This window comes from Diadema setosum, chromosome 11 (genome assembly GCF_964275005.1).
Source record: "Diadema setosum chromosome 11, eeDiaSeto1, whole genome shotgun sequence".
Taxonomy (NCBI): domain Eukaryota; kingdom Metazoa; phylum Echinodermata; class Echinoidea; order Diadematoida; family Diadematidae; genus Diadema; species Diadema setosum.
This window is the reverse complement of record NC_092695.1, coordinates 18,682,627-18,804,522: the sequence shown is the minus strand read 5'-3', so window position 1 is coordinate 18,804,522 and position 121,896 is coordinate 18,682,627. Positions and strand designations below refer to the sequence as shown.

At 38.7% G+C, this 121,896-nt stretch overlaps 2 protein-coding genes across 2 annotated transcripts; one reads left to right on the top strand and one right to left on the bottom strand.

Annotated features, from left to right (window-relative positions):
* Window positions 1–1,514: 1,514 nt before the first annotated feature.
* LOC140235329 (erythroid differentiation-related factor 1-like) lies at window positions 1,515–73,325 on the top strand. The gene is made up of 22 exons (XM_072315354.1): window positions 1,515–1,669; window positions 2,708–2,883; window positions 19,551–19,608; window positions 31,930–32,055; window positions 42,043–42,179; window positions 44,420–44,534; window positions 49,671–49,792; window positions 51,010–51,184; window positions 52,371–52,455; window positions 53,784–53,934; window positions 57,019–57,094; window positions 59,381–59,492; window positions 60,037–60,284; window positions 61,342–62,119; window positions 63,459–63,644; window positions 65,563–65,769; window positions 66,200–66,423; window positions 67,150–67,308; window positions 69,587–69,739; window positions 70,631–70,778; window positions 71,601–72,393; window positions 72,797–73,325. Exons 1-22 carry the CDS (start codon window positions 1,595–1,597, stop codon window positions 72,918–72,920), a joined length of 4,428 nt encoding a protein of 1,475 aa, XP_072171455.1. The 5' UTR covers window positions 1,515–1,594; the 3' UTR covers window positions 72,921–73,325.
* Window positions 73,326–90,868: 17,543 nt separating this feature from the next.
* Window positions 90,869–92,412, bottom strand: LOC140235051 (lengsin-like). Its single transcript, XM_072315088.1, has one exon. It carries the CDS (start codon window positions 92,404–92,406, stop codon window positions 91,063–91,065), a length of 1,344 nt encoding a protein of 447 aa, XP_072171189.1. The 5' UTR covers window positions 92,407–92,412; the 3' UTR covers window positions 90,869–91,062.
* Window positions 92,413–121,896: the final 29,484 nt, after the last annotated feature.

Here is a 121,896-nt window from a genome sequence, read left to right as displayed (position 1 = left end):
AATAATGCATGAGTTCTGGCTCAAGGAAGCAGAACAAAAGAAGGAGGCATGCATAGATTATATACAGGTGAACTCGCAAGCAAGCGGTATTGTAATGGAACTACACTGCTACATTTCTGAAATATGTGAACCTCCTATGTCATCATCCTTGTTCAGTGTAAGTTGTTTAAGGTTTTTCAAAGTATTGTTTCTCTGCTCAAGAACCACAATAAATTTCACAAATCTATACATGGAGTTGTCGATGTATGTACTACATGATGTGAAATTATGAAAATCGTCTGGAATGTCCCTTTAAACGTTTTTGAATTGTTGTAGTCCTCTGAGAAGGAATCACGTTCTCTAATACCGATACATTTCATCTTTCCTGTCTCCGAACTCGTAGTAAACCTGGGGGGTCGTAAGTATACAAGTACTTGCACTGTTAAAAAAAAAAAAAAAAAAAAAAAAGAATGGAACCAACTTCTACACGTTCAGTACACACTCTTTTAAGAAAATATTGAAAACTTATCTTTTTCCTCACTTGTAATAATTTTATATATATCATCTATTTTTATACACTATCTTGTAAGCACTGTAATGTAATTGGACTTTGTAATAGCGTTAATAAATGTCCGGTGATTGATAATGATGATACAGAAATTAATCTTGTATGCAAAGATGTAAAGATGAAGGTTGAAAGAGTTTTTGCTATAGGGTGCCTAAGGTCTGATTATGTGAACATAATATACTGTTTAATGTCCTGAATAATTTCAATTGACAATGGCAACCACCAATAATGTAGAGGTCCCTAAGTCATGTGATTTTTCTTTTGGTTTAGCTTTCTTTCTTTTTCTTTTTTAAAGACCCTTAGGACATTTGATTCCAAGATAATTATTCCAAGATAGCATCGTGCTGAAACCAGCACTGTGTGTACAACGGGACTTATGTGAAAAACAAGCAATATTATAGTCCCACAAAATAAAAACAAATTCAATGGGAAGTAATCGCTGTAAGGTAAAAAAAAAAAAAAAATAGGGCCTTTATAGAAGCGATTCTGAAGCCCATTGATTTCAAGAATGCTGGGGCAGCGGGAAGCACTTTAGCAAAGGTGGAAAGGGCAGGGGTCAAGGGTCAATGTTACTTGTCATGGGTTTTACAGTAATAATAATAATGATAATAATTAGAGAGACTCTTATAAAGCTCTCATTCTACCTAAAGAGATACTCATCCTTACAAAAATTGTATTGTGATCTTGTTAGTCATTAAGAACGAGCCCCAGCCATCCCCTCTCTCCCCTCCCCTCCCCCTCCAAATCCGGTTCCGGGCCTGTGGTGGCCCCTGGATTAATTGCCATGTGGCTGGCACTTGCGCATCGCGGGCCGGGAAATTGTTCATCACCGGCGGCTGGCCGGCCCGCCCCCCCCCCCCCCCCCCCCCCCACCCTCAACGCCCGGGCCCCAATCGTAGCACACTACACTGCACATAAACAAACCGTATCTACATGCTAGAAATATTTCTAGTGCTGATGCGATTTTAGTATGAACGGTCTGAAAATGTTGCTGAAGAGCAGCGTTTTCTTATCATCGTCCTGGTCATTCACCTGAATTATATCAGCATGGAACCTGAAGATGCAGCAGCTAGTGCGTCTTGTGAAGGGGATTCTACCGGAAATGGAGGAACAGATACATCGGTAAAAATATAACGACTGTGAAAAGTGTGATAACTGGACAAGTATGAATTGTTCGGTCCCATCTGTAGGTTTTTATGCTGGTTTGCATAAGCGGTTGTGGAAAACTTAGCTCCGGCTAGTCTGTTTTAGCATTTATTATAGCCATGTATAAATTTGAATTTACAAGAGCAAAGGGAGCTTAGGGCCCTGATTAATTAACCAGTTAATGAGCTTTATCAGTGAATTGAATAGTAGTATTTTCAAGCCCAATGGCAATACATGTAGTGTCAATATATCTACCAGTACCATACCATGCATAGTTAGGACTCCGGAGGCATGTCCAAAGTTTTATGCATTGTCAAATGCCCATACAATGTAGGTGGGTAGATCTAGGTTCATATTCTTCGTGTACACTATCTGACTATGTTGGAAGCAGATGCTCAAACACAAACATGTGTATTGACTATTGTAAACTGTGAACCTGGTGCATATATGTAATACATTCACAAGTATGCACGGTACTTCAAATCACATTGGGGAGCCATGTTATTGTAAAAAAAGAGATGACTTTCCCTAACGGAAAAATGAGAAAAAGGGGACATTATATCGTCCATGCATTTCCTCCTCCCTATCTCCCCCATCCAGCATTCACATTAAGGATGACCACTAGGTCCAGACAAGTGCCTTTTTAACGTAGTTACCATGTGAATTTCAAAGCAAAGTACCATGCATGTATACGTGTCTGTAAACCAGAGTGTGTAAATTCTGCACTGGCTACACTGAGCTGCTATTTCAAGTACTGTATGAGCTGAAATTTTCGTGTACAGATATTTTTGCGAATTGCTACTTGGAGGACATTTTCATGTGTTGTAATGTTTTTGCAGTTGCGAGGGTCTAACTGAACTTACTTATTTGCACGTTGTTATTTTTGCATGTTGTTATTTTTGCGGATCAAAGGCGATCTGCGAAATTCACGAAAATGAAACCACCGCAAAAATTTCAGCTCATACAGTAGTGCAATATATTTATTTATGTATTCCTGTGGACCGTGGTTTGCAGGTGATCAAATCAAAGGCTGTGGTTCGTTTTCCGCCGGGTACACCACGACTGTCCCCATACTCCAGACTGAAACTCAACACAGACCTGCGTCAGCCTCCCCCCAACTGGCTGAAGAATGGCCCCACCATTCAGGTGCCCAATACCTGGATCAGGGGTGAGCCGGCAGAAATATCAAGGTAATGAGTAAAAAGGTTCAGTAGCCGTCTTTTGTCAGGATTATTGGGGGGGGGGGCAGCACAGAAAGGGAGTAGAACCAATCTCAAGAAAAATCAGTTTAAAGTGGCTTTCAGTAAGACTTATTTGAAACCCTGAAGAAAATATGCCATCTATGATCATAGGATTACATTAACAACATACTGTATAAAAGCTGTTATTTTTCCGTCTTACAGATGTTTTTGCGAATGAGGAAGTCAAGAGCATTTTCGTGAGACATTGTTTTCGTGAAGAGACACCGAGGCTGTTGTAAGCGCACTATTAGGTATTACTCTAGTGCATGATGACATTTTTGTGTGTTTTTAAATTGGCGACATTTTCTTGAGTTAAGTTTAAAAATTTGCAGTCCAGCTGTGAGTCACAAAATTCATGAAAAATGTAACTTTCTCAAAAATAACAGCTTATACAGTAGAGTGGACCTATCAAAACATCTTTGAGAAGAGAGAGGAAAGTTTAGTGAATACACGGTACTTCATTTTTCAACGCTAAAATCCTTGCGTGCTGAAATTAGATCCTGTAGTGGAATTGTGATGTTTGAAATGTAAACTGGCATGCCCTTGACAAGCATGCTAGCCCATGTGAAATTAACCGAAAACTTTGTCAAAGAAGTAATTTGGAATCACAGCCTCCCATCAAAGACATCACGCGTGCCAAAGTCCGGTCCAAATCACGACCTGTGAAGCCCTTTAATCCCTGGGAAGAGAAACTCTGGTGCAATACTCGCCTTACCTGCTCAGTCCCGTCAACCTCTGGAGCTTTAGTTTCGTCTGGTTTCTTGTGGTTTTACCAGTTTAGTTTGTAGTGAGCTTGCCCTCTCGCTGCTCCAAGACCTACTACTTTTGCAATTGTTTCTCTTAGCACTGCTTTAAAGTCCAAGTCCACATCATGATCAAGTAGATGTTTACTATAGAATGAGAATGGCCAGAGACGATAGAAGTTTCATCAGAATCATTCATAAAGAAAGAAAGTTGGGGAACTCTTATTCCAATGTTTTCAATGAATAGTGATATAGATCAGTTGTAACTGTACAGGATTAGAAGAGTCGACATTGTCATTTCATATATAGGAGTCATAAGAATTAATTGTTATTTTGCACAGGTATCTCTGTTGTTTTTTTCTGAAACATTTGCTTTCCATATTGAATATTTTAAAATGTAATATTAAAGAGAATGATGGAAATGGGGAACCTACTGGAGCAAGGCTTGTATCTCTAGGCCCCATGGAATGAAGTGACTGAAATGAAAAATGATCAAGGACAATAAAATATATGTATATATATATATATATATATATATATGAAGAGTTTGTTCGCAAAAACCGATAAGTCCATATTTGCCAAATGGAGATATTTGCGATTAAATGTCAAGAAAAATAAAGAGAATAATAAGAAAATTGTTGCTTCTTTTGACCATAACTTCAAAAATGTACCTTTATATGTAGTGACCAATATATCATTTAAAAGGTATTATTTTGTACTATATGACAGAGACCGTACTTCAAAATCTTCAAAAATGGACTTATCGGTTTTTGCGAACAAGCTCTTCATATATATATATGTAGCACAACGCAGGTTGTTTGAACAAGAGGTTTAAACAGTAATTGGCAGTATGGCAGCCATCTTGTGAAAATGACCCATTTTGCTTCTTGCTTGCTAATGCGTACAGAAAGTATCTTATCAGCAGCCAAAGTCAAAGATTCCTGGTACAAACACTATCAAAGTAGAAATAGTACAAGTTGATAAATTACAATGGCTTAGTGCTGTCATCAAGTACCGGTAAATAAAATGTAACTGTTGTGACTTTGATTAATTCAATGAGTGTATATTAATGTACGTATGTCTATAAAAGGAAAATGCACAAATTACTTCTTGTTTTGCATTTTTGTTACCAAGAACCTAGGTAGATTATATCCGATTTGTGACCCTAGGTAGATTGTATTCTATTTGTGACCCTGTATCACAAAGATACCAAAAAGGTGCCAGACAAGGATTAGTTAAGGACATGTTCTGAAAGAACAGACTCTAATCTTTGAAGTGATATAAATTCAATACAAATGGACTTTCCAAACCCATCTAAATAATGGAAGGAAAGTACATACTCAGAACTCCCAAAAGTATGTACTGAGAGAAGAGGTTTTTAAAGTTCCTAGAGTCTAGTCAAGTGCACAATTTCACCCAGCTTTGCTCTCTGCAATGAATGGAGCAAAAAAAAAAAAAAAAAAAAAAGAAAAGAAGGGGGATCCATATAAAACTCCATGGCAACTGCTACGAAGGGATCATTAAACTAAACTGAAAGTTTTGAATCTGTAAATCTTAGAAAGCCTATGTCAGACCAAAACAAAGTGCTCTGGAAAATACTCCAGTAAAAAAAAAAAAAAAAAAAAAAAACAAACAAAATCTCATTCTTTTTATGATCCCAAACTTTAGAAATATCTTACAGAAGAATTGCTCATTCAAGAAAAAAACAAACAAACAAACAAACAAACAAAATAAATTGACTAGATTTTCCCCTTTAACCTGTTTTGAGCCATCATGGAAAAATTAGATTTTGTGAATTTTCATTGATTTTGTGATGCACAGTCACATTTACTTTCTCTATTAAAGGGATGGTACATCAATTGATTGAGACAAGAATTCAGCTTTTAACTTTCTGTAAGATACTTTTAGAAACTCCCTTACAAAATGTGCAATATAAAGAGGAATACAAAATTTATTTGATGAAAATCGGTTTTGAAATAGTTTAGGAGATAAACAAAGTGCGACAAAGCAATCCTGATAAAAGTTGGTCCCACCTTTTGTCAGAATCACTTTGTTTTGGATATCTCAGCCATTTCAAAACCAATTTTCATTGAAATAAACTTTGAATTTCTCTTAGAATCATATGCTTTTCATATTTCATTTGAAAGGTTTCTTTTATACCAGTACAGTTCGACCTCGATTATCCCGGCCTCCTTTTATCCAGAAATCTCTATTATCCGGACGTGTTTATGCAGTAAAGGACATTTTTTTTTTCATCCAAAAATTGAGAAAAAACAGTGACTTTAACATCTTTTCATGGATCTATTTCACTAATTTCATAAGATGTGCATGACAGGTTTCTCAATTCTAATGAGGTAAAACATGTATATGATTTTCACATACCTGTATACTTTATTTTGTGAAGAAGGGACTACAATTTTGCGCAGGCTAGCATAGATTACACCACCGTTGCAGGGTACGCTACCTGCCTAGCTGCCAGTGCACTGGAATGGCAGCTTGGACGGCAGCTATATACATTAAAGGGAAGGTAAACCCAAAGAGCAATGTGGATTGAGTGAAAGCAGCAACATTAGTAGAACACATCAGTGAAAGTTTGAGAAAAATCGGACAATCGATGCAAAAGTTATGAATTTTTAAAGTTTTGGTGTTGGAACCGCTGGATGAGGAGACTACTAGAGGATATGACGTATGAGTGGACAACAATACAAAGAAAATATAAAGGATATTCAACAAAAATTCACTTTTCTAGAATTATGAAAGAGCAGTGGACCAACCGCTTTCAGAAAGCAGGGGGAATGATTGCTATCCTTAACATATGTCAATATAAAGTTGATGGAATTTGTAATTTTCATGAAAAATGGATTTTTGTAGTATTTTCTTTATATTTTCTTGATATTGTAGTCCACTCATACGTCATAACCTCTAGTAGTCTCCTCATCCAGCGGTTCCAACACCAAAACTTTAAAAATTCATAACTTTTGCATTGATTGTCCGATTTTCTTCAAACTTTCACTGATGTGTTCTACTAATGTTGCTGCTTTCACTCAATCCACATTGTTCTTGGGGTTTATCTTCCCTTTAACATTGTGTCTCCCACATCCGGCCAATTCGCTTATCCGGATGAGCGCCGGTCCCGCCATAGCCGGATAATCGAGGTCGAACTGTACTAAACAAAATTCATCATAGAAAAATGTTTGAAACGTGGAGCCTTATCTCAACCAAAACTATACCACCCCTGTAACCTATTTCTTCGCTCTCATAACCCAATTTAACTGCAGTATCCAAAAATATAATGAAATTTTGCTTTATATCATCAATTACCATGGAATTGCATTTAAGTTTTTATTGATAACTTAATGCCTACTACCAAGGAATGAGAAATCTCGTGCTATGCTGTTTTGCTTTGCACGTTCAGAGGCGAGCCCAAGTTGTGCACCCCACCCACACTAGATTGTGTGTATGGATAGGAGTCACTATGAGGTCGGTTTGTTCGTTGCAAAAACATGTGGATCAAACTACCCCCTCATTTTTCGAGCAATTTACCTAAACTTGGCGTACGGTGTGTGACCGCTATCAAAGGTGGATATACAATGTATGCAAAACACACCTCTATCGAGCGATGCATTACCGTGGTATTGGTGAATTTTCATAGATATCATACAAAATGTGGTGGATCGAACTACCCTTAATTCATAAGCATTTCACTTAAAATTTGGCACATTTGATCAATAAAATGTGTAGTTGTACAAGACACCTTTTTTGTTATGTGACACTTTTATGTGTTTTTCAATATATCTGTTGCCATGACAACAGCATCTTTATACAAATCATTGACTCCCTGAAATTTTTATCTCTTGACTTTAAATTTGGAACATGTGACCGCGATATGTAGATATGATGCAAACTTCATCTTTGGTCAAACACCATGTTGACAAATGTGTTATTTAAAATCATACAAATTACCAGTGGATTTAGCTAAATCCCTCAGTATTTGAGCTTTTGGCTTGAGATTTGGCACATATGACTAAAAATAGATGTTCAAAAGAACTTTTTCTTTTGTCAATGTTGAACAATACGCTGCCATGATGATAGCATTTTTAGATAAAAAGTATAGACGAGGGTCTGTGACGTCAAAAAAAAATTGTGTACCTGAGGGGCAAATAAACAAATCATGTGTGTATTAAGTGCATGCATAGCTTTAGTGCGCAGTATGCGTACTGCATACCCGCCTGCCTGGCTGACCTGTTAAAATTTCATGCGATGATGGGACATGGCATGTAACCCTTATGCGTTTCCCCATGCATATGGGGGCCCCAATTTGCAGTTTTTCCCATCAGCAAGTTGAGCCATGGCTTTATGATGTTATTGGAACTCCATCTAGATATTATTGTGGATTGAGCTCACTCTCTCAGTTTTTAAGCATTTGACTCAAAATTTGACCGCTATAGTATGCTGACATGCAAACTTCATGTTTTGTGAATGTTGAACACTTTGTTGCCATTCTAAAAGCATTAAAAAAATGAAAATCATGCAAATTACCAGTGGATTAAAGGACAAGTCCACCTTCATATACATAGGATTGAGAGAATGCAGCAATACCAGTAGAACAAATCAGTGAAAGTGTGTGGAAAATTAGACAATCCTTTCAAAAGTTATGAATTCTGAAGTTTCAGTGCCGCCATTGCTGAATGAGAAGACTACAGCTCGTGATGTAATGTTCGTAGGACATGTTAAGAAAATATAAAGAAAATTCATCATATTTTCACTTTTCTGGCATAATGATAGAGCACTTGACTTTCCTCTTTCAGAAGACGGGGGAATAATATTACCTTAACATGCATGTATAGACACAGGTGCAGGCGCGGTGAAGCACCCCAATTATCTCGCAGAAATCCATCGGCAGCCGAGCCTCATTTGCATAAAGTAAACAACATGTACTCGCGTAGTTGAGAAAAAGTAAACAACTTCTCAAGCTAATACTAGTAACAATTTAAGGAAACCTATTTTCGGATTAAAATTGAGTTAGTTTGAATTTGAAAACATGTCCGAATATGCACATATAACATATTAAAGGATTTGACAATGATAAAATGTGAATTTTAGCGAAAACCTGGCGAGCAAAATTACCAAAAATATGCCTCGAAAATCATCCTAAAATTCACGAAGTGTGATTGCGGAACCAAAGCGCCATTCGAACAAAGTACACCGAAATTTATTTATCTGCTTGCATTTTAAATTTCATACCATAATATTCCCGGCCATGGTTGTGTCGGAAAAAAACAGAAGGTGATGTCAAAAATGACGCGAACGCAAAGCGTACAGGTCGGTCCCATGTATATATAATCGCGTCACTGTAGCGTTGCATGTCACAGCACACACAACACATTGCTGCATGCACCGTGCGCGGCAGCAGCTCAGCAGTCACCGCTGTGCGACACTCAGCAAAATTGACTGCGTCACATGGAAACCAACAATGAGCATGAAATCCTGAATCTCACGTACCACGCATGCCCAATATTACGGGAAAAGAAATGACGTCATTTTCAATTGTTTCGCTGACTACAATTTTCTATTCCAAACCCTGTAGAAACAAGTTAATTTCTCAAAAAGTACAGGTGGAACCAATCGAAAACTTTCACCATATAATATATGGATTGAGGCCTGATGAACTTATGTTGCCAATTTCGGACACATTGGAGCCCGGCCATAGTCCAGTCGGAAAAAAACAGAGAGCATGTTGTGCGAGAGGTGATTTTCAAAATGCTTTAATATCTCAAGTTCTAGAGCAGCAAATTTCATAATTTTTTCATCAAAAGGAAGGTTTTTAAAAACTTAGATAGTGTGGGAAGTTTGAGTTTACTAGCGGCACGCATAGCGGCACAAGGAGAAGGTAAAGATTTGACTTTTTCATGCACACAGTTTCGGGCAGCCGTGGATGCCCGTTGGAAATTCAAATAGAACGGGGCGATAATGAGATGCAAATTGGGGTGCTCCATCGCGCCTGGACTTGTCAGTAGTGAATCACGGGAGTGTGTACTTTAAAAAAAAAAAAATAGTGGAATTCTTTAAATATTTTCCTTGAATTGTTCTATGCATGTGACATCATACTCTGTAATAGTCTTCTCATCCAGTTGTGACTGTGTAGAAACTTTAAAAGTTCATAAATTTTGAATGAATTGTCTGATTTTCCTCAAAATTTCCTTGATGTGTTCTCCTAATATTGCTGCTTTTACTCAATCCTTATGTACATTTATATGAAAGTGGACTTGTTATTTAAGCTAACTCCCTTAGTTTTTGAGCATTTGACTTGAGATTTTGCAAATGTGACCAATATAATTTTCAGGTGCTCCACTTGATCACAGAAATCTTACATGGTTTGCCCTCTAGCGATATACATGTATAATTTGTACCGGTAACGGTAAGCTCTTCTGGTGTCAAATACTGTATGCATGAATATTTCGCAAGGTTTTTATTTTTGGGAGTCCAATGCTTTTGCTCTCACGAATTTGAAAACACGCAAAAATGTTAAAACTCTGATCTCGAATATGAATGTGACATGCATGCATACATAGATTTCTCTGTTCAGTGCTGTATTTCACAATTAGGAATTTAACTACTTGTGAAATTGGCTTGAAATCCGGGTTTACAAAACGAAACAAAACAAAACAAAACAAAGCAAAAAAAAAAAACCAAAAAAACCAAAAAAACAAAACAGCCATCCAAGCCCCCAAATTATAAGTGAGTTATTGTGGCATTGTAATCTGAACCGTCAAGACTGTTATTGCACAGTGAAGGGGTCACACAGTGTAGATGCGAGATGATTTTTGAGCAAAAAAACAAAACAAAAACAAAAACTGAATTGTAATATGAACTTGTAGAGACCATCTGAAATGATGACATTGATATCAGCTCCTACTCTTAATTTCCCAATGCAGATGAAACCAGTATGGCTGTCCCATGAAAACATGAAAATTTGCAATCCCCATAACATTTGTATTTTACACACATCATACATGTCTGCTTTTGACTCAAATGTCTCCTATTTCGTTTATGAGATTCTGCTCTGTTTGTGGTAGCTTTCATCGTTTAATAAAAAAGGCAGTTAGAGCATGGTTTAGAATTACACTTCCAAGACGTCATTTCACTGCAGGCTACCGGTGATATGTGATTTCAATACAAATTACTTTTTCTTTTTCTTAAACCTACCTCCTTGCAGATAAGGTACCAATGCACCAGCAACTCCACAGGAAAAGCTAGCCATAAAAGGGTGGGGTTAGGGACATAATGTGCTCTTTTGTTATCATGTGATGTGATCGTGCTTACAAAGAAACAAGCTCGACAATAAGACTGAAGTATAGTATTGTATTTATGCCCAGAGTGATTATTTTTATGCAGATATCCAATTATCACAATTCCACTAAGAATTTGACTTTAAGAAAGTCAGCATGCCAGTGTACTTTATAAGTGTATAATGGGCGGGGGGGGGGGGGGGGGAGACAGTACAAAAGCTGCTGCATTTCTAATTGACCAAATTATGAAGGTTACTTTATTTCATGCCCATAGTATGGTATTACATTGTATAGCATTTGTTGGTACTGTTTGCTTTGTATCTTTAAGTTGATATGGTACACTGCTGGAGTACAGCATGTGCATGGCAAATGTAGTATTTAGAAGGAGCATTTAAAGCAATTGATGCTGAAATACTGTCTTTATGTAGAAGAAAAAAATAAAGATAAAAAGAAAAGAGTGTCTAGCAGAGTATGGCACTCTCTATTGTACATTGTTGCAATTGTCTAAGTTCTCATGTGTATCGTAAGAAATTACTTCTGGAGTAAATAGGACATTTTCCTCCGTCTTAGATATGTGTTTGTCAAAGTATCTTATTTGTTGTTGTGTTTTCTGTTCATTGTGTATTTCTCTATTCATTTCAAGCAGTCTATTACTGTACGAGCTGAATTTTTCGCGTACAGATATTTTCGCGAATTGCTACTTGGAGGACATTTGCGCGTGTTGTTAATTTCGCGGTTGCGACGGTCTAACTGAACATAACTATTTGCGCGTTGTTGTTTTCGCGTGTTGTTATTTTCGCGGTTCAAAGGCGATTCGTGAAATTCGCGAAAATAAAACCAGCGCGAAAATTTCAGCTCGTACAGTATGTTATCTGGATCTACATTGTATAGCATACCACCCAAGAAAGCTGCACTGTAGCTTTAATGCTCATAGCTTATGAGGCCGATAACAGTAAATGATTCTACTGACCGCAAAATTCTATGACATGAACTGATATAAAGTTCTTTCTCTGTCTGGGTTTTCTGAAGTTGTTACCCCGTCCCAGCCATAGCTGGGAACTCTTCTCAGTCATGTATTTTCTTTATCTTTTTTTTTTTGGTTGCTGTTCTTTTACCCGTGCTTTTAGATGTTAAAGATGTTCAAGAACAGGTCTGAAGTTTTCTCTGGGGAAAGTGAAAATTGATAAAATTTTGCAAACAAATCAAGTTGAGTGGACCTCATCACATGGATCACACAGAGTGTCAATTTGTCTTTAAACTTTCTAAACTTTAACAGTCATAACTTTTTGTGTTTCTGATTTTTTTCCCCAAAAAATATTCACAGGTCTACTGTTCTGATTTTTCTGGTTTAATGCAAAGCAACAGAATGTCAGAATGGAATTTTCCTTTCATCTTGCATCAGTCAACTGGATCCTCTGATTTCTTTGTTTGCTGGCACAAGCTTTGCCTTGTAAAGTTACTCACAAGCACTGCAAAACTGTGCAAAGCAGTGATTGCTCTGTACAATTGCAGTGCTACATATTCTTGGACAATTGATGAGGTTTGCAAGCAAGCCTAAGAGCATACACGTGAAAATTAAACCCTGGATTTGATAATTTGCATGACCCCCCCCCCCTCCTCCTCCCATTAATTGGTGGAATTATGGGTGTAATTTATAAACTAATTTCTGTTGAAGAATAAAAGTTTCCAAACAACTTTCAGGGAGATTTGGGCAAATGATAAATGCAAACCTGTTTTGATCATGAGGTAATAGAAACACCTTTCTAAAATGCTGGAAAATAGTTCAATCTCAAAAGTGTGTGAGCCAGAAATGCATTTCTGTGGAGATGATCAACGCAAAGTATGTTTTAAAAGTGTTTATAACTTGGACCTACCCAAGCCAACTACATGATGTCTGCTCCTTGGGTCAAACAGCGTGATGGAGCTGTGCAGTGACAAGGCCTGAAGTCCTCTTGACTCGCAATAGAGATGATAAAAACAACAACTCAAGAAACGCAATCCAAAAGGCCTTTGCAAACACATTTTAACAGTTGGTATCGAAACGTGTTTCAAACATGGCAAAGATGATAAGTGCAGTCTGTGGCACATTGTTGCTGCTGTGTAAAAGCCTCTGATAGTGGAGCCAACTTGCTGGTCAATTTGACAATATGATAAAACTAGAAATGTCGCTACGGCGACTGATGCCTCCGCCATAATGCATGATTCTCCCAATAGGTGTATAGTACAATGTCTTGACAATGTGTGATGACAGTTTCACATAACTGGCAAAATATCGAAATAACAGGTTTGTCAGAAATATCTTGAATGTTCACTTTCCACGAACTGGATTTGCTATAATTGTCTATTAAAGAGTGCAGGTACACATATTTGGGGAATTGAAAATTTTTTTCTTGACTTCTGACCGACCTTATTATAAGTTTATGCATTGAGTATAATTTTCAAGGTATGAAGAAAGAATGTAATTACAGTACAAAATACTTTTTTTTTCATTTAAACCTGACCTTTGACCCTTAACCTTTGACCTTTGACCTTCTGGCTGGAAATTTCCAAGAGAATCTCCATCAAGTAATACATGTACATATATTAAACACTTTTAAAACTAATAATGCAATCATTGCATATACTAGTATACATGTATGAGGGAAATACAGTAGTAACATTTTGAGGAGTTGACCTTGACCTTTGAACCCCTGACTATTGACCCATGACCCTTAAATTCCCTAGATAATCCCTGCCAGTCAGTACATGCATATGTACCATGTTCCATGAAGATACATTGAACCATTTGCGAGAAAAGTGATATTGCAACATTTCCACCTAACCTTTGACCTATTGACCTTTGACCATATGACATGAAACTCTCTCTGGAGAATCCTTACGCAGTAGTACATGTCTACACTAAGTTTCAAGAAAATAACTGCGGGCATTGCATAGATATGGGGGAAATAGCAACATTTTTAGCATTTGACCTTGACCTTTTGACCTTTGACCTCTTGTCAATGTCACTAGAATCTACTCAACTAATTGTCCCATCATACATCATCCTTGGACCAAGTTTGGTGAAAGCTGCTTCATCCAGTTTTGAGTTATCACATAAACAGATAAATTTTAGGATTCGACCTTGATCTTTGACCTTTGACCTCTGTCCAATTTCACTGAAAAACTAATCAAGTAATTGTCCCATCATACATCATCCTCCAACAAAGTTTGGTGAAATTTGCTCCATACAGTCTTGAGTTATCGCGTAAACGGATACAATTTCATGATTTGACCTGGACCTTTGACCTTTGACCTTTAGCCGAACTCACCCAAAATCTTATCAAATTGTTGCCCCATCATACTTCATACTTGGACCAAGTTTGGTAAAATTCCAGTAAATATTACTCAAGTTATCGCGTAAACGAAAGCGGACGGACGTACGGACGTACGGACGTACAGACGTACAGACGTACGGACGTACGTACGGACGGACGGACAACCCGAAAACATAATGCCTCCGGCACCACTTCGTGGCGGAGGCATAAAAAGAAGAGCAAAATAGGCATCTCATAGATAGGAGTATATCTCTACTGTACTGTAAACAAAACCATGGTCAATTGCCTCAGTTTCCAAACATCTATTTGGAGGGATATCGATGCTAACTTTTTTTTTTTCTCTCCTTCTCCGTCATTCTCTGTGGTTCTGTCAACATTGTCCAGGTCCAATATTTACTGAGCGTAGAAATGCACAGTCACCCTTTTCCAGCCCAAACGCTCAAGATAACAGATCTTAAACCTGCGGGGCATTAAAATCGGTGATTGCCCTGTACTCATCTCGTGCTTATATTGAAAGGAGATCACCTTGTATGGCCATGTGGGAGAAGATCACCTGGTACTGTGTGTTACGGCCAATTTTTTTGTCAAAATGAAAATGAATAATGCATATCAGATATGGCACCAAAACAAAGAACCGTGGTTTCTGATACTTGACAGGGGAACAAGTGCAAACTCATTGAATGCATGACAGATCAAGCTTTGATTTGAGAGAGCCCAGTGCTCAGGTGCATGTCTACGGTGTGTTCATTTTAGTACAGGGCAAATTACAATTGTTGAGTATATGGAAACTGACTTTATTGAGCTTGAGCAATATTGGTGAACTGCATACAGAGAATCTGGTAGACTGCATCCTGTACAAATTCTAGGAGTGGGGGGGGGGGGGGGGTACAGATTCTTGTAGGAAATTAGTTCAGATTAAATGACTACTTTCCAGGTCATTCTTTTATTTCATTGTTCTGTTCATGAGTGTGTTCCTCTGTACCTAAGTGCTGTGATCAAAAAGCGAGAAAAATGAACATAAAGATATCAATAATTATGTTTCTCTGACCCCTACCATTTCAAGTGTTGTGTACTTCAATCTATATTATACCTTGTTTAGAGTCCCTCTATCTAGGAGGACCTCAGGAGGACCTCCGGAGGACATGCCAGGCAAAAACAAGCATTTATTTTATCGTAACTCAGCGAGAATGAGAGAAATCCCTGTTTTAAGAGTTCCCTGGTCGTCTAGGGCGAGGTCGGCATACGTTTCCATGGAAATCAGTGGGTGGGCATTTTCTTCCTGAGAGAGATGGCAGTTTCTCATGCATACACACAATGTACTCTGCCACAAACAGCGCAGGTCACAGGAAATTTGTGCCGTGTTCATGCTGAGACTGTTTAGAGTCCCCTCATCTAGTACAAGTTTAGCTCAACTCTCGAAGGTTGTGCTGGACTCACACTCAAGGCTGTCTAGGACCCTGCTTACAGTGCGGGGCTGGGCCGAGCCACGGCCGAGCCCCGCAATTTTGTCTATTTACACTGCCAGGCTTGGCCGCGCTTTTAATTCAAACCTTTCAATATTTTGTTGTAGTGGCGCTCTGCTTGTAAACAAACGCAATTTGGTATAGTCTGGTTTTCAGACCCTTTGCCAACTGGATTCTGTGGCGACGAAGTCGCCGTTCGGGCAAAGGCCTTTGCCGAAGGAAAATTCCTTTGCAGGACAAAATCACCTTAAATTATACTAGTTTTCGACGTTGAGGGGGTTAATATCCTGAATAGCGACATAGTACGGGAAGAGGGTCTGGAAGCCAGACTAAAATTGGCCGCGCATTTGGCCCAGTTTGTGTTTACACTAAGAAAAGGCCGGGCTCGGCCGCGGCCGAGACCACCTCCAGAGCGTGGCCGAATGAGCGGCCAATTTTGGCCCGGCATTTGGCCTTTTGCGCGTTTACACTGAAATGAAGGCGGGCTCGGCCGCGGCCGAGCCCCGCACTGTAAACGGGGTCTACCACCATCTTTACCTCAGACTTATGCCAGACTCACTCCAGACTCGTGCTATGTGCCATGACCATTTCGAGTCCCCATTGTCTGAGATAAACGCGGTATGACTCTCAGAGGTTGTGCCGTATTTCAGGGGAATCTAAATCTAATGAGGTATAATTGTAAACCAAAACCCAAGTATAATTGTGGATTAAATGAATGCAACAATATTAATAGAACACATCAGTGAAAGTTTTTAAGAAAATCAAACAATCCGTTCAAAAGTTATGAATTTTCAAAGTTTGATGCCACCATTGCTGGATAAGAAGACCACTACTCTTCATATGGACAGCAATGTAAAGAAAATACAAGAATTCCACAAAATTTCATTTTTCATGAAAAGTACGCATTCCATCAACTTGTTACTGACATAAAGGTAATATTATTCCCCCTGCTTTCTGAAAAAAAAAAAAGTGAGTCAAGTGCTCTTTCATGAAGCCAGAAAAATGTGTTGAAAATATGTTGAATTTTAAAGTATTTTCTTTATAGAATTGTTGCCCATAGTGACTTCATGAAGTGTAGTAGTCTCCTTACCCAGTGGTAATGATGCAGAAACTATGAAGATTAATAACTTTTGAATTGATTGTTTAATTTTCCTCAAACTTTCACTGATATGTTCTACTAGTATTGCTGCTTTCACTCAATCCACATTTATATTTTGGATGTGGTCTCCTTTAGCAATAATTACTACCCATTCCAACAAAGATAAAACCCTTCAAAGAAACTCAAGGTTGCAGTATGTCTGGATACCTAGCAATTGTAAAACTCTGAAATAATTCTTCTGGCAGTGTATATTCTGTAGGATATGGAGCCTTGCACAAGAAAAAACCCCCAATATTTTCCTGTTTAGGATATGATGTGAAAATATCAACTCGGAACAGGGTGCTACACAACTTTTTTTTTACCACTTGCCTTGTTGCCATTGGACAAGCAGATTTTCAAATTGTTGCAGAACACAAGCGTGAATATGAATTTTACTTGCCCGAAAAGTAAGTCAGAAAAATAAGAAAATAATATAGAATTTATCACTTCTAAATCAAGGGCTTAATGAAACAAAGTCATTTGAATGAACAGCACACATTGATTTGCATGCATTTACATTAAAGATTATTTACAAACTTGGTTTGATCAAGTGTTGGTGTTGCATTGCATTAGAGCTTCTTCATGTAAGAGTTGGAAAATCGCTGAAATGAAATCAAAGTATATTGCATCACTGAACAATTATTTTCTGTGGGCTTTTATAGTGTATATGGTTCACTTCATAGGTTTGTGGGGGGAAAAATGAAAAAAAAAATGGTTTCAAAACTTTTTTCTCGCCCAATTCAGGCAGTTATTTTTTACTCATTGTTCCCGAACACTTGCCCAACTTTGATTTTCACTTGCCTCAGACAATTGGGCAAGTGCTTATGTAGCACCTTCTCTGAAGTTATCACATATTTTTCATTGTGAACTTTACTCCTATTTTTTTCGATAAGTTTGTAACTATTGTGTAGCAGTCATCAGTGTGACATAGATCTAGAGACAACGAACAAAATAAAATCAGAACAAATGCACATGATATAGACTGTGAGTATCTGATAGACAGATGTTTTTAAAACCCATTGACAATATCTGAAATTGTTAGTGGCAGTATTAAAATGCGGGTAATGGATACCCAAGGAAAAACAGATGGTAACTTTCCAGGCTTAATCAAGTTAGAAAGCCCTTGTGTGCCCAACTGATGATATAATCACACTAATCTTGCTATGTCATCAATATTTGTCATGTTATAGACACAGATGTTCTCGGTCATTGACATGAGACAGTCACATGAAAACATACACACAAACACACACACATACACAGAGTAAAGTCTACATGAGTCAAAGTCACATGAGCTGAAAATTGTCTGAGTCCAAGCTGAAAAATGAAATATATGAAAAATAAAAATAAAAATCCTGAATTCTACATATAAAAGATTTTGGTATACCATACTTCCACTAGACAGTGCCTGAACAATACATGTCTTCTGGCGATTGTTTCACAAAGAATTATAGCTTGATCTTTCATTGTAAGATCAACTTAAAATCATGGTATGCTGTATGTGTATTCAATGATGTTTTAACTTCTAAATGAAAATGAAAAATGGAAATTTGGAGACTTTTTTTTGTGCTGGCATTACAAGATAGGATAAGGGACAAAGGATTTTTTCTATAATTTTTTTTTTTAATATCAATTTGAAATGGATTCTCAAAAGATCAAATAAAACTGAATTGGAAAACCAGTGGCATACCATAAGATTGGAAAAGTAGATCTTAAAAGTGAGGATTGACATAATTTTGTTGAGAATTACCCCCTGATTCACAGCACTTTGCAAAATTCAATTTGATAGCAAGGTCTCCGGGACTATAATCTCATCAAAATCACCTCTTCACCTCATGTTATACCAGAATGAGTGTTTAATTGCTTTCCTTGAAGGATTACTTGAAAATGTATGAGACACTGGAAGAAAAGAGAGAGGGAATGTGAAAAAGTTATTTTTTCTGGCTTCACCAAAGTAGTCTCATGTGATCTAGTTCTCCACAAGAGAGTTGCTGACGTCAAATGCTCTCCATAAGTTTTCAACGTTGAGAGGTTTGTCAATTCTTGATTAAAGGTAACGTTACCTCCCCCAAAGAGGGAGATGTTTTTTCATTGAAATTGTGACAGAAATAGAATGTTAGTGCAAATCCAGATGATGGAAATTTATGACCAAATACATAATATGCCACATATTTTGCGGGGGCTTCAAGTTTTGCAAATTTGGCAAGTCGGTGCTGTTCACAAGTTCTAAAACACACAAGAAACCTGATCATGACGTGATTGTGATGTGCAGTCAGATATTTCTCTGTCCATTGTTGCACTCCACAATCACGTGTTCAACCACTTGCAAAATTGTCAAGCAGTCCAGATTATGCAAAATAATCAGAACTCACTCAATATATGGTGTATACAGTATATGTTTTATGTACTGTGACATGTAATGTGCAGGCTAGAATATTGACTTGTTCCTTATTACCACCTACTCTGTGCACAAAATACCGTACCCTCCAATAAATTTTTTTTTTTCTAGAATTCATGTAAAAATGTTAACTTTCTCTACATGCAGGAGCTCTATGCAGCATTCATATCTTTATTGGCTCTTGCATTAGCAGCTGGGAACGTCAGAAAATTTGTTTGTTGCAATATTGGTGTGATTAAATGAATCATGTCTGTTCCTTTTTCACATGCAGTTTTGGAATGGCTGATGCAGACATTCTGGATGATGTAGATGTCATATCAGCTTCTGAGGTGAGTGTGCACTGTATGTGACAAAAGCCTTATTCTGTATGGGTGCTGTTCATTATTCCGAAGGTTCGCTATTCCGAAGGTTCGTTGTTCCGAAGGGTCGTTAATCCGAAACACGCAAATTCCCTATACCTAGAGGTTCATTAATCCGAAAATGGAAAGGGGTTCGTTAATCCGAAAATTTGTGGCATTATTCCGCAGGTTCGTTATTCCGAAGATCGGTTAATCCGAAAATGAAATTCGGAACAATGAACCTTCGGAATAACAAATCTTAGGAATAAAGAGCCTTCGGAATAACGAACCTTCGGAATAACGAGCTGTAACCATTCTGTATAGTGGACATTTTCGCAGTGTGGAAATTCTCATGCAGTTTGCGCGACTTGTAGCCAGTGTAAGAATAAAAGCACACAGATTATTTGCTTCTGATATGGAATGCCATTTTATATTATGATTTTGCAGATTTAAAGACATGTATGTAAAATTCATTTTACCAGGCTAAACGTGATTACTTGTGTGAACATTTCTACTTACAATGTATACTGTGATGCACTCTGTGATTGGATTGAGTTTGATTGATAGAGTATGATTTCACAGCAAATCAAAACAGGTTTGTAGAAGTTTCACCACAACCCCTCCACTGGGAAACTGGGAAAGATACAACATCACAAAATATTGAGGTTTCATAGGTTCTTCTAAAAAACAGTGATATCTGTCACAAAATGCATGTGTGGAAATTGACAGAGGAGATGTTGTCATGGCAACACTCCAAATGTTTTGTATACACGAAAGATCCCTTTGGTTGAAAAATGAGCAATGACAGCTCTTCCTGTCCCAAAAGTCATCAGTGTCACTTAATCACAACACAGTATGGATTTGATGTGAAGGTGACGCATCATTCCTTTTGTATTAACACCAAAAAGGGAAATTAAGTCGTGATTTTTGTGCAGGGCAGTGGAATCCTTGCGAGAATATAACTTAATGCTCTCACCCCATTTGCATGTATGACTTGGCATGACCAATATAACCGTTTCTTGAAAATGTATGGAACATCCGTATCTTCCTCTTTCTCTACAATCAGATTTTTATGAAATTCCTCCTCTCTGTCTAGTTTTACTGACTTTATTGAAGCCAACTTGGAACGCGGAGTGGAATCACACTCCCAACAAAATGATAGTGTTTAGTTCGTTGCATTTTCTCTCCTTCCGTTTGCGCTCCTTTCACTCTCTTTCAAATATTCAGACATTGCATGTCATTCTTTTAAATGCGAAATGACATCACTGCTGTACAAATCTGCACAGAATGCCATCAGCTGACCATATGCTTGATTTACAATGTATTTTTCTTGCCTGCATCATTTCCACTCTATGCAATGAAGCTCACCTAGACACTGTACCTATTTATACCGTATGACCCCCCCCCCCCCCGCAAAAAATAAAGAAATAAATAAAATAAAATAAATGAATTACAATGGGACCCTCCACAACAATAACTTTTAAAACAGTGAATCAATCCAATTACAATTTCGGGGTATGAAACTATAACTTATTACCCACATCTTACAGAAAACCCTGTCCGATTTACTTCAGTGGTCAAAGAGAAATGAGGGTTTTTATAGAGCATGTCAGGAATCCCTTCCCTCCAAGTTCTGTCTATTGTGTCCACACATTAATAGAAAGAACAGACCCATGACATACTTTACAATGATCCACATTTCTATGTGACCGCTTAACCAAATTGAATGGGGTTTTCTGCAAAATATAGGTAAGATGTTGTATTTTAAGACCCTGAAGTAGCATTCAGACAGTTTAATCATATTGAAAGTCATCAATGCAGAAATCCAGGGGGTTGTTTCATAATGCTGTTCGTAAAGTTGCGAACGACTTATGAGCCACTGGTGATCAGTTCTTATGCTGAATTACGGAAATTCTGATAAGTATGGCACATCAGAACTGATCACCAGTCGCTCGTAAGTTGTTCGTAACTTTACGAACAGCTGTATGAAACAGGGCCCAGGTTTGTATTTTTTTGGACATACTGTAAAATGCTGTTAGTGTTAGTTTGTTCAGAGCAATTGATTTTGTGTTTGTGTATGTGAGTGTGTGTGTGTGTGTGTGTGTGTGTGTGTGCGTGTGCTTGTATGCTCTGAAAGCTTTTTTGGAGTGTTTTTGTTGTTGTTGTTGTTGTTGTTGAGAGGATTGAGGAGCAACAAGCACTCATTCTTCCCTTGGATATGCTGCCATCTTCGTCTTGAGACAGTTTAACTCCCAAAGGCTGTAGGAGTCGTGGACCACAGTGTTTGATGATTGCAAGTTCTTAGATACTAGAGATGACATGTTATAGCCAAATGTAAGATGACAACTCTAATTTAAGCATGCAGGCTAGCTTTTTTTTAAAGGGAAGATGCACAGATCTCCTTCTTTGTGAAGTAAGCCTTTTTTTCATTTTTTTTTTCTGCAGCAAATTTTCAAAACAAACAGAGTAATTGCATTTTTGCTGTGTAAATGGCTTCTTCTCTGTTGATTTTCAAAGTTTTTTTTTTTTTTGTTTTATCTGTACATATGTGGCTTCTTTTTTTTTTTTTCAGGGAAGGATGGAGTTGTTTTAATCTGATATTTCAGTGTGAGTGTGTAACAGATTATTTGCTAACTCTGACTGTTAGAGATCCACTTCGATTGAATGGAATGTCTATTGTTCCTAGGGGGTTATTTACTTACACTTTGATAACACTATGGGAATTGAAGTACAAGGATGTTGAAGGTTAGGCCTACTGTTTCCAAGTTACAACTGACTTTTGATGACACAGTATTCAAAACTCAGCGGGTAAATGAGCAGGATCTGTTATATTAAGGCCCTGTTTTATGAAGAGTGATAATTGAATAGTTGATTTCTATTAAAGTCTATGCCAGCCCGTGTGGTAAGGAAATTTATAATTGATTATATCTTTTGATAAAATGGGGCCCAAATCATAAAACTCTAGATTTGAGTTGAACAAAGCACGTTGAATGGATAGTTGAATGCAGAAGAGAAGAGTGGTGGCATGCCACTGTAACATTGAGTCCTATTTGAGCATTATTTTGCCTGTGCAGCCCCCAAACTTTGGTATAACGTTAGAAATCATGATATCCCTAATTTTACTATCAGTCAAATTAAGCCGTTGTCTACGGGAACCGGGGCCCCCTGTTTTGAAGCAGTGGGAATTTGAGTAATCTTGGGAGCAACGGGCTAAGACTGTTAACACATTTCTTTGTATACAAATCAATATATCAAATTGATAAATAAATGAAATGAAATCAAATCAAATGTAACTGTTCAGTATTGTTTAAGCTCCTTAGGAGCTTGTGCAGCACAGATCTGAAGAATGTTATGTGGACTGGTCCTGCACTTTATAAATTGACATTATCATATCATCATTACCATTATTTTCCAATCATGACAGAAAACTCCCTCAAAAACAAAATTACATATGCTGCATGCATTTGTTGAAGTATGGATACTTTTGATTTTTGAAATGTTTGTAAATAATAAAGGCACTTTCCCTCCTGCTTTCACAGGAATGCGTGAGGAGTTAATAGATACTGGATGTAGCTCCATGGTTCAACAAAACGCTTTTAATTATGGTGAAAAACTTCTCTGATATTGTTTGTCCTTCGATCCTGTGTCATTTGGGATGTGTCCAAGTGGACAATATGTGTGAAAGTTCAGAAATTAGGTGATGTCGTGTCGTGGCTCCCAGTGGCATATCAATGGTCCTTCATGACATGACCTTGAGGCAATTTAAGTAAACCAAATTATGTTGACTATACTTCAGCTTATCATTTTGCTGTCATCAAAAGATAACAATATCTTTTATAAGAATCTAATAAGTATATTCTGTGTGACCCCTACCCCCTTCAAACTATGGGCCGATGGTCTTCCTGTTAATTATGGTCAGTAAAATATCAGTGATTTAAAGGTAAATATCTTAATGGCCAGGACTGATGCAATATATACTGTTGTGCCACTGATCCATATCATATTCAGGAGAGTCTGTGTTTGATCTTTAATTCAAATGTCACAGAATGCTCTACATGCAATGTGCCTTTAGAAGAGCCCAAAGAATTCACATTTTTAAATATATTACATTGTGAAAGAAGGCCACATCAAAGAATCTTAATCCATTTTTGGTGAGATATGCTACCTTTTTTCAAGCTGCTACTGATGGATGTTGTCTTTGGTATCTAGACTATTTTGATAGCCATGGTTCTGTACAAATTAGATATAGTTTGTATGACATAGATAGATATACAGCGTAGATTAGATATAGTTTGTATGAGCTTGCAGAAAAACCATTGTACCTTGTTGTTTTTTGCTCATTAAGTATAACTTGTTTGACAAGTGAAATACTGATGTTTCGACTGCAAGATCTGCTAGCCTTCATCAAGCATTGTCCGCAGCAATGTAGTACTCTTCTCATTTACCACGCATTGTGAGACAACTGATTAACTTGATTAGATATAGTTTGTATGAGCTTGCAGAAAAACATTGTACCTTGTTGTTTTTTGCTCATTAAGTATAACTTGTTTAGATTAGATATAGTTTGTATGAGCTTGCAGAAAAACATTGTACCTTGTTGTTTTTTGCTCATTAAGTATAACTTGTTTGACAAGTGAAATACTGATGTTTCGACTGCAAGATCTGCTAGCCTTCATCTAGCATTGTCCGCAGCAATGTAGTACTCTTCTCATTTACCACGCATTGTGAGACAACTGATTAACTTGATTAGATATAGTTTGTATGAGCTTGCAGAAAAACATTGTACCTTGTTGTTTTTTGCTCATTAAGTATAACTTGTTTAGATTAGATATAGTTTGTATGAGCTTGCAGAAAAACATTGTACCTTGTTGTTTTTTGCTCATTAAGTATAACTTGTTTGACAATTGAAATACTGATGTTTCGACTGCAAGATCTGCTAGCCTTCATCTGGCATTGTCCGCAGCAATGTATTACTCTTCTCATTTACCACGCATTGTGAGACAACTGATTAACTTGATTTCTTTTTTCATCTGCTCACCCTGATGATTCACATCTTGAAGTGCACAATTGACATATGTCCTCCCCATCATAAGGCATTTTCCAAGAATGAGAGCTCTTAGGGTCGTTGTGAAACCAGAGCTAGATTTGATTCTGCCCTCGCTCTGATATCCTCTAGTACACAGGTCACTCTATGGGGACATTGCGAATGATACTACTTCAGAAGGAATGTCATTATCTACTTGACAGGGTTTTACAATCATTTGCCAGATGAATTTCAATGCATAGGTTTTCACAACAGTGTATATGTCGACGCACAAAAGGATTTTTTTTTTTCAATGAATTGTCGAGGGATGCCATACAATATTTACTCTCCAGGGAAAAATTCCCTCTTTCTCTGTACACCTCCTTCACATAAATTGGTTTCACTTGGAACTTGTACCAGAATTTTTTAGCATGAAATACTTTTATCTCTAAATCTTATTCTCATATTCTTTTCATTGTAAAATACCAAAAGACCTTTCAAGGACGTAATTCCTTGCTAGGTACTGTGAAATCTGTGTCCACATTCCACACCGCTTGGCAAATCATGTTATGATAGTTCCTTTTTTTAAATCTTACTGAATTTTGTGAAGATTCATAGTATACATTTATAAATGCCTACAAAACTTACTTCATGTGTTCGTCTTGATCCACTTTAACATGCAGCTTGGCAAAGAACAGAGATAATATCATGGCACACAAACTCATGCCTTTTTTTTTCTACAATGCTGCATAAATTGATATGTTGGTAGTGTCTTGTGATGTTATCATAGGATGACCAATGTTTGTGTCATGTGCCTATCACTCTTTTTGGGACATATTTTGTCATTTTCTATGCCACGTGCTACTCTAGTGCATGTAAAGTTTGTATTTATCATGCTGTCTTGATTTATGGCATACCCCTGTTATATAAGAAAGGTGAAAATATGTTGAATTTTCTTTATATTTTCTTTATAGATTAGCGTTGTACACATGTGACATCACAAGCTGTAGAAGTCTTCTCATCCCACAGTGACTGAGCAGAAACTTTAAAGATTCACGAGTTTTGAATGAATTGTCTGATTTTCCTCAAACTCTCTATGATGTGTTTGACTAATAATATTGCTGCATTCACTCAATCCACATGTCTGTGAAGGTGAACTTGTCCTTAAAAAAAGATATGAATGATTGCTCATGATATAGAATAATGCAATTTGATATTTGTGTTGTGTGAGCAGTGAGCATATACCCACTGGCATACAGTTGTACCTGCATATCCTGTCCATCTACTGATCGTGCAATACTTCCTGTGTATTCCTACAGTTTAAGCCCCTAAGGACCTCCATCTTGAATTGTCATTGATATCACGCACAAGGAGGTTGCCAATGGTGACGGGAGCTAATTATCCCACTATGTGCCTGGGCACGTGGTTAAACTTGCCCAGCTTTAATTCATTAGCATCTATAATACCCATCAGAACTTGACCTTGTTGTAGATTATCAAGGTCCAAGCCCACTCAGGTGTAGCGATGTGCCTCAGGAGGGCTATGTGACACAACAACAGGGATAATGAGACTATAAATATGGTTGTACTTGTAGACATCTATGCCAAGGGGGGGGGGGGGGAGAGTAACAGTACTCTAGAGTGCATACCAATCAGCCAACAAAGCTTGGTTTAAAAGGACAAGTTCACCTTCATAAACATAAGGATTGAGAGAATGCAGCAATATTAGTAGAACACATCAGTGAAAGTTTGAGGAAAATTGGACAATCGATGCAAAAGTTATGAATTTTTAATATTTTTGTGTTGGAACTGCTGGATGAGGAGACTACTAAGACTCGTGATGTTATATGAGTACAACAGTATAAAGAAAATGTAAAGAAGATTCAACATATTTTCACTTTTTTCGCATAATAAAAGAGCACTTGCCTTGCCTCTTTCTAAAGGCAATGGGAATAATATTACCCATAACATATGTCAGTTACGAGTCAAGGGAATATGTACTTTTTTCAAAAGATGAAATTTTGTGAAATTCTCTTTATATTTTCCTTATAATATTGTTGTACGCATGTGACATCAACACTGCAGTAGTCTTCTCATCCAGCGGTGACTGCACAAAAACTTCAAAAATTCATAACTTTTGAACGGATTGTCCGATTTTCCTCAAACTTTCAATGATGTGTTCTACTAATATTGCTACATTCTCTCAATCCTTATGTTAATGAAGGTGAACTTGTCCTTTAAAGAGGATTGGGTAAGACGCCCTCCTGTAGTGTGCAAGAACACAAGGATTGTTTTGATTGATCCATCTTGATAGCAACCAATGTGGTGACAGTAGAGATTATCAAATAGTTTCCAGTTACGCAGATTTGCATTTTCACTCCCCGCGTTCACATTGGTCCCCGCAACGCGGGGACAGCCACAAGAGATCTTATCTTTTTTACGACTGACCGTTCACATTGGTATCTCATCTGTCCCCGAGCTGTGGGGGCATTTTGGGGCTTGGAGCGAGCTCTGCCACTTGAATCCAGGCATAGCGCATGCGCACATTTGATGACCACAGCTGGATGCTATCAATTTCGCCCCAAGGTCACTCTCCCCTCCAAATCTTGTCCCCGTACCCGACTTGCTTCGCGGGGACGAGGGGACAAGTCCCAGCGAGCGTTCACATTATGGTTTTTGAGGAGAAAGTCCCACAGCTCGGGACTTTCCCCGCGTTGCGGGGACCAATGTGAATGCGGGGTAAATCATTAGATGCATGTGTAGGTACCATTTTCTTTGATGATTATAAATAGGAAGAGAATAATAGTAAGTGTTCTCTGAAGCATGAATATCATATTTCTACAGAAAAATATGAGAATTTTGTTGTAAAGACAAATAGTGCAGATGAACTTAGTATTGATGCAATAATTGATATCAATGACTTAACAAATATTTTGTGATTACCGGTATGTGAGGAGTTTTTATACAAGTTGGCTCCATTCCTGCTAATTTAAGATACATTGTATTTACAATTAAAGCTGCTAAAAAACAAGGAAAATAATGAGAAAATACTTGACATTTTGAATCATAACTTCACAAATATTCCTTGGTATGCAACATGTAAGGTATCACTGGAAATGTTTTATTTTGATATGTCTGATGACAGACTTACTTTAAAATGTATAGAAATGGTGCTTAACCTATTTTGTTATCAAGGTCTTCATTACTTACTTGCAATGCTTTAAAGCAAAACTGCAATACTTTAAGCAAAAGTTCATAGTTTGAGTGACCAGCCTCTGTAAAAGTCTCTTACTTTTGTTGCCATTATAAGCAAAGAGAGCTGATGTCGAGTGCATCTGTATGAGGGCCTTTCAAGGACTGTAAACATGATCTTTTATTTGTGAGCCAGTAGATTAAACCCAACTTTATACACACCACTCATACTGGAGCATTGACACTGAATAATACAAGAAGTCACTTCAGTACGCGAAATTGCTATAGATTCTTCCATTAGCTGTCAGTGTGAAATGCATTAAGAGGATTAAGAGGTTTGTTTAACATATCAGTAATGCTGTCTTCTAATCCTCTTTGTTGAAGAAGGGAAATGGTGTGTACCTTTTTATTGATTGCTGTATACACTGAGTATTTTATGTTTTGATTTTTGTGAATTTCGCTAACTTGTCAATTGCATTTAACAAATTTAAAAACATGCGAAAATATTGGCTCTGATCGCGACATGAATGTGATTTGCAGTGATACATTTCTTTGTTCCGTACTTTACTTCACGATCACGAATTTAATCACTCTCGAAATCATCCAGGGGCCCGTTGCATAAAACTTACCATTGAATTTCAATGGTAACTACCGTCAAAATTAGGCATCACAGCCAATCAGCATCAAGGATTATAAAATTTACCGCTGATTTGAAGACTTACCGCTAGAAAGGAGCGGTAAGTCCAGCGGTAAGGGTTTTATGCAACAGGGCCCAGATGTCCCGATTTGTAAAAAAAAAAAAAAAAATAGACTAGCTGAATATATGGAATATACACTATTACTTTGATCAATCTATACTGATAGTCATAACAATTTATTCTTCATCTCAAACTAAGTAAACATTAACTCATTATCTGTTTGTTTATTCATTTATTTATTTATTCATTCATTCATTCATTCATTCATTCATCCATCCATCCATCCATCCATCCATTCCTTCGTTCGTTCGTTCGTTCGTTCGTTCGTCCGTCCGTCCGTCCGTCCGTCCGTCCGTCCGTCCGTCCATCCATCCATCCATCCATCCATTCATTCATTCATTCATTCATTCATTCATTCATTCATTCATCCATCCATCCATCCATCCATCCATCCATCCATCCATCCATCCATCCATCCATCCAGACTGGATTTGAAACAAACACCTGAGAGAGTATAAAGTTCTGATATATCATTCAATGGACTTTTGAAAAAAACATGACCTGTGTGCTATAGATGTTTTTGTAAATGAATGAAAAAAAAAAACGCCATGAGATCAGTCTTTTCTGACAGTCCTTTAAAATGACATCCATCTCCAGTATTTCTTTTTGAATCACTGTATATAGCCCATATTCTATATCTAAACTTTACAACACACAGGGTCTGTGATGAATCAATGTGAGTTTTCTGAATGCTGCAATTTTGCTCTCTCACATTAAGGGATGGGATGGTATTGGTGGAGATGAGGATTGGGCTTTTAACTTTTTGCGAGATACCAGGAAACTACTTATGAAATAGTACAGAGCCTACCATTCCAAGAGGAATTAAAAGTTGTTGTTGTTTTTTTTTTTTGATGAAAATTGGTTTTGGAATGGCTGAGACATCCAAAACCAAAGAAACGAAGCGATCGTAATGAAAGGTGGGTTCCACTTTCATTCCAATCATTCTATTTTGGATATCTCAGCCATTACCAATTTTCATCAAATGAATGTTGAATTCCTCTTGGAATTACATGCTCTTTAGTATTTCATGAGAAGTTTTTTATTATCTCACAAAAAACAAAAAACAAAAAATGTTGGAAAAGAGAAGTTAGGTCTCAATCAAAACTGTATGATCTCTTTAACCAGAATAATTACTCGTGAAAATTTACATAATTATCCTTTCAGATCAAAGTCTATAGACAGTTTCTCTTGAAATACTTTGTCAGTATTCAAAATTGTACTTGGCCTGTAAAATACCCCCACCCCCACTGTTCAAAGTAAGTTCAGCCACCATGTTGTGAGTGGTTAATTATGAGATGTATGCTGCCCCAATATGAATGATGGGTAACCCTGACTTACTTTCTGCACAATAGTAATTCCACGCCCCGACCATCTTCTCTGGTACATTTTCTCGACGCAATTACATTTCGCTCACCCGCCAAGTAAAGGCAAGGAATGATACGAAAGTAACTCCCTGTGGTAGAATGTTTTCTTCCATGATTGAGGCCATATATGACGCAGTTATTTTCCCCCACCCTCATCATCCAATCTACCTTTCCACTGCCCTTGCCATTATCAACATCCACCATATACAGAAGTCCGTATGATGTTGAGTTGGGATCCAAGCACAGGGAGCGTTAGAGCATGCCAAGCAACAAACCCAGGTCACGTTTTTCATCCAGGGGTCTTTTTTAACCCGTTGAGGATGAATCCCAAGTATACTCGGGCAGATGCCTATGAGAAATGTGTGTTGTAGTAAAATCAAACCGTCCTCAACGGGTTAAGATGTTTTTACTTCCTGTGACCCAGCACATTCCAGTGTCCCAGTGACAATTAACCCATGACATTTAAATGGCCACAAATCAGTCCAACTGAAAACCTGTAAACTCTTTTTACACCAAATGCGAAGTGAGGAGAAGAGTAGTAGTGAACAACATTCACTCATTAATTGCATTTTATTGTATGTCAGTGAAGACATGAGCTAGATAATTTGAAGCAGCGATGCTACTGAGCTGTCTCAAAGTATATGTGACAGGGCTCTTCAACATTTCTTTGCATATTGTTGGTATCCGGAACTGACTTTTAAGCTGTAATTGCTCTGTTTTTCCTCTCCTGTCTAATATCAGCAACAGGGAGGGGGGATTGGGGAAGGGGGGGGGGGGGGGAGGGGGGAGGGGAATGAATGAATGTAATGACATGCTTCCAGTATCATACAACTGTACTGTAATCATGATAATGAAGATGTTACAGCAGTGTAAGCTACCAGTGTGACAAATCAACTAAAAGCCTACAGCCTACAGAGTAAGAGGAAATCCCTTGATATTTGTGATTACCATATTTTGCCATATTTCAGTCTGTGAAATCTTTGAAATCTCAATGGCTTTAGCATTCCTTTGAAATTAAAAAAGACAACAGAAAAACAGAACAGGATGCAAGGTTAAGGGTTCAAAGAAATTTTTGTGTGTGCATAAGTCAGTTCTTTTCTTTTTTATTCATAGTGTTTGCTTGCTTTTTCCATTTGTATATTATTTTGAGAGGACGCCTCAGAGGTTGAGCATATTGTTGAATTTCCAATACAATTTGTGTAGTGTTTTGTTTAGAAAAATTACCAAAAGTGAGAGAGAGAGAAATTACAAATGAAAAAAAAAGAAGAAATAGCCAGCAGACCTCATTGGGTTAGGGAAGACCAGCATAAAATCATTGGTTTGATTTGAGTTAAACAATTAGTCCTTAGATAGTAATAATTAAGTATCTAATATAGGTGTATGAGATTTTTGGCAATGTGCACATTGGATTTTCAGTCTCAAAGGTATTAATTAGTACATGTATGGTCATGTGACACTCCAACACTGTACAATACATTCCCCAAAGCTTCAGAAGTTGTGATGGCAAACAAACTCCAATTTTTTGTGTTTTTTTTTCCCACTTTTTATTTTGGTGAGTGCATGGAGGGGGGAGGGGGAGAGGATTGGTGCTGAAAAAAAAAATCCAGGTTTTTCAAACTAATTTTGTCAAAAAAGGTGAATGGCTCTGCTGGTGAGCAAATAGATGCCATTTGTTGTCGAGGATGGTTTTATGCAAGCATGGACACTTCATGTGTTATTGTGCATGAGTGTGTGTGTGTGTGTGTATGTTTGTGTGTTTGTGTACGTGCATGAGCTCACAATAAAAGCAAATTAACTTAGTATGTAAGGTACACAGTATATACCTTTGAGCTACCTGCCACTGACAATAAGAAGAACATCACTGGTTTTACAGTATGTGATCAGGCTCTGCAAAGCATTCATACATGAAATAAAAAAACATGATTTAATTGAAATAAGATTGATTTCATGTCTTTTTATTCTCTGTTTATTCCCAGAACATCAAGACACTACTGAAGATTCCCTTCAGCGATGACCAGGTCAGCCTGGCTGTCCACCGCATCGGCAAGACCCTGCTGCTGGACAAGCTGGACTTCTACAAGCACTTGAGAAGTGCCTCACAGGTAATATGGTACTGCAGTCATTTAAAGGGGTATCTCACTGAGCGACAAATCTTTGTGAATGTTGTGAATTCAAGGTTTCGTCATGGTTTGTAAACAGTTGCAATCATGTTCTTAATTTTTTTGCGACCAAAAAAAAAAAAAAAAAAAACTGTTAGCAACAATGAAAACTGTTTGTGAATTTGGCTGCAACTGTGAACAAACACTGACAAAACCTAAAATTCACTATAATTTGCTACGTTCACAAACATTCGCCGCTCAGTGAGATACCGCTTTAGGATTTGAAATCACACTAAAATGCAATTCCACATCATGTTTGAAAAAAATATCTTTTATGTCTAAAGTAAGATTCAAATAAATTATAGAGGTTTCAGCAAAATTGGACCTATAACAAGAAAGTTGTGAAATTTATGAAATGAGGTCGCCATGTTTTCATAAATTAGTGGATAAGCCAATCATGTTTTCAAATTGGTAGAGGTGATGACGGATTCAGGAATTCTGTAAAGGGGAGGCACCTTTACAAAATTGAAGGGGGGCGCATGTGCCCCCCCCCCAACTTTTTCCTTTTTATTTCTTTTGTTTTAACAACAAATAAGGAGGGGGTGCACACCCATTGCCCCCCCTCTGGATCCACCACTGGAAGAGATCTTCTCTATAAAATGTCCAGTTGTTTAGTTCTCCTGAGCCATTTGGCTCAAGTGGGCTATTGTGATCGTTGACCATCCCACATTGTTAGGTGTTGTTTACCATTGGGAGCAGTGATTTTAAAAAAAATGTTTGAGTTACCACATTTGATGCTTACATGTTTGTATGTGTAGGTCACTTGTATCATAAAGCATCCTACCATATAAAAATTTGGCAGTAAAGCCTGATATAGTTATATTTAATGGAGATATCTCTATTTTTCTCAATAAACCATAACTGTAGATGGTTTATTCTAGAGTCAATTTTATGATAACTATTGTTCACATTTTGTATATTCAACCTGTTGAGGATGGACTGATTTTGCTACAGCATGCATTTCCCAGAGACCCCTGCCCGAGTATACTCGGGACTCGTCCCCAATGGGTTTACAACAATAATAAACATTGATTTATACTGATTAAAATGTTTACATTGGTTGCTTCTATGCCAAACTCACATATAGAAGTATTTTGAAGTACTAAAGCTGAGTTTTTGTTTTATCTCCAAATGGTAAACAATACATTTAACACTTTAATACCAATCACAGCCAACTGTCATGGTACCAGAATGATATCATGATGTATACTCATTATCCAGAATGGTCACCTTCATTTTAAAGGTACATGGTCCTGGTGGTTTAGTCAAATGCGTATGCGGGCGCACGGCGCAAGTTTTCTATAGAGACCGACGTTATCGACTCCTCTTTAGCGCTTACGCTGTGGCCCACTTCCCCGAGTCCGAAGAAGTCTGATTCACTGCAGTCAGTGGTCCGATCACAGTTTGGCTCATGATTCAGCTGAGGGAGATGACAGCTTTAGCAAACTTCTTTTGTGATGTCATAATAACAAGCACATGCTGCAAAAACGTCTTGCTCTTCAGTATTATATCAATGTAATATATTCATCTCTCTCTCTCTCTCTCTCTTTCTCTCTCTCTCTAGTCATCTTTGTCTGTCTGTCTGTCTGTTTCTCTCTAGACATTATGCATTGATTTACAATGTGTACATTTAGTATGCAGATACATACATAGGAATACTGAAGTGTATAATAGAGATTAGTGTTGACTTGAGATCACATGATCCTGAGTTCCATTCCAGTCTAGTGCATTATACACCTTTTAATCGGCAGGTTGTTTGACTTGTAACATCCATCCTAACTCAGTTGTACATTATGTACCTGGTAGCATTGGGGTAACAAATATGGAGGTGCTAGGTCTTGTGGATTGCACACTGTGACTTCAGTCAGTAGGTCCAAAGTTCAATGCCCAGAAACCGCACATAGTATGTCACTGATCTCTGAGCTAGACACTTAATCCACAACACTCCTATAATCTACCCAACTGTATATTGAATTGGTACATGTATCTACAGTTGTAGTAGTACGGTCCAACCTCTCCTGTCCGGACATGTCGGGACTGCCGCTCATCCGGATAGGGGATTTGGCCAGATATGGGAAACTCAATGTTTGAAACATGCAGGTGCCTACCGAACTTATTGTAGTTACATGTACATATATCAATTTTGCATGAACATGTCAGGTCCTCATCTGCTCGTCTCTTTTCAGAATTTTCTGATAATTTGCTCAGTGAATGATAACGAAGATCAAAACCGATATCACTAATATCAAACTCAACCATAAACAATTACTGGTCAGTAATTGTTTATGGTTGAGTTTTATTTTTATTTGGTGGATGCCATTTAGGATCAATGACCTTGCTTTGCATGCAGTCAAGGTAGGCAGGTACATTTCCCCTTGGTAGTATTTAGAAATCCACAGGTGGGTACATTCAGTGATATTCCACTTGGCCCTTGCTATCACTGGTAATTGTTTACAGTTGAGTTTTCTTTCTTCCGTTTTTTTTTTCTTTTTTTTTCTGCGGATGCCAGTGAAAATTATGGAACTCTCACTTGTGGATGTGCATCATGCAGTTTCCACGTCAACTTCCAGTGGGTATTGTACACTACTGTATCATCAGACATAATCAAACTTACTGCCAGTGCTGCATGTATAATGTATTTCTTCTGGTTCTGTGGTTTGATCATTGAGTGGAACACCTGCTTGAAAATACAATCTTTAACTAAGATTGGGTGTCTTGTGGATGCGCATCATACTGTAAAAGTGGAAATTTTTCCGGTGGTGAAATTTTTGCACATTTCACGCAACCAGAAGCTAGTGCGAAAATAAAAGCACACAAATATTTTTGCTTACCATAATGTTCCAGTCACAATCACAGTTAATGTCTTGATTCTGCAGAATTAAAAAAAACCCACAAAACTCTTCTTAACCGGCCGAGCGCAAAAAATTAGGCACACGAAAACATCCACTTTTACAGTAGTTTAAAACTACAAGCTAATCGTCAAAGTTTAAAACTTCAAAGATTACAAATGTTGTGTGAACGTGACTATATGATATGAAGGTTTTGGCTCCCTGCATTTCACCATAGTCTCAAGAATATCAAAGTGACTATTTAAACCGAAGATGATATACCATTACCCATTACCCCATTCATCCCGCTGCCAAAATTTGAAGCCTCGTCAAACAGTTTCAAAAACCAGGTTTGCAAAAAGTGATCTCACGTCTCTTTATACTGCTAGGGCCACAGGGCTGCCTGCCCAAAGCAGGCCCTGACCTGCTCTGTTTTCATGATTTCAGAATTTCAGCAGGTTTCAGAATCTCCTCAGGGAGGTTCAAAAGCCTACTCTGAAAAAGCAGCCTCTAGTCTGTTTATGCTGCTCGCCAAAAGCAGGCCTTAGCAGGCCAACCAGTTCCTATAGCTCTCCTCTGATATTATATATGGCGTGGGCTTTTTGCATGAAAGTGTGCAAGATGCATGGGTTTTATCAGCTGGAATTATTGGGCGCAATGGCTGGGTTGTTTTATGTTAGCAGGCGATGACCTTTTTATCGATAACTTCCAGGTCAGCTAAAAAGCGGCTTCTCGAATCCTTTAGCATTTATACTGCAGCAGAGGCTCTGAAACCAGCCCTGTAGGCAGTGTCAAAACCCGACCTGATCAGACCTGGTCGGTTCACCTTTTGTTTGTTTATACTGAGCTGAAAGGCTGCTTAAGGCTGCTAAAGGATGCTTCAGAACCCGCTTTTTGCTTTAATAGTATAAACGGGCCATGAGTTCCCCTCCAATAAACGCTGTAGGCTTTTGGCTTTCTTACATAACCACAAATGTGATTTAAGTGTGAGAGTTTGCAAGTTATGTGGGCATTTAATCAGTGGTTGTCGGTTGCGAAGGCAGGTTTGTTTACGCTTACTGGCGATGACCTTCAGTGATTAACTTACAGCATCGCAAAGGAACAGCTTCTCAAAACCTTTAGGCCCGAATTCACGAAGGTGGTACAAATGAAACCATGGTTTAAACCATGGACAAAAACCATGGAATGCCAAATGTCGCATGCGATATTTCGCTACGAAATCAGTCATTTCGTCGATGAAATGATTATTTTGTAAAGAAATGACATTTTGTAACTAAATGAACATTTCGTCCACGAAATGATAATTTCGTTAACGAAACAGTCATTTTGTCGACGAAATGACCAATTTCGTAACGAAATATTCTGTTTGACACTTGGCGCTCCATGGTTTTTGTCCATGGTTTAGACCATGGTTTTGTTTGTACCACCTTCGTGAATTCGGGCCACAGTGTTTAGTATACTGTAGCCAAGGCTCATCAAGGCTGCTATAGGAGGATCTGAAACCATGCAACCACATGGGGTGGTTGCAGAACATGATCAATTCTTCCGTATTCCATCTGTTTATACTGAGCTGAAAGGTCGCTTGAGACTGCTAGAGGAGGCATTGGAACCCGCTTTTTGCTCAGTATGAATGGGGCTTATGACTAGCAATGTAAAGTGGTTCACCATTTGTGTGTGTCTGTGTGTGTGTGTGTGTGTGTGCATTGTTTTTAGTGTCTTTTTTTGAGAGGGGAGGATGTGGGAGGGTTATGTGTTTTGCTCTTACTAGCAAGCATTGCCCTACCTGCATAATCTCCAGACACTGGCGCCAGTCGTAAATTTATTTATGCCCATCAAAATTTGGATTTGCTGTTTACCATAAGCAGTGAAACAATTTTATATCTCTTCTGCATATTTTGTGTATTACAATCCCCTTTCCCCCTTCCTTTAACTGTTGCTGAGGTATGTACACTTTAAAAATAGAGATTCATTGAATTTCTAGTGACATATTTATTCGTCTCTTTTCCCAAAACAACTTCAAGTACTATCTAAAATATTTATGGTTCCCTGAAAAATTGTTGACTTTGGTATACATGTACTTGACAGCTGCCAGAACCTGAGGCCAGTAGTGCTGGAATTTGATAAGACGATCCTGGTGTGCATACCTCACATGTCTTCACACACTTTTGGCTAAAACAAAGGGGAAGAAAAACCCTACAAGCTTCTTCATTATGGGGGGGGGGGGGGGGAGGAGGAAGCATTGTTAATGCTATTTGCCTTGCCAGGGAAATAATAAAGCTAATAGTGAGTGATAAATCATGAGAGTAGCTACTCAACAAAGTGGAAAAAAAAGTCAGTGAGCATTTGTAGAGCATTTCAATTTTCAAAGAGTACTTTCGCTTGCAGGTAATTGATTAATGGATTCATGTGCTGTGGTTTTAGACACTTATTTTATTATTTTGTTTGAGATGTACCGGTATTCATATGTACATACCAACATACGAACATAGAAAGATATAGATGTGATTTCGAACTAGATTAATCCAAAGTCTTGTGATTTAATTCTACATTTTGAGTTTGAGGTATGTAAGATTTGATGGTATCTGAAGATTAGCTTTGTTGTGTGTAAATTGTATGCAACCTTCAAGTGAATGGCAGTGTATGATTTACAATTTTGATAATGAAATAGCGATTGCACATTTACATGTGTATCAAAATTTACCGCTGAGCACTGTAAGGGATATACCACAACAAAAGACGCATTTTACAAGTTTCATATCTACCTGAGAGATATGTATATTGTCATTTTTCCACTTAAAAAAAATGAACCCAGTATATAGACCCACTTTGCATAATTACAAACATACCAACATACATACTGCATACATACACACATGCATTCATTCGTACACATTTACAATTACATGTGCCAATAAACCTTTGCTCTAGCATGATTGACAATATCAGTTTTGATATGGCTATTAAAGATATTCTAAAACAAAGCGATCCTAATAAAAGATGTGTCCCACCTTTTATTAGGATTGCTTTGTTTTGGATATTGCAACCATTTCAAAATCAGTTTTCATGAAATTTAACTTCTAGTTCCTCTTTGAATGATATGCTATTTCATAAAAGGTTTCTCATTATCTCACATCTCATCAAAAAACATTGGAAACCTCAAACCCCATCTCAACCAAAACTACAAAGGAGTTTACTGGTAGCTACACTTTGCTCATGTAAGTTATTTATGGAAAATGGCACACTTTATCTGACAAACAGGATATATCCACAGGGAACCCGATGTCCATTTACAGCCGAGTATTCCTGAATCTTTAGTAACCTTGTCCTTGTTTATATCACCATTCTCTTGTTTGTGTGTTTCTATATGTCTGTCCGTCTGTCTTTCTCTCATTATTTCTCTCATTCTGTTTCCTGTCTAGACCACAGCACTATAACAGCATTTTATATATATATTTATATATATATGTTTTTTTTGCTGCTCTTATTGTATAATGCTGAGATATATATACTTTGCCTTATTCATACTGAAATGAAATCTTCCTGGTTGTGTAATAATATCCTCTCTGTTATTTCTTAATTTCCTTTCCTTTTTTGATGTTCCTTTAAATAATTTTTTGTCGTTCCCCCCCCCCCCCCGCAAAAAAACCCCCAAAAACCAAACAAACAAAAAACCCTGTGCAAATTTTTGATCACCTTTCTAGAATGGTTTCAACTCCAGGAAGTCCACTTTGTATTCCCTTGTCATCTTTTTATGCCTCCGCCACGAAGTGGTGCCGGAGGCATTATGTTTTCGGGTCCTTCCGTCCGTCCGTACGTCCTTCCGTCCGTCCGTCCGTCCTTCCGTCCGTCCGTAATGAATTTTGTGGACAGGGTAACTACCAAAACCATTTGAGGTATCCTAATGAAACTTGGCATGTATGTGTATTAGGGGGTGAAGTTGTGCCTATCAACTTTTGGGTGCACATGCTCAAGTTTAAAGGTCAAAAGGTCAAGGTCAAATGCTTAAAATTTTACTATTTCCCCCATATCTATGCCATGCCTGAAGATATTTTCTTGAAACTTAGTGTATACATGTATATAATCAAGATTCTCTAGTGAAAGTTTGGGATCATGCGGTCAAAGGTCAAAGGTCAAAAGGTCAAGTAAAAAAAAATGTGAAATTTAACTTTTTTTCCGTATCTTGGAAATAGTTCAAGGTATCTTCATGGAACATAGTATATATGCATGTACTGACTGGCAGTGATTAGCTAGGGAATTTGGGGTTCATGGGGTCAAAGGTCAGGGGTCAAAGGTCAAGGGCAACACTTCAAAATTTTACTATTTCTTCCCTCATATTTGTGCAATGCCAGCAGGATTTTTTTTTTAACTTGGTGTATGCATTTTTAACCTGATAGTGATTCTCTAGATAGTTTTGTTTTTGTTTTTGTTTTTTGTTTTTTTCCAAAAAGGTCAAAAGGTCAAAGATCAAGTGAAAGTGCTGAACTTACTTCTTCCTCCATATCTCGGAAGTGGCTCAAGTTATCATGAAACTTAGTACATATTTATGCATGTTCTGCCTGACAGTAATTCTCTTATGAGTTTTAGGGTCAGTGGCCAGATGAAAATGGTAACAATTTACTATTCAATACAGAAATTGCATTTTTTCTCCCTACCTTGAAACTTACTCAAGGCATAAACTTATGAAAGGGTCAAAGTCAAGTTAAAGTCCTTCAATCCCCAAATACGTGCTCTCCTATTCGTCCAATTAAACCTACACCGTATGTCAAGGAAGGTGAACATTTAACACTTTTGTGACAAACATGTCATTTTGATATTTTGCCAGTTTTGTGAAAATGTAATCTCACATTGTCCACAAGTGCTATAGACCTATTAGGAGAATCATGCATTATGGCGGAGGCATACCAGTCGCCATAGCGACATTTCTAGTCTTTTATGCAATGTACTCGATATGACACATCTCTTCATATAGCTGAGGTGGGAATTATGAAAACAGCAAGGCCCTAGTGCTGCCTAATACATTGTAGTAGTTGTAAACCCATAATGAAGTTCAAGGAACCATGTCACATAGGAGGCATGTATGAGATGAAACATGCAGGCAGAATACAAGTTACAGCCTCCCAGAATCCCCCGACTCCAACAGCAGCTTTATAAGAAACACATTAATTACGTTCAGACAGGAGCCCTTAACCTCGAAGTTAGGAAACTTCGAGGTTAGAGCTTGTAGTTAGGGACCGTGAAGACGCACTCGTAGTTAGCAAACCTCGAGGTTTGCTCGATGTTTCGAGCCACGAGAAATCTTATGGTTAGCGCTCTAACCACGAGCCGCGGGGGGTCCCCACTCGTAGTTACGCACCGTGTGGACACAAAAATCAACGAACTCGAAGTTAAGAGTGACCTCGCCGTAAACTCCAGCTCCTACAATTTCCCTCTGCTTCCGGGTCAACCTCCCAAACGTACACCACAAATACACTACACGTGAAAAACCTATGATGCACGACACAACAACATCATCTTTTCTTCCCATGCGCTTGATCTCTGAAACTGAACACGTCAAACTCGCTACTGTATTCTATATTCTTCTCCGACGCTAAAAAAAAAAATGTTTTCGATGAATATCTTCATAAAGGCATAAAGTCATTAGTGCGGTGCTATCTCTGCATACCATGACAGAGAACAAGAGTACCTGTAAGCGAGTCCGACAGGGTTGGACTAAAGAATTAATAGACGTCTTGTTTGCAGTGTGGGCTGAAACTTCCGGTTTTGTGGTTTTAACATCGAGTGGGACCCACTCGTAGTTACGGGGGGCAGAAGCTTTACCTCGAGGTTTCGTAACCTCGAGGTTAAGATTCGTCGTGTGGACACACGTCGTAGTTAGGGGGCAAGAGCTAAACCTCGAGGTTTCCTAACCTCGAGGTTAGGGCCTGCCGTCTGAACGTAACTATTGATTTCTGCTTTAATAATAGCCCTATTTCCTTTCTTTTCACCATACCTTGAAGACTACGCACCGTGCTGTTGGCACATCTTGTATTTACATCTGTCATTTCACTTCCAAACTAATTTGAGAAGCAACTCAGTTCGTGGCTAGATTTTATATTTCAACTGTGCCTTTTTGTGTAGAGCTATGCAGGCTGTTGTATTCAATTTCTATGTGTGCCAATTTTGTGAAATGCTGAGAAATAAAAAGTACAAGTTGTATATGAAATAGATAATAAATCAATATGTTATCATCAGCAGAGAACCAGAAGGGCTTTTTTGCATTTTATCTATTTATTTTTTTAATTTTTTAATTTTTAATTTAATTTTTTTTTTTTTTTTTTTTTGGGGGGGGGGGTATTGAGTTATTAATATCATGTTATAGGGCTCGATCTCCCCAATATTATGGTGTCAGTTTTACATAATTTTCATTTTCAGTAAAATGTTACAAATTAAAACCACAAGGGCATTGTTTTACCCTATATTTAGAACAGTGCTTTAATACAAATTGATGAAATTAACTTTTTATTTCATGAGAATTGATTGTTTCATTTTTATTTGCAGTTAAATTTTGGAATGAGAGAGCGCCCTTCTGGTTCTCAGCTGATGATATGTAATTGCAACATGTAATATATGCAAAACACTACCAATCACCCAATTCAAACAGGCTGCTGTTATACATGAAGTAGTCTGCCATGGGAATGACTCCTGTATATGCCATATATTTAGTGAGTCAAATCTTTTGCAAATTGGATATTCCAGACAATATCGCGAGTGGTTAAAATTCATGATCTTGGAGTACAGCAAATATTCAAATGGAGAAATGTATGCATGCACTTTGCATTCATGTCACGATCAGAATGAATATTTTCACATGTTGTTAACCCATTGAGGATGAGTCCTGAGTATACTCGGGCAAGTGTCTATGGGAAATGTGTGTTGTAGCAAAATAAGTCCATCCACCACAGGTTAAGTTCACAAATAGCCCCAAAAATCACAAAAACAAAAACTTGTGAAATATATGCCATATGGAGTATACACTGTGTGCTTTTGTAGTTATTGTTTTGTTGTTGTTTTTGTTGTTGTTGTTGTTGTTGTTGTTGACCCGTCCGTCTCTTTCCCAAACCAGAATGAGCGGCAGTGGTTGAAAGATGTCTTCATCAGACTCCTCCAGGAGGAGGAAGGGGAAACCCCGTTCCAGGGCCAGCACAAGACTACCGAGAGCCTCCAGACTTCCAACCTCCTCTCCAAGTTTCTCTACCACAGGTTAGGGTTGTTTAAAGGGGTTCCATGACATTTGCTCCTGCGACAATTGCCCCCCAGAAAACATCTGTACACTAAGCAAAACATAAATTCTACCCACAAATATAAACCTAACCCCAATCCTAGTCCTCACATGAAACTAAACCTTAAACCCTATCACAACCCTAACCCTAATCCTAATTCTCACATCAAACCAAACCTAAAACCCTATCACAACCCTAACCCTAACCATAAGACCTTGGAGAAAATAAGATGGGAGCAAGTGTCACAAGGAGCAAATGTCATATCACCAGTGGTTTCATGACATTTGCTCAGGACTGTGACAATTTGCTCCCCTGAAATATCTGTATGCAAAGCCAAACATAAATTCTACCCTCAAACGTAACCCTAACCTTAATCCTCACATGAAACTATATCTAAAACCATATCACAACCCTAACCCTAAGTCCGTAGAGAAAATAAGACAGGAGCCATTGTCCAGGAGCAAATGCTGCATCACCATTTGAAGGAGAATGAGACCCAAATATATAATGTGACTTCAGGGGGGCATTTCATGAAGGAACTTGTCAGATAAAATATCTGACAAGTCAATTATATCCGACAAGTTTTGAGAAATTCTTTAGTCTGATTGGCTGATTTCTCTGAACTTGTCGGATATAATTGACTTGTCGGACATTTTATCCGACAAGTTCCTTCATGAAATGCCCCCCCAGAAAATGCAGCAGTATTGACGTAGAACACATCAGTGAAAGTTTGAGGAAAATCAGACAATTTGTTGTAAAGTTATGAATTTTGATAGTTTAGTGGGGTTTTGGGTTTTTGTTTTTTTTTTCCTTTGCTGTCACTGGGGGTCAGCTTGAGAATGTTTGATGATTTAGCTGTTTTTTTAAGGAAAAATACATGACTTTAGTCTGAATGGATAAACTTGCAAACACCTACATGTTTTAGACAATGGAAACTCAACCAATTTACAAATATTTACTGTATACTGGGATTGATACTAACTACAAGGACAGAAGTGGCTGTGAGGGATGAGCACTTAATAGGAGTATACTTTTTAGTCAAGGAAAGAAAAAGAAAAGTCTTACATTAGTATTGGGTTCATGTAGTTTTTGTTTGAGTGTCTTTGTTTAGAACTTGACAAACCTGTTGGTTCCCTTCAAAGCACTCATGGTATTCATCAACTACACGCAGCCGCTGTCGCGAAGCGACGCGGCTGCACCTGTATTCCTTCGCAGACGTTGTCATTTTTCAGTGTGGTTGTGCGACTCCTTCATGAATATCTTTATTAATCATGGAAAACTAAAATACAAGGAATTATCGTAATCTATGATAATCATTCAATAATCGGTATGCGATTTTTTGTTTAATTACGTCAAAAACTCACCAAAATCTGTGGCTGAAATCAGGTCTGTAAACGTCATTATTGCTTCACTCCTCATCTGCTTGTTATTTGAATGGCATTCACTCTCGTATACTACAACGTACAACGTAGGTAGTCGGAGAGCTAGAGGGCGCCTCTCCGACTACCTACGTTGTACGTTGTAGTATACGAGAGTGAATGCCATTCATAATAAAACGCAGATGAGGAGTGAAGCAATAAGGACGTTTACAGACCTGATTTCAGCCACAGATTTCGGTGAGTTTTTGACGTAATTAAACAAAAAATCGCATACCGATTATTGAATGATTATCATAGATTACGATAATTCCTTGTATTTTAGTTTTCCATGATTAATAAAGATATTCATGAAGGAGTCGCACAACCACACTGAAAAATGACAACGTCTGCGAAGGAATAGAGGTGCAGCCGCTGCGTGTAGCTAGGTATTCATATTGACCAAGTGAATGCTCTCTACATTTTACATGCCAGTATGAAAGAGTCAAAAGATGAGCCATGTTTCACAATCATGAGCTTATGGATGCCATGATTCAGATAGTTGGAGAAGACTCAAGAACATTATCATTGAGTAGTTTGATTAATGCCTACCTTCTATATAGTGATGATGATGATGATGATGATGATGATGATGATGATGATGATGATGATGATGATGATGATGATGATGATTCAAAGCATAAGTCACTGAGAGGGATCTTATCACGTAGAACTTCATATCTTATCAGCAAAATTTGACATTTTGCAGTAATGCAAGTGTAGAATGATTTGCATTCATATCCACTTTGCTTATACATTTCTTTGATTTTGTCATCATCACCATCTCATGTTACCATGGCAACAGCCTGGGGAGCGACAGAGACCTCCTCAGTCAGCCCAGTTACAATGTCGAAGAGCCGGAGGAGAGCCAGAAGCCCCACCTAGCAACGGCCATCCGGCCACTCCCAAAATCACCAGAGGTATGGTTGCAAGGGAACAGATCACAGGGTGATCTGTGACCTAGATTGAGAGGGTGGAATTGAAAGATCTTTCTTCTCATTACTTTAAATGTCAACCTTGAGTGAAGGTCTATCTCATGCCCCATTCCCTCTCCATCTTTCTCTTCTTCTTCCCCTTTCACTCTACCTCCCTTACCTCCTTTAACTTCCCCCTCTCCTGTTTGTAAAATACTGCTGAAGATGCACTGATCTATTCATTTTTGATTTCAATTCAATTATACTTTATTTCCATCCAACAAAAAGTAATGTATCATACAAAAGTATGCATTTGTCAGTTCATATTGTTTGAGAAAGAAGCTTGTACAAATACAAGATTTATATGTCGTACAATCTATAATGAGAAAATACATACTGTTTTATTTAGGGTTTTTTTTTGCAGCTGTTTGACATGGGATTACCGTAAGACGAGGAATGTTCGCGTGCATTTTAATTTCCCGAATTTCTTGAGCGCCAAGATTCGCGAAATTAAAATGCATGCGAGCATTCTTGTCTAAACTATATCCATTGAATGCTAGTGGCAGATCGCGAAAATTTCATGCCGCGAAAAAGGTCGTCAGCTCCAATTCGCGAAAAATTCATGCCGCGAATATATCATGTTTTACAGTAATGTTGTCATTGTCAACGGAGTGACCATTATATAGAATGGTAAAATTTTGTCATTAATCTGTGTTGATTATTTTCATGATTATCATTAAACTAGTGAAGGTGTAGTAACCATATCACTCAAAGCCTCTTCAGAGACAAATTTACATCTCAATTACTAGTGCTCATTATCATGGAGAGGTTTGAAATTGCCTGAATTGCTGATGAAGTTATTAATGGAAGTACACTGATTGGATCCACCCTCCCTTGATCAGATCATGATAGGAAGAAGTGGGTAGCATGTGGCATTATCCACGGTCATCTCCAATTTGACCCTGCCTGGACAGACTGGTTTTAATTGCCAATTTTTGATGCCAGGTGCCTGTCAGGTTTTGACCATTCCAATGATCATCTCTCTGAAATCATTACGTTTTCAGTCTATCTGTCTCTCTGTAATTGACAGACTGCAAAGTCTTCTTACCAACATACAAACAAAAGACATAGTACTGCAAGTTTTGTATTATGACTACCTTATGTCTAGAGTATTAGAATAGCAGACCAGGTATACTTTTGGGCTTTCTGTCTGTCTGTCTGTCTGTCTGTCCGTCTGTCCATCTGTCTGTCTGTCTGTCTGTCTGTTCATCTGTCCATTCTTGACAAGAGATTTGATTAATCTTGTGCACGAGTGGCAAAGCAGCCTATAGCCTAGCTTGAATAATCTAATGACTGCAAGCCACCTCTTTGCAATGTGCTTGAATTTTTATCATCCACCTCCTAGAGTTTATCACAATATGAAAGTTAGAGATTGAGAGAAACAAATAGATAGATAGATAGATAAATAGACAGATAGATAGATAGATAGATAGATAGATAGATAGATAGAAAGAAAGAGAGACAGAGAGATCCATTATTACTGGTAACTCTAGTATCCATGTAGTTAGAATGGAAAACATAATTTCTCTTGCCGTTGAAGCTTTCATTTCCTCGAGCCTTCATGCTGATGACCTGCCTTGTGAACTGCATATATATGAAGATGCAGTTATACCTTTTTTTGTCCTTTTGATTTAAGCAAACATCTTCTTGCTTTTAACCATCTTCTGAAATCATCTAGAGGAATGCATTTACATGTCAGCAAAGAGCTTTAACTCCCTGTTTGTTTGTTTGTTTATTTGCGTATTTAGCCAAGAGTGCTCTCAAGAACTTTGAATGCTTGTCATATTTTATAAATAGTGTGAGGAATCACCCAGAAACATCAACCATTTGGGGGTACGTTTATCAACTCTTTTTCTCGGCAGAAACAGGTTTTCCAAATGGCTTTCAGGGAATTTTTACGAGATGATAAACGCAAAGCTGTTTTGAAAGCCTTTTTGGAAAGCCTTTTCGAAAGCCGCAAATTTGTGCTTTCCGAAACGGGTTTCCTAAACAGGTTTTCAGAAACCTGTTTCTAGAAGCCTTTTGAAGCGAGATAAATGCAAAGCTGTTTTGAAACGGCTTTGTACTGCAGTTACGAACCATGCACGCCTTATATGACCTCTTCTCCTCGGGTCGAATTGCGCAATGCAGCTGTGCAGTGACAGGCTAGTTATCATGTTCGCGAAGAGTTGATAAACGCAACTATTTTGGAAGCCGTTTCTGAAGGGCTTTGGAAACGGCTTTTGAAAGCCATTTGAACAGGGGAAAGATGATAAACGCAGCCTGGGAGACATGATATAATTTTTTTCTTCCAAACATCAATTGTAAATGAAGGGGTCGGTGCAATGTAGTGCTAACCCAAACATAGTCATTTTGAGATAATCGCTGTTGAATGTTTGGAAAGTCCATACATTGTACATTAACAAAACATGAATGCATGCATTTTTTACCATCTTTTTGGTTGAATTCAAATATGATATTTTCACAGAGGTTAGAGTGATGGATAAGGATTATGAAAATGCATGTAACTCAATTTTTACCAAAGTGTGGGTTAGCACTATATTGCACCAACCCCTTCAAATATTTTCAGAAATCTGCAATGTTAAAGTGTATTGAAGAGCAGGTCTATGAATTTTAATACAGCATATGCCCTTGATATTCCTTGTCAGAAAAAACACTAGGAAAAAAGTGAGCACGCATGAGCATTTGTTTGTGATGCTGTATGTGTGGGAGGGAGGGGGGAATTTGGTGCATGTGTTTGTCAGTGCAAGATCTGCCACACTCGGGGAGAAGTAATGCGTCATCCACGCAGCTTAGGTGAAGCTCTATGGTCACTCCACTCAGCGGCTCCTGAAAACATAAACACTGCTCTTTAATGTCAAATGAGGTCTGGGGGGCATCCAAAAAGTTCCACAGTTGACATGCAATTCACAAAGCGAGATGTCTTTGATAAAGGATTACTGTTTGGACATAATATTTTCTGAAATATGCTGTGCAAGACTCTCTGTGAATTTGTACTACACCAATAATTGTCAGTACATTTTCAAAATGTGTGGTTGGGGATTTCTTTGCAAATGTTGCTATGGAAATTAGTACACAAATTCACATACCGGATGTGAGCTTGAATAGACAAGAGCAAGGGTTGTGATGATTGGCAGTTGTGTGGCAGTTAAGATCCCATGATTATACATTCCTGTAATAGTGTATTTGAAGTATTCATGAACATATTAAGATATCTACTTTGAGATGAAATCTTTGGCTATTGGGGACTGATGAGCCTTTACCAGACACTGATACCATTATTTGCCAAGGTATAAAATCACTCACTTGTGGCTAGCTCACATGATCCCATCAGACTCTTGTGTACACTATCCCCCACTGCATATTCTGAGTTATCATCTCTTGACAAACAGATTTTAACTACTTTTCTCTTGAGGATGTTGCTGCCGGACAATACTCCCTTAGTTACCAGAACTGCATCTTGCTCTTGCATTGAGAGATAAGTAGCACTCCAACCTTGGAGGGGTGGTGATCTCGTTCTTCCCTTTTTTCTCTCTCTCTCAATCCAAGATGTAGGGCGGACATGTTTTTTGATTCAAAGTACTCTGTCAAATAGAGAGGGAGGTTTCAGTAATCATCTTTGTAATTGTTAGTTGTGTGTATTAAAGATCTGTCGGTAGTTTTCCCCCTGCACGTCACAAGTAGCTCTCGACAGGGTTTACGAAACGCGTGTCGCGCCTTATGCAAGGCAGTCCACTCGAAACCGTACAGCCATTTAATCGGTCGTGCTGACGATGGCCTAAAAAGCATACACAATCACTGGGTGACGTACGCATTGTTTGTATCTCGTGAATGTTGTCGGTTGCCGTAGCGATCATCTGGGCTTCCTGTGATATTCAACCTATTAGAGAATAACGATATGACGATATCATAATGATTCATTACTGCCAGACTTGCTTTGTAAGGAAATGTTGGCATTTTCAAAACTTCAGGTCCTTAAAGGACAAGTTCACCTTCATTAACATAAGGCTTGAGAAAATGTAGCAATATTAGTAGAACACATCATTGAAAGTTTGAGGAAAATCGGACAGTCCGTTCAAAAGTTATGAATTTGTGAAGTTTTTGTGCAGTCACCGCTGGATGAGAAGACTACTGCAGTGTATGATGTCACATGCGTACAACAATATAAGGAAAATAGAAAGAGAATTTCACAAAATTTCATCTTTTGAAAAAAGTACACATTCCCTTGACTCGTTACTGACATATGTTATGGGTAATATTATTCCCATTGCCTTTAGAAAGAGGCAAGTCAAGTGCTCTTTCATTATGCGAAAAAAGTGAAAATATGTTGAATTATCTTTACATTTTCTTTATACTGTTGTACTCATATGACATCACGAGCCTTAGTAGTCTCCTCATCCAGCGGTTCCAACACAAAAGTTTTAAAAATTCATAACTTTTGCATCGATTGTCCAAGTTTCCTCAAACTTTCACTGATGTGTTCTACTAATATTGCTGCATTCTGTCAATCCTTATGTTAACCCGTTGAGGACGGTTTGATTTTGCTACAACACGCATTTCCCATAGACACCTGCCTGAGTATACTCGGGACTCGTCCTCAACGGGTTAATGAAGGTGAACTTGTCCTTTAACAAAGCTGGAATCCCTAAGAGTGATGTGCCTAGATAGACTTTTAGCTACTCCATTTCCTTTCCATCTTTGTTTTTTTGTTTTGTTTTTGCAGAAGCATCTTTGAATTCATTACTTTGTAGCCAACCATAACATGAATCCTTTGTATATGAAATCAGAAAAGAAAGGATATGTTTCAACCTGAAGAAAACATTCAACTGTGATATGCCTGTGACATGCTCAAAAGGTGTGCAATCAGAAATGAATAACATTGTTCACCCGACCAACTTAGTGAATCACTGTTCCTGTATGTCATAGACTAGTCTGCCTTTCTAAAACTGTCTTAAGAAGCAGCACATGTGGTGCATACTCAGTGATTCCTTGCACATATTTTCCCCTTCCTGCCCCTATTTCCAACTGTTCTATCATGTTTTATTTCACCCTGTTTTTGTTTTGGTTTTTTTTCTCTACCAGGATGAGGTTAGCCAGTTTGCTCGTCAAGTCTTCTGGCAGTTTGAGGACATCCGCATGCTGATAGGAACGGATCTGCCCATATTCGGAGGAGGGAACTATCCGGCTGTCAGTCTCAGGCTCAGGTACCCTCTTCTCAAATTTCTTTGTCGTTGTGTCAGCTGAAAGGACAAAACATTGGTATGTGTTGAGGCGAAAATTACGACCCATGTTTCATGTCAAGATTTCATGGTCTACAAGGAGCACAGAATAGTATGGGCAGAGACTTTTTGTTTGAGACAAGGGTTGGTGGTTCAAAGTACAAGTCGGTGAAATGTTACAATGATAATGATGTCTTATCTATCCAGGGTAGCCTCGTCCATGTTGCCAATGCTCTACGTGGGGGCCCTGCCATTGTTAAAACCCTTACGTTGCCAGGGTGCCCATTTATACGCCTGGGCCAAGAGGGACATGGTGGGTAAAAGCATCTTGTCCAAGGACGTAAGCACTGGGGAACTCGGGTCCTCTGAGTGGGAGTCGGGAGTCTTATCCACTATGCCTCAGCACCCCCAGTGTTCAAGTTGGCTTTAATAGATGGAGGAAAACTAAAACAAATTTAATGATATAAATCTTTTAGTGGAAAAATGAGCAAAGAAAATGGGATTTCATCGGGATTCAAACCCGAGACCTCCAGATTGCTAGCCCAGTTCTCTACCGACTGAGCTATAGATTGCCCTAGTTCAGTGTTCGTCCCAGAAACCCTAAATTCTCATTGTTCGGATGGGCAGAAGCTATAGCAGTGTGTTTGTGTGTGACATACATGCACACACTTAAACGTGGCATAAACCCGAAGGATAATTCAACTTGGGGATAAATGCGAGGGATCACTGAAGTGATGCAGCTTTTTTAGTATGTTACAAACGCAAACAGAAGATATACATTTTTATTACAACCAGACATAAGATTATGCCTTGTTATCAGGAAACAGATGTACACATTATTCTTATTAGTAACCACATCATGCAAGTTAGATGAGATAGTGATATCACGGCCTTGCAAGTCCTCTAACTCTCCAGGTTTGATACAAAATCGGAAAGAAAACACTTTTTCCTTGCATTTGGTTTTTGTTATTTTGCTGTTAACAATTTATCAATAATATCATCATATCATCAATTATATTAAGATTGACAGTGTATAAATCCATGAAGAAACGAGTTGACATGTTAGAGAAAATTACCCAAGACTCACTTGTGATAAGTGCTTAAAAGTCAGAGAGGTAGCAGTTACTCAGTAGCACAGGGAAAAAATGAAGTCCATTGGTGATGAGTGGTATAAATGTCCAGCCCCGTCCTGGCCTAAACAGAGACATGAAGAGCCCCATCAACATACTGACCGGAATGGACTACTGGCTGGACAACCTGATGTGCAACGTCCCAGAGCTGGTCATGTGCTACCACCTCGATGGTTTCGTCCAGCGGTATGAGCTCATCAAGACAGAAGACATCCCAAAGCTGGAGAATGCCCAGTTCTCTCAAAAGGTAACATATGTATTAAAGAAAGCTTTCACTGAGTTTTGGTGCTCAAAGTATTACAGGATTCCCCAACAGATCACTTCATCATTCTGATAGGGTACAGTTGAACCTGTTAAGAGCGACCACTTGCCATATGTGACCACTAAACACAACTTCCCCCACGAGAAAAACCATAGTAGACAACCCTGTCTATAGCAGCCACCTGTTTACAACGGCCACTTTTTCCAATTCCCTTGGGGGCCGTTATGGACAGGTTTGACTGCATTTGACTTTCAAGTCTTATGAAATGTGGTAAATCTTTGTTCTCTTTTGCAGGATATACTATGTACTTGAGATGAGAATATTAAATACATTATCATTGTTATTATTTATTATGAAATGTGGTAAAACTTTGTTCTCTTTTACAGGATATACATATGTACTTGAGATGAGAATATTGAATACATTATTATTGTTGTCCAGTATTTGAACAAAGAGAATAAAGATGTGACAACCAAATTGCAACACAATGACAGAGAATGTATAACAATGGAATAATGATACACATAGAGATGAAGAGGAATGGGGCATCATGTGGGTCAGGAGATGCATGTCAAGTCCGTGTTCTGTACTTGATTTAGAGTGGCTTGAACATAGGCCAGTTACACTCTCAAGTTTACTACACATTGCATGTCAGCCTACTAGAAAAACAATGTTTGTGTTTTAGAGTGACTGTGCAGTGAGTGCATTATTAAAGGCATTATATACGATTTGCAGATGAAACAAAAACCTAGCTTTAGAACTTCTGTCTAAAATGTGAGTTCGGGACAGAAACAACAACCAATGTAAACATTTTGATCAGTATAATCAATTTTAAGTATTGTTAGATATACAAAATGTGGACAATAGTTATAGTAAAATTGTTTGTAGACTGAACCGTCTACAGTTATGGTTTATTGAGAAAAATACCGATATCTTCTTATATTTTAGGCTTTAATGCGAATTTTTTATATGACAGGATGTACATCTGACCTATACATATATGCATTTTTTAAATCACTCCTCCCAATGGTAAACGATACCTTCAATAGTTTGATTTAAACAAATATGTACACTTCTTTGCTGGGGAGAGCTTTCTTATTGAACAAGTGGTAATTGAGTGAGATAAACTACAAGTCTTGATTGAGCTAATATGTCCATCTCTGACCTTCAGCTTGTGAAGGACATCGCCCAGAACATCCTGTCTTTCATCAACAGCAACTGCACCAAGGAGGGCCACACTTATTGGCTGTTCAAAGGTCAGTCAGGGTCGTGGGGTCAACGACCCCATTGTACAGAGTCATGGGTGATGTATCTTCTCATTGATACGTCTTAGCAATTTTTTTTTTTTCTTCTTCTTTTTTTTTGGGGGGGGGGGAGTATCTTCAAGGAACCTTGAACAGAAAATTGTTTTGTGTGAAGAATTGAATAAAAAGTGAGAACACTATATATCATAGTATTGTTGGGTGATTACATTACCTATCATTTGGGCGGTAGGGAATTATCTTGTAGGGAGCCAGCCCAAGGGCCATCTTCACATACAGTGTAGTCATTAGATAGTCATGTGATTATTCTTTAATTTGCTTTAATCATACTCATATTTGCTAATTATTCATGGAATCCAGATCTAGATATGTTACTTGGCGGAGTTTTTTTTATGATGGTGTAGATGTTTCCTGTACTATTAATGTTGTAAAGATATCTGGTGCTGAGTAAACTTGAGAAAATTATCGATGGAGGAAATGTAAGGTTACTGATGAATCACAAGGAATGCTCAACTACACTGTACATACATGTATTAATATAGTGGCATTCAAATTGTTGGCTTAAATTAACAGTGTTGTTTTTGCAATATGCTCCATTGTAATGTTTTACCACTCCAGTATGAAAGAACTTTTTTTTTGTGTGGAGTGAATTAAAAAATGTATATAGGTATCCTGTCATCGTGATACATTTCTATATGCTCACATTCCTAGTTATTGATAACTACTGCAAAGTTGGATCACTGGTGATGAAATAGATGGTTTTGATGTCACAAATTCTACATTTTTTTATATTGAAAGTATTTTCACTAATGAATTGTGTAGATGAGATAACTATCTACAGGACCATTGCCCATGTTTACCAGTAGCATGCAGTAAATGACACATATTTTACAGTGCTATTATATTTTCAAGTTTGTGAGTTGACTGATTCAAGAAATAATAATAAAAAGAAAATTATCTCTCAAAACAAAACAAAAATGCAGTGTATATCATCTCCAAATTTTATAAAAATAGAATGTTTCCAAGATTTGTGGCAAATGTAGAAAATCAATGTTTTAATGAAAAATAATACGTTTTTTAACAGCATAAACATAGAAATGCCTGTCTATTTCAGAAGTTACTTGGACCTGGATTTCAAAGCTGCGTATGTAACAGTCCAGAGCAGTGGAAGCAAAAGTCTTCAACGTCAACCCAACAGGTGGTTTCAAACTCGTAGTTGTAGCTTCTTCATCAATTCTCCTTATATGCTAATCTCAAGGCATCCTTCCATATTTGTCTGTCTGTCAAACTGTCTGTCCATCTGTACTCATATCAATGATTAGGTCAAGGTGATGATGTGGTCAAGTTGTATGACCTGAGCAGCTTGATGACCCAGAAACCGGACTGTCCTTGGGACAACCCCTACGTCGTGCCGGTGGCCATGCTGCTGTACCGGGTGGCCCACAACATGTCCCAGACGGCCACCACTGCCAAGTAAGGACAGAGAGTGAATGAGTGAGTGAGTGAATGATTGAATGAATGAATGAATGAATGAATGAATGAACGAACGAACGAACGAAGTAATTAAGTAATGAATTAATGAATGAAACGGTGAAATATCTAGAACCTAACACTTAGATGTCCATGAACTTCCATCACTAGAATGTTGCTAGCTAGACACACTGCATTTTTTTTCCAGCTGTCTCTTTGTCTGTTCATGCATGTCATTTCTTGCTACCATGAGACAACATGCATACCACTCTGTTTGTCTTCGCGTATGAAATATGAGACTATGATGTATGATGTGATGATGAGGAATTGTCTGAAAGTTAAAGGCGCATAGTCCCAGTAGTGTAGAGGGCACTCTTGGATGATACTGCCGATCACCTTTAGCATGATACGAAGATTGCTGAAGTTGAGCTGTCATCAAGAGTAAAGTGCGTGGGTATTGCTAGGTAACATTGCATTCATTGTCTTCTCTGTGCATCACACAGTCTGTTGTGATGCCAGGAAGTGTGCTTATGTGCTTCTTAGTATGACATCACAAAAGAAGTTTGCTAAAGCTGCCATCTCCCTCAGCTGAATCATGAGCCAAACTGTGATCGGACCACTGACTACAGAGGATCGGACTTCTTCGGATTCAGGGAAATGGGCCAAAGCGAAAGCACTAAAGAGGAGTCGATAGCGTAGGTCTCAATTGGAAACTTGCGCCGTGCGCCCGTGTACGCATTTAACTAAACCACCGTGACCATATGCCTTTAAAGTCACTAGGTTTAAGGCCAGGGATTTAGTCCAACCTCAAAGAGTGGGAAGAAAGAGACATTGGATGATGATAATAGAATATATGATGGTCCAGGTCAAAGGTCAAAATTTGTCATTCATGGAAATCCTTCATGAAGCTTGAAATTTCATCAAATGTGTTGCAATGTTTTAACCCATTGAGGATGAGTCCAGAGAATACTCGGGCAGGTGTCTGTGGGACGTGCATGTGAAAGCAAAATCAGTTCATCCTCAACATGTCGAGATTCAATGCAGCATTTCATCATGTCAAATTCTTGGGGATATTTTCTGACTGCACCCCAACAAATTTACCACATATGTCTTTTATGTGTGTCAAGATCCTAAAAAGTTTGGCTTGTTTATTTCAAGTAATGTATTAGACTCATATACATGTTTCCCTTTATTTGCAAAATGGTGGAAAGGATATTGCTATAAATGATGTTAGTTCTTAATTGCAATTATGATTAGGTGCTTAATTTTTTGTGCTTGTTTTTGCTAGTTTTGATGAGACCTAGCTGGAATATTGCACAAGTCTGTTCTGTCGTGTCTCAAAGATTTGCCAGCATATCATGTGATTCATCTATTCCATTCTTTTCTCTCCCTCTCTCTCTCTCTCTCTTTCTTTTTACCCCCTTTAATAGTTAGTATCATTAGACACTGTAAGCATCAGCTGAAATTATTAAGTAATCAATTGAATTCATTAACTCTAAGTGTGCCACAGTGTAAACCCCCTGTGTGCCACTTTATTCCAATCCTTTTGGAAAACATTCTCCTTTTCAAAGCCCTGCAACTTTTTGTAGAAGCGTTATGCTCAGAAATGCAGTTCTAAAATTGTAGAGAAAAATTACAAGCTTTGATGTGATACAAATTTTACGACAGAGCTGTTGCTATTATTCGTGCAAATGGCCAGTATTCGAAAGAAATCAGTTTGTGCTTGTGAGCAAAATGCACAAAGTTGGCAAGCTGTTGACTGAGTTGGATGTGCGTAGGAGACACACAAAGACTTCAGTAATGACTGCCGCCCACTGTGACATTGAGCCTGTCTTCATCAGACCCAAGTTTCAAAATAGCATGCTCTTTTGTGGTTAGGAAATTAGCCCGATGTCAAATTAACCCGCTATTGAAGAAGCCCGCAATGAAGAGGCAAATAGTGCGCTATTTGATCGAGAAAATTCCCCCCAAACCTTGGTCTAGTTTGTGAAATAGTGCGCCAATTTGTTAATTAGCGCGCTATTTGGGTTGCGTCAGCATCAGCCCCAAATTTTTGTGATCCCATCATTCAAACTGCACGCTGAGACCACAAAACTCTACATAAAGTTCTGTGACTGAGCGAGCCAAGTAATGATGCAAAGCACTCATGCGTCAACTTCAAACTAATTTCACTAGTGAGCTAGCTGTCTTCGAGCTGATGAAGATGTACATTTATAATACTGGGCTATTTTCCTAAGCTGCAAAATAGCCTGTTAGTTTAAACTTCAATCTGATGAAGACATGCCTATTTTGGGGCTGTCTGTGGCCTTTAATATATCCACTGAAATTTTGTAGCTCAGCAGATATATGTAATACCGCAAACGATAAATCACAGAGTCCCTGGTTCAAATCCCATGGCTGCAGTGGTTAGTGCTCCATGACAAGGCATTTTATCTTTGTAATCTGATCCTCCGGAGGGGCTTTTAACTCTTTATGCATCACGGTTTAAACCCACCGCTTGTCACATTATTCTGAGACCACAATGTAGGCATGCTTTGAGTAAAAATTTTATGTTTCAAGTCTATGTAAGTTTTTATAGATTTTTGTTATGCTGGACATGCAATGAGCAAAATCGTAGAGAAAAAGCGAAGCTTTGCTCTGATGTAAATATTTATCATAAATCCGTGATTATTTTTTCATTCAAATGATCAGTAGCTCCATCATTTTCCAGGCATGACCTTTGCACACAAACAGTGTCATTAACATCGAATTTATTTGCAAATGCAATAGGTAACACCACTTGATATTTAATCGCAATATTATGCACTTCCAGGCTTCATGTGACAGGAATGGCATCGCGAGTGATGGTTTCATTGTACTGTATCATTTGGCGATTGATAGATTGATTTGGGCGGGTTTGAGCAAAATATGCGAAATTGTTGTGTGAAATTGAAATTGAGTCGGGCGTGCGTATGCGGCACATAAAGTGTTAGTAAGCCTGTAAGTCCTATGACCGTTTTCTTGCTTACGAGCATTTTATGCTTCCCTGAGCAGTTACATGAAACAGGCAAATGAATGACGAATGACCCAAATTCAAATATCTTGCAGGGACAAGCACATCATAGTGACCCTCCTGATGAAGTGTCTGGCTCTGCTGGGTCAGGGTCGTGACCCCCATCCAGAGGTAAACAGTTGTTTGTTTGTTTGTTTGTTCGTTTACTACATGTATTTCTGGATTTTTTTTCTCAAAAGAATATTAACACAATTTATATAAAAATGAAGTGATGTACAAATAGCCATTGTGAATAGATACACTGTATATACGGCCCATAAGTGTTGTCTGAACTTATTGCATGTAAATTCATCTGTTGATTTCTTAGAGCCATTGTACAATATCATATTAAACAAACTGAATGCATCTTACAATCACAGATCAGCCTCAGCCCCCCCCCCCCACACACACACACACACAAACAGAATGGAGGAGATTACCATTATAAGGCAAGCTTGATTAGGAGGGCGGTTTTCTCGTCAATTCAACAGCAATAATTATGTTTTTTTTTGCACCCCAAGTTCAGAGCAAAAACAGAAAAGTAGATTGAAAAACATCCTTGTAAGAGAGACTTCCAGACAGCACGTCAGCATTGTCGATCGTCAGTGATGTGTGTGAAAGGTGAAATATTTTCAGCGAGCCATTAAAGCAAATATTGGTTGTCAGATAATAATGGATCTCTGATTTGGCAGTGCTGGGAACATTCCGTCTGCTTTCAGAATAGGACTGCTCTATTCATTGGCAGCCTGCCAGTGTTGATATTGTGGACCTGGACTTGTCAGACTCCCCATTGTACAATGCACAACCCTGTCCCCCTCCCACCCCCCACCCCCCCCCCCCTCCCCCCCCTGCTCCACATGCTCACCAGACAGTGGCACATAATGTTTGCATGCAGCCTCGGGTTTCATGCATTGTTAGAGTGTGAAATTCTCACGTGATTGATGTGTACAATGAATATGTGGAAGTGCAAAAAACATGCTAGTGAGTAAACACTTCATTTTTTTTTTCTTCTTTTTTGAAGAGGAGTAGGGTAAAGTAGGGCGGAGTGAAGGGGTCACAGGAGTGACCTGCTTTTGATAGTAACAGCCATTTTGTCTCGAAAGGTTCTAACTGCTGCATTCAAAACATGTTTGCTCTTTACATGCCTATGCACTGTAAGAGGTTTTGACAATATTGTGCTCAGTGCTAAAACGTGTATGTGAAGTGTAATGTCTGTGTTACTGAGTATATGCAAGATTTTATGGAAGAAAGTCAGTGTATTTGGGTTTGATGTCAGCAATATGTCTCCCTTGTAAGATAGCAAAAGCAAAGGTGATTTGTGGGGGTTTTTTTCAGTTGATTGCAATCATCTGTGTGAAAAAAATAGTTGTTTGAAGAAAAAAATACTGTGGAAGTCTACTAGGTGGTTATCACTCTGCTGAGCATACTGTACGAGCTGAAATTTTCGTGGTGGTTTTATTTTCGCGAATTTCGTGAATTGCCTTTGAACCGCGAAAATAACAACACGCGAAAATAACAACGCGCAAATACTTACGTTCAGTTAGACCGTCGCAACCGTGAAATTAACAACACGCGAAAATGTCCTCCAAGTAGCAATTCGCGAAAATATCTGTACGCGAAAATTTCAGCTCGTACAGTACTTCTTCTGCAAAGACAAAAAGCCAGGGTGTGTGTCTGCACACTTTTGACACTACTTGTTGATATCATTACATGTACCTTCACCAAGGAGGTACTGTACCATGTTTTTGTCAGCGTTGGTTTGTATGTTTGTTTGTATGCAAAACAGCTCAAAAAGTTTTGAACGGATTTGGATGAAACTTGTAGGAAAAGTTGATAATGACATAAGGAACAGATTATTAAATTTTGATAGCAATCCGGGAATTCTTATGAATTTTTGAAGGATTTCTTATCTTTTGGCTAATGGGGACAGTGAACTTCGAAGTTCAAGCTGTGTGTTTTGAGGTTTGCAAATACTCAGTATGCACTAAAGCGTTTGCTCTGCTCAAGGCGCTGTGCAGCATGCAGGAAGCTGATGAGTATGCACAAGGCTTCTTTATCATTAGTGGGATTCACACTTATACAGATCTTACGATTTGTATTGTGTTTGTTATCCCACTTTTTTGTAGGACCTATGTGTAAATGTGGCTATAGGGAAATTGGGGGATTTTCAGCATGTGTGTATGGGTGAAAATGACCTACTTGGCAGAAGTCTGAGCTTTCCTAGTGCTTTTGTAGTTATGAATGATCTTATCACTTGTGGCCTTCTATTGCAACAGTAGAAAAATTATGAACATGTCTGGCTAAAGCAGCATAATTTAGTTACTCACAGTCCCTGTAGCCTCAAATTTTTCAGCACCATTGTCTGTCATAGATATTTGCCCTGAATGCGTGATTTGTTGTGATTGGTTCATCAAACAGATTGTGGTCTCGGCCAACTACATCCTTTGTCAGATGTTCATGGACGACAACAAGAAGAAAGGTAAACGTGGCAACACTGGTAGCGATGATGACGTTGGCTCGGATTGGACAGGTAGTTTTTTACTACTTTGAACCTTACTACTTGATGAAAATGACCAACATTGTCAAGATGAAAAAAACAGTGACAAAAATAAAAGGCATATTAAGAATGGAAGACACTGTTTCTGAACTTTCAATGGAAGACAGTTCTAAATCTGCCTGATTTCCGTAATTTTTTTTTTTTGGGGGGGTTTGTTTTGTTATGAAAACATGTATTTGTGAAGAGATTGTGGTGAACTTGTACGAGTGATTGTCATTATGACACATTCTGATGTAGATCAGCCTTGTTTTTATGTTAGAAAATTCTATTGCGCAAAGAAACCCTTTTTTGCAATTCTCTCGATATTTACCCAACATGATTATGATTTGTGATTTCAGTAGTTTTGAATAAAAAAAAAAATGGAGTGAATCATAATATTCTTCAAAATCAATGAATAGAAATAAAGTCTTTGTGATTGTCCCGTCTTGGTTTTTGTTTTATTTTGTTTTGTTTTGTTTTGTTTTGTTTTTGACTGAGCTGAGTTTCTTCAAAATTCCATCTTCTATTGTGTTCCCAGGCGGATCCAGCACAGGAAGCGAAGCAGAAGACGATGACGATGACGACGAGGACGACGACGTAGGGATGACTGGAGAGAAAGACGATGGAAACTACGTCCTGCCTCCCATTGATATCCCCAGCCTCAAGCAGCCGGCCAAAAAGGCGTGGAAGAACCACGGGGATGATGAGCGCAGGAGGTCAGAGGTCAAAATGTTGAATGCCTCCAGAGAGGAGAAAGCCCTGCAGACCTTGGAGTACGTGGTCAGGGTGAGTACTGTATCTGCCAAATATTTTGCGAGGTTTTTAGTTTCGCGAGACGGGTGCTATTCGCGAAATTAAACACACATGAAAATAATGACTCTGATCCCGATATGAATGTGACACACTCGTATACATTTCTCTGTCTAGTATAGTACTCCACAATCGTGAATTTACCCACTCGCGAAATCGTCTGGAAATTTAGACTCGTTAGATATATGGCGTATACACTATATGTTTTGAGGAAAGAGATTGATGAGAATTGGAATTTACATTGTGCGTCATCAAATCCAGGCCCACTTAACCACGTTTGCACCCCTTACACCTTTTTTTTTTAATCACTCGTCATCCTACTTTTACTCTGTGGATTATGGCTTTTTGGATCCTCTTTGTTTCTGATGCTTGCAATTAAATGCCACAGTTCCTTGCTTGAGGGTAGGCAGACTTGACCCCAAAATAGTAATTTTCACTGAGGGCTGCAGTCCCAAAGTGAATAGTAATTTTGGAGGCACCGAGGCCCAAGTTTTAACCAGAAAATGCTGTGATGAGATCCTACAGTAACCATATTAAGCAAGACATGCTTTCACCCTTACTTTATGACATTATTTCACAATTAGTGTACAATGTGGAAAATGTTGCCATAGAAGTACATCATTTTTCACATAGTATACTATGAGGTGTGAAACGTACCAATATTCTAAAATACCAGTAGTTGAAAATACATAAAATCACATGAAGCTCTTTCAACTAATCACTAGAGGATATGATCCAAAATATGATTATATGTATTTGCAGATAAGTGACAACAGGTAAAGGAACCAAACATTCATGCAGTTAAGAAGGCCTATTTGCTGTCATGTTAGAATTTTAAAAAGCTTATTAAGAGCATAATTGAGTGTAGATTTTGAGACAGGGATGTGTACTCCATGTACCACGTAATGTTTAACCCGTTGAGAACGGTTTGATTTTGCTATAACACGCATTTCCCATAGATGCTTGCCCGAGTATACTTGGGACTTGTCATCAGCGGGTTAAAGTTGTTGTCATATATCTTCCTTGAGTACAGGGCCTGGAGGTACTCAAGGCCAAATCATCTGATGGGAAGGCCAGCACCCGCCTACCAGGTTCTCCCACCCAGGCCCCAATCACGATGCTCCTGCCACAACTGTCTCCAGAGAAGACCAGTAAAGCCATACCCATGCCGGACAGACAGGGAAAAGAGCAACGCCCCCCAGAAGTCGGCGGAAAGATAGGCGGAGATGGTAGGGGGCAGTCTTCGTCTCGACAAGGAGAAGAGGAAGAAGAAGAGGATGATCACGGGTGCGAACTTTCAATCGATCCATTTGTGAAACCTCCGCACAGCATGCTGGATGATACTCAGGGGACTAGGCAATCAGAAAGTGATGGGCATCGCAAACAAGGGGAGGGGGAAAGTGCGATTGGAGGTCCTAGTGGGGGCGGTGCAAGTGATGAACCTCGTACTCTCAAGGAAGAGAGGACAGAGGATCAGATAATGATACGCAGTACGCGAACAGTCTGCCAGAGTGAAGCAGATCGCCATGGCGACGGTCAGAGCTTGGATGTTAACGATCCTGCCGGTGGAAAGTGTGGCGTCCTGGTGCCGAGGGTTCCGTCATCGGACAAGGGCAGGGCGGGGGGCGTGGCCTGCGAAAGGGCGGTGGTGAAGGAGAAGTCCTTCCCGCAGGGCTCGTGGCAGGAGACCTCGGGACTGCTTCTCCTGGAGAAGGCGTACGAGGCTTACTGCGTGCTGAGTGAAGTGGCCTGGAGACAGCATCGTCACGGGAAGGCGCTCCTCACAAGCCATCTAGCCATCAAATGTCTTGGTGAGTTGCAGCCATTTACTGTAAAACAAGAAATTTTTGCATGCATGAAACTTTCGTGAATTTTGTGAGTAGCCAAGATTAGCAAAAGTAAAAGCATGCAAAAGTTTTTTTTTTTTTTTTCAAGTTGCATGCCGTAATTTTTTTCTTGTTTTGCAGTAAATCCACTACTTTTCAAACACAAGCTCCTATGTGTTGGGATGTTTAGTTCACACGCAATACAGATAATTTCATATTTTGTCTGCGTTGTAGCCCCACTCCTTATCCCCTTAACTCGTTGAAGACTAGTTCTCAGGCAGGTGTCTATGGGAAATGCGTGTTATTGCAAAATCAGCTCATCCTCAACGGGTTGATTTATGGGGAGGTAATGGGGTATATGCATGTATAATTACATGTATCTCTATTCCTTGTACAAAACCGTACAATATTGGTACTTGAATAACACTTTTACAACAATGTATCACAGCACTTCAGAAAATAATATCAAACACAAATTAAGGGAGGGGAGGGAAAATTACAAATAAAACTAGAATATATATATATATATGATTGATAAATTAATTAGTATTGAAGGAAAAAATAAAAAGGTCTTCAAGGAAGTTTGGAAAACTGCCAGAGATAATGATTCCTCGGTATACCTGTTTGCGATAAAGATATCTTTCTCAATGAAAGCACTGTATACTGCTCTCAGTGCAAAATGTAGGTAAAAGTGCTTCAAAGATCTCTCGCTTACTCCTGAAGTAATCAGCTGTCAGACGATCTGTATTTGTTTCTGCTGTGAACAATGAATTATTTCCCACATGGCTAAAAGTTGAGGCATACCTTTATCTATCAGGAAATTGGCAATGTACCAAGTTCAGAATGCAATGAGTTATGGGTGACATGCATTGTTATATCTATTTGATAGGTGATTCCTTTTAATCAGGCACTTTTACTGCCCTACAAACTTTCAAACATCAGAACACAATGTGTCACATCTTAGCTCAAACTATCCAAGAACCTAGCAGGAGACATTAAATATTGGAGAAAACATGAGGAAAGTAAAATAAGTGAGGAAGAACAAAAATTTCTTAAAGTCGTACAGACTATACTTTCTTTCAAGACATGTCGCATCTTGCTGATATGTTTTGATGAGTGAATTCAAGATGTGTGCATAAAACACAAGATTGCTGGCATGGTTCCAATTGTTTGGATTCATTGACCCCACCGACTAGTAGTAAACCTCAACCCACAGTGGGTCCATACATCTATCAAGACACGGTCTCCCGATACTTTATCTGGCATGGAGCCACCGCCAAAGGTCTGACAGATGTGTACACCTGCTGTCTTGATTCCCACCCAGGCGCGTGTAGCTCCATCCATGACCCAGACGGAAAACTGTGTCAGCTCCTCGCAGTTGCCGGGGACTCCCACCTCCTCCTGACGCACGACCTTGAAAACCAGACCCTCCACCGGCACGACTATGAGAACCTGTCCGAAGTCGACACCGCCATTCTGGAGATAGCTGTTCTCCAGCAGACGTCAGATGGTGATGCGAGCATTAGAGGCATTAGCTTTCTCTTTCTCTCTATATATGACTTTCTGTCTCCCTCTCTCTCTCTCTCTATCTATCTTCTGTCAATCTATCTATCTATCAGTTTATCTCTTTGTCTATCTACCTACTTATATATATATATATATATATATATATATATACTCCTAGATGGGTCATTTGGAAGACATTTCCATTTGTTTTATATGCAAATTTTAAAATACATGTTCAATGGCAATTTACGCAATGGAGACACGAAAATTGTCTCCTTAATGACCAGTTGTCTTCCTAATGAAGACACTTCCCCCCAATATGTCTCCCTAAGGTGCCAACTAGGGATATATATATATATATATATATATGTATATATATATATATATATATATATATATATATATATATATATATATATATAAATAAAAGAGGTGTGAGATAGTCTTGTATATCACTCTTGGGAAAGTTCTATCCAAAACACTAAAGGGGGTATCTCACTGAGCGGCGAACGTTTGCAAACATAGCGAATTTGAGATTCTCCAACTTTTCTGACGAATGTTTGCAAAAAATCAAGGTTCGCTTCTGCCATTAGCAACAATTGCGACTTTTAGCGATGTTTAGCGACAAAATTTCTTTGTGACAAGAAAAACTGCTTGTGACAATAAAAACCGTTTTGCGAACTTTCTTGCAACTGTTAACAAACCCTTTGCTACCCTTTACGAACCCTGGTGAAATCCCAAACGTTTGCCGCTCAGTGAGATACCCCTTTTAGTGATTGTCAATGTGAGCCATCATGTTTTTAGTGAATATTGAGCCATTGTGCTCTGATCAGATGGTGTCGAGTTGTTGATAGTTGCAGACCTGTCCCCTGAATGGGAAGAAAGCTTCTGCTAATTGTCTGTTCATCTTTGAAAAAAAAAAAAATCATGATTTGTTATGGTCTTTTGCAGTACCTAATTGTATCATCATGCTAGACCATTTGGGCACACATGAAATAATAATGATAAGGATATAGGTTCAGATATGATAATGTTTACACTTTGTGGAGGCATTCTTTGCGACTCATCGTCACGATACCTTGATGAAATTGAAGTCCTTGAAGCCAAAGATACTTGCAAGTAGGGTAAATTAGCAGAAGAAAAAATGAGAGAAATTGTAATTGTGCAGAAATGGAAATTTGGTATCTGAACTGTCTCCTATAATGTCCAAAGTTCAAAGTCTATGTAAGAATACTATGCATTTTGAAGCTTTTTAAGTTTTTTGAAGCATTTGACTGATTTATTTGTCTATTCATTTTGTTTATTATTGTTATTATCATTATCATTATTATTATTATTATTATTATTATCATTATCATTATCATTATTATTATTATTATCATTATTATTATTATTATTATTTAGTATTATCATTATTATTATTATCATTATCATTATAATTATTATCATTATTATTATTATTATCATTATTATTATTATTATTATCATTATTATTATTATCATTATCATTATTATTATTATTTGCATGAAGCCACTGTGCTTGATCTCTGGTGCATATAACTGCATCTCAACTTCAAGCCAACTTCCCCATGATTTTCCAACATGCAACAAGCTTTTTAACCTGTTGAGGGATAGTCCCAGGTATACTCGGGCAAGTGTCTATGGGAAGTACGTGTTGTAGCAAAATCAAACTGTCCTCACCGAGTTAATGAAGTGGAGTGAAAGCATTCATCAGTAGAAAGCACAAAGTCTGCCATGCCAAAGTAAGGAAGAAATCAGCGGTCGTATTTGACCGCACAACCCCCTCCCCTTCTTTCTTGTCATGTATGTTCGTTCTGTCTGGGAAGTTCCCTGTGACTTTCACGATCATGGATGTCATATTTATTTGCTTTTGGGCATCCATGTCTACCTTCAACATCCAGTGGGAAAGTACGAGCGAGTCACAGAAATGCAGAGTGAGACGGAGGACTGCCTGGAGGCCAGCATCAGATGCTACAAGGCGTGTCTGGAGGAGGCCTCCAAGAAGGGCAAGGCCTTCAGGAAGAACGTCAGCCAGAAGCTGGGCAACGCCTGCAACGAGCTGGGCGTCTTCTTCATGAATACTGCAGCCAACGTGGCGCCAAAGGATGGTAAGTGTTCTCTTGGGAGGACTGGCTGTTATGCTTCTTTTTTTTTTTAACTTTTGTTCTGCAGCTGATGGGATTGAAACTTGGCGGTGAGACGTAGGTTTCTTTCCTCTCTGTAGTTGACTAGGATGCTGATATCTGGATCCTGTGTCATAAAACTTGTTATTAGTAACAACTGCCACATTTCTTTGACAAATTTGCTCTCAGCCAATCAGATGCTAGGATTTCAATAGCTTATATCAACTATAGTAACTTGTTATTGATAACAAGTTTTATGAAACGGAGATGAATTTTATGAAAACGGTGATGATGAAATGATACCAGCTTTAATCAATGCACTTGGAAGACCCTGTAGTGTTCTTAAATCCTCTTCTATAAACATGTTACAAAGTTTCTTTCTTCACTTTCAATCTTTCAATTTTTCTGTGACTAGACTCCCTCCCCAGCCTTTTCCAGCAGGAGCTGTGGAAGGAGAGCTACATGTATTTCGACGCCGGGATCAAGACTTTTGAGGAGGTGGCAGACACGACCAATGTGGCCCTCCTGAACAGCAACATGGGCCGGCTGATGAGACTGTGTGCCCAGAGTTATGGGGCCGGTGGCAGCATGGGTCCCAAGGGGGAATTCAGCAACCAGGAGAAGCATTATTATGTCAAGGTAAAAACAAGTTAATGATTTAGAATAAGGGCATTTGTGTATGTGTGTTTGTGTGTTTAGACTCTTTGATAACCTTCTTAACGTAATGCTATGTTGGATGTGCAGATTAGAGTTTGTTTGTTTTTTTACCAATTGATTTTGTGCTGTGAGATTGACCTCATTTTTTGCTTGCAGGAAAAATTTATCAAACACTTCAAATATTTAAACTGATCTTTGATTTGTTGTGCAGAGTTTGCTGTGTATTTTGTTTAAGGTTTTTCATTTTGCAAGATCTAGTAATCAGCCTTGCAAAATCAGAGATGTGTTTAAGTTTCTCGTGCAGTATATTCTATGAAAGCATGAATTATACTTTTGCCCTGATGTAGAAAATTTGTTTGATATGATTATCACCAGATCATTGTATGCATTAGATATCAGAGAGCATGGTTTAAAATTACCAATGACAAAAGCGGAAAGGAAAATTTGCAGGCATTGTAATAATATTCCCAAGTCAAAGATAACCAGTGTAAAGGCATCAAGCTCGTGAGTTTTTCTCTAAAACCTGTAATGATGATTAAAACTCTTTAAAAATGTCCATATAATATGTGGGAGTTGAGCAACTGGAAAGTAACTGGAGTGTTCAAGGTTTGCTTTTTGGAACAACCAAATAGACGAAAATAGAACACAGAGATTAGGAAAGTAACATCAAGCCACTCAAAACTTTATCTCCGGTCTGATGCATCCCAGGCGGCTGATTGCTACACAAGGGCGCTGCAGATGTTGGGTAGCAAGCGCGGCCAGGCCCTCCTGCACGAATCCATCACCTGGGAGCTCTGCACGACATACTTCAACATGGCTTGTCTTCTGCAGGACCATCCCCCGATATCTACGCAGTCTTTGGCAGAGGTATACGAATGCTTGTCTCCGTGACTTCCGGTCTCTTTAAGCTGTACTGTGCTTTTGTTCAGCAATTGGCAGGCGTGCTGGAGATTGCCTTCTGTGCAGATAATCCTAAAAATAGCTCTTAATTAATAGAGATTACCTAATCCACCCAATCCACCTAATCCACCTTGTGTTGTCATGGCATTCCTTTTGGACTGAGGCACACTGCTACACCTGAGCAAGTTTGGTAACTTTACACCTGAGTCAAATTTGGATGGGTTACTGCATGCTGATTAAAAAACTTGGCAAGTGCCTTGGTGCATACAGGGTTAAGACGGACTCTGTCTCAATACTATAAAAGCTGTTATCTTCATGTACAGATAAGGAGGAGGAGGTCTCTCTAGAGGTCACAGACATTTTCTCAAGATGTTGTTTTTTGTTCTCTCTTAACATTCAAGGACCTTTATGGTATACATGGAAAGAACACCCTGGTTTGACAATTTTGTCTCATTTAGGCAAAACTGGAGATCCATAAGAAAAATGTGTTTTTGTGTATAATGTAGAGGACAGAGGAGAACCTTTGTCAGCGATTGTGTTTACTCCTATGCAATTATCAGCGTATTTACAATTGAATCTTTGGGGAACATTTGTGTATGGATTGTCTTCTTACATTTCTGCAGCAGTCATCACCTGTAGCTTACCTGGTAATGATACAAGTGTACACAGTGGACTCCCGTTATAACGAAATCCTTGGGACCGGCAATTTTCTTTCGTTATATAATCGAACAAATAAACACTAAAAAACATAGAAGTAATGTTGCGACCTGAATTTTTATTTTGTTGTAATTGGAATTTTGTTATAACCGTGTTCGTTATAATGGGAGTGCACTGTACTGTAAACATTCGCAGCATGAAACTGAAATGAAACTTTCGTGAGAAAATCATGAAACTTTTGCTAATCACCACTGCATTTAGTATGTTGTGTAGACAAACACTTTCTCGTGCATTTTACTCTCATGAGATTTGGCTCCTCGCAAACTTAATGAAAGTTTCATGCACTCAAAAATATCTGGTTTTATAGTGTACCAAGTAATCGTGAGGCAAATTTTGATACTGGAAATACCTTAACAAAGAACAGAACGGGTACGAAAGACTTCATCTTCTCTTATGACTCACTACTGAAGAGATTCTTGAAGTATAGATCAATTCACTCAGTGCAACAATCCTACTGATGCAGTGCCATTGTGGCAGCTTTTTTTTTATGCCTCCGGCTACGAAGTGGCCAGAGGCGTTATGTTTTTGGGTCGTCCGTCCGTCCGTACGTCCGTCTCGTTTTGTTTTTGTCGATATCTCAAGAACTGTGAGGTGGTTTTGCATCAAACTTGGTATGAGGGTATATCCTGGGGGGATAATACTTTGTTTTGATTTTAGAGTCACGGGGTCAAAGGTCAAAGGTCACAGGTTATTTTGTGAAAAAAAGGTTGAAATTTCATGTTTTTCTCCATATCTCGCAAATGGTTCGAGGTATCTTCATGGAACTTAGTATATATGCATGTACCGATGGGCAGTGATTATCTAGGGAAGTTGGGGGTCATGGGTCAAAGGTCAAGGTCAACTCCTGAAAATATCACTACTTTCCTTATATTTATGCAATCCCTGAAGGATTTTTAAAAAAACTTGATGTATGCATGTATAACCAAATATATATTCTGTGGGAAGTTTCTTGCCAAAAGGTCAAAGGTCAAAGGTCAAGTGAAAGTGCTAAATTGCACTTCTTCCTCCATATCTCGAAAGTAACTCAAGGTATTATCATGAAACTTACATATTTATGCATGTTCTACCTAACAGTGATTCTCTTTGGAACTGTGAGGTCAAAGGTCAAAGGCCAGGTTTAGATAATACTATTTTACCATTTCATACTGAAATTATACTTTTTCTCAATACCTTGAAAATTACTCAATGCATAAACTTATAAAAGGGTCAAAAGTCAAGTGAAAATCATCAGTTCCCCCAAATACCTGCACTCTGACGTTTTAATCATTCATCCAATTGAACCTAGTTCTAGGAAAGTGAACATTCAGCACATTTGTGGCAAACCTGTCATTTTAATATTTTGCCAATTGTGTAAAACTGTCATCAAACATTGTCAAGACATTGTACTATAGACCTATTAGGAGAACCATGCATTATGGCGGAGGCATACACCAGTCGCTGTAGCGACATTTCTAGTTCTTTAATTCTTCTTCTTTTCATATGTCTGTTTTTTCACCATATCTCCCTTTTTTACACATATACATCTTAGATTGAGAAGGTGGTTCTGGAGGGTATGAGTAAAGCACTGGCGTTGTGTGACACAGAGAAGATGCCAACCAGTCGGCAGCCTCTCTACCAGTACAGGGCGGCCACCATCCATCATCGCCTGGCCTCAATGTACCACAACTCTAACAGAAGTCAGGTGAGTGACGAGAGTGTTAATACCAGGGATCATGATGATGGTGGTGATAATGATGATGGTGACGATGATAATGGTGAAGATAATGATGATGATAATGGTGATGATGGTGACGATGATGACAATGATGATGATGATGATGATGATATTGATGATGGTAATAAGGATGATGTTGATGATAATGATGATTACCAGGTATGATGATGTGAGTCTTCTCAAAGTCAATGTTTTTTACTTGCCTGGATATAGATTGTCAACTTATATTCCCTTGATCAATTTATGATTAAAACGTCATGTGACTTGCAAATGAACCTATGTTATATGTACATGAAAGTATGATGTGTGGCCATATTCTGTGCAAGTTTGCCATCCCTGCATACTGAAAGCCATTGACACACCCAGCACAACAATCTGTAGCAGTCACAGTTGACAGTGAGTTTTGCAACCTAAATACGAACTTATTGTTATAATTTTTTTAAGGGAATTCAAAGTCTCACAAGATGTATTGTGTCAAGAAGTCATGATGTCATCCCATGTCTCATATTAGGGAGCTTTAGATTTTCGCGACCTGGACGTTCATAGGAAGAAAAGCTTATTCAGCATGAGCAAAATTGCTACAAAATTAATCTATTTATAGCTCGTGTCAGTTGAGTTTTCTGGACGTGTTCTAAGCTATTTTTGCATCCGCGTAATTCACAATGCAGAGGCACCGATCATATTAGGGTGCCATTTTACCTTCATAGTTTGCATCTCTGTGTAATCTAAAGCTACTTTTCAACACGATGTCATGAGAGAGGAGAACGTCCAACACAAATGTCGTCTCAAACGTCCGCATCACAAATCTAAAGCTATCTATTTGGATTATGTTCTGTGTTCCTTTTGCCACTTGAACAGTCTTCCCAGAAGAAAGAGAAGCACACACGATCCCTCTCAGAGCTGCACTACACCAAGGCGGTCAAGCTGTTCAAGGAGCTTGACCGGCCGGTGGAGCTCCTACGGGTGGAGCTGGAGAGAGTGGCCCTGCTGGAGCACCAGCTGGAAGGTGAGAACCGATCGCTTGCAACATGCCTACGGCAAGATGCTAGACTTATGCTCCAGATGACCTTAATGAATGGAGTAAAATGAAAGAACAGATGTTGCAGAAGTTTCATCAAGATCAGGGGCCCGTTGCATAAAAGTTACAATTATGGTAACTTTGTCATACAATGGTAACTACCATGGTAAGAATACTCAACAGCCAATCAAAATCAAGAATTCCATGGAAGTTACCACTGGATGGCAAAGTTACCATAATTGTAACTTTTATGCAATGGGCCCCAGATGTAGAAATCACCTTAAGAATATTAAAGCTGTGCATGTGTTTTAATGATATACTTATATTGGTCACACTCACATATCAAATTTAGATATGAGGATGCTTTTCTCATTTCATAAGTATCCTAGTGACATGCGCCTAAATCTTCACCAAATTTCCTCTTATCTTAACCCGTTGAGGACGAGTCCCGAGTATACTCGGCAGGTGTCTATGGAAAATGCTTGTTGTAGGAAAATCAGTCCGTTCTCAACGGGTTAAACTCAACTAAAGAAGACCAAATTCTACCCATGGCATCTGATCATTGTAGAGTTGTGCCTTAGTTGACAAGGATGACTTTTAAACAGAGCATGTTGAAAGTTGCCAAATTAAACTTGTCTAACAAAATTTTATCAGTGTTTTCATTGCGTAAGTAAAGAAGAGTCAGGGAGTTGTAATACAATGACATCATAGCTCACCAATGCCATGTCATCTACAATGTCTCAAAATCAAGTTTATGCATTCCCATCTCTACTTTAGGAAATTGTAGTGTTATTTATTTCCCCCTTCCAGGTCAAACAGGAGCAGCAACACGTTTTAAGACACTAGAGGGCGCCCTAGCCATCCTGCTAGGCTGTAGGCAAGTCATGCCTCAGCTGGAGAAAATGAGTTTTTACATTGTGCCCTCGTCCACGCCTTCAACACCAACCACGACAAAGCTGGACCAGGGCGCTGCAAAGCAAGCGGAGTCTCCTGCCCAACGGTCACCAGGGATGAGCGGGCCAAAATGTGTCGTTGCCGCAGCAGCGGCCCCTGCGAGCGAAGTCACGTCGGACCCAGGGGTGGGAAGAACAGTGGGAGACGTCACCACCGCTGAGGTTGAAGACGGAGAACGCAGCCCTGGAGGGGAAGGAGAGGGAGCGGGACAAGAGGTGGGAGATGGTGGAGCGAGGAAGGAAGGCGGTAGGGTCGGGAATGCGCCCCAAGGAAGCACCCTACCTCCTGTCAAACCATCCACTGAGCAAGATGATAAAGTGAAGGGGACAGAGAAGGAAAGATCCAAGTTGGGAGATCAGGTAGTTGATCCGAGTGATGCGGACTGCTGTAAAGAGCAGCATGAAGATTCGAAAGTGAAAGTCTCGGGAAAGGAAGAGGGACATGAACCTCAATTGGAGAAGGAGAAGAAAGAGGAGGGGGAGGAGAAGAAACGTGAGGAGAAGGAGGAGGAAGAGGAGGAGGAGGATGATAATGTGGAAGGCAGCAAGTCTGAGATGGAGGAGGTGAAGAGACTCCTGGCCATTTTTGAATCTCGTCTCCAGTTTGTCCTTCTCCAACTTGTGAAACTCTCAAGCAGTGGGAAAAAAAGGTCAGTTTGTTTCATAAAATGTCCTTACACTCTGTATGGCACGCATATCGCAAGCATAATATTTGGGGAATTAGGACCTGTTAGACAATTTTGTGTGTGGTGGTATTTGCTGAATTTGCTGTTTAGAACCATGATGACAAAAAATGAGACGTAAATATTGTCTTTTCTTACAAGAAATCATAATGAGTTCCCACCATGTTAGGTGACATACACAGCATTTGTGATATGAGAAGCAATATTTTGGTGTGAAAATAAAAATTTTTTGAAACATACTACAGGCACAGCATCCAGTTAGAAATTTTTGAGGTATATACAAAGTGTGTCTGGTGTCCCAAAGCCTCTAAGCTTGTCTTTACTCTCTTGACTGATTTCATGACCAAATTTGGGTATCCTTGTTTGCCAGATCTCAGCAGATGCTATCAACCTACAAAGACATGTACGTGGTGTCCCTGGGCAAGTCTTCGACCTCGGAGGATCAGCTCAGTCTGAGTTCCCGATTGGAGGACATATCTCGCCTGTCACCTTGACAACCGTAACCTTGCCAACTGCGGCAGACAGCGGAGAGTAGTACGATGTAGTTTCTGAATAAGTGGTGCTAACTGTGATGAAAAAGGAGAAAAATGTGCTTTACTGTGTAGTGTGTGCATCTGTGTGTGCTTTGTCCAGTCAGGCTGAATGCACAGATTTGCCCTTTGGTGGGACTATGAAAGCTCTTTGATTTTGTAGTTCCCATAAGAGAGTAATAAGAAAAATAATTACTTTTGTTCTAATGTACATGTGTACATGGAATCTGACTTTTAAAAAAAAAAACGATAACAGTGAATGACTGAGCAGTGTGTTTGTCGACAGGCATGATAAAGATAGAAGCTACATTTGTGTTCTCTTAAAGCCAAAAGCTACACAGGTAGCATTCCTCAGGAATTTCACCTATATACATGGATGAGAGTACATCGGTGAATTTGACCCTTTTTTTTTTTTTTTGGTCTTTAGATTTGCTTGTCCTTTATTGGCTATGCATAGATTATCCCACCTTCTAGTTTGTAAGCTAATTTATATTCCTGTAAAGTCTTTTCTACTTGTATGATTTCACTGCCTAATTTTTCTGATTGCTGATCATATTGGAGCAGATCAAAAGATACTTAAGTTGCCAGATATTACACGATATTGTATGGGTGTATTGTATGGGTGTTGTATTGCATCTTAGTAGGTTACAACATTTACTCCAAATGATAAATACCTCTATTAAAGGACACATAACCATGTCATCATCACCAACTCTTGTATTTCATTGTTAAATCATAAAGGAAATAATATCCTCATTGAGAGATTCTTGGGACCAGGGTATGTTATAGTCATTAAGTTATCTGAATATAAAAATAATTCACATTATCTTACCAGTTGTCAAAAGCAATCAACGACTTGGGATTTTGTATTACAGAGACTAAAAATATAGTTTGTTGTATTGGGCATTTTATTGTATCAGGGCTCTATTGCATATAAAGATGCAAGCAATCAAACATAAGCCAGAAAGCCAACCAATCAGAATTGAGTATTCAGAGACTTACGTTTGATTCTCTGACTTATGTTTTGATCTCAACTTTTACACGACAGAGCCGTGCCCCTAATTGTGTGCCTCCCGTGCATCATGCCCTATGCAGTTCTGATGCCGAGAATGGACAGCAGAATGGAATGAAAGAAGTGGGGGGAGGGGGTATTGACTACTGCAGCTTCAAAGGGATAGTATAGTTTTGGTTAAGACAGAGATTCAGGTGAGATGATTAGAAACCTCTCATATGAAATATTAAAGAGCATACAATTCTAAGATGAATTAAAGGCTTTATATATTTACCTAAAACAATAAATATCTCTGTTAGCCTCAACCATGTCATGATCACCAACTCTTGTATTTCATTGTCAATTCCTAAAGGAAATCACATCCTCATTGAGATATTCTTGGGACCAGGGTATGCTGTGGTCATTAGGTTTCATGTATATACAAAATAATGTAAATTATCATACCAGTTGTAAAGAGCAATCAAAGACTTGGGATTTTGTATTACAGAGAGTGAAAAAAAAAATTGTTATATTGGGCATTTTTGTTACTGTAAAAGTGGATGTTTTTGTGTGAGTAATATTTTGCGCTTGGCTGGGTAAGATGAGTTTCGCATGTTTTAAATTCCGCGGAATCTAGACACAAATAACTGAGACATATAGCAAGCAAATGTAATTTCGTGCTGGCTTGTGGTTGCGCAAGATGGGCGAAAATTTCAACACCGTAAAAATGTTCATCTTAATAGTATATCAGGTCCCTAATTGTGTCCTCCCCCCCCCCCACCCGCATCACGCCCTGTCTACAGTTCTGATGCCACGAATGAACAGCTGAATGAAATGAAAAGGGGGGGGGGGGGGAGCTGTCATTCCTTAGTGACTACTTGTACTGTTATAGTTCTGATTTATCCTGTACATGGTATAGAATTTTTGTTTGTTTGTTTGTTTGTTTGAGAACTCGTCTCGTGAGTTCCAGTGCCCTCACCATTCTTATATCAATTCAAAATTTCAATGCTAGGAAAGAAAGCAGGAAGTATAGAATGATGCAAAATCAGAAATGGAAGCACAGTAGTGGATATTGTATAAGACGGGTAAAAAAGGACATGCATCATTTAGTTATTTAAATGAAATCAGAAAATTGACTGAGCAACAATGTCTAAAATAGGCAGCAATATGCATCAATGATGTGCAGTGCTGGAATAAATGCCCTTCTCTGTTTGCAAGAAAGCAGTGCATTTCAAAGGATAATGCTGTTTTGTTTGCCTGTTTTGTATGTGGATAAAGTTCAGGTCGGTGGGCCTTGGGGAATGAGTCTGGGCAAGATCAAGTCAATGAGAGTGTATCCCGTTCTTTGTGAGAAGTGATGTAGGAGGTTTTCTGTGTGATTGTTTGTTTGTTTGTTTGTTTGTTTAGAGTACCTGCGTGAACTTCAGCTTGCTCATACGTGATCGGTTATCCATGTGTATGTCCCGTCTGTGGGAAAGAGTGCTCTAACTACAATGTATTACATGCACTTTAAAGGGAACAGAGTGGTGAACTTTCATTCTACAGTGACTCAGCTGGCACCTTTGTTGAGTCGTGAACCAGGGATATCTTGTACAACAGACACACATCCCAACAGACCCATTGCCCTACCCACTTGCATTATAAAGCAATGTGTACAACTGTGATGCAAAGTAGGGGTTGTGCTTGTCAGTTTATGAAAAAAAAAAATACAAAGGATTCTTGCTTCCAGTAAGGATTTTTCCACTTACTTCTGGAAAGAAGAAATGTTAAGAAATCTTCAGTGAGTATAAGTACATTCATACAGTATTGCAGTGTATTGATGTTGCTACCAAGATAATGATATAGTTAGAATTTAAAGTGCGATGGCTCTTGCTATCAAGAAATTCAAAGGTGCAGTGAAAATTATCAAGATTTTTTTTTTTTTAAAGAAGCAGGTAAAACAGCATGAATCGTTTGTTGGAGAACTGCATTTCAAAGCAACTGCCCTACACACACAAATGCATTGTACATGTCCCCCCACCCCCACCCCCGAGAGATTTTGATCTAACTGGTATTTCAAGCAAGCCAGGGTTTTATTATTGCCTGATACATCCTATGTGTGCATGCTTCCGTTTGAAGTATGCAATTTCCTGTTTGCCGTTAGAGTAGTCGGCAAACGTTACCAAATGGCAGAGAGTTGGTCACATGATGTTCAAAGATCACATGTTTCCTGCAGAGAGCCACTGCACAATTAAACATTTTCATAGGTGTTTGTTATTTATTTATTTGTTGTTGTCTTTGATTACTGGTTCAAATGTCAGAAATCTGGGCTGACAAAGAGTCTTTTTCTTTTTCTTTGAGGTCCTTAGACAGTGGTTACATTATTTTTTGCCCTGGCAAAAAAAAAGAAGAAGAAAGGAGTGGGGTGTTGGGTCCACTATTTACTTTGCTTGTCTGTCCATCCACACACCCCAAATCACATCATCACAATACCAAAGACAAATGAACAAATGAAAAAGATAAACAAACAAACAAACAATAATCTTTGGTTGATTTACTTGATACTTTGCTGAGGTAAGCTACAGACCATTTGGTGTACAATGTAGATAGGCTAATGAAAATTTAGACAAAATCTCTCACAATCCAAGGTCACTGAACTTTGGCCCACCACATATTTTCCATTTATGACTGCTTTCAAGAACTTTGAATGAAAGAATGATTAGCAGAAAGAGTAGACCATTCCCATTAGTTCCCAAATAGTTCTCGTACAATGGATATAAATATGCAAATGAGTGAGCTAACCATGTCATACCCTAACAATTTTTCATTGATCGTGTACAAAAAAAAAAAAAAAAAAATGACGAAAATGCAATGTTTCTGTCGTTGAAGTCTGAAACATGACATTATTCCTGGTTGAATAACTTCAGAATAGTGATCATTTAGATATACGAGGATTTGAGCCTTGGGCATAATTGCGTTTGAATGAAAAACTGGAAATTTCAAAATGTTATGTACAAACTATACGGTAAGTTGTGAGGGAATGACTGCTCACTTTGCCATTTGCATATTCATATTGACTGTTCAAGAACTGTTTCCCCCCGAAATAGCGAAACTTCCAAATGTCATAACTTCCTCGTTTTACATCTGATTTCGATCAAATTTATAGCGTTGAACTCGTAATATTTTACTCTTTCTCAGAGTAACTTATATTTGGACAGGATTTCCCCCTTAATTTCAATTCTATAAATGCGAAAGCTCCCTCGTGTGTAAGGGGGTCATCCCCCTCAACCCGCTTTGGAAGTTTCTCACTCCTCGCATTTTTGTGTAGTAGGACCTTGCGCAGCTGAAACATTGTGAAGCTTGTGATGTCATAATAGTTCGCTTCATTTATGCATTACTAGTTGTACGAGGAGGAAAAAAAAACTGACTGAATGGTAGCCTTTACTGTAAGCCTAAACCGCAACCTTGCAGTAATGCTATTACAGTGTCAACGGTAATGGAGACCACACATTATTATTATTATTTTTGTTGTTGTTGTTGTTGTTGTTGTTGTTGTTGTTGTTGTTACTGTTATTATTATTATTATCATTCATTTGGCTTTCAATCACAAATATCAGTATTACATAATACAAAATCAAAACATACAATGGAGATTTTTTGTGGGTGCATCAGGTTGGGCAGCCCGGGTCTGGAAAGAGCCGACGTAATAACTTAGGCCCTCGGGCCATCCTCCCCAACCCACCTAGTGCACCGAAATGAGTAACAATACATTAATATCACAGTTTACATAGTAATCATTACCCAATATGAAAAAAAGAAAAAAGTATATACAAATTTCATTAAGAGTCACACAAAAAAATAAAACATTTAAACAACTGTTTCAGTATAATTATCAAATTGACATATGTGTTAACTTCCAATCTTTCTAACTCCATTCAAATATCAAAGGGCATTTTGTACATAACAAAACTTTAAAAACCCCATTAAACATGTATCTCGGCTCTTTAATGGCTTGCTTACATATAACTTGACTCCCTTATAAATGATTAGTGGAAAAGTGAGCAAAGAAAATGGGATTCCATCGGGAGTCGAACCCGAGACCTCCGGATTGCTAGACCGGTGCTCTACCGACTGAGCTATGGAAAGCCCTAGTACAGTTCGTCTCAGAAACCCTTAATTCTCAATGCTCGAAAAAATGCTTACAATTGGTGTACAATGTAGGCTTAGAGATTCCATATAAGCCATATTCCCTTGCAGCATTTCACATAAACAACTCCATATGTATTGACACAATTAATAAAGCAGACAGCAAAAAAAGAAAAAAAAAGTATTCTTACATGAGGCCATAAATGTTCCATCAAAATTACATTAATAACTTGCTACAGGTGTATGTGTATTGAACGATCCGTACGAATTGTCTGAATGATATGCATAGCCTAGGCCCTACAACTAGAGCAGACATTGCGCCTTCAGTCGTATCCCCAAGCGGTAATAAGCACAATATCTGTGCGCAAATCCGTGGGCAGCTGATCTAAATGGGAAAAAGGAACATTGTCTTGGAAAGTCTTTGTGTGCAGGCTTTCAGATGCTGGTACATTCAGATACATTCATAACGATAACTTGCCGCCATTGATGTGCTTAGTCTACTAGTATTTCGTACGCAGAATTCGTCAGAAGACACCCCCGCCCCCGAATATACATCTGTGTGTGTGAAATTGAATCAATGTAACACATTTTGTTGTTGTTGCTTTTCTGTTCTTCCGAAGCATTTGATTGCGCTTCGGTCACGCCATTACAGATACATATAGTAACAATAGCTTATGAAAAGCACAATGGGCGTGAAGTTTGAAGCAGATGTATTCCATTAATGCCAATCCGAACGTGCCATTTCAAGGCCATCACTATCAACAGTGGCGAGATCGTTGGGACAGCACTATGAACCAAGGAGGTTTGATAGAGAGCGATAGAGTTCCAATTGACTGTAAAATTACTGGGATTCAAACAGCTGTCAGTTTTCTAGGGACTATGAGACAAAGGAATTTCACAGGTGTATTTGTGCATTTGATCTCGACCTTTGAGCCTAATACCGCCATTTCCCCAACGATCGTGAGATTAATTTGAACTCTTGAAGACATTATTTACCATTTGCTGATGAAACAAAAACCCAGCTATAGTGCTTCAAAATAGTTCTAAAATGTGATATAGGGATAGAACAGCCATTGTAAAAATGTTAATCAGTATAATAAATGTTAAGTATTGTTAAATATACAACATTTAGCAATAATTTTATTGGAATTGTTTCTAGAAAAACTATCTGCAATTATGGTTTATTGAAACATGACACTTTAGAAAAACCATCTACAATTATGGTTTATTGAGACATGACACTTTAGAAAAACCATCTACAATTATGGTTTATTGAGACATGACACTTGCTCCTGCGACAATTGCTCCCATTAAATATCTGCATGCTTAGCCCATGAACATAAATTCTACCCACAAACACAATCCTTACCCCAATCCTAATCCTCACATCCACATCAAACCTAACCTAAAAACCCTTTCACAACCCTAACTCTAACCGTAGACCCTTCGAGAAAATAAGACCGGGCATTTTTTCCCCCTTGATATTTATTGATTTCATTTAAATCATTCATAAATCACCCATTCTGGGTTAACATGAACAAAAACAGTACAAATGCAATTCAAAACACAAACAAATCCATATGTCAATTCATACTGCAAATAATCTCTCTTCAACATAGATAACTCGATTATGATCAACCCTACTGACAATTATCATTTCTTCACGAGAAAGTATTGATATATACCAAACCTATATCCCTTGAATATATCAAATCATGTAACTCATTCTCACTTAGAAGGGCAATAAAAACAAATACATTATAAAAATCTAGGATGAAATCATTCATTAAAATTGTGCCAGGAGCAAAGATGTGTCACACACACACACACACACACACACACACGCACACACACATACGCACACACACGCACACACACACACACACACACACACACACACACACACACAAGATTTTCCAAATCAAGACTCTGTCAATGACGACATGTGTCAATCATTGCTAAAGTACAAATACGGTTAACAAAAAGACATTGGAATGCACATTCCCCTAGGCTGAGCACAACATGCATGTCTCCATGTAACTAAAATACTTCTTCCACTTAAATAGCACAGGAGCGATCTTCGAAGGATGCATATGTTGACAAAATGTCAGATGCAGCATTCGTAATTTAGTTCGCAAAAAGATCGCCAAACCGGCGGGGGTTCGGAAGCGCTGTCAACTGTTCTCTGGCGTCGTTTTTAGTTCGGCAGGAGTTAAAATAAATAAGTAAATAAATAAAAAGAACAAAATCTTGTGACTGTTCCCAGCATCCCGGGGAGTGATTTGCTCTTGATTTGGTTCTCGAAAATGTATTAAAAACTTGGTCATAATTATGTGCACGACATATACTCGAGACGTCCGCAGTGTTCGCAAATTCTTCGTGAAATCCCAAATGATTTATATCCCGACAGCTTTGGTGTGGAGAATGTCTGGCTTGTGTTCCGCGAAACCAACGAAGTTCGTCCGATCATTTAATTTCTCTACATATACCCGCGAACTATTCGCGTACTTTTGGAGACATTTTAACGAACGTTTTGTGCATGTTTGGGGGCGAATCAATGCCTCGTAACGTCTGACCTCAATAGTAATACAATAGTACCACACACACACACACACACACACACACACACACACACACACACACACACACACACACACTCACAAACAAAAACTGTTTCTAGAGAATAAATTTACGTAGTGAATATAGTGACATAATACATTTAGATCACTGTATAGAGAACGCCATACAACCGTATCTTGATAGGTAAGGACAGCTAGAACGGGAAAGCAGATGCTTGTGGGGGTAAATCCTTACACAAACACACACACACAAAATCGGAACACACGCACAAAATGTGAGCACTATATGCACACATACACACACAGCAAGAGAGCGTGCACAAACCAAGAAACATCAGATAGAAATGAAAGAGAGGGAGAAAGAAGAAGACGAAGAAAAGAAAACAGATTTGACGTCGATTCTACCAAGGAGCTTCAAACACGCTCCTTGATTCTACCTGTCTATAGACAGGTACACTGTATTGACCAATCAACTCCGTCGGAAACATTTTGCTCATGGTTATTGGAACATTTGCCAATTAAGGCGTGTTCTTCATGTTTGCATGCTGATCGTTACAGTGCATAATTCGCACATACATGAACGTTGTGAGAGCTATACAAACTGAATAGCACAAGAATAGTTTAGGGCCTATGACTCACGACATTGTCGGGACACATTAAAAAAAAAAATCACCTAATATTGAACTTTGTCCCTTTTTTCGACATTCGCGTCCAACGGAAATCATTTGCCTGCTCAATGAAAACAGCCTCTCATACAAAACATTGCATGGAAACATGGAAGTTGGATATGCTCAGTTTAGGGGAAGTCGCATTCTAATGCCTTTTGTCAATCATATCATAGGTTTTCCCGTTCATTTTCAAACTTTTTTCTTTCATTCAATAAGATAGATTTGTAGTTCAATTTCGTCCAGTGAAATCTGGAATATGCCAATCCTAGTTTCAAATTCGTTTTTGTCGATCATTTTCAAACAAAGTCCATTCAATTTTAGTCATTTGTTTTCAAAGTGATCCACGATTCCCAGGCACTTGATTAAAGAAAGTTTTACATGTGTAGAGTGTCAGCCCGTTTTAATGTAAGGAAAAAATATGAAAACATTAGGCCTATATAAAATTATATTCCATGCTATTTTCCATGTTGAATAAAGTTTGTTTGTGTGTGTGTGTGTGTGTGTGTGTGTGTGTGTGTGTGTGTCCGTGTGTGTTTTCATTTATTATTACTTTTTTTTTGGTATGGGATGGGGTGCACGTGTGTGTATGTTACCCCTATTAAATGTGGAAAAAGTGAACGGTTGCAGGAAAATTGAAGAACCAAGAAATCACAACAGAAAATACATGAGATGAATTTGAGGAAAAACTTGACGAAAATGATCACTAAATGACGACATTGCTTTTGCTGTTATGTGTGCAGCAAGTGTAACGGACGAATTTGAATTGTAAATGCGACAATGTCATGACAAATGATTAAATTGAATAGACTTTGTTCGAAAATAATCGGAAGAGACGAATTTGAAACTAGGATAGTCATATTCCAGATTTCTCGGGACGAAATTGAACTACAAATCTATTGAATTGAATGACAAAAGTTTGAAAATGAAAGGGAAAACCTATATTAGGCCTATGCACTGATTCACATATGCATATCATCAATAGAATAATATGGACGTATCCAAAGTAATCTGAAGAAATATCGAATATTGCTATATGAAACATATGGCGTACATTCAAATATTTTTGGAACAACGATCAGGGTATTATAAATCAATAAGAGCAGGAAGAGTCAACATGCATTTGTAATACATACAGGTTGACATGGGACCTGTAATCGCTTCAACTGCCAAACATAGTACACTGAAAGTTGATTGTCTAATTGATCGTTAGAAAAAGCAAGCATTAATTTTCATCTTTAAACTGCTTAATAATTTTCTACCAGGAAGTTTATGTGAACGTCTCGAGAAGAGAATAAGCCACTACGATTTACGTAATCATGAAAATATTCTTAAACTCCCTAAGCCAAAATCAACTATCCTTGAAAATAGCACTTTATATTCAGCGTCGAGATTATTCAATACATTACCAACAGAAACAAGATCCTTAACTTCAATTATCAAATTCTCGAAAGCAATTTTGCACATATTTTTCCTTTGCTATTCATTCTACCTGATTATATCAAATTTCTCTGAGTACACAATGCCTATGTAATTACCGTCTCCCACTAACTTGTCACAATCCGCCATGTTTGTATGTTTTTTTCTGTACTTACACAATGTATACTTTTTGAGTCTTTTTCAGTTTTTTTTTGTTGCGTTCGTTCGTAATGATTATTTCGTGTTTTTTAATCGCATTCTTTTCATTGTATGTTTTCTATGTTTTGTTATTTCACGGCCTTGCTGAAAACAGCTTATATCTGATGGCAAGCTTTTTACCAGATAGATAAATAGATAAACTCAACTCAACTCATAGATCCTTTTTTACTAACTATTCAAGGAACTATATGATACAAAATAATGCACGTTATAATTGATTCGTGACACCCTCAGCATCATTTATTTTGAAGATATTAGTTACTTCAGGGGCCCGTTGCATAAAAGTTACTATCATGGTAACTTTGCCATCCAATGGTCACTACCATGGCAACAATACTCAACAGCCAATCAAAATCAAGAATTCCATGGAAGTTACCATTGGATGGCAAAGTTACCATAATAGAATATAACTTTTATGCAATGGGCCCCTCTTTATCCATAACCTCGAGGATACGCAATTTCTAGGATAAGTTTTATCCGGGGGCGCCAAGTGTTGTCGCACGGCCGATTTCGTTACGAAAATAGTCATTTCGTCGACGGAATGACTTATTGCTGTGTCAATGGCCTCGGAATGACTCTGTTATGACGAAAATTTCGTTATTACCGTGTTAATTGTGTAGGCGAATTTTGGTTCCTTAGATTTAATGGTGCTGATTTTGGGACCTGAATTTTACTTTGTCGTGACACGTTATAACCGTGCCGTTGTAACGGGAGTGCTCTGTACTACAATTTTGTCACTTTTCGTCACTTTTGACTATCTTAACCAGAATATAAGGAGAATTCCACGAAATGTAATTTTCATGAAAAGCATGCAGATATCGACATGTTATACTGACATTTTCCCCCTGGTTTTTGGAAAGATGAGTGAATTGCTCTTTCATTAAAGGGATAGTACAGTATTGGTGAAGATGAGAATTGGGATTTTAACATTTTGCGAGATACCAAGTAAACTTTTATGACATAGTACAGAACATACAATTCTAAGAGGAATTCAAGGTTTATTTGATGAAAATCGGGCTTGGTATGACTGAAACATCCAAAACAAAGTAAAACAATTAAAGCGATCGTAAAAAAGTGTGGGTCCCACACTTTATTAGAATTGCTCTGTTTTGGATATCTCAGCTATTTCAACACCAATTTTTGTCGGATAAACGTTGAATTCCTCATGGAATTACATGCTCTTTCATATTCATAAGAGGTTTCTCATTATCTCATCCAAAAATGTTAGAAACCTGAAATTAGGTCTCAACCAAAACTATACGATCCCTGTAAGCTACAAAAAGTAAAGTTATGTTGAGCTTTCTAATATATATATATATATATATATGTATATATATATATATATATGTATATATATATATATATATATATATATATATATATATACACATATATACATATTCTTTATATTGTTGTCCAAAGTGAAGTCATGAAGTGGAGTTGTCTCCTTATCTAACGATGACGGCATCGATCGAAACTTTAAACTTCATAACGCTAAATCGATTGTCCGATTTCTCTCAAATTTTCACTGAAGTGTTCTCATATTGCTGCTTTCATTCGATCAGCACTAATATATATAGGCTTTGATTGCATTCAAAAGTGACTGAAAAAAAAAACAACAAAAAAGCACGTTGCTTAATACCGGTATTGCTTCCCCATGAAGTTTGAATGTACAATCACAATGGCCGACCTTTGTGTATGGTGCACGTGAAGAGTTCATGGGACCATGATGGGACGCACACAAACAGATAATCGTATGCATTTGGCACAGAGCCACGTACACAAGTGTCTGCATGCAACATGTCGATTCGCAGACGTAATGTCAACAAAACGCAGAGAATTAAACCTCCATTTCCGATGATCACGCAGTGATGTCTCGTCTAGGAAAGGAGGTACATGTACTAGGTGAGCTCGCCTTTAGATATAGCAGGCCTACCTCCTTGATCTTCGGTTAGTGCTAGTAGTAGCAGCGAAAACACCTCTGGCTTGTAATACGCGAGGTAATAATTAACATCAGATTCCACCAAATTTGGACTAAGAAATCATGTTGACAATTGCGATTTTTGTCAGTTTATGAATTCGACTAACATGACGAAAGTGATCAGAAATAACATACTAGTAAGCAAAACAGTTGGGACTTATTTTTCTGATTTGCGGCAACCAAGGCGATGTCTTATATCCATCAACCTTACCCCCCCCCCCCACACACACACACGTGCACACAGATTAACCGAACAGCACTGAATACTGACAAACCACCATTCATCTATTACTGAACTTCGTTCAGAATTAACTCTTCTCTCCGTGTCTGATGCTTTTAAAATCAGTAGGGACAAATTTTGATACCTTTGACAACAAAAATAGGAAATCCCAATGCTTTTTGTTCCCTGGGTTATCTTTATTAGCCACAGACAGGCACACAATACTTCATCTCGCTCCATAGTTCATAAGCTGAGATGATAGGTGTTTCTTTTATTATCACATTTCTTACTTCTATTGTCCGGGATCATCGTGGGTTCATTCCACTCAGGATCCGACCCAGTTTTATCTCTCCACAGTACAACTCACCTCAGCGGTTGGAGGGGAAAAATCCACCCGTGCTATTAATACTTCATCCATGATTGTATGGGCATTTTGTGTATGTGTTGGCGCCTATTATTTGTTGTATCTCGACATTAGTTACGTTCAGACGACAAGCCCTAACCTCGAGGTTAGGAAACCTCATAAGCTCTTGCCCCCTAACTTCGACGTGCGTCAACACGACGAAGCTTAACCTCGAGGTTAGGAAACCTCGAGGTTAAACTCCTGCCCCTTTGAGTGCGTTGATTTTTGTGTCCACACGGTGTTAACTACGAGTGGGGACCCCCCGCGGCTCGTGGTTAGCATAAGATATCTCGTGGCTCTTAACATCGAGCTAACCTCGAGGTTAGCTAACTACGAGTGCGTCTACACGGTCCCTAACTACAAACTTAACCTCGAGGTTTCCTAACCTCGAGGTTAAGGGTTGTCGTCTGAATGTAACGATTACTGCTTGCTCATAATTATCATAATGTACCCTCCTCTAACGTTCCATGCTATTCATGTCGTTATATGCTCCCTTTGTATTCACATTTCTATGCCATCAACCACAGCTGGGGTATTATATTCTTTGACTATATACACTGTACATTCCCGCTCCGTTCAGTTATGGGTACATTTGGCTTGACAAGGGATTCTACATTATTACCCTAAAAGGGCCGGCCCGCCGCCCCCCCCCCGACATTTCGCGCTATAATTCTGCAACTCGAGGCCTCGTAATGAGCCTTTTTGACTTTCTTTGTTCAAGTCTCGCGCAACTTTTGAGACTACATTTGTAACGTCCACGCATACTTTTACGAAGCCACACCCAATTTTGTAACTGCATGTCACCTCAAAACGGGCACAACTGTTTTGTGATTCTGTGTACATTTCCTACGGAAAGTAGTATGTGTACGCTGTCGTGAAACTCATAAAATCTGATTTTTTTTTTTACTATTAATCACTTTGATTAATTTTATGCTAATTATGGTCAAAAGGTGTTAAGTGACCATTTCAAATAAAAAACAAATAAAAAAACAAAAGTGAATAAGGAAATACATTAAAAAAATATAAAAACAGTATATATAGTGTACATAACAATTGAAATGAGTTTTGGAAGGTTTTATGATGTACAATTATAGTTGAATATGTTATAACAGATTATATACCAAAAGAGCAGACTCTCAATGTTGTAAAGGCTAAAATAATATCTTGGGCATAATTTGCATGATTAATTAATTACAATTAGAAGTTGATACATGTAATTTCAAAAGATCTTACTACTACGACGTGGGTGTCAGACATGACCAACTGATAACCGAGATGGGGGGGGGGAATCCGCCCCCCCCCCCCCCGGTTTTAGCATAACCAGAAAAAGCCCGGCCTAATCAGCTTTAAATACTGAAAGCAATCACACTTTATCTTCTCCTTTATTTTGCGGTCGCTAGATAGGGTATCTAGTTTGCCTTTAACGGAACTCACTGTACACTGTCCAACACTATTCTTTTGTGTGCTGCCTGGTGACTGATGCAGATAACCCACATCCGTTTCCAAAATCAAAAGCACTGTAAATGTCCTATTTTTGTAATTCAAAGAAGAAATCCACTCAAACATTTAATCAATACAATCCATCATAATTATTAAGAGAGAGAAAGTCATTCCTTGCCAACACTGCAAAAATGATTAAAATCAGAGAAGAAACAAGAAAGTAGTTGTCATGATATTTTGAAGTTTTAACATTTTCAGTAAACACTTCCTGACTAGTCGTTATGAATATGCAATTAAGCAAGCTCATGATGTCATACTCAAACAGTTCCTTTTCATTTCATACACAGAAATGACAAAAATATATAACACAATACATGTATATAACATATTTCATCTGTATGAATGTTAAACTTGCCTTAAAACCACCCAAAATAAAACAGAACAAATGTCGATTCTGATATATTTTGGTATGGGAATATGCTTTTACTTGTATTAGCTTTTTTCCCCCTAATTCATACATAACATACCATTACATGAAAAATTGTAAGGCCTGACATCATTAACTCGCTCATTTGAATATTTATAAAGACTGGTCAAGAAATGTTTTCCGAAGAAATGTGAAATTTCCAAATTAATGTCATATCTTTCTTTCTTATTTCTTATGCGATTTTTTTTTTTTTTTGGGGGGGGGGGACGTTCTGTAGAGATCTTTTTTTTTTCTCTCGTTCTTTGAGTTTATTTGTTCTGGGGTGGATTTCCTCTTTACAGTATAAAATCTGTCCATTCATTAGTCTTCAAATCATTAAACATGAAGAGAAAAGAGAATTTGGGAATAAAGTTCAGAAATGTTGATTGATGGTGCATGGTTCGTAGCGATGGATCACCAATATGCAGTGTATAGCTTGGTGAGTGTGTGGGTGAGTGTGGGTGAGTGTGTGTGTGTGTGTGTGTGTGCAGGGGAGTGGTGTGTGGGGTGGGGGCGTGCATGGTCGATGGATATACCACCTTATGAAAATCCAAAAGTGGTCATCATCGCTTGGTTAGGAGGTTCAAAAACAATAATTTAACGATGATGTCTTTCCGCTGGCTCCATGACTATCGCATCCGACGATCTCTCCTCATCAGATCACGCCCGTCACATCTGACTCTGTCCAATGATTGGTCGATCGACACAAGTCGGATTCATGGGATTGTGATGCGATACACATCAGTGGGTTACAAAAGAATTTTTAAAAAATACTTCCGACGAGTGATAGAATCTGATGATAAGAAAGCATAATAGTGTTACATAGAGTTAGGCAATTTTCCTTTACCTAACTATGTAATATAGTTTCCATTCGTGCTTTAGTCCTTTCCCTTATACAATGTAGTTCAATAACCCATAGCACAGTAACCCCAACACCTGTCCATCACCCATCATGTCAATAGGAGTCTTTATGTCAGACCACCAAGGTTAGTTTCCTCCTAACAACCCCACATCAAAGTATCCACTCCCATTGTGGTCAGAAAGTTATCACCCCTTGTCCAGTTCCCTTCCTGCAAATCCATCTCCCATTACCCTCAACACTGTTCCTTTGTTTCAGGCCCCAAAAATGAGTAAGACCACACCCTACGTTTCCATGCCTACGTTGAATTGACCAATCATATTGTGTATGGACCATGTGCTTTTCAGGATGAGATTTTCCCCCAAGTTTTAGATGTAGTTTCTGAAAGTAGAACCAACACTTCTATTCCAGGCTTCAGCCAGATGAGAATGTAGCATTTCATCTGCTCTTTGACATGTGAATTTATCTGTGTTACCGGCATTGGAGATACTTGTAATTCGTGTAACTCCTATGTTACACGTTTACTATTTTGCTGTCTGAGTTTCGGGACTCAGAAATAAACACTTCAACTGCATATTATATTTGGACTCCACAACTTCTTTATTTCATTGATGACTTCAGCGTAATTGCATGTTTGAATCTGTACCTCTCCACAATGTCATAACACATGGCAACTTCGATCCCAAATGGCGCCTAGCGCGCCAATACACAACAATAGGTAGGATGCGCTAATGAAAGTAATATTTAAAGAACATGTTGAATCAAAAGACATATATATCGTCTGTATTTTCTCCTCAAAATGATTCAGTATACAACGGACAAAGAGTAAATTATGAGACCATGCATGGACATATACACTTTGTACTACACAAAGACATTTATCGCTCGTTAAATAATTCATGCATCTGTTTCTGTCAAAGGTGTTACAAAAACATTTTAACGTCCTCTCTTCCTTTAATCTCATCATCACTGCCGACAGCAAGCGCGGATAAAAGCAAAACGGCACTTCAGAGAAATCCGAAAAACCACGTGCGCAGAAGGTATTTATTCTCTTAAATCGAGAAAATGCATGCAGTTGTACTGTATCTTGGGAAATCATCGTACAAGCAGTTTTATTTGCGATATGCACAATCTTACAAGGGAAAGCAAACTTTTGGCACCTTGATTGTGATTTGTAATATCATTTCCCCCATTTTCGCGCATTGTTTCGGTGTTAACGTGGACAGTAACGGTAGACATGTAAGTCTTACTATTAAGTAACATTACACGTGTGTACACTTCAGTAACTACAAATTTTGTGACACAAAATTTGTCAAGTTTTAAGGTTTGCTCCTCCCCATCATTGGTGTCGATTCAAAGGCACTCGAGTCTGAAAAGGCACCTCGTCAAAATAAGACCGAAATGAAGGAAACGGTTCTTTTGTCACTGACGATGCACGATTACGCAACCGCCATTGTCCAAACATTTAAATATACTCGTTAAGGTGCATATAATCGGGTGGCGGCGAAAATGATGGTATCAAAGAAAGACCTCCGTTCGAAGTCCATTATGTATGGTAGTCTAGGTCCTTGGCCTAGAAAAGGAACACTGGTGTTTTTGCTTTTGTCACAGTTCCTTTGCAGTGAAAGCCATTTATGCTTTGTTTTTCTTTTGTGCTTTCAAACAGCTCTCTTCATTTCTCTCTCCTTGTATTTGCTACCATTCTGGAGCATTCCATCTCTGTTTCCATGTTGACCTAAAATTTTAGATAAAGTTCCATATACATTATAGGGCACCTTCCTTCATCCTAGTTCTTACATTCGGATTTATCCTAGCGAGGGATCCTAACAAACCCGCAAACCATGCTCAAACCCTTTCCTGCTTTTCACCACCTCTATTTTAGAATGTTTACTATAATGCAAACTTGATACATCCCTGAAAATAACTCGTAAGTTCTCTTCCTCTGTACCTCGCCGAATGACCACGATAATCCTTCGTCTGTTCCCACTATTCTATCGTAGTGTACAATACGCAACGCAAGGCGTCTTTTTTCGACAGAAAGTAAAGATTCGATTGCAGTAATAATGCATTTGTAATCATGATAATGATAATGATAATGATAATAGAAGAAAAAAAAAAGATACCACATCCCTGAAAGAAATATCAATTCTACACTGCTCCTACAACTGTGACAAGGCACATAGCGTCGAGTTTCCCGAGGGGAAAAAAAAAGAAAAAAGATAGAACATCCCTGAGAGAGATATCGGTGAACATCTATACCAGCTTGCTCCTGCGACCGGGACAGGCGTCTCGAGTTTCCTATACCTGTTGCTCTATATACAACGATATGCAGGTATGCGTAAATATTCATACATACATACATACATACATACATCATTACACACATCTTTCAATTCAAACAGCTGTGAATACACGGTATACAAGATATACAATGTAACGTCTACACAATACACAATGTGTTCAATACATATATTAAAAAAAAGTTTCATATAATATGTATGGTACATGTGATTATCATGCTGACATGCTGAAGAATAAATGAAGAATAATACATTGTTGTCAATATTAATATTCCTGTTTGTACTTGATACGTTGTGAGGATAAGCTGCTATACGTACCTTTATTCTCAATACCATAGGAGGAGTGAAAAAGTAAGATGTTCGATGAAACTATGACTTCAGCCTTATACTGTACACCCATACATGCATAGGCTCTTTCGCGATGCAAATGATTTGACCCTTACAAATATTCAAAGTAATAATCGAAGTCCCAGTTCTTTTCCCCTTCAGCCAGAGCCTTACGTTCCATCTTTGCCTCATGGATTTTGACTGCCGAAAAACATTTGATGAAATCTGTGCCGAGCGCCTCCCGGATGACCTGATCACTCATCAAGGCTTCCAGGGCGTCCTCCATGTTGGTTGGCAAGGCCGGAGTCTTCGGAGGGAGGTCGTCTGCAACGTATGCCACTCCAGTAACCTCAGGGGGAAGCTCGTATTCGTTCACAATGCCGTCCATACCGGCGGCCACCGTCGCAGCTAGAGCCAGGTACGGGTTGCAGCCAGCGGCACCGGCACGATTTTCAAGGTAGGTACCCTTGTCGCCGTTGACTTTTACCCGTAGCAGACAAGATCGGTTGTCAATCCCCCAGGTAGCGTTCACAGGACTAAAGCTCCATGGCTTGACGCGTTTCATGCAGTTGACCGTAGGTGCCATTAGAACCTGGATGGCACGTGCATGTGCGAGGATACCCGCCATCCAGTGCTGCGCTACTTTAGACAGACCGATAGGACTTCCGGCGTCGTGCAGGACGGGCTCTTTCTCCTCCGCGTCCCACAGGGAATGACAGAAATGACAGGATGACCCTGACTTGTCAAGATAGGGCTTGCTCATGAACGAAGCCATCAAACCATGGCGGAGGGCGATCTCTTTGATGGACGTTTTGTACGTGTGAGCATTATCAGCAGCTCGGATGCCGAAAGCCGGTTTGTAACTTATCTCTATTTGACCGGGACCATACTCTGACTCTACAGCCTCAACATCCACGCCAACTTTCGGCAGATCGTCCATAATCTGCTTCACAAACTTCTCCACCGAAGCCAAGCGGATCGTGGCGCGGATGTTATAATCGTCGTTCAGAGGCTCGCGTGTCTCCTTGTCAACGACGTAGAACTCATGCTCGTGCGCTGAGAGTAAAGAGTACCCCATCTCCTTCAGCTTGTCCAGCTGTCTGCGGGCCAAGACGCGAGGATGCCCCGAGACGTACTCCCCTCTGAAGGTCGGCTCAATCAGGATCCGCCCCATGTTTTCGAGCCACGGAATTACCTGGAATGTATCCGGATCAGCAAACATCACACCGTCTGCATAGCCGACCTCTTCGTTGTATCCACTTCCAGAGATGACAGTTGCTTTAACGTCCATACCAAGATGGCCGAGATAGAAGTTGAGTCCACCTGTAACCTTCTCTTTGAAGTGGCGGGCGGGAATGGTCTTGGAACGAGCCACCCCGTTAATGTCCGTCTGTTCAAATCGGACATAACGTATGTCCTTTTCCCTTATCTCTTCTAAAACTTTGTTGAGATTCATCTTGGAGCCTACCTGAATAATAAATGAGAAACGAGATGACCATAATCATACACTTACAGCATTCTTGAGACCACTGACAAATGAAGCGTGAAAAGTAAACACATTCTCCGACGAAAAGAATGAAATTATGCACCATTAAATATTGTGCTTTGCATCACACTGTGTCAACCCATGCTTAACGTAACATGGCGGGGGAACTGCGAAGCGGGGGGGGGGGGGGGGGGAGGGGGGGGGGGATGCAGCCCGCATACGGTGTCACTTAGATTACATATATCTTTGATATTCATAAAGAAGTATGTGACACACAGTTGAATTCGTGCCGAAAGGAGTTAATTGTTACAGTTGTGCATTTTCCGTCTTTGTTGGCTTGTATTCCTTTTCCCCAGAACGGAATGACAGTCTCTTTGAAAATGCGTCATTTTCCTTTCACTAAGTACATGTGTAATTCCGTCAGCATATGTCAAGCGAAACAAATGGCAAAGTTTGACCAGTTTATGCATTGCACGTCACAATGTATTCGCAATAAATTGCTACCGACAGCGACTCTTTACCCTACATGTGCATAAAAATATCTGACAGCTGAGGAATTCAAACATGATAAAGCTGCTATGTATTATACGAGGTTATGATTTCTCACTTCGCTACACCACTAAGACAAAACGAAATTGTAAGGTGATATTTCTTTGTTTTCATTCTCGTCAACACAAGGAAATTCATCGAGATTTCTGTGTGATATGTCAATGAGAGAATTGCGCGGCAGCAACATCATAATTGCTCCTTGTCATTGTACCCAATGTTACTGTTAAACTCTTGAGATGTATATGGATTTCTCATTATTTTTTCAACTTTTCATAAAACTGTACAAATTCCGTATAAAAGTAGCATGTTCCTTGATTTGATGTTATTGTATGAACTGAGGTCAGCTTGATCACGGTCTCATTTCGCTCGAATTCTCACTGAGCATTTACGTTTGGTTTCCATAATAATTAATATATCAATCGATGTAAAGAACTCCATGGGCAAATTTGTTTACTATTTTGTATAATTATCTTTCATTATTCTGTTCAATTTCTGTTATGAACCAATAATCAATTCAACATTGAAACACAATATAAGGCCGTGTCACACTGTTCCGGGCAAGCTACGCGGGCTTGTGGCGGGGAGGTAGTTTCCAGCACGTAGAAAATTTTCAGCGGGCGAACAAGAATGTTTGCAATTTTCATTCATGCCTTGTCATACCGTATCTGGGGAAGTTCTGCGGCTTGACTTGCGGGGAAACAAATTTACTCCCCGGAGCTCTCCGCAGTTGGTCCGCACCTGACAGTATCTAGCGCGTATCTCGCTTGTAGTTGCCCGGAGGTGCTCACGCAAGTCCGATTTAACCGCAGCCAAGTTTTGAGCATGACCGAAACTTTTTCCGGGTGAGTCGCGGGAATGCCCGGAGAGGTCCACGCAGAACGCCAGTAGGAGGCCCGTAGCGGCAGCACTTCCCAGGCAACTCCCACGCAGGTACTTCGCAGTCCCGTATGCAGCCAAGATAAAGCAATTCTGTGGGATTTCAGCCATTCCATCAGAGGAATTCCTTCACTGAGTTGTCAGCCCCCACGCGACTGGTACAAAGGTCACACACAGTATACTCGCAAGTATAATTTAAGTAGAACGCGTCCAGCAAGTAGGACACATGCGCTGACTCGCTCAAATCCTTTTCCGCCCTCAGGAATGTCCGGTATGCTAGAAAATCCCTACACGTAACAAGCCCGAGTAGCTTGCCCGGAAAGGTGTGACAGGGCCTAAACACGGTTGCGGGTAAAAAAAAAAAAATAAAATAAAATATGCGTGCGCACCTCCGGGTGACTACGGTTGAGATACGTGCTAGGTACTGTCATGTGCGGATCATCTACGGGGACCTCCTGGTAGTCAAAATTGTTCTTTGCAAGTCGCACGCAAGGCTTGCCCGGATAGGTGTGACACGGCCTTGAATACTCGTCGACAAGTTTGAACGTATGCGCAGTGGCACAGACAAAATATATTTACATCTACGGTGCAAGTATAATCATTACGGAGAGCTGCACAGGGTCGAATCTAATTAGATATACGTGACCGCGGAGTGATTTCAAATTCTTTGAAAAGAGAATAACTTTTCTTTTTTTATGTTTCTCACAATTCTTCCATCTTCACATCAAACGTTGAAGTCAAAGCAATTAAGTAATCAACAACCCCATCCCCAGCAATCACGTTATTGAGCAAATTAATGTGACCCAGATCTATTTAATCCTCTCACACCCACTGTCTCAAGTTTGCATAGCCATCACACATGATAGTCTTGCTCAGGGCATGATAGGGTTACTCTCTCTCTCTCTCTGGAATGTGTGCGACACGCATACAGAAACACGCACCCAAACAAGGCCATAGATACGCTCAAACCAACATCCCGCATATAATCTACGGTATCTATTATTTTTACTTTAACAAACTACTCTTCGCCACGTAACCCAGAAAAGATTTCAGCTCACCTAAGACAAAGGCTATTGAGCCAGCACCAATTTAAGGAATCTTTAATAATCTTCCTCTCTAAAACTGGAGGTACTTATAGCTTAGTTTAGTACTATGAGTAAGTATACATTATTTACTGTAGTTTCAAGATTATTCATGGTGGATCAGAGGTGCTCCCTAGGAGCCCAATATGGCCAAATTAAGACTCAATTTTTACATTTCAGCTTCTCCTTGAAAGCCTCCTGTAGAATTTTCACCAATCTTGGCAGCTACCTTTCCTAGGGAGGTAGGATCTTCATTCGGATGGGCACCGTGTCCTCCTCCGTCCCATCCTCGGGGGAGGGGGGGGGGGGAGGGGGCAGAAAGAATCTCTAGAAATATTTTTCTTTTGATATTTTCTACAAACTTAACAGGTATTATTGCCAGTGTTTATAGAATGTACGAATGGACACCATGCCCTCCTGGATGTCTCAAAAAGTCCCCCATGTTTTCTGTATTCTTCTTGGGTAAAAGTCTGCAAGAATGTGTGGAAGGTGAACTTACGATACTCAGGTGCGCACAAGATCGCCGGGTCTCTCTTTTTTATCCCCCAAGCAGAAACGTTTTTAGTTTTGAAAGAACCGTCATACTAGGTTGCTGCGTTATATAAAGAAGCTAGGCAACGATTTTTTTTTTCTCTCTCTCTCTCTCCCACTTCCAAAGACATGATTGAACCTGAATGCATGCACAAACCCCACATGCCTTTCTTTGTTTATAAGTTCTTACACCAAGAAAATAATTGGCATTATTCTCAGCAGTCGTTTGCCACTTACACGTGCATATCCTCCATCTAGGACGAGTCTAATTAACGTAATATACATCCTGGCCTGCCTCCGAAGACTTAGTAGACAGCCTGTGCTTACTTCGCTGTTTAAGGAGAGTAATTCGCGCAGTTTGTTTGAAAAACAGATTGAAATCGACAAAGTAAAGACAAATATTGATTTCTATGTCTGTATGGCACATGTTAGCGAATAGTTTATACACCGGCGTTTAGGCCGACGAAGGAACAGGATATAAACCACGGGTTTTAACTGGGTCGAGCTCGGCAGCACTATTCATTACACAGAATTATATCGCAGGCCGCCTACGGGCATCGATATTCAAACACAGTGTTGACAGTCTAGTGTATAAACACGTATACAAGTAGTTTTAAAAGCTTACAATGCAATGAGAACCTTCGTTTTTATGAGACCGCTTTGGGGAGAATATTATGAATACTATGCACGCGTCCATACCACGCACCCTATATTGCACCTGCCCTATAGCACGTAAAGACGATGTATATTCTCTCACGTATACAGTGACAGTTTATGTGTGTAGGTCAGTCTGGTCAAGGAGGTATGTTATTGTGCGTCCATGGTCTGGTGGTCCGTCATTCATGAAGCTACGGGAGCCCCATGGTCAGCGGCCGTGGAGACAAGACCGTGGAGCGGTCTGGTTGGTCTGGTGGTCATGGACGGTAGATCCATGGTCTGTAGTCAAGGAGCTATTACAATAGCTCCTTGGTCTGGTCATGGACCCTAGGTAGGGTCCATGGTCTGGTCAAGGAGGTACTCGCCTAGTCCCTCATATCATTGTCTGGTCAAGGAGGTGCTCGCCTAGTACCTCTCTGGTCTGGTCAAGGAGGTACTCGCCTAGTACATGTACCTCCTTGGTCTGGTCAAGCAGGTAGTATACACATCCCTTCTTGGTCTCGCTGGGTCTATGATAGGAAAGAGCTAGGGGTCTACCGTCTATGCATCAGCACTGAATTCTTTTACCCACAAAAGCGTATATCACGAAACGACTGCATAATGCTTGCTGTACGGCACCGGGTTGATAGCCCTGTTTAGACTTTTCACATACACACGCACCACACACAATCACAGCTTCATCCATATCAAAATCAACCACACAAGCTTATACTATAGCTTCAATTAATGGCTCTATCGCAGAGTATTTTGTAAACACCTACATACATGGCCTTTGATCACTAAAAGGTTACAAAGAGCATAACCGTTGTAAAGCTCACCAGCAAGGCACGTTGTCTTGGCCGCCAATTATCAAGGTGAGTGTTCTTCTTCCACGAGCTACCAGACGGGATAATGCTGGAGCTTCAAGCACTGTATGTGCCGGTTTGACTGAGAAGCGAGGGAGCACAATAACGCGCTCATATGCGATCAAGGCGGTGGCTGCCTTTCCAGACCTTGAGTGCGATATTCTGCTTAACTTTTTTGTTACCAAATGATATGCTTTTGAAACGCATTTAATTCAAAACACAGTTGCGTCTCAGCTCAGCTTGATGGACAAGCTGCTATCGGGATTATTTTCTTCAAGGTTCAAGGTCCCGACTCATTTGTACATATAAATAGCGTTTCAAAACGCCGATTCAAAACGCATAAAAAGTGAGGTCGCGGATTCTCTCCAAATGCGTGTAACGCGGAAGCATAAACGCAAAATCTCACGTATAAAGACATTTATTCTGACGCCATCTCAGTACCTCTCTGGTTCACGTGAAGTAAGCACGTATGCAACAGCTTGATAGGGGTTTATAATTTTTCAACAAAGCGCATGCATGCGTGTTCGCGAGATCAGCTCTTCGATTAGTCGTTTTCGATTCGGCCTTCTAAACGCTGATTCTGCCTTCGCAAATTGAACATAAACGCACTCCAAAGCTTCTAGTAAACTTTTCAAAGTCGATGTTCCTACTTGCCAGGGAGTCAAAAGAGGAAAAGATCGAAACACGAACCTCTCATCTTTAGGCCTACCAGTGCCGCGTGGAGAAGTTATATGCGCTCTATAGATTATATATAGCAGGTGTTAATTAATTGCTTTGATAACAGACAGCTTGAAGTTATGCATCATTCTTCAATCAAACTGAGCGAGCAGCAGTTCGCTGCCTCATCTTTCAGTATAATTCAAGTTCCTCTTGATCAGTCTATCTGCTTATCCCAACCGTTTAAAACACAATATATGTATAAAGAGCAGTGTGTAAATTGTTCGATTTCCCCCCCCCCCCCCTCCCCCCGTTCCTCGGCCCCTGTTTCTGTTTGAATGTGACTTCGCTTTGATAGATATAGGCAGTTTGCTATGGCGACATTTCTGACGATAAAAATGATCGACTGTTTGTCATAGCATTAAGCCATTTGCTTACATAATAGCATGATACCTCTCGGATCGAGGGGAGGGGTATTAACATTGTAACCTGTCAAACGAGGAATGTAGGTGTGCACACAATCGGCCCACTTATATCCGTCCATCAGAGATCAAGAACCGCTTGAAATGACCACTCAAAGTACACCTGTCTCACTGACGTCTTATGAAGAATAACAATCTTAAAATAAACTTCCAAATTTACACTAAACGTCTGAAATGGAGATACTAACCCATCCCAAAAATAAATAAACTCTAAATGAAAGCGATAGAAAATCCCTACATAACGTTCCTAAAATGACAAAAGTCCGATAAGAAATGAGGAAGATACATTATGGCGGTATGAAATGTCACATTTCTACTGAAAACATTTTGAGACCAGTCCTTATAATATTCACTTGAGCGAGTTAATGATGTCATGCCCTCATATTTTTTTTTTCATGTATAATTGTATATGAAATTCGGAGAGAAGAAGTGTTTCCCGAAAAGAAAAATGAAATTTAAAAATATAATTTCCTTATTTCTTATCCGATTTTGATCATTTTTGCACTGTTCTGCACGGATTCTTTCCTCTTTCCTATTAAATTGATACAATTTTGGAGTGGATTTCTTCTTTAATTCTCAATGCTCGTGTGGTAAGAAGCTATTGCAGTATTCTTTATATGTGTGTGTGCGTGTGTGTGACACGTAGGCCTACACACACACACACACACACTTAAACCTGACATAAACCTGACATAAACCTGAAAGATATTAATCAACTTGGGGATAAATGCGAGGGATCACCGAAGGTGATGCAGCTTTTTGAATATGTAATAAACACAAACAAAGGGAAACTGTCCAGAAATGAATACATTCATTTCTGGTCAGCCCCACCCAGGGGGCACCCAGGGGGGCAAACCCCCCCCCCAAAAAAAAAAAAAAAAAAAATTAAGGAATCTTTAAAAATGTTCTTCTCTAGAACCAGAAGTGATGGAGCTAAGTTAATACTATGAGTTAGTACATTGATGACTGTAGTTTCAAGTTTGTTCATGGCAGAATCAGGGGTGCCCCCCTTGGGACCCAGGGGAGGGGGGTGAGGAGGGGTCCTAATGGGGCCTAAATTGTACATTTTTATCTTCTTCTTTAGAACCCTATGACCCATTTTCACCAAACTTGGCAGGTAGCATCCCTAAGGGGTTAGGATCTCAATTTGTTAAAATGGGCACCATGCCCCACCCAGGGGGCCCCCAGGGGGCCCCCAGGGGGCCCAAACTCCCAAAATGACGGAATCTTTTAAAATCTTCTCTAAAATGAGAAGTTATAGAGCTAAGATAATACTATGAGTGAGTACATTAATGACTGTAGTTTTGAGTTTGTTCATAGGAGATCCAGGGGTGCCCCTCTTGGGGGCAGGGGTGGGGGGGGGGAGTGGTTGGGAAGGTCCAAATGGGGGCCTGAATTGTACATTTTCATCTTCTTCCTGAAAACCTCATGATGGATTTTCGTCAAACTTGGCAGGTAGCATCCCTAGGAGGTCAGGATCTAAATTTATCAAAATGGGCACCATGCCCCACCCAGAGGGCCCCAGGGGGCCCCAATCCCCAATAATTAAGGAATCTTAAAAAATTTGGGCCCTTATTGTACATTTTCATCTTCTACTTGAGAATGCCTGGTCAAATTTTGGTAGAGCTGTGAATAGCGTGAAAGGTGAACTTGCGATACTCAGGTGAGCGCTAGACCCGCGGGTCTCTTGTTCTTTCTCCCTCTCTCTCTTTCTCTCTCTCTCTCTCTCTCTCTGAACGTCCGCGTCGTGAAAATCAAAAGTTCCCTAAATTCAGGGGACACTATCCTGTCCAACCCGCGTTATGGTTGAACCAGTCTGGATCTTGACACCTGTCACTCTCCTGATGAGATTTCAATCTAATTGGGTTGATTAATTAAAATTCCTTCCATCCATCTTTCCGATGAATTGCAAATATTGTTGGAGAAAATTAAGTGAGGGCTTCTTTCTGGTATAAGCCTAGCGGAGCTTGCACTCCTGTCTCACGCGGCAGTCATGGGGTGGGATGGCGGCAGTGTAAGTCCCTAGCTATGACTCGTTTGCCTGGCAGAATCTGAAAACTTTTGCTGAAATTATGAAAGCTCTAGCAAACATTTACTGGTGCCAGTAGCTTTTGCCCCGACTTGCGTCCAACTGAACAGTGCTCCTGTCACCAAAGGTAACATTCACCGCGGTGCCAGCAGATTTCTATCCCCATCTGACTATCCTTTCCCCTCCTGGTAGAGTAAGATGGTGGTGGAATTAGTGGAAGCCAGCAATCGGGTAATGAGGAGAGTTTATTCATAGGAATATTAAGAAAAGCTGACGAGCAAATCCGAGAGAGGGGGAAACCCCAGCCAAGCAGCCATAATTGATATATCGTCATTCCTTTAAGACAATCATCTACAGGGATATACATACATTTGGTGAAATCTGATCATCCATTCGAGTTATTGGGAGATTTAGCTTACGTGTCTTCATTGTTTTATCTTATTAGTGATCAATTCCTGCCTAAATTACGTTCTTTGGGCATGAATTCACATAGTTGTTGCTAGGTATTGTTAGGGCAAGCCTCCGGCAAGCTTTGAGGTTGTTACGGGCAATTTTTGTGAAAAAAGTATGCATAACATCTGAATACTTTACAGAACCTGTTTATTGGGCCTAAAGAGAAGTGAAATAATATTCAGAATCACATTTGCAGAAGGTTAAGAGCAGATCGATGATTTGTACGTGCGTTTACTGCCCTCGGAGTTTAGCTATACAGACTGCCGGAAAAAAAAATGACGCTGTACGATGATAAAGAACAGAATATTGCATCCTCAAGTCGAAGACGGCCTCCTTTCTCTTTTTTTTTTAAAGAGGAAATCCACCCAAATAAATACTCTAAAAGAAAGAGAAAACTATTCCATACAGAACGATACAAAAATCGGACAAGAAATAAGGAAAATTTGATATGTGAAATTTTTTATTTTTTTTTTCTGAAAACATTTCTTGACCATGCGGTCCTTATGAATATTCAAATGAGTTGAGTTGATGATGTCATACCCTCACAATTTTTCATGTATGTCATACATGAATTTCGGAAAATTTTTATTTTTAGCTAATACATGTAAAAACATGTTCTCATACCAAGATATATCACAGCTAACAGTTGTTCTTTTTTATTTTTGGTGGTTTTTGAGGAAAGTTTTATATTTGTACAGCTAAAATATGAGATTTTTGTCATTTCTGTATCTGGAATTACTAAAAAAAAATTGTGAGAGCTTGACATCGTCAACTTGCTCATTTGAATATTCATAAGGACTGGTCAAGAAAGTTTTTCCGAAAAAATGTGAAATTTCAAAATGTCATATCTTCCTTATTTCTTATCCGATTTCAGTCAGTGTTGTATCGCTTCTGTAGGGAATATTTTCTCTTTCTTTTGAAGTTTATTTATTTTTTTTGGGTGGATTTCCTCTTTTAGAGAACGCCGACTTTCAACAACCTCAGGAAAACACTACGTGCGAGGCGAGAGGATTACGTCCTTCCCATATTTCATCATGAATTACCACTCTGCATGATTATCGTGCAAAACTTTCCATCCTTATCTACATATTCGAATGATTTGGAGTTGGAGTCCAGTTTGCATGTATTAGTCCATGGGCCAGGCCAGATATTGGTACCATCTGAGATGGCAAAACCTTTTTGGTGTCATTTTGTTTGTCGGGCATAGATATCCCTTATGGAACAAACACAGTGTTACTACAGTGTGTTCACATAGTTGACTATGTGTAAACAATGTGTTAACCATGTGGTCACAGTGTTGTCACAGTGTGGTATTTGAGATCACATAGTGTACCACATAGTTGGCATACCGAACACAGAGTGGCACACATATACCACAGTGTGGTATAGTGTTACGACAGTGTGTTCACATAGTTGACTATGTGTAAACAATGTGCTAACCATGTGGTCACAGCGTTGTCACGGTGTGAGATTTGAGACCACATAGTGTACCACATTATTGGCATACTGAACATAGAGTGACACACACATATACCACAGTGTGGTATATATCGAACTATGTGTAAACCCTGTGTTCATAATGCTACCACAGTGTGGTATTTCAGTTTAAGTGTTTTACCACATAATCCCCACATAGATCACATACTGAACACACTGTGAATCATGTTTGACACAGTGTGGTATATTTTGAACTATGTGTAAACTCTATGTTGATAGTATTGTCACACTGTGGGATTTCAGATCATTCATTTACCACATAATCCACACAGACTTGGCATACCGGACACTGTGACTTGTGCTTACCACAGTGTGGTATGTATTGAACTATGTGTAAACCCTGTGCTCGGTGTTGTTACTTTGTGGGTTTCAGATTATTCACCTGCATCATCTCCACATACTTGCCATACTGAACACACAGTGTGATTTATTTATGTGTACTCCTGTGTCCATAATGTTGTTACACAGTGGGATTTCATATCATTGATTTAATACTATACTATAATATCCACATACTAGATGTTAAGGAAGAAACACTACATTTTTTATTTTGAATAACTAAAAAATAATGAAAATTAACTTTCCTCAAATTTACACAGAAGGTAGCCGCTAAATAACGCACAATTTTGTTGTGTACTGTTTCAAAATAGTGCAGGGAACAGCATACAACAAAATTGTATGCCTGTATTAGCTACCTAATGTGTAAATTTGTGGAAAGTTATATTTTCTTGGGTTTTCAGTTATTCACAATCAAAAGCTCAAACTATTTTTTCAAACATCTAGTACTTTGACACACAATGACTCATGTTTACCGCATTGTGGTGTACATTGAACTTTGCTTTAGTATTGTCAGTAGGGGATTTCAGATCTTGTACTACCACATGGCATGTTAATCCTTGTAAAACCAGGCTATTTCTAGTTTTGTTGGGGGGGGGGGGAGGAAGCATTTTACCAGTTTGGTGAAAAGATTCAAATATTGTAGTTTATTAATAGATGTACATGTATGTATCAAATTAAAAGAATATACCTTATCACTACATGTACTCCCCAGAGATTTTTATCAAGTTTGTAAAGCCACTTTTAACTAGTCTGATTATCCAATAAAGTAATAAACTAATAACTTAAAGCTGGACATAATAAAACACCCTTTAAGTACACGGTAGTTTGCAAATGTTATATACTTCAGTTGAAACCTTTCAAATTTCAAATACTGGCATGGAACAACAGATTCATTTAATGTGAGAATATGACCTATACATATCATTTATCCAACCTTTAGATGAATAAATCATGCACTTAGTGTTGTGTTAATACTGTTTACGGATGCATAACATCAAACACTAGAAATGATATAACACTAGGAGTATCTGTAGTTGTGGAAAGAGAACAAAAAGTGACATGTTATAACTTCCCTGTTTCTCTCATAAATCACATGCTTTCCTAAGATTTCACCAGGAGGTATTGCATACAATCTATTGGTCACACATTTCACTACTCTGATGTGTACAGCATCAGCATGGCTCTCCCTGTCTCTATTCTTTACAAATGGGCCATCATGCTCTACATACTTAATGAGAGCAAAGGCATCGCTATCATCTTCCGAAACTACAAAATCATGTACAAATGTCACTTCATTGCCTGTTACTTGTACATAATAATTTATTCTGGTAGTGTGCCGAGAATATTCAGTAGTATGGATACAAACTGTGTTTACAACTGCTTTCTTGTACACTTTAATTACAGAAAAATGTCTCAGATATTCTTGTGGGTTTTTTTTTGTGACATGCTATACCACATGACTATCACAGGACAATACCACACAGCAGTACCACACAGTAGTACCAACTGGAATATAAAAAAGCAAAAAACAAAACAAATGCATATTCCAGAATCTCATTAATAGGTGAGTTATGCCGCGAATCATGACAATTGATTTAAGCAGTACTTAACCTGTCCTACAGTATTACCTATCAAGTGGGAGTGCTGAGGTACAGAATGTGATACTTCATGCGGTATTTCTGTGGTATTCCTGTGGTGACACTGAGGTATTCCTGTGGTAACACTGTGGTATTCCTGTGGTATTCCTGTGGTACAGACTTTGCATAGCTCATGAATATTTATAGAAAGCAACCTAAATTTGAGAAAATTCATGAAATACTTCTAAATTCGAAGTATTTGTGATGGGATTTCCTTTGAACTATTGTCTAATAATGTTATGTTATACCAATGTCATAAATTTTGTTATGAAAAGGTAATTTCATATTCAATAACAGTGTTATCTACTCAGTAACCGTGCCTTCATGCTTTACAAATATTGATACACCTGATGACTACATGGTATTTGATATATTTGATGACTATGTGGTGACTACCACATTGTACTGTGGTGGACTATGTGGTGACTGTCACAGTGTGGTAGCCTATGTGGTGAATACCATAGTGTGGAGGACTATGTGGTGATTACCACAGTGTGGTAGCCTATGTGGTGAATACCATAGTGTGGTGGATTATGTGGTGACTACCACAGTGTAATGGACTATGTGGTTATAACCCTGTGGTCATAGTGTGTGACACTGTGGTTTAATTCACAGTGTTTTTAATATGTGTTTTGGACCATGTGGTAATGCTATGTTGCACAGTGTGGTGACGCTGTGTTTCACACTGTGGTAAATACACAGTGTTACCACACGTCCCAAAATCACATATTAAACACATATTAAACACATGTGTTCGACACTGTGTTCCACACTGTGTTCGACACTGTGTGCCACACTGTGTTGCACACTGTGTTACATAGTGTGGTAAAACTGTGTTCTTTCCATAAGGGTATGCTTATCAAGCTATGATAGCATTTCCAAATGAGTAGCTTAGTCCTAATAAATGAATTTTTAACCCGTTTGGTTTCGCTGTTATATCCCTTTACTTCTGAATCGAAACTAACCGCTATAGAAAGAAGAGCACTGTCTTCTGTATGTCCACAGGTGTTCTGTTGTAAACGCGGTGCGCTTAGTCTTTATTCAAGGCAGCGAAGGGAATATCCAAGGGTTATGATGTCCACAGCGCTTAGACTTTATTCAAGACGGCGAAGGGAATATCCAAAGCTAATGATACAGTGTATATCCCTTTATCTAAAAAGCAAAAAAAAAACAACAAAAAACAATTCCTAGTGGAAATTTTCAAAGGTCACACTCTGCCTGTCTTTGGTCAAAGAGCGTCAAAAATATTTGGCATTGGTCGGGTTGATGGCTGAAATCTATGACTAAGCTACTACTCTGGAAATGCTATTATACTTTTATAGCAAAATAATATTCCTTAGATATATGCCATTTCAAAATGCACAACTAGAACTTGCCACCTCAGGTGGTACCAGTAACCCATTTTTCGGGTCTTGGCCCATGGACTAATTGTGTGACAATTGTTTCCGTGTCTGTGTGTGTGTGTGTGTGTGTGTGTGTTTGTCTGATTAACAACAATATCAGTTCTGGTAAACACTGCAAAAAAAAACAACAACAACAAAAAACAATGTACCGTTATCATATCTAAAGTTACTAATAAAAGGAATTATCTATACTGTTTTTATACTACCCTCTCAACAAATACATCAGTTTTAAACAAAAATCACTCTGCTCATTTACAATAGTATTTATTATTACGTATTGTAGTGTGCCGGTTCATTGTTTGATGGAAATAAAGCTACATTGGCGTGGCATTAGCAGTCAGTCCGCAGCACTTATGCTAATGAGCCGATCCGGCAAGATTTATTCAGCACTCTCGTTGACGATCTTTGCGTTCGAAAGGTGTCTCGTCGTGCGAGATTTTGCGAGACTTTGATAGGGCTATGGTTTTCACAGTGTAGCGACTTGTACATACATTCGTCATGGCTACAAGTCACAGTAAATTGTTCTCCAGACTTTGATCTTTATTTTGATACTAAATTTGCTTATAACATCGGATCTTATCATGACTATATAATCAGTTGAATTTGCGTAAATTTTACCTGCTTTTCACGGAAGATTTTGTCATCTAAAGTTCTTTTTTGGTTCCTGACCGGATTAAGAAACTGTTGTTTCTGATTTTGGCTTTTTCGTAGAGAGGAAACTTAGATGCTCATTATATATTGGAGTCAAGGAGAAGCAAGCATGATTTATACTAGTTTTTCCGTTTTGAAATGTCTGTAAAATTCACTCCTAAGCCGGAAGTATGCTCCACACAAAGTGTACAGTGGCGCGAGAGAGCTCTCTCATTGGACAGTGCTTGCATCCAGCACTTGAACTTGGCTTGAACTACACCCGTGCCAAGAAACCGCAAGTGGCATGAAACCGTTATGTAGCAGCGTAATAACGTAATGAATGCAAGCGCTGTCCAATGAGAGAGCTTACTCTTGAGATTGCACGGTTTCAAGCTGATCAGCACTGACATCGATGTATATTTTACTGGTTCCTGACCGGATTAAGCAACAAATTGTCAAGGTATTTACATGGATACAAAGATTTGGAGATGGACTACCAAATAAGGCATTTTCATTGAGACGCAAGGTGAATTTGGTATTTTTTGAACGTCTTGAACGTGTACTGCACGGATTACTTTTTTCATCATTTTTCAAGCTCAAATTACGCTATGATATTTTTCATTTACAATAATTTGAGTAACATGTGACGATAGTTTACATATTTTCCTTGAATTTGATACCAAATTTGTAAACATAAGGTGTATTTTTGTTGCCGAAAGCCCAAGGACAAAATCCCCTTAAGCAGCTCATTACGTATGCAAGCCTAGAGCGGGCTTGCATACGAGTTGAATAAATACGAGCGAATTATCGGGTGCTGCGGACTGACTGTTAGTGTTTTCACCTCAGCGTTTTCACCGGAAAATGATGAATAATCAAAAATACGGCAAAATCCACGAGGAATTGCTTTTTTGTTTGTTTTTTAGATAAAGGGATATACACTGTATAATAGGCTTTGGATATTCCCTTCTCCGTCTTGAATAAAGACTAAACGCACCGCGTTTAGCTCTGGACAGCATCACCCTTTGGATATTCCCTTCGCCGCCTTGAATAAATACTAAGCGCACCGCGTTTACAACAGAACACCTGTGGACATACCACAGAACTCAGAGTTCTGTGGGACATACCATGAGCTCCATGGACATACAGAAGACCGTGCTCTTGTTTCTGTAGCGGTTAGCCTCGATTCAGAAGTACAGGGATATAAAAACGAGACCAAATTGGTTAAAAATTCATTTATTAGGACTAAGCTACTCATTTGGAAGTGCTATCATAGCTTGATAAGCATATCTATGCCCAACAAACAAAATGACACCAAAAAGGTATTGCCACCTGAGATGGTACCAATAACCAATTTTTCGCCTCTTGGCCCATGGACTATATTAGCTGTTTCTTCGTGGAGCAACTTTATATTGAATGTCCTCTCGCTGCAGTAAATGCAAGAGAAGCGAGAGGAGGGTTGGGATGCGTGACAAGCTACCAGCAAAGAGCAAGTCAAAGGAGGTGGGCCTTTGGAAAATTACTCCTATGGATGACCGAATATTACTATAGTATTACCAGCGTTTGATAACAAAAGTCACAACCAAACAACAGAACCCGGTTCGATTTTTTTTTTTAAAGTTAATGCGCACTGCATTTTGCACCAACGGCAAAAGAATCTAGCAATTTACTTTTTTTGGTCAAAGAATAAAATAAAATAAATGAATCTGACAATGATGATTCATTTAGTAGGAGTGGATCTCAAGTTGTTTTCTAACAGCTCATGAATAAAGATCACATTCGCAGACCTCAAAAGCCTCTTGCTCACGCGCTCGGTTTCTATTCGATTGTCACGCTATTTAAATGCCTTTGAAAATAGCTATAGCCTCAGGCAAGCTTTTCTGGTTGTGTAAAGGAATGTATACACAATGTCAGACAACTCGATGTATATTTAATTTTCAATTTCAATTTCAATTCATTTATTTTTTCATTCTTCTTTTTCCAACAAAACATAACGCATAATAAATTTGGAATTACATCATTAACATAAACATTCGACTTTGCGAAAGATAAATGATACAGATAAACAAAAGAATGCATACTGGCAAAAAAAAAGTACAAAGTTATGCTTCAGTTGAGAAAAAAAAAGAATTAATTTAGCTGACGAGGAAGAGAAGCACAGTAATTCACTTAAGTACAAGACTTGAATATTTGTTGTACTTTACACACACACACACACACACACACATACACACTTTATTTGTTTTCACTAATCTTTATTTGATTTCTATTATTTCAGATAACAAAAACATTAATCTTGAATGCATAAACACAATATACAATCAGCAATGTATGAATAAAAAAATCGGTGTGTGACCCGAAATACATACAACTTACATTCAACACATAGACTTACATGTGGCTGCCCCACAATTTAAAAAAAAAAAAAACTGCCTGCCCTCTTCCCCGCCCCACCCTCCCCAATGCAGTACTATAGGGCCCCTGCTCACATCTCAATCTCTGCACTTCCGTAACATATATATTTTTTTTTTAAATCTAAATCAATCAATCAGATTCCACAACATATCCATAGCCTGTTATAATATACATCATCATATAGAAACATTGGCATTAGCCGTACGAGAAAGTAACAGAAAAAAGGGGGAAGAGAAAAAAGAAGAAAGAATAATAGGCGTTAACAGCAGGCTCCAGAGACAAATGCAGAAGTTTGAACCCTATAAAACTGACAGACCCCAGTCGCACTTAAAAAAAAAATGATAACTAAACAACACTTACTGATTTATTCAATCATTTCAATTAATCAACATATTCCCACTTCATAAAAACTAATTTTCCGCTCTTAATTGCCAATTTCTTTTCCTCTTCAACACTTCACCTTATTTTCTTCTGAATTATGTTGCCGGAATGATGGTAAAAACTTTACCTCTTGAGTTAAAAATATCTTTGAGCAAAACAATCAAAGAATTAACAAACTTAATTCTCACTGAGCTACCTGTTAGTCCAACAAAAATGTCTGCCTAATGCATATCACGTATTTCAACAAGATCATATGATATCATTACTCTCCCTATATCTTTTACTATCCGACATTGCAAAAAAAAAAATGTTCATAAGTTTCTATTTCTTGATTACAAAAAGAACATAAATTGTTTGCTACAAAACCACATTTTAAAACTTGTTCTTTGGTGTAAACCACTCCTTGTACATGTATAAACTTGAATTGAAATTCTCTGTGTTTACCAAGAAGCGTTGTGGACCGTGTTCTAACAAACATTTACTTTTTTTCCCCGTATAATCAAAATTATTATGACCATCTTTTATTTTTAAATCATACAATTTCTGTAAATTATTAACAAAGAAATCATACAATTTCCGTGAATTAACACCTCTTGATTGTATTTTTTGCACAAAAATCTTCAATTCTAAATTAAACGTCGCCACATCTATACAATGAAATCTAACAGTCATCCTCTCATTCTTAAAATCATTTGGCAATATATCATAGATATCAATAATTGTTAACAAATCAATACTATTCAAATCTAGATTCAAAAAATATTGAAAAGGATTAACATGACCCTTCTCCAATATATGGTCAATTCTATATATCCCCTTTTCATATACATTTTTATTAAAAAACATCTTTCTTTTCAAACATATATTTCTATCATTAAAAATAATCGGGTTTTCGAATTCCCCATCCATATTCCTACACCCAGTAATCTCCTCCCACACTTGCAAAATATCCCTATAAAATTGCGGAATTTTCACATTCAATCCCATCAATTCATATTTACAAAGGTATATAAATCGACCTCCTATAATAATCAAATACAATTTCCAACTAATATTCTTATTTCCATACAACAAACGTTTCAACCAAACTATCCGTTGCGCCTGAACAAATATATATATATATATATATATATATATATATATATATATATATACATACATAATTTGTCATCTTAACCCCGCCATCATAATAATCCTGACATATAATATTTCTTTTAATTCTATCTTTCCCATTTCATAAAAATTCAAACATAATTTTTCAAGCTCTATCATTACCAATTTTGGAACTGCTGTAAGAGAAGAAACATAATTCAGTTTTGATAAAGCGTAAGTTTTCATAAGATGAACTTTACCTATAAGAGTCAAATCCCTTTGCTTCCACCACCCTAACAATCTTTTTATTTCACTTAATATCTCCTTATAATTCATTTCTACCCTTATCTTTAAATCCAAAGAAAAATAAATTCTTAAAATTTTTACTTCTCGCACTAAATTCCCAAATAAAAATATTTCTGATTTATCTCCTTCCTTTCCCATCCAAACAAAATATGTTTTCTCTTTATCAATTCTTAGACCACTTATTTCATAAAACTCATCAAAAATATATTGTAACCTGTTTGCAGAAATTTCATCTTTAACAAAAAACGTTAAATCATCTGCATAAAGAACTTGTTTCACTTCATGTTTCCCAAATGTAAAACCTTTAACCCTATCATCTTCCCTCACTGCACATGCTAAAATTTATATGGCCAACAGAAACAAATACGGTGAGAAAGGATCTCCTTGCCTAACTCCTTTGTTAATACCGAAATACCCCGTTGAACGTCCTCCACTCACAACACAACTTCTTATATCTGTATAAAGTATTCTAACCCATGTTATAAAAGAATTTCCAAAACCAAATACATGTACTTCCAACACTTTGAATAAAAAATCAAAATTTACCGAATCAAACGCTTTTTCAAAATCAACTGCAATTAAAAATCCATTATTTCGATACATTGAATGAAAAAAAACAAATCCACAATTGCCCTTACCACCTCACCAATATTTCTCTCTTTAATTTACTCAGCCTGATCATGATGAATAATTTCTCCTAACACCTCTTTTATTCGGGTGCTGTTCGTTATTCCGAAGGTTCGCTGTTCCGAAGGTTCGTTATTCCGAAGGGTCGTTAATCCGAAACACACAAATTCCCTATGCTCAGAGGTTTGTTAATTCGAAAATGAAAAAGGGTTAGTTAATCCGAACATTGTTGTATTTGTGGCGTTATTCCGAAGGTTCGTATTCCGAAGATTCGTTAATCCGAAAATTTTCGTATTCCGAAGATTCGTTAATCCGACAATGAAATTCGGAAAAACGATCCTTCGGAATAACGAATCTTCGGACTAAAGAGCCTTCGGAATAACGAACCTTCGGGATAACGAGCTGTAACCTTTTATTATTTTTACTAACACCTTTGACAAAATTCTATAATCCACATTGAGAAAAGTTATAGGCCTAAAATTCTGAACCATACCTTAAATCTTTTCCTTCCTTTTCTAATAACGTAATCACTCCTTGTTTTGTGAAATTGACTAATGTCTTTACTCATAAGCTTCATTCAATGCACCAACTAAAATATCTCCTAACAATGGCCAAAATATACAGTAAAATTCAAATGATAAACCATCTACCCGGCGATTTATTACTTTTCATTTCTTTTAACACAATGTCATGAACACTCTTCTTTAGTCACTTTACCTTCACATGATTTTTCACTTTCCTCACATAGTCTTGGAATATTCTGAAAAAAATAAAAGTGTACTATCGAATATTAGTATATATTTCGCGTACAACTTTTCATAAAAATCCTTAATAATCTCGAATATCTCCTTCTGATCACCTATCATTTCTTTTTCTTCATTGTATAATTCTCTAAAACAAACATACACATACACGCACACATGCATATTCGGGGCGGGGGTGTCTACTGCCGAATTCCGTGTAAGAAAAAAAAAAAAAGCACATATCAATGGGTGCACGTCACGAGACCGACACCCACGAGTCATACAGCCCACAGGTCATACAGCTCACAAGTCATACAGCTCACAAGTCATACAGCTCACGAGTCATACCGCCCACTAATTATACAGCCCACAAGTTCGACATTAAGTAAATAATGCCCACGAGTTCGACATCAAGTAAAATAAGCCCACGAGTTATACAGCCCATGAGTTCGACACTACGCACAGAAGGCTCATGAAACCGACACTACGTAAACAAAGCCCACGAGACCGACACTACGCTTAAAAGGTTGACGAGACCGACACTAGACAAAAGAGGCTCACGAGACCGACACTAGGCAAAGGCGGCCCACGAGACCGACAGGATGAACAGCGCCACCTATAGACCAGTTAATTGTATAGGGTGTTCAGATAATAGCATAAGGACGATAATGAGAGATGGGAAAGGAGAGTTGTTAGGGTATTACCCTGTTGCCCTCCGTCACAACCTGAACTGTTCAAGATCTTTGTGTTTGCGTGTGTGAGTGTTTGTGAAAACATGAACAAAATTCAGTAAAAGTGTGCATGAGATCTTTCCACATTAATTTCGAAAATGCCAAAACACCCTCCTTTCCCTTTCCGTAAAACACTACCGGTACACACCTACTTAAAAAAAAAATAATTAAAATGAAATGATGTAAACATTTAGATCAATCGACTAGAAAAATATCCAGCTGTATGATGAAGTTTGCAAGAAAATATTTCATAAAATGATCAATGTTGCAGTGCACACCTGCTTTACATGATATGGAGGGGGAGTAGTCATCTGCAAAGGTGTCGATTTAGTATAAATTCACAGAAAATAATGTAATCGTCTATAATATCAAGGTAGCGTTAAGGATTCGGAAAAAGAAGATGCATCCATGAATTAAACAGCTATTCTATTTCATGAAAAATGTACCGTTTTGAGAAGAATAATTTTACAAACACAAGCCACAAATCGAGGTGAATCGCTGCGATACAAAGCGTTCTTATCCGTTGAATGTCGTACATTATAGTTACAGAGAAAATTACAAATTGAACTCTAAGCAGGCGGGTATAAGCAGGCGGATAGGATATCTATAATAAGGCCTACTTTACTAGTGAAGCAAAAAAAGAAAAGGGAGAAAGAAAACTTACATCCTGTCCACCGTCAAGTTAGAAATTGGGAAAGCCTAATAAAAGTAGCACGATGGCATCTAAAATTAAACCATATACATCGTTCTTGTCCTCTAATATTTGTTCATACATTTTTTTTTTTCCGGGGGGGGGGGGGGGTCCCATGAAGTGGACAAGTTTATTTTATTTTTTTTATGATAACAATGTCGCTCCCCGTAGCGTGACAAAACTGCCCCCTGAAAGCCACACGTGTAGAAATACATACTTGATTATGTAGATGGTGCTGTTCAATTGGTTAATCTCTCGCTCGATAGCGCGACGAAATTGCACCCGCCAGTGTGTATTTTCCCCTTCATGGAACACCCTGAACAGGTAGGAACCATAGAGCAAATACAGCTCTATAAAATGGTAGGAACCTACATAGTTGTAATTGATATGTAGATGGCGCTGTTCATTCTATCGGTCTCGTGAGCCTTCTTTTCATAGTGTCGGTCTCGTGGGCTTTCTTTGCCTAGTGTCGGTCTCGTGAGCCTTCTTTGCCTAGTGTTGGTCTCGTGGGCTTTCTTTGCCTAGTGTCGGTCTCGTGAGCCTCTTTTGCGTACTGTCGGTCTCGTGGGATGACCCCACATCAATGGCTGCAAGTTATCGTTATGAAAGTATCTGCATGTGCCAGCATCTGAAAGCCTGCACACAAAGACTTTCCAAGACAGCTATGTACCTTTTTATGGGCTCCCATTGTATGGGATCAGCTGCACACGGTCTTGCGCATTTTCTCCAATTATTTCGTGTACGTATCTTATAGTATTCTTGCAAATCACGTCATGGTATCATTCACACAATTTGTACGGATCATTCATTACATAAAACAAGTTATCAATGTTATTTTGATGGTACATGTATGGCCTCATGTTAGTATACTTTTTGTTTTTGTTTTTGCTGTTCTGCTTTGTTAATTGTGTCAATACATATGGAGTTGTTTATGTGAAATGCTGCAAGGGAATATGGCTTATATGGAATCAAAAAATCTAGATATACCTTGTACATCAATTTTATGCATTTATAAGCGAGTCAGGTTATATGCAAGCCATTCATGAGCTGAGATACATATGTAATCATCTTTTTTAAAGTTTTGTTATGTAGAAAACATCCTTTGATATCTTAATGGAGTTAGATAGATTGGAAGTTACACGTATGTTAATTTGAAAACTATATTGAAATAGTTGTCTGAATCTTAAATTTTGTTATTGTGCCTCTTAATGTTTTTTTTTTTTTTAATTGGGTAATGATTTTTATGTAAAATGTTATATTAATGTATCAGTACTGTTTTGGGTGCACCAAGTGGGTTGGGGGAGGATGGCCAGTGCACCCCTCCTCCCCCCTTTTTTTTTTCTTTTTTTTTTTGCAAGGGCAAAACTGTCCATTGTATCAGGACCTCTTAGTCAATGCAGATTTCTGACTCTTGAACCAGTCAAAAGAGACGATAAAAGATAACTACATAACAAACACCTATGAAAATGTTTATGTAGTGACTCTCTGCAGGAAACATCATGTGACCTTTGAACATCATGTGACCAGCTCTCTGCCATTTGGTAACGTTTGCCGATTCCTCTAATGGCAGACAGGAGATTCTATACTTCACACGGAAAAATGTACACATAGGATGTTTCAAGCAGTAACCTAACCCTGGCTAGCTTAATATACCTGTAAGATCAAAATCTCTTGGGGGGGGGGGAGAAATGTTCAATGTATTTGTGTGAGCAGCAGGACAGTTGCTTTGATATACCGTTCTCCAACAAACCATTCATGCTCTCTTTGTCTGCTTCTTTAAAAGCACATTAAAAAAATCTGGATAATTTTTCACTGCATCTTTGAATTTCTTGATACCAAGAGTAATCGCACTTTACATTCTAATTGTATCATTGTATCCTCCGAACAGAGTTCGGAGGATACTATGGATTCGGCCTCGTTGCGCCGCCGCGTCCGCGTCCGCCGCAGAGATTTTCTTGTGAGCGCTCTACTGGCTGCAGTTCTTATCAGATTTTATTCAAATTTGGCATGATGGTGTACTGTGGTGAAAGGAAGAAGCCTATTGTTTTGGTGATGGCGTCCTCTCTTGTTCCGTCTTTATAGACCGATTCGGGTTCGTTGAGGGCAGCAGACAATTTGTGGCACTGGGCGCAGCCATAAGCTCATTTTGAGGTGTATTAGCAGACCCTCCCCCCGCCTCTCCCCCACCCCACGGGCAACATGTTTATCGCGCACTTGTAACAAAGGTTCGCGCACTCAGTACGAGACGCCCATTGGCTAAAACAGCCATGCATCAGTTTTTCATTCCGTGCGCGTGAGAGGGGTGGGGAGAGAGGAGGGGGGGGGGGGGGGTCACCGAACTAAAACATAGTGGAATGCGTGCCCCTATTCCCAACATACACGAGACCGTGCCACCGAACTAAAACATAGTGGAATGCGTGTTCACCCAGGAAATACGCAGCCACCAAAACTTGCAACCACCGCCATTTTGATAGGGCAATTTTTCCTTATATGGAGTGCACGCTATGTGGATCCAACCACTCTCTAATTTTCGATTGTTCATGCACGCGTCATATCGCGCACCCCACCCCCACTTCCTCATCAATCGCGCACACACTGGTAACACGGGAGTTATATGGTATGATAAAGGAGGTATGTTCAATTCGGTGTAATAATGGCATAGATAAAAATGGCAGTGGTAAAAATGGCAGAGGTAAAAATGTCAGAGGTAAAAATGTCAGAGGTAATAAAGGCAGAGGTAAATAATTAAGACAGTGGTACAAATGTCAGAGGTAAAGTTGTCAGTGGTCGAAATGTCAGTGGTCAAAATGCCAGAGATAAAAATGTCATTGATAAAAATTTAGTCGTAGAAATGCAAGATGACGAGGTAAAGTTACAGAGATTTTATTTTCCTTCATGTTTCTGACACCTTTCTAGCAATACGCGCTTTTCGTGCCTTCTCCTGAAATAATTAAAGCACGGGGGAGACCGGGGAGAAATGGGACACGGGGAGAAATATAAACTCATGTATATAAGTTGAAAAATGGTCGGCAAGTCAACAATCCAATTATATCAGTATGAGCCTCGGTACACCTGAAAAAGGACATATTGACTACCATACAGCTCTACAGGTATCTTGTCAGTAAAATATCAAACCTATACTATGTTAATAGGTATTTTAATAAGTGTGCAAACTTTTGAAAATAAAATTGCTTGATAACAGACATGCAGGTATGAAAAATTGGCAGGGATCTTTTACTGTTTTTGTTATCACTGGGAGAAATTCAATAGGGCATAGTGTTACATTTCTCCCCGCAGCATATGTAAATCCTACTTTGGTCATGATGGTTATCTAATTTCTCTCCAGGTTGTCTCATTTCTCAGCGCTTGATGTTCCGTATTTCCCCACCCCCCCCCCCAAATTAGGGGTTAAACAAATCATTAATTACACGAAAATGTTAATAGGGGTATCACAAAATGCTCTACTAATGTTCCTACACTCCTGTGCTACATCCTCTCTCTAAAAAAAAAAATTGAGTGAAAATATTCACTCTTACAGGAGTGAATACAAAAAATAGTGAATTTAGAGTGAAATTGGAGTGAATTTTGAGTGAAAATGTTCATTTTCACTCATTTTGGAGTGACCTCAGGGATCACTCCTAAATCTTTGAACAATGTAATGAAATATTTTGCCAGAGCCTACTGATGTCTGCCGATACATCTAGCTATAGTTTGTTTTTTGCGTTTTGTATTTTTACTTCTATCAGGCCTTGTGAGAAAGATATAGGCTCCTACGAAACCTGAATGTGAGAAAATAACATAGAACAGGTGAAAAATTAGCGGTTCGCTTCGACAATGTCTTCTTCACTTCTTTACACTAAACAGTTCAAAAAATGAAGAATAATGACAATATACTAGCCTGGAAGTGAGCGGAATTCGTTTGTGTAAGAGTGTGTATGTGAGAGTAAATGTTGTATATCTGCGTATAGAAGTATATGTTTATACCAAAAGTGGGTTCGTGCGTGTGTGTGTGTGCTTGTGTGTGTGTGTGTGTGTGTGTGTGTGTATGTTTGTGTGTGTGATAACTTCATTGGGCGAAACAACGTATAGGATTATACTGTTTAAGGGCTATGCAGCATTGTTGAAACTTCCTTTAGTAATAATAATAATAATAATGATAATTTCCCATAGGCCTATACTAGGCTCTTTTTTAGCTGGTTTATTATTCCTCTGAACAGACAGATTACGCCACTGCACTTGAATCAAAATCAGAATAATGAGAGTGCTGTCATCTTTTTAAAACATAATTCAATAAATATTCTTCAAATCTGCAATTTGGATTTGATAATTTGATAAATACAGTTTGCTCTGGCTATAGGTCATTATTCAAAACCTCTTCATACGTTTACCTCTGACGAAATCGCTCTCATTACTTCTGACATTTTACCTCTGCCATTTTTTCTTCTGCCATTTTTACCTCTGCCATTTTTGCCTCTGCCATTTCTACCTCTGCCATTTTACTATGACATTTTTACCTCTGTCATTTTTACCTCACAATTAATCATGTATTTGTAGCCTGTTTTAAAAATTGTAAATTCCAGGAGTTTTTAGTGTCGATTTCAGGAGGCTGACCTTGAAAAGTGGAAGCACTGATGATGAAGCAATAAGACAGACGCAGGATCTTGCCTGCTTTTGATGAGCAACTGAAACTCTGGGCCTAACTTCTTTTAGTGGCGAGCATTATGCCTAAATTAAAGTGCTTATTAATGAAGAAACTTGATTTATTTACGGTGCATATGTAATTCTAGATTTAATAAAGCAATCTAGAAATTCAACAGCAAGAAAAAAAAAAAACGCCGCAAACATGTTAAAAGAACTAATGTGAGTCCTCCGCATAGCCGCCATACAGCCTACACACAGCGCCCGTGCACACATGATTTCGTCGAGCTCTAGACCCTTTTTATCGACTTTGTCAGACTGGCAAAAGATCGAGAAGTTTAACTCGAAGTTTTGCCAGTGTGACCGCAAACTTTCCACGTAACTTTCCGCCAAACTTCTCGATCTGTTTGCGGGCTATGTCTCCGAAGCGCAAGGCCATTGTCATGTACAAACGTGCATTGTTATGTCATAATCACTAGCCACTGGACGGCGTACTCTTGCTTGCGCGCGTACCAGTGGCCCAGTCTGACCGCGCCTAAGCGTGCACTTCATATAAGGAAAAATTGACCTAACAAGATGGCGACGCAACACGGTAAATTTGGCTGCACGGTCTCGTGTATGTTGGGAATAGGGACACGCATTCCACTATGTTTTAGTTCGGTGGACCGTGCAGCCAAATTAACGTGTTGCGTCGCCATCTTCTTAGGGCAATTTTTCCTTATATGGAGTGCACGCTTAGGCGCGGTCAGACTGGGCCACTGGTACGCGCGCAAGCAAGAGTACGCCGTCCAGTGGCTAGTGATTATGACGTAACAATGCACGTTTGTATATGACAATGGCTTACGCTTCGGAGACACAGCCCGCACTCCATATAACTAAGGAAAATTGACCTAACAAAATGGCGGTGGTAGCAAGTTTTGGTGGCTGCGCATTTCCTGGGTGAACACGCATTCCACTATGTTTTAGTTCGGTGGGGGGGGGGGGGGGGGGTCGGATGATACACCGCAGTAATGGCGCTGCCCATGCCAAAAATACACATTGCGCGTCACAGAATCGGTCTATTAACAGGGTCTGCTTGTGTGTGCGACGCTGGCCTTGTTTCTTGACCGATTTTTATGCCTCCGCCACGAAGTGGTGCCGGAGGCATTATGTTTTCGGGTTGTCCGTCCGTCCGTCTCTCCGTCCGTCCGTCCGTCCGTCCGTCCGTCTCTCCGTCCGTCCTTCCGTCCGTCCGTCCGTCCTTCCGTCCGTCCGTCCGTAATGAATTTTGTGGACAGCGTAACTAAAACACCTTTTGAGGTATCCTGATGAAACTTGGCATGTATGTGTATTAGGGGTGAAGTTGTGCCTCTCAACTTTTGGGTGCACATGCTCAAGGTCAAAGGTCAAGGTCAAATACGTAAAATTTAACAATTTCCACCATATCTATGCAATGCCTGAAGATATTTTCTTGAAACCTAGTGCATACATGTATTACCCAATTAAGATTCTCTGGTGAAAGTTTGGGGTCATGAGGTCAAAGGTCAAAGGTCAAAAGGTCAATTGAGAATATTAAAACTTCATTTTTTCTCCGTACCTTGGAAATTGTTCAAGGTATCTTCATGGAACATAGTATAATACATGTACTGACTGGCTGTGATTATCTAGAGAATTTATGGTTCATGGGGTCAAAGGTCAGGGGTCAAAGGTAAAGGGCTACACTTCAAAATTTTACTATTTCTCTCATATTTATGCAATGCCAGCAGGAGTTTTTTTTTTTCTTTTACACTTGGTATATGCATACAGTATAACCTAACTTGGTGTATGCTTGTATAATCTAACAGAGATTCTCTGGAAACTTTCCTCTTTTTTTTTTTTTTTGCCCAAAAGGTCAAAGATAAAGGGAGAGTGCTGAACTAACTTTTTCCACCATATCTCGGAAGTGGCTTAAGTTATCTTGAAACTTACTACATATTTAAGCATGTTCTGCCTGACAGTGATTATCATATGAATTTTAGGGTCAACGGCCAGAAGAAAATGGTAACAATGTACTTTTCAATACAGAAATTGCACTTCTTCTCCATACCTTGAAAATTACTCAATGCATAAACTTATGAATGGGTCAAAGTCAAGTTAGAGTCCTTAAATCCCCCAATACATGCTCTCCTATTCATCCAATTAATCCTAGGTCAAGGAAGGTGAACATTCAACATATTTGTGACAAACTTGTCATTTTAATATTTTGTCAATTTTGTGAACTTGAATGTAATCACACATTGTCCACATGTACTATAGACCTATTAGGAGAATCTTGCATTATGGTGGAGGCATGCCAGTCGCCCCAGCGACATTTCTAGTTTTTTGTTTTGTTTTTTAAATTTGGTATGTAAATGTATCATAGTCAAATCTATACACCTATACCTATTGATAATGTAACAGACCAGTTAGGGTAATTTCTGCAACCAAGCGATGTACAAGTGAATTGGTATGAGTGCCTTACTTGAGTCTAGATTTGAGTCTAATCTTGTGGGTCTGAGAGGTGTAGACTACGCTCTCACATTTTTTTTTTCTTTGTGTTGAAGTACAAAACCCTATTGTGTGGCTCACACACCCTATTGTTTTAGTGAAAGCATACAGCATTGACCATACAGTGTTCAGGGTTGTGTGTAGTCATCAAAATTTGGCTGGGGATCAGTGGAACACTTGGAGCAGCATGATGGATGGAAGCATGTCTTAGCTCAAAAGTTCCAGACGTTTCAACAAAGTTTATGGAGAAACAAGAGGCCTGAACTTGGTGAGAAACCTGGGCTACAATGCCTTGACTATGAAAATGACAACTTTGTTATTATATGGTTGTACAATAAGTGACAAATGTGAGTTTGAAGTATGATTTGTCAAGCACTCAAGTTGTGTAAAGAAAGGTTGTACCGATGGTGCAAATAAGTGTGTGTGTTATACCTGGCAAACTAGGGAGTAACTTTTCTCAATGCCATAGCATGGCATGTATGAAGAATGTTACTGGTTGCCGGCTTCATGGTATGGGATGGAGCTTATGTGATTACTAGTGGGTGACACAGTAATGTATGCCACAACGCAGACAAGCTGTTCATGCTTATTCATAGTGTTTCAGTTGGAAGTTTGATGCTATGCAAGTATAAAATAGTACTTAAAATAGTCACTGTGTAATCACTAAAACTTTGAAAGGTGACTGATTATAGGTGATAAGTGATTCGGAGTGATTATGTAGTAGGGTTATAAGGGAGATGAAGGAAGACAGGGTATGCTGTTTCATTCTTTTCCCTAGGAATAATGTTGTAGTTTTATGGCATAGGTTGCAGTGTGAATGAGAATGCCATATTTCAAGAGTCATTTCATGCTCTGTTCATAGTTTAATATGAATGATGGAAATAGCAGGTATGACAAAAATCCTGTATGAGGTACACCATACAATGGAGATGGTATTAGCTTATACCATCCGGGCGTAGGAGGATGATGGTACATCACATGGGGTATAATGTAGCCCTAGATACATGGTGTTGATCCATCACCCAGATAGATGATGAACTAATTTTCATCTAGGTGTAGTGGTGCAGTGTACTAAAATGCGAGAAGTGTGCTGTATAGGCTATAACAACATACACCAATGTTACTGTAGCATCAATGTGTTGTACAATTGTATATTACATTCTTTTTTTATGGAGAGTGTGCCAGATGGGACATGTTACCGTACTCGCTGGAATGTACAATACGGATGGCACTGGCTAGGTGTTTGATATGAGTTATCTGTTATGACAGATAGAGTCTATGACTTAAATTATAGTGCCGTTAGGTACAAGACACTAAAGACGTTTCTGTTACTTTTGGATAATGTTGATATTACAGAGTTCAAGTTCACTGAGTGAGTTGGAAGTCACTTTGCATGGAGTCGAGTCTCAAGAGAGCTCAAGAGGGGTGAGTTGTAGTAGGGCAGTGATAAGCATATAGGCTAGCAAGCTCTACATAGGTTGTTGTTGAAAGGAAATTTGTTTCATGAAGTTTTTGGTCAGTTGAAATGTGCTTTGTTTAATACATTTCAGAGTTGATGATGTACGATACAGTATTGGTGTTGGTAGGCCTACAAGCCTGTTTGCTGACAAGGTAATATCATTAAATTTGTGCTGTCTGTAGTACATACAGTGTATAGCAGGCTGTGA

Coding starts and splice junctions, on each gene's coding strand:
- LOC140235329 (XM_072315354.1), top strand. CDS start 1,595: ATGGAACCTGAAGATGCAGCAGCTAGTGCGTCTTGTGAAGGGGATTCT. Junction 44,535..49,670: donor CACTCCCAAAATCACCAGAG/GTATGGTTGCAA, acceptor TTTCTCTACCAG/GATGAGGTTAGCCAGTTTGC. Junction 59,493..60,036: donor CGTTGGCTCGGATTGGACAG/GTAGTTTTTTAC, acceptor TTGTGTTCCCAG/GCGGATCCAGCACAGGAAGC.
- LOC140235051 (XM_072315088.1), bottom strand. CDS start 92,406: ATGAATCTCAACAAAGTTTTAGAAGAGATAAGGGAAAAGGACATACGT.